At 49.2% G+C, this 129,667-nt stretch overlaps 4 protein-coding genes, 3 long non-coding RNA genes and 3 other non-coding genes across 16 annotated transcripts; 4 read left to right on the top strand and 6 right to left on the bottom strand.

The window, feature by feature from the left end:
- Positions 1-10,411: 10,411 nt before the first annotated feature.
- On the bottom strand, positions 10,412-19,971 carry CYGB (cytoglobin). 2 transcript variants are annotated; one of them, XM_061144745.1, is made up of 4 exons: positions 19,749-19,971; positions 14,397-14,628; positions 14,109-14,246; positions 10,412-11,673 (listed from the first exon to the last, which is right to left on the bottom strand). In XM_061144745.1, the coding sequence occupies exons 1-4, from the start codon at positions 19,889-19,891 to the stop codon at positions 11,602-11,604; spliced, it is 585 nt and encodes a 194-aa protein (XP_061000728.1). In that variant the 5' UTR covers positions 19,892-19,971; the 3' UTR covers positions 10,412-11,601. The 2 variants fall into 2 exon arrangements, with proteins under 2 accessions (XP_061000728.1, XP_061000729.1); XM_061144746.1 differs by having other exon boundaries at positions 14,083-14,246; positions 19,749-19,967.
- Positions 19,972-22,489: 2,518 nt separating this feature from the next.
- PRCD (photoreceptor disc component) lies at positions 22,490-28,645 on the top strand. Its single transcript, XM_061144744.1, has 4 exons — positions 22,490-22,609; positions 22,922-22,990; positions 25,348-25,428; positions 28,546-28,645. Exons 1-3 carry the CDS (start codon positions 22,536-22,538, stop codon positions 25,367-25,369), a joined length of 165 nt encoding a protein of 54 aa, XP_061000727.1. The 5' UTR covers positions 22,490-22,535; the 3' UTR covers positions 25,370-25,428; positions 28,546-28,645.
- Positions 24,598-26,695, bottom strand: LOC133057782 (uncharacterized). Its single transcript, XR_009693095.1, has 2 exons — positions 26,286-26,695; positions 24,598-24,990 (listed from the first exon to the last, which is right to left on the bottom strand). It is a non-coding gene; the product is annotated as an uncharacterized LOC133057782 (long non-coding RNA).
- A 2,352-nt stretch (positions 28,646-30,997) lies between the features above and the next one.
- Positions 30,998-38,679, bottom strand: LOC133057781 (uncharacterized). The gene is made up of 3 exons (XR_009693094.1): positions 38,616-38,679; positions 37,499-37,530; positions 30,998-33,058 (listed from the first exon to the last, which is right to left on the bottom strand). It is a non-coding gene; the product is annotated as an uncharacterized LOC133057781 (long non-coding RNA).
- Positions 38,680-38,707: 28 nt separating this feature from the next.
- LOC133057780 (uncharacterized) lies at positions 38,708-43,380 on the top strand. The gene is made up of 6 exons (XR_009693093.1): positions 38,708-38,848; positions 39,373-39,455; positions 39,896-39,981; positions 41,555-41,651; positions 41,762-41,839; positions 42,846-43,380. It is a non-coding gene; the product is annotated as an uncharacterized LOC133057780 (long non-coding RNA).
- Positions 39,741-39,818, top strand: LOC133058150 (small nucleolar RNA R38). Its single transcript, XR_009693258.1, has one exon. It is a non-coding gene; the product is annotated as a small nucleolar RNA R38 (small nucleolar RNA).
- LOC133058151 (small nucleolar RNA R38) lies at positions 41,324-41,408 on the top strand. The gene has a single exon (XR_009693259.1). It is a non-coding gene; the product is annotated as a small nucleolar RNA R38 (small nucleolar RNA).
- Positions 43,381-44,094: 714 nt separating the features above from the next.
- ST6GALNAC2 (ST6 N-acetylgalactosaminide alpha-2,6-sialyltransferase 2) lies at positions 44,095-65,438 on the bottom strand. Of its 4 annotated transcripts, none has more exons than XM_061144739.1 (9): positions 65,281-65,438; positions 57,739-57,802; positions 53,514-53,688; positions 52,721-52,889; positions 52,165-52,303; positions 49,657-49,760; positions 47,827-48,027; positions 45,996-46,095; positions 44,095-44,868 (listed from the first exon to the last, which is right to left on the bottom strand). In XM_061144739.1, the coding sequence occupies exons 1-9, from the start codon at positions 65,421-65,423 to the stop codon at positions 44,701-44,703; spliced, it is 1,263 nt and encodes a 420-aa protein (XP_061000722.1). In that variant the 5' UTR covers positions 65,424-65,438; the 3' UTR covers positions 44,095-44,700. The 4 variants fall into 4 exon arrangements, with proteins under 4 accessions (XP_061000722.1, XP_061000724.1, XP_061000723.1 ...); XM_061144741.1 differs by having other exon boundaries at positions 47,827-47,910; XM_061144740.1 differs by lacking the exon at positions 65,281-65,438 and adding an exon at positions 61,671-61,894.
- A 2,752-nt stretch (positions 65,439-68,190) lies between these two features.
- On the bottom strand, positions 68,191-68,263 carry TRNAG-CCC (transfer RNA glycine (anticodon CCC)). The gene has a single exon. It is a non-coding gene; the product is annotated as a tRNA-Gly (tRNA).
- A 33,034-nt stretch (positions 68,264-101,297) lies between these two features.
- ST6GALNAC1 (ST6 N-acetylgalactosaminide alpha-2,6-sialyltransferase 1) lies at positions 101,298-121,036 on the bottom strand. 3 transcript variants are annotated; one of them, XM_061144738.1, is made up of 11 exons: positions 120,767-121,022; positions 119,630-120,621; positions 119,130-119,549; positions 105,265-105,952; positions 104,485-104,653; positions 103,839-104,010; positions 103,487-103,625; positions 103,122-103,225; positions 102,853-102,942; positions 102,668-102,767; positions 101,298-102,397 (listed from the first exon to the last, which is right to left on the bottom strand). In XM_061144738.1, the coding sequence occupies exons 3-11, from the start codon at positions 119,258-119,260 to the stop codon at positions 102,206-102,208; spliced, it is 1,785 nt and encodes a 594-aa protein (XP_061000721.1). In that variant the 5' UTR covers positions 119,261-119,549; positions 119,630-120,621; positions 120,767-121,022; the 3' UTR covers positions 101,298-102,205. The 3 variants fall into 3 exon arrangements, with proteins under 3 accessions (XP_061000721.1, XP_061000719.1, XP_061000720.1); XM_061144736.1 differs by having other exon boundaries at positions 119,130-120,621; positions 120,926-121,036; XM_061144737.1 differs by having other exon boundaries at positions 119,130-120,621; positions 120,767-121,027.
- Positions 121,037-129,667: the final 8,631 nt, after the last annotated feature.

The following is a 129,667-nucleotide window of genomic DNA, read 5'->3' as shown; positions in this document are numbered from 1 at the left end:
ATAAGAAACTGAGCACAATGGGGACTTCCCTGGGGGTTCAGTGGCTAAGACTCCATGCTCTCAATGCAGGGTTCCCAGGTTCAATCCCTGATCATGGAACTAGATCCTGCATGCTGCAACTGAGACCCGGTGCAGCCAAATAAATAAATAAAGATTAAAAGAAGAAGAAGAACAAGAAGTGATGCTGGAAGCTCCTCTTCTCTGTACACTGGTGCCAAATCAAATCTTGGAGAAAGAGTTTTGTGTGAAATAAAAAAGGATAGCTTTATTGCTTTGCCAGGCAAAGGGGGACACAATGGACTCATGTATCCCCATGTGTCCCAACTTGGACATACTGAGAAGCTTTATATTAATTGCCCCAAAGAGGGCATGATCAGCTCGTGGACATTCTTCTGACGGGTTGGGGGTGAGGTAAGTAGGAGTCAGCATCATTAACCTTTGGGTCCAACTGGTCAGGGGTCTCCATGCTTGTGGGCAGCATACCATGACTTCTTTAATCATGGACTTCTCCCACCTGGAGGGGGGTTTTAGTATCTGCAAAACAGCTCAAAGATGTTGTGTGTGTCCCTTGATGAAGAAACAGGACCTTGCCCCAAGCTGCTCTTGACTGTTTCTCCTTGCTCTCCCATCCTCTTCCCTTATCAACAACTGCTTGAATCTGCCCACTGGAACTCAGGAAAGATCATGGAGGCTGAATAAAGGCAGTTTCCTGGAATCAAAGAAATGGGGGAACACAGAAAGGCCTCGTGCCCAGAAGCCCCACAGGGTCTTGCACGCTATCAGAAGAAGCTGAACACAGGAAGTCTACAAACACTCGCTATCTCCTGTCAGCTCCCCTCACTCTCAGATCCAGGGTCCCTAATCCACTTCATTAACCAACTCCCCGCCCTCCCCGGCCATCAGCTGCTGCTTCTGTGAGATCTCAGGACTCATCTAGGTCTGAACTGGGGCCACATGATTAAGAAAGTGTTGCTGGGCGGAGACAGGCTGCAGCAGGTGACAGGGCAGAAGGGAGAAGGGAGCTTCTGGCATCCCTCTGTCTCATCACAATGGCCCCACTCTCATGACTAATCACCTCCCAAAGGTCCCACCTCCCTGAGGGATTAGGTTTCAACATATGGATTTTTGGAGGGGACCCTATATCCTGGCTCCAAAATCACTGCAGATGGTGACTGCAGCCATGAAATCAAAAGACGATTGCTTCTTGGCAGGAAAGCGATGACAAACCTAGACAGTGAGTTGTAAAGCAGAGACATTCCTCTGCCCACAAAGGTTTGTATAGTCAATGTTATGGTCTTCCCAGTTGTCATGTACGGTTGTGACAACTGGACTCTAAAGAAAGCAGAACGTCAAAGAATCGATGCCTTTGAACTGTGGTGCTGGAGCAGACTCCTGAAATTCCCCTGGACAGCCTGGAGATGAAACCAGTCAATCTTAAGGGAGGTCAACCCTGAATACTCACCGGAGGGACTGTTGCTGAAGCTGAAGCTCCAGTATTTTTGTCATCTGATGAGTAAAGGTGACTCATTGGAAAAGTCCCTGATGCTGGGAAAGGTCGAGGGCGGAAAGAGAAGAGAGCATCAGAGAATGAGATGGCAGGACAATATCATCGATGCAATGGAAATGAACTTGGGCACACTCCAGGAGAGGGTGAGGGACAGGGAGGCCTGGCATGCTGCAGCCCATGGGGTCACAAAGAGTCGGACACGCCTGGGTGACTGAACAGCAACGATAACCTGGATTCTCCCTTGAGCCATCAGAGTGAGCGCAGCCCTGCCCACACCTTCATTCTGGACTTCTGGCCTCCAGACTGTGAGAAAAGATGCTTCTGCTTTTTTAAGTCACCCAGTTTGTGGTCATTTGTTTCAGCAGCCCAGGAAACCAACACATTGAGTTATTCAAGTTCTAGAACAACAACCACCAAAACCACACCACCAGCTCTAGCTCTGACTCTCCTCATCAGAGCGTCATTCACTCCTTTAAGAAGCCCAACTTATTAGTAGATAGGGTAGGGGGTCCCCGGAACCAGGCATGGCTTTTTTGACAAAAGAGATGCTATTTTTGGCTGAAAAGTCATTTTGTGATCTAAGCCTGGCCACAGTGCTTGCTGAACAGGTCTCAGTAACTAGTGATTTTAAGAGAACAAAAGAATGCAGGCAAGGGACTTCCCTGGTGATTCAGAGGTTGAGACTGCGCACCCAATGCAAGGGGCCCAGGTTCGATTGCTGGTCCGGGAGCTAGATCCTGCCTGCCACAACTAGGACCCAATGCAGCCTGCCCCCCCCCCAAAATGTTATCAGGCAAGAAAAGTAATAAAAGCAAAGATAATAAATCAGTTGCAAAGACTTTGGGTTTTGTTTCAACGGTAAAGATTAGCTTGGAGCCTTTTCTTGAGCTGTTTTGCAGAATTTAAACCCCTCAGCCACAAGGTCAAGAATGATGCTCGTGACCTTTTCTGACCCTCATGACTTCAATCAGCTAAAGTTTGGTCTCTGTTGACCTTTGACCCAATTCGATGTGTTCTTTTTCCTCTGCTTCAACCCCTTCATGAATATACATATACCACTCAACCCCACCCCTTCATGAATATGCACACATCACCCAACCACCCAACCCCTTCATGAATATATGCATACCGTTAGCTTTAAAAATATCCCAATTTTTGCTGCTTTGGGAAAGATTCCCCAGTGTTTCTCCTTACTTGCTGCAATTAATAAATGCTTCCTTCTCCCGCTGTTTGGCTTGACTGTGTCTCTTGGCTCAACGTCCACCAAGTCGAGCCCAGTTTTCTAGTAACAAACTCCCTGCCTCTCATCCCTGCCCGGTTCTCAGGACTCCACCTAACCTCTTGCCCCAGCTGCATTCCCGGCAGGGGGCTCCTCTGGACTCCCAGCCCGGCCCCTCTGGGGGCGACCCCTCCTCTCTGTCCTTCCTCCCTCTGTCCACCTGCTTCTGGTCTTTCGCCTCCACCGGATTCCGTTTTCTCCCCGGCTGTTCTTAATTCATTCAGGAATGTTTCCCAGCCTCAGCTGTGGCTGGATGGCTCTAAACAGGACAGAAGGGCAGGGAAAATGGATCCTGTCTTCGTTAAAAATGTTGATTTTTTCCCATCACGGATTTTGTGGGCATTAACTTCTATCTTAAAAAAAAAAATATTGCAGGAGAGACTTCCCTGGTGGTCCAGGGGACTTTGTGCTTTAACTGCACTGGAGGATAGGGTTCAGTCCCTGGTCAGGCAACAAGATCCCACAAACCGAGGGGCATGGCCAAAAGGAAAAAAAATGCATTAAAATTTGATTTCTCTTGGGATTTCCCTGGTGATCCATTGGTTAAGACTCCGTACTTCTGATGCAGGTTCATTTCCTGGCTGGAGGACTAATATCCCACATGCCTCTGAGTGTGGACAGAAAAAAAGAGTTCTCTTGATTCTCGGGGTGTGAGATGCCCTGTAAGTTTCACCCCTGAGGCCAGTGCCTCACTCGCCTCATCCTAGCCCGGCTCTGACACGTGAGGTTCATGCCCTCACGGCCGGCTGTGCCGGTGAGGGAAGCAGACAATCCAAAGTGCAACATCATCAGGTCATGGTCAGAGCCACAGGAAACGTCTACCAGGGCACAGAGAGATGGATGGGATGGGGTCAGGGAAGGCTTCTCTGAGGAGATGAACTTTGAGCAGAGACCTGAGTGAAGCGAAGGGCAGAGCTGTGAGATGAGGCCGAGGGAAAGCACTGTGGCACAGGAAACGGCAGGTACAAAGGCCCTGAGGCAGGAATGGGCACCTGTGCCTCTCCGGAACATCAGGGAGGTGAGTGGGGCTGGAGCGTGGAGACGGAACTGAGGCTGGAGAGATGGACCCCGGGGTGAATGGTGCCACCCAGCGGGCCAGGCCAGTACTCTGCGCTCTGAGTGTGACTGTGTGAAGCTGTGGAGGGGTTTGATGGGGGTGAGTGGAGGGCTGACACAATCTTATTCACCATGAAATCATCCTTAGGGTGCTGAGTGGAGAGGAAGACGCAGGGGTGGGAGTGGAAGCTGCAGGCTGGGGACGGGGCTTTGTGGTTGGTTGCCTGGGAGGAGACGGTACCCTCCTTCCCTGGCTCATTTCAAACTGAGGACCCAGGGACTTCTCTGGTGGGCCACTGGATGAGGCTCCACGCTCCCAACCCCAACGCAGGGGGCCCGGGTTCCATCCCTGGTCGGGGAACTAAGATCCCACAAGCCGAAACTAAGCTTGCATGCACTTAACTACTGAGCCCATGTGATCTAAAGACTGAGCGCCTCAGCTAGAGAAGCCCGCATGCAGCAACGAAGACCCAGTGCAGCCAAAATAAATTTAAAACAAAAGAAAACGAGCAAACAAAAAAAAACCCAAAATATACAAACTAAGGGTCAGTCAGAATCTCCCTGGAAACACGTCTGGCCCATGTGCCACTGTGGAGTCAGCTGTCATCATCACCATAATGATGACATAAGACCCGGACATAAACCATTTATTTGCACAAACTCCAAGAGGCTCCATTTAGCAAAGAGATCTTGGTGAAACCAACGCGAACCATAGGATCCCAACTTGACGTAAAACGCAATACGTATATGCCGGGTGTGAGGTATGCCAGCACGCGGAAGAGGCTGCAAGGATTTAGACCAAAATGCTAACAGGGATCACAGGTGACTTTTTTCTTTTGTGTTTTCCTTTCGTCCCCAAATTCCCTGCAATGATCACGTATTGCTTTCATAATCATACAAAACCCCCGCAAATGCTATTTTTAAAGCTACATATAAAAATTTCAAGCATTATAAAATTTTTAATGTGTATAAAAGACATCTGGAAGATTGGGCTAGGGTGATGGATTCCGGGTGAGCCTACGTTTTCTGAAGCGCACTTAAATTTTTTGGTTTTTGCATAACAAAACTGTTGCTTTTGACAAGGAATGGTATTACACGTTCTGTCTTTGGACTTACAGGAGGTCAAGGGCTCACTTCCCCACCTGCCCCTGGAGGCCTCCTCCTCCCCTCCCCTCCCCCTTCCCCTCCCCTCCACTCCCCCCTCCCTGCCCCTCCCCTCTCCTCCCTCGTCTCCCCCACACCTTCCCACTACCTTCTCCCTTCATCCACATTGGAGGGAGGGATGGGTGAGACAGGATGGGCTCTGAGGACACTCTGGGCTGTGAGGGTGTTGCCCCTTCCATGAGGCCAGTCCACTTGGAGGACCCAGGGTTAGGCCTGCCCACCTGCCCTTGAGCAGTTACTCAGGGCTCATCCCTGGCTCTTGGGGGCTACTTGCTGCTCCCCTGTGGTCTGAGGGTGTGTGTGCTCAGTCGATAAGTCATATCAGACTCTTTTGCAGCCCTGTGGACTGCAGCCGGCCAGGCTCCTCTGTCCATGGGACTTCCCAGACAAGAATACTGGAATGGGTTGCCATTTCCTTCTCCAGAGGATTTTCTTGACCCAGGAATCAAACTTGTTTCTCCTGCATTACAGGCAGAATCTTTACCACTGAGCCACCGGGGAAGCCTGTGGTCTGAGGGAGAAAGTGACAAAGAGGCTCTAATTCTACTTAGAATCCCCTGATCTTTCTACTACTAGGTTTGACCTTTGGACTTCTGGGTTCATCTGTATTGTCTAATTTTAGCTAGCCTCTGGCTCAGTTGGTTTAGCTAGAATCTGCTACATTCTTATCTTCCACAACCCACTCCCCTCCCCCCGCCTCCCATGATGTCTGAAACCCCTGCAAGGATCCCGTCATTGAAGCCACACCGGCCCCCCAATTTTGCTTCTTAGTAGTCTACATCCACCACTCCCCCCTCCCCTTCCCACTCCCGCTCCTTGGCTGGAAACTTCCACTCACCCACCAGGTGTTAGAGTTGAGCTGGTTCTAAACTGAGCTCTCTTTCCCCCGATTGCAATAGTTGTGAATAAAATCTGCTTTTTTTTTTTTTTTTAATACTTATTTGTGTGGCTGCGTTGGATCTTAGTTGCATCACATGGGGACTTTTGTTGTGGCACAGTAGTTGTGGTGCTCGGGCTTCATTGCTCCTCAGCATGTGGGATCTTAGTTCCCCTACCAGGGATAGAACCCTGATCCCCTGCACTGCAAAGTGGATTCTTAACCACTGGACCACCAGGGAAGTCCCAGTGGCAGAACATCTTAAAAGCCACGGCTTGGTGGCGGAGAGGATGATGGCTGCGGGAGGCGGCGTGGAGGGGACAGAGGGAGCGGGCAGAGGCTTGGACCAGGGGTAGCAGCAGAGGTGGTGGGAGACCCAGTCGGGATTTAGTTTTGAAGTTGGTCCGACATGATTCATGGGGGGATTGGACGTGAGGGGTGAAGAGAGGACAGTGAGGATGAGTCTGAGGTTTCTGGTCTGCTTACCTTGGCGAGTGGAAGGGCCACTTTCTAGGGGAAAATCGCCAGGAAGAACAGGATTTGGCAGGAGGAGCATCAACAGTTCTAGCTCATCCAGGTGAAATGTAGGGCGTCCAGGGGGCAGCTGGACACTGCAGTCTGAAGCACAATGGTGCTGTCAGAGCTGGGGCTTAAATTTGGGGCCTGGGTGAGTTCACGGATGAGACAGTGTCGGAAGAGACCCCGGAGGTCAGGGGTCAAGGGAAGAGCTGAGAAGGGGCCATGGTGGGTGGGGGGTGGGCTGAGGGGGTGGGACAAAACCAGAAACTGCCCAGAGAGTATTCCTGGGGGGCCTGGCCAGCGAGGTCAGTGCTGCTGCTGGGTCCGGAGCGAGCGGCGAAGAGGTGAAGACAGGTGCAAAGTGGACATGGGAGAGCCTGACCCCTAGTGGAGGAGCGGAAGTCAGGAGGCAGGGAACTCGGGGGCGGGGGGATCCCCCCCTCCCCGAGTCAGGAGAGGGGCACAGAGCAGGGGCCAGGAGGGCAGGAGGGAAGTGCTCCAGAGGGAGGGGGTGGCTCTTAGAGGACTCACCTGGGGAGAGGCGGGCTGAGCCTCTGGTGGGAGACGAGATGAGGGGGGCGAAGGCGGCTCTGTGAAGCATGAGTTAAGGTCGTCCCCTGAGAAGCCAGTGTGCATGAGGTGCCCAGGGGCTTGGAGGCAAGAAGGGAGGCTGAGAAGAGCCTTGGAGCCGGGCAAAGTGAATCTGCTCGCGAAGGGTCATTGGACCTGGAGCTGCCCTTGCTCAGGCCCCTGGTCCGTTCGCAGACTCCTGGGCAGCTATGCTGGGGTCCCTCCTTCCATCGAGGCTGGGCCATGTGGTTTTTTTCCTGATTCCTGGAGGCCTGACTCCCTGAACTGCACAGCTTGTGGGGTCTTAGTTCCCCCACCAGGGATCGAACTCCAGCCCTTGGCAGTGAAGGCGTGGACTCCCAACCTCTGGACCTCCAACGCATTTCCCAGCCCCCCTCATTTGGGGAGCCTGAGTGGACCTCTGTTTCCCGCTACCAAAACCTCTGACCCAGTGTCACCAACCCTAAGGGACTGTTCCAGTCCAGGCTCTTACCCTGGTGCCACAGTACTTTTACCAAATGTTATCAGACGAGCTGCTCTGAAACCCACTGCCCTGGGAGGTTGGAAGGGGGAAACTTTTGAGGCCAAAGATGAGTGTTTTTCAGTTGGGGTGTCTTAAAGGATGTACTAAGAAAGGGCTGGGAATAGAGTGACATGAATGAGGCAGTTGCCTGGGACACAATATTTAAGGGTGGAGGCAGTAATCAAAGGAAATCAATTTCAATACAATATTTTTAAAAAATCTTTATTAAAACAAAACTATCCATGATGGACAAAAAAATCCAAAATTTTAAACAAAGACAGGCCACTGTATTTTTTTTCCCCCTCCTCCAGCTGCGCTGGGCCTTTGTTCCCGCACGTGGGCTTTCTCCAGGTGCCGCCCACAGAACTACTGTCTAGTCGTGGTCCCTGAGCTTCTCAGTGAGGTGGCTCCTCTTGTCGCCGAGCATGGGCTCTAGGGCGTGAGGGCTTCAGGGGTTGTGGCACGGGCCTGGGATCTTCCCAGACCGGGGATCAAACCCACGCACACTGCACTGGAGGGTGGATTCTCAACCTCTGGACCACCAGGGAAGTCCCCGATGCTTGTTTTAATAACCCCTGCGTGGCTGTTGGTCACCAATTACGTGAGTTTATCTGTTAATGTAGGTAACCTAACTGCTTAGGAAATGTGGGGCTTTGTGTATAGTCTTTTAAAAAATAATTTATTTTTTTCCCACTTGGGTCAAAACAGGGGAGGATATTTTCATAAGTATACACGGGGTGCCCATCTTTTGGGTTTAGGCTTGGTTGGGGCACCACTTCCTCTAAAGCAAGGGAGGGGGAATTCCCCACTGGTCCAAAGGTTAAGACTTGGGCTTTCATTGCCGAGGACCTGAGTTCGATCCTTGGTCGGGGAACTAAGCCACCCGCGGCCAAAAATAAATAAATAAATAAATAAAGCGACAGAGGAATGTGCGCCCCGGAGGAAGGAAAATAGGAATAACTTGGCCCACCCGCTCAGGCTGAGGCTTCTTCTTGCGTGCCGTTCCCGCCGCGGCCAGCAGGGGTCACTGTAGGGCTGCCTCACCGGTCCGCTTGGCAGTAAGGAGACTCAGCCTCTGCAACCCGCGTCCCTGACACCCCATCGCTCACCGCCAAGGGGAGCTGACCCACTTGCTCCGCTCGCTCGGCGACAAGGTTATCCCTCAGCACACAGCAGAAAACAAAGGGCCAGTCAGTGCTCCTGCACCCGGTAGCCCCCTGCCTCCAGCCTGCCGCCCACCAGGACCCGGTGAGCCCTGCCCAGCATCATCGCCTCTGTTCAGACTTTTACCAGCCCCCTCCTCAAGCAGCACCCCTCCCCCAACTATAGGGTGAATCACCAGTTGCCAATGTCCCCTCTTTGTGGGGTGGGCAGTGGAGAGAATCATTCTCCAGGGCCGCGTTCCAGAAAAACTCCCATCTCCCAGGCCCCTTCACCACTCTCCGGTCAAGAGAAGTGAAATGGGGAGGGATTTTTCTTTCTAGAGACTACCTCCCCCCCCACCTCCAACCACAGATGCCCCTTCTTCTCTTAGTCACAGCCACCGTGGGGACCACAGCCACGCGGTCCCCACCCCCACCCAGAGCCCTCTGGCTCAGCCTGAGCCCGCCAGGGACCACGAGGCCCGAAACCTGGAAGTCTGGCAGTCTCTTCTAAGACTCATCACTCATCTTAGCCAGCTCCCCGCCCACTCCCACCCCATCCTTCTATTTGTTGCTTCCCAATGACCTGGCGGTCACTCTGCCCTGAGCATTCCCACGTCCCCAGGACCATGGCGTGCATCCTTGTTCTCCTCGTACCTGCCTTGCAAGACAGGTCTCATGTTACACTCCTATGTTAAATTAGAGGTGACCTGTGGCTTAGAAAGTCTGAGTGACTTGCCCAAGGTCACACAGCGTAGGGAGACTGTCCCTGCAGAGACGGGCGCTCTGACCCTGGAAAAGCCTTGCCCTCGCTCCATCCTCTCCACCCTGCACGTGCCTGTGTCAGTGGAGCACCCAGCTCACTTTTGGCCCCAGGTACTGGTCTTGCTTTCTAAGAGCGGAGTTTATTTATTTAGTCCCTGGATTGCAATCAGCACCTCTGCTGTACCAGGTCCAGGCCGTGGAGGCTCGGCCTGCATTCAAGGAGTTCACGGCCCAGGGAGACTTTCCCTGTGTGTCAGCTGAATCTTCCCAGGCAGCCGGAGCCCTCCCCAGGGGCAGACGCTGCTTCCTGCTTCCCCTGCAGCCCACCCCGGGGGTGGTGACCTCCTGGTCGCTCCTCCGGGAGCTGTGCTGCTGACTGTGGCCGCCATCAGGGGTGGGGGCTGGGCAGGCCTGGCCTGAGGCTGTGGAGTGGGAGACAGAAGGGGCTGGGAGCTGAGGGTTCAGGGTGGTCCTGGGTGGGTAAGGCTTGTAAGGGCAGACTTTCTCAAATGCCCACAGCCTGCCCCACCCATGAACCTCGAGCGGCAAGCAGGGTATGGGACACCCAGCTCAGGTCTGGAAGGTCAAGGCCTCACCCTTGGCTTGCTTGACTCACTAAACTAGCCGGACCTTCGTTTCCGAACATCTCTCCCTGGAGTCTTCCCTTGCTTATCCTATCCACACCAGGGAGATTTCCAGAACAAAAGGTGAAAAGTCCCCCGGACATTTTAAAACAAGCCCAGACTCCCTTTCTGCCCCACCCCACCCCCAAGAGCCCAGCTTCCAGTCTGCAGCTCTGTGATCCCGACTGAACCACCAGGGGGACCCACACCACCGTCCTGAGCCCCAGTCAGAGGGGCCCGCGACCAGCCAAGGCTGAAACGCAGGTGAGGGGGACCTTGGTGGGGAGGTCACCTTCCAAGAAAAATGCCCCGGTCTTGAACTCAGGCTGGGGAGACAGAGGCGAGGGGCAGATGGCAGGAAAAGACCAAATGAGCGTGCACAGACACAGGAAGAACAAGTCTGTTTAATGACACGGCTGGGTCTGGTTACAAACGTCAGAAACTACAAAAGGAGGACAGGCAGTTACACGGACGGCTGCACGAAGACGGGACGGGAGGAGGCAGGCACAGTAACCACAGTAGCAAAACATCCTTGAGGACGACACACACGACCCAGGGGTACACATGGGTGGGGGGAATCCCCAGCAATGCTGACCTAGATGGATGGACAGGACCGACCGCCAGCCAGCAGCAGGGAAGGGAAGGCGAGACAGAGGCATCTGGTCCCATCACCACTGCCCTGCCTGGCGGACAAGCAGCCTGGATTCCCTCCCGCTGTCTTAGCGGCAAAGGCAGATGGAGCCTGGCATTCCAGGTTTCTTGACCCCGGCTCCTCCCCTGCTGGCTGCAGTCACCCCGTCCAGAACTTCCGGCCCTCTCTGCCTGCCCTGGCCCATCTGGGGGCAAGTCAGGAAGCCACCTCCTTTTGTAGGGGGCAGAGGTAGGGCGCACCAAAACCTTTCTGCCTCGAGTGGAGAGCGGGATGTGGGGAGCCGGTCAGAGAGAAGGGTCTGGGCTTTGCTGGCGAGCTGCGTCGCCCCCGCCCTGCCACATGATCTTCTCTGTGCCTCTGTGGGACCCCTGTCTCCTCCAGAACACTCTGATCTCTGCCCAGAAGCTGCCAGGACCCCTCGGTGGGCAGAACCGAAGCCTCATACGCGCCTCTGGGCCCCACTATACACATTATAAGATATGTATGTATATATATATATTTATATAGAGATTGTATATAGAATATATCTGTATATGCGGTAGACGTGTGCGTGGTACTCTAGATAAGTGATGCGGAGACCAGACCCGCGTGTGGCCAGGCAGATAGAAATAGGCCTCTTCGTTCCTTGAGTGACTCACAGACCTGTCCCTGATCCCCGCTGGTCTCTAACAGTGAGTAGAAAAGCTAAGAAGGGTGTGCCCGGCTCTTCAAGGAGGGAGGGTCCCCCATCCCCACAGGCCACCCGCTTTGGCGCCCTTGGAGTCGGCATCCGGGTAGCCAGCGTCACCTCCTGGTGGCTCCAGGGGGGACTGTGGCCCAGGCGGAGGCAGCCTCTTTCCAGGAAGATGAGTCAGGGATTCTTCCAGCTTCCTTGGCACCCAGAGATGGAAGGTCAAGGAGGGTCTTCAGAACTCGGCCTTCTGCTCAAGGTGCTGCCAGGGATGGGGGAGAAGAAGGGGGTCCTATGGCCCCGAAGAGGGCAGCGTGGCCGGCGGGCTGCGGATGAGACAGAAGGAGGTGACAGGTTACTAGGGCCTCAGTGTGGGGCCAGGGGACCTTCGCGGAGGGGCCAGGAGTCAGGGACTGGTGAGACAGGTACCACCCTCCCGGAATCTCACGCGGGACCCCTGAAAGGAGCCCACTACACCCAGCTTCTAAGGCCATCTTCTGCCAGGAACCTGCGGTACGACCTCCACCAGCCCCCTGAACCTCGTATCTTTTTCTCTAAATCCTGAGTTCTGCCTGCAGTGCCCACCTCTGTGAGAACGGGGTGCTAGAACTGCCTGAAAGTGTTTCACAAACTGCAAAGAACCGTACAAACATGAGCGCCTGTCCTCAGTTCTGAGACGCGCACACTCCCGGGTTGGCCTGTGGTACCCTCTCGGGCCACCCACGGGCGTCCCCTTTGCACTCACCACCCCCCACCCCCACCACCACCTCCTGACTACCCCCCCATCAAACACCCACACACACACACACACACACACACACGCTCACACACCCACACACACCCTGAAGCAGAGACAGTTTAATAAACAGTGGCGTCTGGCCCACTGTTGAGTCTCTGATAAGAGAGGCTGGATGGAGGCCTTCTAGATCTCTGCCCTGGAACCCCATCCCGCCCTCTGAACCCGTTTGGACCCAGCAGTAGCTGGGTCTGCAGGCCCTGGGCCCAGGGAGACACACCCTCTTGGGGGCTGCATCTGTGCCCCGCGGAGATCACGGGCGGCACTCGAGTGTGGAAAGGGATGAGGGGATTCCCTCAGAAACATGGGGTGCTGGGGCCCAGGAGGGCGCAGGGCCCTGACCAGTCCTCATAACGGCCCTTCTCCATGGAGCCCACGGGAGCCGAAAGGGGGGAGGCGGGAGATTTCGGCGGTTTCCTAATGTTTAGGGTTTGGCAAGATTTCGGTCCCAGGGGTCCGGCTGAGGCAAGAGAGGGGAGGCGACGGGGCTTCGTGTCGGGAAATGTTGTCCATGTGGTTCTGATTCACTCGCACCGGCCAGCTCTCTCTCCCTGGCCCTCCAGGCCCCTATAAAAAAGCCCTTTTCTCTAGAAGCAGGAAGTCTCCTCTCTTGGCTGTAAACAAGCTCATCTTTGGCGGCAGAGCCTGCCTGGGGAGAGGCGTGGGAGGGCAAGCCCCCTTCTCCCTTCTGACCCTTTCCCGGCCCCTCTGGCTGCTTCCGGAAGCTCTGCAGGCCCTGCCAGCACCTCCTGGTCAGGTAAAAAACCGCCTGCCGGCTTCCTGTCCATCCGCTCTGAGGTCTGGGCCCGGCCAGGGCCCAGCTGCAAACATCTGGAGCGGCCCCCTGGCTGTTGCCAGCAATCCCCGAGGGCTCCGCTCCCTTGAGTGGTCCTGAGGCAGGGAAGAAGGGTGGGGGGGCCAGGGTGGTCAGTGGCAGGAAGGCCGGGAGGCAGGGCCTCGCCAGGCTGCCCTCGGAGGACCTGAGCTGCGCGGGGACGTCTGTGGGTAGAGGTCCGGCCGGCCCCGTGGGCCAGCTCCCAGCTTGGAGCCCTGGGAGTGGGGGTGGGGACGCCACCTCTTCCCTGGGAAACTGCTGGGACTGTTTCTCTCCAACGCGTGTCCCGAGCCTCTGGCTGACCCCTGCTTCCCATTCCCTTCCCGCCCCCGCGCCTCTCCCCCCCTCCCGCCTCCAGCCCAGCCTGGCCTCCGCCCCTCCATTGAGCTCCCAGAGCCCCAGCCCCACGGGGGCCCAGGGAGGCTGGAGTGTTCCCAGCCGCCACGTCTGGGGGCCAGCCCTCCCCGCGTGCTCCAAGTCAGTTGGAGTCACTGGGAGGCCGCTGGCCACCCTCTTGGAGCCCGTCCCCGGGGCCCTCACCCCAGAACTGGGAACGTGGACTCAAGTCAGCCCGGAAGCAACCCCCCCTACACCCGCCCTGCTGGTGTGCGTGGGAGGGACACCCACGCTGGCCTGGGTGGGCTCGGCACGTGCGTGCATCCCCGTGATTCTCCTGGCTCCGGCCTGCTTGGAGGCCAAGGCGGGAGGGAGCGCTGGTCAGCACGAGATGAAAAACAGCCCCATGTGATGGGTACCCAGGGAGGAAGTGGCCAGAGCTGGCCTAGACCGCCTCTGGGTCTGATGAGCCAGCCTCCTGCCAGGAACCTTTCAAGCCTCTCTGCTGGGGCAGCCTCGGTCTTGGGGTGCTCTGCGTGCCCCCCGCCCAGTTCTAGGGGAGGGGGAGGCTCTGCCTGAGGGGAATCTGTCTGGGGCCCTTGGCATGAGTGGGCCTTTTCCTATTGTGCCTGTTCTTCTCTGTGTGCACCCCAGAGCCACCCGCCCTGGGAGTGTCCCTGCCCTGGAGGGCGGTCAGCCCCTGGGCACCAGGAGAGGTGGGAGGCTGGGGGACAGGGGAGGACACGGCAGGGAGCGCTGCCTCCTCACGTGGTGGCGTTGGGGACCTGCTGTACCCAGCCCACTTCCTTGTAGGCAGCGGTCACGTGGCTGTAGATGAGGCCGCGAAGTTTGGCCCAGGCTCTCTGCGTCTCAGGGGGGAAGTCATTGGCAAATTCCTCGGCGATCACCTCCAGGATGACTCCAGAGAGGATCTGAAAATGAAGAGAAGGAAGGGGGGAGTGAACCCCCGGGGTTCACGCTGGGGGACGAGGCTGGGTGGCCCCCCTGACTGTCGCTGGCTGTGGGGCTCGGGAGCTGAATGGGGTTTGGTGTTGGGTGGCAGCACCCACCCAGGGACCCACCTTGAAGTACACGGGCTCCACCTTGTGCTTGAGGGCATGGGCTTTGCCCACCAGGGCGAGCACAGAGGACACCTTCTCGGGGTCGTGCAGGTTCTCCACCACTGTGTTCAGGGCCCCCATGACCCGGCAGGCGTGCTTCCGCAGCTGCGGGCTCCGCTCCATTTCCAGGGGCTCCTCCATGTGCCTGAACTGGCTGAAGTACTGCTTGGCCGAAGGGAAGTTTACAAAGAACCTGCAGGAGGCATCAGGTGGGCGCTGAGCAGGGGGGCGGCCTTGGGCCCCCCCGGAAGTGCCCGGATGATGGGGAGGGGAGCCTGGTCCACAGGTGGAAGAGGGTGATGGGGGAGAGGCAGGACCCACTCCTACACCACCGCGTGCAGCTGTCCCTCAAACACCAGCGCTTCCTCTGGCCAAGCTGGTTGACATGAAGCCCCTCCCTGGGTCCCGGCCTTTTGCATCAGTGAGATCTGCACGTCCTCTCCCGGATCTCTGCCTTCCTTGCTCCCCTGCCTCTTGCCTTCTTCCCAAATGCCACACGCTCTTCAAGGCCTGCTCCAGTCGCAGCCGAGAGGGTAAGAGCCTGCCTTCTGGGAATCACGGGCTGGTGTTGATCTGGGGGCAGTTAACTTTTATGAGCCTCAGTTTCCTCATCAATGAAATGGGCATCACTGCTCCTTTCTTGAGAGTCCTTGTGGGATGTTGGGAGGAGGCAGTGAGGGAGCTCGCGGGCACAGTGTGGATGTAGGGTGCTTGGTAAAGGCCTTTGTTATGATAAGGTCAGAGCTCTCTTCCTAAATAAGGAAAGGCCCCAACTATGACTTAACTCCAGTCACGGAAGGGAAGGGAAGAAATGAGACTCAGTCCTCCTCCCAGTGCCGTCCCTTCCCTCTTCACTACCCCGCCACCCTCCTCAGCCTGCAGTAAACAGTCATCGGTTGATTTAATTAAAGATATGGCTTGATGTCACCTGCCTGGTGTGGTTCTGTAAGTCCTTCCTGTCTGTCTGTACATTTGTCCTCTCCAGCCAGCCTGTGCATGCCTTGGGGCAGACCTTAGGGTGATCTACCCCTTCCCTCTCGGGTTTATCTGCAATTGTCTAATTCCCCCCAAATATCACATTCACTATGCAAGAGACCTGGGTTTGATCCTTGAGTGGGGAAGATCCCCTGGAGGAGGGCATGGCACCCCACTCCAGTATTCTTGCCTGGAGAATCCCTAGGGACAGAGGAACCTGGCGGGCTACAGTCCAGGGGGTGCAAAGAGTTGGACATGGCTAAGCACACAGCCCATCACATTCACTGGGTTGCTCTCCAGCTCAGAAACATTCCATTACTCACCACTGTTCTACCGGACACAGTCAAAATTCCTTAAGATTCCAGGCTTCTTAGAAACTGTCCCACACCTGCTTCTCCAACATGGGGTCCACATTTTGCCCCATGCTCCAGCCCAACAGCATCACTTAGCATCAGTAAAAGATTCCTCGGGTGAGCTGGCCTGTCCTTCCACACAGTGGACCACCTCCCTCCCTCTTTCCCCATGTCAGTCGGCCCTCTTCCAGAGCATATGGCCCGGCCCAGGGTGACTGTTTTCCTTCCAAGGCCATCAGTGGGTTCCCTGCCACCTTTCACGGCTTTTTCCCTTTCTACCCGTCTGGGTCCCACAGCCCCAGAGCAGAGCCCGGGTCTCACGCACCCTCTGACCCTTCACCCTGGCACAGGGCCCTGCGGTTTGCAGGATGGTGGTGATGACATTTGCGCTCCATCTCCCAGTCGGGACAGGGAGGTATGTGGCCAGACTCGATCAGAACTTATGTAACTTAACTGAAGCCTCAGAAAAAGGATGGACTGTCTTGGACCTGTTTTTTTTTTTTTTTTTTCAGGTTGTTTTCACATCTTTGGAGTGTCCCCCTTTGTGATCAGAGAGAATTGGTAATTTGCTAAAATGACCCTTGGGGCAGGTCTCAGATCTGAGAGCTGGAGTAGATGCAGGGAGAGCATCTGGCCCCCGCCACCCTTTCAGGCGACCAGCCGGAGGCTGGCGGGGGAGTGACCGGGACACAGTCCACATGGAGAGCTGGGAGGGCCCCTCTCAGAGGCCAAGTGTGACCTTGGGCAAATCACTTCACAACCTTCTGTCTGCACAAGTGTGAGAGCAGTCCCCGCACCCCTGCTCGCTACTTCACAGATACACTGGTGAGGACAGATGAGGTGACGGGTCTGAAAACACATTGGAAAAAAGCATCACAGTGAAGGACAGCTATGAAAAACGCAATCTGGCTTTAAATGGGGAATCTCTGACTTTGGAGGTCTTACACGGCAATAAGAATACCAATTTCGACTTGGCGGGTGAATAACAACATGCAGAGCATGTCCACTTGCTATTTCCTTTAATGCCACAACCAAGTGGGCATTATGTCCATTTTACTGACGAGGAGGTAGCAGGGACTATTTATTGAGCACTTACTATAAGATCTCATTAATCCTTGGGATACTATCCTGAGGTTGGCACTGTTTTAATCCCCATATCCTTAATGAGGAACTGCTGCCCAAGGTTGCCCAGTGGAGTGGGTAGCAGGACCAGGAAGGAGCCGGAGCAGCCCCCACATTGATGACTTCCCCAGTCCACCTCAGAGGTTGCTCTGCCGGGGATGGTGGCCTGAGACCCAGTGGGTCTGCTGCTCAACACACCCAGTGCCATGTTATGGCCCTGAGGAAGGACGGTCCTGCCGGGTCCCTCTTCTGAGCCAAGAGAGTCTAAGGGCCTGAGCTCTGCTCCTTCATCCTGGGGTCTCTCCCAGGCCCCCTGTGTTTACTCCTGACCCTCTCAGTCCTGGCCTGCGCTGCTGCTGGGAGAAGCCTCAGCAGCCAGCCTTGGGGAGTTTCTCAGCTTCCAGAGGCATCTGGGCTTCCAAGAGAGCCTGAAATAGGCCTGTCTGCACGTGAGGGGGAAGGCGGCAGTTACAACTGGGAGGGGAGCCTTCCTTGAGCATGGGTGCTCCCTCTTGGTCTCCTCTGGCAGGGAGAGGGGGTGTGGGTTCTGGGTGGCCCCTCTGCTACCTTCCTTATGTCTGCTGCCTCCTCAGGGGATGAGACTGGCCCCAAGGCTACTGTCTTGGGCTCCACCTGGCCTGTGGATGGCCCGTGAAGATAGGACAAAACTGGGGGAGTGCAGGATCTGGGGAGGGGCCTTATCTGAGAAGCGTATCAGTCTTGCCCCCTAACACCGCCCATCCTGGGGCAGACAGCAGGTGCAGGAGTGAAAGAAAAGGGAGGCTGGTGGGATGTGGGCTGAGGGAGGGTCTGCTCCGCCAGCTTCTGTCCCAGGCTGGGCTGGGTTCCTGGCAACAGAGGTGGGGTCAGATGAAGTGTAGCCGGGGTTATCAGCAAGCCAGATCTAACTGCTATCTCGGTCTTCAGCCACTCTTCGTCTCGGGTTAATTGTGGGCCTGGGCACTTGGTAAACACCTCCCCAGCCCAACCCAGTCCCCTCTGAGGAACTAGCTCCCCCCAGGGAACACAGAGGGGCACACAGAGAGAAAGAAAACCTTGCCAAGAGCTCAGACTCTCCAGAAACACCTCGGGGTTCAGGTCCTTCCTCGGCAATCCTCCTGGGGAAGTTAGGTGGGATCCCAGGAGCGGAACTGTGGACACATCTCCTGTGCTGCGCTTAGTCGCTCAGTTGTGTCCGACTCTTTGTGACCCCATGGACTGCAGCCCGCCAGGCTCTTGTCTATGGGATTCTCCAGGCAAGAACACTGGAGTGGGTGGCCAAGTCCTCCTCTACATGTCCTTATTGGCAAATGGCAGGGTGTTGGGACAAAAAATAGCCATGGTCCTGTTAACCTCGCCTCATTTCCTCCTGGTGACCCGTGTGAGTATCCGCATGCATCCTGAGGCTTGAATGCTGAAAGCTGCCCCCCTGGGATGCAGTCTGGCGCATCTGTGACTCTGCGACCCACCGTGTGGGTGCACGATTGTGCAGAGATGCACCTCCCATGTCTGATGGCTTGGGAACCTGAAATCCCCTCTTACCTTCCCCACCACCCCAGCTGTTTCTGAGCCTGGGAGCTGCCCAAATAGCTGTCTCTTCCTTAGGCGCCTTCTTGGAACTCCTCAAGAGTGCTGCTTGCTCTTTTTTTCCTCCAAAATCTGTTTCTAAGTTGGAATCAGGGCACATCATTATGGAGCTGGGTAGGTCCCAGGCTTGGGGGAGGCAGAAGGGAGAGAGTGTGGGAGAAAAAGAGGAGCCAGAGATGGGGCCAAGCCTGGGAGACAGGCATGCACTTCAACTGTCCTTTCCAATGGGAGGTTTCACCCCATCTTTAAACCAAAAGACTGCCCCGATCTGTCCTAGATTTGACAGCTTCCCTCTGCCAGGGACAGAGGGTTGGGGGTGAGTGTGGGTCTGGGCCTCTCTGCCTGCACCCCCCAGGGACCAGCATGTGTGGGAAGAGAGCAGTGATCTGGAGCTGTAGTCAGGTACTAGCGTGTGCACTCTGTGGGAATGGCGTGCATGTGCACTGGTGTGTAGGAGTGTGAATAACAGTGTCACTCTGTGTGTGCATCCCTTGGGGGCATGTGGTTCCTGAATGACCCCTGAGCCCAAGACCCACGACCTTTCCTCCCCAGACCTGGGGTTCTGTCTCTGAAGGATGAGATGGGGCCCTGTCTCTGAAGCTTCTCCCTTTCCCTCCATCAAACTCAGCAGGGACTGTATCCGAGGGGACTGTTTACTTCTCCACTCACCTGCATCTCACCTGGGAGCTCCCTGCTGGCCTGGCCCCAGGGGCAGGAAGGGACCAGCTGGGAAAACGGGACCTGTGGGGTCCACTTCTTCTGACCTCTATTCTTTTGCCCTTTGCGCAGCCCTTCCAAGTCTTTGAACACGGAAAGGGGCTGGCTGAGCTGGAGAAAAGGGTTTGCTCCTCTTTGTCCTCCTTGGCTGATCCTCAGTTTTCTTGCCTCTAGAATGGGGAGCCTCCACGACCCTCATTGGAAAGGCCGTAAAATGTGCGTCCAAAACAGCTGCGGGTGGCTGGGGTCGCGGCGAGGAAGGCAAGGCTGGCTGAACCAGGAGTTCTGAGGCCCGGGAGAGGAGGGGGAAGGAGGTGCCTTCCTTCTGTATCTGGTTCCTAGTTCCTGGTGAGCCCCTCGCCCAGAGCTAAGAAGGGCTCGGCCAGGGCTTCGCCCACCCCAAGCCGCCCCAGGCTACCCGCAATCCCCCGACCGGCTCGGGCCCCAGTCGCAGCTGGGAAGGTGGCGCCCGAGCTCGGACCCAGGCCGAGCCCGCCTCTGCCTGGAGCAGCTGCCGCCGTCCCTCCCCCGGGCCCGGCCGGGCCGGGGCGACACCTACCTCACCAGGATGGCCACCCCCACGTCCTCGCAGTTGGCATAGAGCCGGGCCCACGTCGCCTGCACCGCCTTCCTCTCCGCCTCGGACAGCTCCTCGCTCCGCTCCCTGCGCTCGATCTCCATCTCGCCCGGCACTTTCTCCATGAGCAGCTTCAAGCCCAGCCCGGCTTCGCTCGGCGGCGGCGGGGCGCGGGGCGCGGGGCGCGGGGAGCCGGGGCCGGCGGCGTGCGCGGCGGGCGGGCGAGTGGTAGAGCGCGCCGGAGGGAGGGAGCGTGTCTGTCTGTGCGCGCCGGGTGTGTGTGTGTGTGTGTGTGCGCGCGTGTGTGTAGGGTATATGTGCAGGGGGCGGGGGACCGCGAGCGGGGGGCGGGGATGTGGTCTGCTGGAAAAAATGTGAAAAAAAAATAAATCCGCTCCAAACCCCCAAACTCGTGTCCGTGAGCCAATTCCGGCAAGGTGAAGGCTGGGCGGGGTGGGGGCGACGCGGCCGGCGCCTGCCCGCCCTCCAGACCGGAGTTTGATGGCCGGGCGGGGCTGGGGCGTAGATGTGGCGGGGGTACTGGGGGTCTCGGGAGGAGGCGGCTGGCAGACACCCGGCGCGGGGTCGCGCGGGCCGCACAGGAGTGAGCCGCGGCGGGTGCGGGTCTGGGGGCGTGTGTGCACCCTTCCCGCCAAGGGGAACTGACTCTGAGTCAAACACTCTCGGGTGTTTGCGGCGTGGCCGCGAGCCCGAGGGGGCGGACGCGAGCCCCTCCGGCAGCGCCGCGGTGGGAGCTGAGCTCTGGTTAGACCCCGCTCCTTCCCCGAGCCAGCCGCGGGGCCCTGGCGCCACCCCCAGGGCTCCGGAGCCCAGACTCCGAAGGGTTTGGGACTGCTGTCATCTCCCTGCTCCAACACCTTACAGGAAAACCCCGGTGCGGAGACAGGAGGGTGGCTGTCGAACTTGAGCGGCCAAGAGGCCTGAGCCCCTCTTTCCTTTCCCGCCAGCACCCCTCCCCCTAGGTACACGCACGTGGCCTCAGAAAGAAGGCCCTGGAGGCCCTGGGTGACTTACCAACTACACAGGCGGGCCAAAACCTGGCGCTCCCCTAATGCTGACCCTGGAGGAACGAAGTTTGAAGGAGAGGCAGCCGACTGGGCAAAGGGGCCTTGCGGTGGGGATGGTGGGATGTCAAGTAGTCCTGGGGAGGGCCAGGACGCTGGAGGCATCTCAGCTGCCAGGGCCTGGGTTAGGGAGGGGTTCTGTGGGTGAAGAAGACAAGTTCTTGTCCTGGTGGAATTCTCAGGGAGGCGCGATTGGACCAGAGGTGGGGACGGTACCTCTGAGAGCCACCCATATGGTGGGGGTCCTGCCTCTGACTCCCAGTTGAAGCCAGAGGCTGCAAGCATCTGAAAGTTGCGAGGGCACTCGTCGGGTGTGTCCAGTTGTCCCTAAGGCTTCCTGGTGACCCTGCCTATCCAACTCTGTCTACTGCTCAAGTTTAGCAAGAGGCGTAGCTTGGCTTTTCAGCTTTGGTTGACGTGCTTCTTTAAAAAATCGTGTTTCCAAGTAGAGTGCCCTGGCACAGCCCCAGGTCTGGGCCTTGATGGAGTCCAGGATCCAGGTACCTTGCTGGAACCCTGGGCAGGAGGTCTCTTGCCAACAGGTCTCAGCTGAGGGAGGGCAGCGCCAGTGCCCTCCTCTGGGAGTCTTGGAGAGGGATGGAGGAGAATGGGTGGGCTCAGCTTCTTGGGCCACTCTAGACCCATGTCCTCGCTTTTGAGCTGTGCTCCGCATGCTGCCTGGACCAAGGCAGAGCACGCTGTGCTGGGTCACCTCAGAAACTCCTCTGAGAGCTTCCCACGGCCAGTGCAGTGGCCTTCCAAATGGCGCCCAAGAGATTCCCCTGGGATGTGGACAGAAAGTAGGAGAAAATTACTTTTATCTCAACCTTTACAAGCTTTATGTATGTCTCTGGTGGCAGGACTGTATTTGCACAGTAATATGGTGTATAATTTATGAGTGGATGCATATGATTCCTTTATAAGTGCACCCGTATGTTTCTTTCATGAGTGCGCACTTAAATTCTGCTTTTTACTGACGAGGGTATGTAATCGGAAGCACTGGGCGAGGACTGTCCAGAGGTTAGAAGTGAACCATTTAGCCAGCCCAGCCCTTCACTCCCTGGCCTCCCTTGTCTTTCTGGTTTCATCATCTATATTCTTCCTCTCTCTTCCTCCCCTCCTGATACCTCCCCTGTGACATCATGCCTCCACCAATACTCGAATTCCAGTTGCTGGAACACGCCTTGAGTTTTCACGCCTGCAGCCCTGGCAGAGTCTTCTGTCTGGGGGCCCACTCTTCCCTGAGCCCCTGCAAATTCAGCCAAGATGAGAGAGCCCAACTTCTCTCTGAAGTGTCTCCTGATGCTTGTAATTCCCAGAGAGTTCTGTAGGCGTCTTTAATCGCCTGAGTCTCTCCGGGGTGGGTGGTGGCCATTTGTTTAACTTGCCAGGGAGTTTGTTTTAGACTCTAAGCCCCTAGAGGGCCAGGCCCAGGGCTTAGTCATATCTACATCCACAACAGGCAGAGGGCGGTTTACCCGGCCACTGGGGGGACAACCTGGGCCCAGTGAGGTTAATCAGGCTTCACAAGGTCGGGTCTGCTGACCCCACTAATCAGCTTGAGCCTCCTAATCCATCGCCAGCAGGAACTTCAGGACGGAGGGCAGGGGCTCGAGAGAGCTGGCGGGGGCCATCTTGGCCTTCTCCTACAGACTCGGTCCGGAGGGGATGGGGCAGCTGAGACATGTGCACCACCCTCTTCCTGCTCAGCACCTTGGCCATGCTCTGGCGCCGCAGATTCGCCAACCGGGTCCAACCGTGAGAAACTCACTGGGCCATGGGCTGGGGGTGGGGGTGGGGGAGGGGAAACAATTGGGCTGAAGGTAGGCAGAGGCTGCCTGGACTCAGCAGGGAGGCTGGGAGGGACTTGCTGGGGAGCCCTGAGAGGCTTTCCCTTGGAGTAAGGGGCACTGGGAGTTCTTCGAAGATGCTGGCTGCAGCCTCTGGTCCCCAGAACCCAATATGGCTTAGGTCTAGCAGAGAAGCAGGAGAGGGGCCTGGGGTCCAGGGTCTGGGGTCTGGGATCCAGGTGTCACCCACAGCCCTGCCGACCTCTTTTCCCTCCTGCAGAGAGCCCAGTGGAGTCGATGGGGCAGTTACGGGCAGCAGCTTGGAAACAGACCTCCAGTCCTCAGACAGGTAAGGCAGAAGAGCCTGGAGTGGAGCAGGGAGGGCGTCAGGTGTCACTAAGGAGGCTGCCACTGTCCCTAGTCCCTGCCCAGGCCCTGGGGTGTACGTGTGTGTGAGTGTGTGTGTGTGTGTGTGTGTGTGTGTGTGTGTGTGTGTGTGATCCAGGCTGGCCCCTCACCCCAGCTCGCCTGTTCCCTGTGTGCCTATGGTGGGCTGAATGTATGTTTTCTCCAGCTGGGTATTGGAGTCCCAGCCTCCCCTTGTGGACCCAAACTGTTCTGTCTTGCGTGTCCGAGTGTGGGGTGGTCCCCAGGGCCCCCCTGTTGGGAGGCGCAGGGGGAGTGGAGAGAGGGAGGAGGCAGCAGCAGCTCTGTGATGCTCGGCCTGCCTTCCCTTCCCCCTCCCTCTCCTGGCCCCCGCCCAGTCTCGGCAGCTCCGCTGCCTGAGCCTCCAGCAGGATTCGCTGTCCGGTCCCCAATAGAAGGCGCGGGAGGCGCATGACATCACCGCCACCGAGTGCCATTGGCTGGGCAGCCCCTGCGGGCAGGACGCTGTCTCCAGTGGCCAGAAAGTTAACTCTTCCCTCTTCTGAAGCCATGTGGCCTTTAGAAGGGGTGAAGCTAGGGTCGGGGCGGGGGGGCGGGGGAATGTCTGGACTTCTCCTTCCCCAGGTGACTAATGTCCTTTGATGAGAGGGGCTCTATGCCCAATAATACATTGAAAAATTGAACAATGTTTGTTAGGGACACACTGTGGGAGATGTGGGTCTGTGCCTGCAGGCCCACCTGGTGTGGAGGCCTAGCTGAAGAGGGATGTTCTCTCCTGTAACAGTTTCTTTGGAACCCCTGGCACTGCTTCTCTTACTCCCCCGTGAGAGACAGAGTGTGATGGCCTTGGGCCGCGGGGACCCTGGGAGGAGACTGTCTCCCCACAGGGCTCAGATGGTAGAGACAGGCAGCATGTGCACGCACGCTTGTCTGGGTGCCCCATGTCTTGTCCAAGGCGTGGGGGACGTGCCTGCGGTGTGACCCCCAGATAGGTCGAGATGGGCAATAGAACGTGAGTCTTTCTTGGTGTCTCTGCCCTGACTTCTCAGTCTTTGGATTCCTCTAGGTTTGGAATGTCAGAACCACGTCCCCTGGCTCCCTGCCCACCCCCAACTCCGTCTCCCCTACCTCCCCTGGGTCCCCAGGAAGCCCAGGGCCCATGCAGGAAGCAGAGTCATTTCTGCGATGCCCTTCCTCTTAGTTCCCCGACTGGGGATCCAACCCCGAAGGCAGTGTCTTAACCACTGCTCCTCCAGGAAAGCCCCCTGGTCCTCACTGTTGGGTTTGGGTCTAGAGTGGGGCAGGCATGCGTGCTCAGTTGCTCAGTCGTGTCCGATACTGGGCAACCCCATGGACTGTAGCTCACCAGGCTCTTCTGTCCACAGGATTTCTTAGGCAATCACAGTGGGTTGCCTTTTCCCCTGCCTGGTAACCTTCCCGATGCAGGGATCGAACCCATGTCTCCTTCATTGGCAGGTGGATTCCTTACCACTGAACCACCAGGGAAGCCTGGAGTGGGGCAGCCCGAGTTTAAATCCCACCTCCCCTCTTACTGACAGCCTGTGGGCGAATTATGTAATCTTTTTATTTATATGTAAACTGAGATTAATAACAGAGTGGTTACCAGGTTTCTGTGAGGTTTGAGTGAGATAACCATTATAATGCACTGGGCACAGAGTAACTGCTCAATTAACACCAGGTTCTCTCTTGCTGTTTTAAGATCAGTGCTTTATTCTTCCCCAGGGGCTCTCTTCCTCAGGAGATCTCACTCAGAAGATCCCCTGGCCCCAGAGGTCTGGCACTTCAAGTGTTTCTGGGTCTTGTCAAGGTTGCAGGAAACTGAGGGAGAGGGAGATGGAAATGACTTGCTTGAGGCCGTCCGCGAAGTTTGTGGTTGATGTGGGACTGGCAGGTCTCTGACTTCAGAGTCCATCTCCTCTACATGAAATGCCCCTGGAGCTTCTGTCAGGAGAGAAAAGGCCAAATCTGGGACCATCTGGCCGGGCCTGGTCTGCCGTGGCCTTGCCAGGACTGTTAACTCTTTGGGACTCAGTTAGCTGGAGAAACAGGTCTCCCATCTACCCCTCCTGCTGATGGCAGCTCCATGGAGGGCTGGCCTGGGGGCGGGGAGTAGGGGGGCATGGAAGATGGGGGGTGCTCTCCATTCCACTGTCGTTAATTCCAACTGGCTTCTGGGGGGCTCCTGCTCCTCTATTGTAGGGTGAATCACTAGGTGCAGGGGTGGGAGAAAGGGGAAGACTGGAAACAGGGGCAGGTCTATCCCTCCAGTTCTCTGACTCCGTGTTCTTTCCTGTTTAGGGAGAAAGAGCCTCTGCAGTAAGCCCTGGTCTCTTGAGGCGGAGCTCAGCCCCAGGGCCTGGGATCAGCTGGCCACGGCAGGTAGGGCAGGGTCTGCAGCCTCGAGGGCTGAGAGCAGGGCTGGGGACACGGCGGGAAGGACACAGAGTCCACGAGGCCTGGCTGCGTGGGAGCGGAGCAGGCTGTGGTCACCACGGAGGTTGAGGGTAGGAGGGTGGACTCCTTCTGGCGGCTCCTGCCCAGAGCCTGTTGTGTTCCAGGTCACAACATAAGGGTTAGTTTTAAGAGAACAAGGGGTCATCTCAATAGCATTTTCTAGGCCTGGGGATGAGGTGGCGGTCCTGCTGGGGGCCTGAGGGCTGTCTAGAGGACTTCTCAGGGAGAGGCAGTGCTCTGGGATTCCATTCTGAAATACAAGCCCCTGCTCTGGGATGGGACAGCCAGCCCATCAGCTGGGTTTTCTCTTTCAGCTCAAGTCCCGGTGTGCCCCCCACCCCAGAAGGACAATGTGCTAGAAGCAGCAGCTACAGGAGGGGGACCAGGGAAAGCAGTTGTCGAGAAGGTAGACTCCCCTTTCGGCCCGGACCGCTGGTCTGCACTGCCCCAGGCCCTGGTATGAGGCTCCTGGAGAAGCGGGCCTGGACGGGCAGGCGGGAAGGGCGGAGGAGCTTGAGCTCTGGGACAGGCTCCCTTCCTCGGAGGCCACCCAGAGAGAGGGACTCAGTAGGGTGCCCCAGCCCTGTTAACTCTGGGGCAACAGGAGGGAACAGTAAGGAGTGAGGAGACTCCAGAAGTGAGGGACAGCGGTGGCTCATGTTTGCCAAGGAGGGGCTGCCTGTCGTCCTCTGCTGAACCCTCACAATAACCCATGGAGGCTGGTCACGCAATCATCCACGGTTTAGAAATGAGGAAACTCGCAGAGAGGTTCGCTGACTTACCTAGCGTCACCCAGCCAGAAAGTGGGGGACCCCAGGCTCATAAGGGGGAGGGGGTGCAAGCCTCCTGAAACCACCTGGAATCTGCGGCTGCTCAGGGGAAGAAGCGGTTTCGCTGGCCTGGCCATCCATCGCTGGCAGCTCAGCCCGTCCAGGGCTGTGTGGTGTCACTTGGCGGCGGTGGCACTCACATCCTGTGACATTTGCCTCTCCCCAGTCCCCAGAGCTCACCCTGCTGGCGGCTCTGCTGAAAAGAGCTCTAGGAAGGGCCGGCTGGGTCTGTGAGGTGTCTGCCTGCAGCTGGATGGAAGCAACCCACAGCTTGTCCTCGCAGAGTGCGTGCGTGTGTGTGTACGCGCGTGCACGCAAGCCTGTGTTCCAACTGGGCAGCAGCGTGTGGGAAGGGAGAAGCGTGACACTTGTTTTTGTCAGTCTGCTGACTGCTCAGTAGCAGCGGCGGCGGCCTCCTTTGCCCCCAGCTGCCCTGCCATTTCTCTCTTTACGATCCTGCCTGATCCTGAGGGGAGATAAAAGGAGATTTCCGCTTCTGCTCCCTGAGATCCAGGCGCAGACCCGGCAGGCAGCTGCTGCCCACTGCCTCGCGGCCATTCATCTTCCCAAGCCCCCCTCCTCCCACGTGCATCTCTCCTCCCCCTCCAGCCTCCACTGCTCACCCCCTGCTAGGAGCGAGGCCTCTGTCTGGCCAGCCCCCCGCCCCTTGACTTTCGGAGCTGGAGGAGCTCTGTAGACAACAGGGAAGGCTGAGATGCCGCAGACTCGGGGAACCCGCTCTCAAGGGACAGGGAAGAGGCACAGCCTGCGGCAGGGAGCCTGGCAGTGCTGTGGGGGCCTCAAAAAGTAGGGCAGGGCGGAGGCAGGGGAAGGGTCGCACCAGGGGGAGGAGCTCCGTGTTGGAACCGAGTCAGAGCCCCGCTGCCCGTCTGACATGGGCCACAAGTTCGTGACCACCTGTCTCAGCTCCCGTCAGCCTGTCTTTCTCCGGGAGGCATCACCGTCCTGGTGACAGGACTCACAGGCTGAGGGCCAGAGGGCACTGTTCCCAGGACCTGGCCTGTGTTCCCTGATCCTATCTTTGCATTCATTCTCTAATCTCTTTGCCATATTCCTGTCACTTCATCCTGGCTGCTGCTCTCTGCCTGTCTCCTTCTACTGGGCTGAGGAACTGTCAGAGCAAGGTCGGCTCGCTGCACCGGGGCTGGCTCACTGCCCAGACACACATCCACAGAGTGACACCCCTTTGCAGCCCTGTTCTCAGAGTCTGCCCAGGAGGTGAAGGCGCCCCTGGGGACCATTAGCCGGAAGAAGGGAGGGAAAGTGAGAGGAAGGGGATGCTGGGGTGGGGGGAGGTGTCTGCTGGGCTTGGAAGCTGCCCAGGCCCTGGCAGCCGGGGTGCCATGTGGGCTGGGCGGGAGGGGCTCTCTCCCCCAGGGAGCAGGCTGGCTTTGGTGGGAGCAGATTGTGTTTACACCTTCCCCACACGCCCGGCCCACGCTCGCCTCTTATTCTCAGGGCTCTCCCGCCCCTGGGCTCTGCACAGTCTGCACGCTGGCAGCTCCTATTGCAGAGTTGCCACCCTCAGCCGAGAACTCCTCTTCAGGAGGCTGCCCGGGGCTGAGGCGCCCCTTCCTCGGCCCACTATCTCCCATCCCAGCAGCTGGGCTGAAGCCCATGCAGGGGGTGGACCCAGTGTTCCCAAGAGACTGAGTCCCTCTCCCTCCCATTTCCTTAGAAAGAGCTGCTGCTTGGAAATGAGAGCAGAAAAGTTCAGGAGCTTGGTAGATCAGCTATAACAAGAAGGAGGGGATTAAGGGCGACGAGAGAGAGAGAGAAAGAGAGAGAGAGAGAGAGAGAGAGAGAGAGAGAGAGAGCTGGGTCCCTCCTGGACCAGGGTGTGGGCTGTTAGGAAATAATTATCAGGGATTTGAGAGCGAGAGCCCAGGGTCAGAGCACCAGGTTGAAATCTTGACTCCACCTCCACTTCATACCTCTGTGGCCTTGGGTACGTTACTGAATGTCCTGTGCCTGTTTCCTCATCTATAGCACGGAGATAATAGAATTAGTTTCCTGTCTCACAGGATTGATGCTCAATTAGATAATGTGTGTGGCGTGTTTACCATGTTACTAAGTGTTCAATATATGTGAGCTAGTGGGATTGTGTTTGTAAACTGTCAGTTACTGAACAATTACAGAATAATCAGTAGGTAAATCGTAACAGCTAGAGTCCCTCCCCTCTTTTCCACAGCCCCTCCTGGCCTGTCTTCCCACATAGACGACCACCAGGCATTGGGCAACTCTGAAACACACGAGAGGACAGCAGAGTGGCACTGCTGGGTGGGGGCCACCGAGTAAGACCTAGCACCCAGTGAGATGGTACAAGAGCTGGCTGCTGTCGCTTCTGGGTACCTAGAACCCCGTCCCAACCTCCAGGGGGTGGGGACGGTTCTGGCCTGGACACCTGCCCGCCCCCCCCAGAGGCTCCGCTTCTCAGCTCCAGAGAAGACAGGCGGCGGTTGCCCTGATGCTCTTCCACCCTCCGTCTGAATGCTAATCTCCCTGCCGTGGGAGCCTGAGTGACAGGGAAAAGGTTGCTCGGAGCTGCAGGGCGGCCGAGGGCAGCAGCTGGAGGCAGGGAGGTGCTGTCTTCTGCGACTTCTGCGGCTGAGGCTCAGGGCCGCTGCCAGTCTCTCCTGGAGCCTGGGAGACTGGGACACGACCAGAGAGCTGACAACGTGGTGGGGGTGGGGTAGGCGAGCAAGGGAGGCAGCCGCAGCAGCGCCTGGCGTGACTGGGGAGGGTACCGGCCTATCCCAAACGTGTCTACGGACAGGACGGTCCTGGGCAGCGGCAGAGAGCAGAGGCCCGGTCCTAGACTGGCGGGACACAGCCCCATCTGAGGCAGCCATGATGACACAACACGACAGCAGGGGGCCCAGCTGACCCCATGGCTCCCGGGACCCCCTCTGCAGGCACCCCACTGCTGGAGAAGCCCAAGACCTTGAGATAGAGCCTCAACAGGAGAAGAGCCAAGAGGCTGATACCGAGGTTTACTTTGATGATAATGATACTACTACTATTATTAATAATGGCTAATAGGTCTCAAACACTCTGTGCCAGGCGCTGTGCCAAGAGCTTTATTTATAAGCACTGTCTCATTTATGAGGCAGGAACTGCTGTTAACCTCATTGACCCAATAAGGAAAGAGGTTCACAGAACTCACTCAAGGTCACTCACAGCTGGTGGCAAAGCCAGGACCTGCACCCGGGCAACGTGATGCCGGAGCTCGTGAGCTGGCAGGGCAGGAAGGGCCTGAGTCTCGAGGAAAGCGAGGGTGACCCAGTCTCCATAAGGAACCAGTCGTGGCCCCACCTGGGCGGTGCCTCTGCAGGCAGGCCGGGAGGGCTCTGCCAGGGTTATCTCTGTGCTCTCTCTTCTGGAACCCATGGTTCAAGGGTAGACACTTGGTCCTGAAACGGCCAGTCCTTGCCTGCCAGCTGACAGGAGAGAGAAGAGCGGGCTCTGAAGGATCTGTCATCCTCTCGGGGAGGAGGCAGTGGCCACCAGCAGGGGTGACAGACAGAGGCCAGCACTCAGAGCCACTGCCAATCTGCTGTCCCCTTCAACCAGGGCAGAAAGAGAGAGGACACAGCCAGCAGCCTGGCTGGAGGGGGAGCTGGAGGAGGCGGAGGGCTTCGAGCAGGTGGCTTCGAGAGGGAGCCCCTGACTTAAACTGGAAACAAGTCTTGGTACATAAGGACTACAGACCCTCTCTGTGGGATGCACATGCCCCCTAGTGGGGACTAAGCCTAGAAGGTGGACAGAAAATTAAAACAGAAGTAACCAATGACCATGACCTGTAAGCCTGGGTGGGAAGGGCCAGTCGCATCCTTTGGTGAACACACACACGTCCATTTAATGTCACATGCAGAAGCCAGCTGAATTAAGCATTAAAGGAGACTATTAATGTATTCACTTGCTTGTTTATTTGACAAGCACATATTGGGAGCCCACAACATACAAATCTTGTATTAGGTGTTGGGAGTGAGACAGCGAAGAAAGACAGTGCCTGCCCTGCCAGTTAGAACAAGAACAAGACCTCGGCCTGGGAAACCCAGTTCTGCCAGCCCAGACACTGCCTGGCCATGTGACCGTTCCTTCTCTGGACCTCCATCTCCCCATTTAACAGGCATGTGTTGAACTCAGGTGGGCTGGTGCTGGCGACGTAAAGGACTAATGACCGTCCTCAGGGAAAGAACTGTCTACTAGGATGAAGGGGATCAATCAGATGACCTCTGGGGGCCCCAGAACTTCTCCCAATCAAAAGAGACTCTGATGGACTGTCTCTGGAGGTGCTAACAAGGACTCGCTCTCTCAACAGACATTTATGGAGTGTCTGTGCGCCAGGCACTGTGGATGCCGAAATGAATTAGGACTTCCTGCCACAAACAACTAGAAAACTGAGCAAAATATAAGAAACAGACACTTGACAAGAGGCAGCACACAGGATGGTGACCTCATGACTTCCTGGGCATCTGCCTCACAGTTCCCTGCCTGCGGCGTGGGGGGGGGTGGGGGGGTGGGGGGGTGGGGCGCAGAACATGCAGACCATGCTGGTCTCACTAGGGCAAGGAGGCATGATCAGAGTTCAAGACAGTGTGGCGGGGGGTGGGCAGAGGAGGCAGTTCCAAAGGACAAACACACAGATCGATGGGATCCAAAGACAGAACAAAGGTGCTTCAACAGAGAAAGGAAAATCTTGACAACAGAAAACAGAAAGCACTAACCATAAAAACAAAATGGATAAACTGCACTAAATCAAAACTGGAAAGACTAGGAGAAAATATCTCACAAGCAAATATCTGAGAAAGGATTTGTGTCCAGAATACATAAAGAACTTTCACAACTCAGTAACATGATAGGCCGAAAAAAAAAAAGGGAGGGTTTTAATAGACTTGTTACAAAGAAGTACACATAGGGCCAATATACACAGAAAGATGCTCAACATCACAGTCAACAGGGAGATGCATGTTAAAACCACAGTGAGATACTACGACATACCCACAAGAATGGCTAACATTAAGACTGACCGTAATAGGTCCTGGTGAGGGTGTGGAAGCAGCCTAACTCTGAAATATGTTGCTTGGGGGAATGTAAGCATCGCAAACCACTGGGGATACCAGTTTGGCAGTTTCCCTTGCAGTTATCCAAGAGGAATGAAAACTTATGTCCACAAACAGATCTGTATAAAAATGTTCATTGCAGCTTTATTAATCATAGTTCCAACAGCCCAAATGTCCATCAACATGTGCATGGATAAAAAGATTGTGGTATATTCATCTGACAGAATAATACTCGGTAATTAAAAAGGAAATGAACGACTGTTATATGCCACAGCATGGGTAACTGACGGAAGCCAGACACAAGAGAGTACCTGCTGTAGGATTCCATTTATAGGAAATTCTAGAATGGGCAAAACTAAGCTATAGTGACACAAAGCAGGTCAGTGGTTGTCTGGGGTCAGGGTTGGATGGAGATTGACTGTAAAAGGGTGTGACGGGGATCTCTGGGGGATGAAAATGTTCTAAACCGTGATGGGATTGTGGTTGCATAGGTATATACACTTATTGGACTATTGCACTGTACATTTTTAAATGGATGCATTTTATTTTATGTAAATTATGCCTCAATAAAGATGACTTAAAGAGTTTAAAAAAAAAACAACCAAGAATAAAGCTTTGACTCTTGTCTTGCTTACGGTCTAGTGGAAAAGCCAGACATGAAAACAAATTATCATAAAATACTGGGTATTAAAAGAAGGATGTTCACATAATAAGAGTTCCACTTACTGTGTGCTTCCCTGTGCTTTGCACGCACAGTCCTAAAACAGTCCTACCAGGTTCGTGAGGGCCTCCACCTCCTCCTGCTGCAGATAAGGAGCCCCAGAGAGAGGTGAAGTCATCCGCCAGGGGTTACTTAGCTCAAATCAGCAGAGCTGGGACCCGACTCCGGGTCCGCTTGGTTGCAGAGCATGTGTTACATCAGCCAGCCGTAGGAACGTTGGAAAGAGCTAGGGGACTGTCTGAGCATCTCAGGTAAGACTTTGCAGAGGAGATGCTGAAGCATGAGGCGGGATTTGCTACGCATAAAGGGAAGGACGAAGGGAAGGAAATGTCCAGGCAAAGGAAACAAACAGCATGAGAGTGGGTGCTGCAGCAGTTATGAGAAGGGGGTTTCTGGGAAGGGGAGTCATGTCCAGAAAACAGGAGGAAAGGTCAATGGCATATTATGCACCCTTCAAATTCACTTATTTCAAATTCACTTATTTTTAAAAAGCCTATTAAGCAATAATTTTATGAGAGGCAACAGATCTGCAGAGCAGGCAAATGAAATGTGTGTTATTGGTCACCACAGGAAGGAATCCACTGCAACCCAAGGTCATCCATTCTCAATACACAGGGTACACGTTGTCCTGTTTCTTCTCCTCCAGAAAGTTAAAAGCTCTGTGCAATGGTCCCAGATTTCTGATGAATGGGATTTGTGACCTTCTTTCACAGTCCTGAGAAACTGAAGTGGAAAATATCTCTATGCTTTCAGGATGTGCTTTCTAGCCGGATGAATTGAAATCACTGGAGTTAGCAAAACATGATCCACTGTTATGGTGTATCTTCCCAGGAAACCCAGCACAATGGTCAAGACCACAGGTTTGAGGCTCAAGGAGTTCTCAGCGCCTTCACACACTAATGACTCTTTTTCTGCTCCTGAGTTGAAACACAGAAGGATAACGACAGGGCTGTTGTGAGAGTCAAATGAGACAGCAAACTGAAGGTGCTTAGGGTCAGGAAGTTTTATACATTAAATTTGGGCAGCTTTTTGTATGTCACTCAGATCTCAATTAAAGAGGTTTTTAAAACTATGTATACTCTTCTATTTATTTATCTTTGGTTGTGCTGGGTCTTCATTGGTGGATACGGGCTGTTTCTAGGTGCTGTGAGCAGGGGGCTACTCTTTGTTGTGGCTCAGTTGACCTGCGGCATGTGGAGACTTCCTAGACACGGGATCAAACCTGTGTCTACTACATTGGCAGGCAGATCCTTAACCAGTGGACCACTATAGAGGTCCAGTATGTAAAGCGGGTTTTTTTAAAAATGCACTTAAAACAGTGCCTAGCATGGAGTTAACACTATACACCAGCTATTATTTTTTTCAGGGTGGTAATTTGATCGTGTCAGTTCATCTTCTTTATTTTGCCATGACCCATTCTTCCCGAGAATAATCATCAACAAAAAAGAAAGAATGACTTGGGATATGTCAATCCTATCATTTACAGTCATATCATTCTAATGAAACACCTAGCTTAAGATGGCTTAAACAATAAGGAGGTTTCTTTTTTAAAATCTCCCACTCTGTATTTCACTCAAACTAAGATGCCAGTGCTCACAGGATGCCTCCCACATTCAGAAATACTGACATGTAAAAATATGTGTGTCTGAATCAAACTAAAGGTCTGAAGGCTGGGGACATTGGGACTGGCTTCTCCAGCAGCTCAAAAGCATCTTCAAGGACTCAAGGTTGTTCTGTCCATCACTGCCAACCTTCCGCTCTTCCTAGGAAGCAGTCCTTCTGGACACAAGGTGGCTCCCATGGTCTCAGGCATCACTTTACGGGGTCTCAAAACCAGAAGGGAGGCTAATGTTTTTCAAAGCTAGAAGACTTTCCCAAATGTGGCAGAACTACACTGCAGACCATTTGTTAAACCAATTCCTGGTGAAGGGAAGAGATTTCTCATGGGCCTGGTTCAGACTATTCAAGACTCAACTCCTCAGGGCAGGGCCGGGGCTTGCCTCCCAGCAGCTCTGTGGTGTTCGTGACATGGAGGAAGGGCAGTGGTGGGGCTAAGGGTGCCTGCCACACAGGTGAACTTCTGGGAATATCACTGGTGCAACTGCTCCCCATGTAAGCAGCCAACTGCTCAGGAAATACTGCTCCTCCTTCGTGTTCTTATTCATAAAATTAAACAGAACTTTCCAGTTAAGACATAAACCTCAATATTTAAAGACTTTTTTCTATTAATGTGGGTTTCAAATGTGTGTGCTCAGTTGCTCAGTCGTGTCCCACTCTTTGAGACCCCATGGACTGTAGCCCACCAGGCTCCTCTGTCCATGGGAATTCCCAGGCAAGAACACTGGAGCAGGTTGCTATTTCCTTCTTCAGGGGACTCTTCCCCACCCAGGGATTGAATCCATGTCTCCAGGGTCTCCTGAAGGCAGACTGGCAGGTGGATTCTTTACCACTGAGCCACCTGGGAAGAAACAGTTTTCGAATAATACCAAGTCTTAAATTTGGAAAACTCAGCAGTATCCACAGGACTGGAAAAGATCAGTTTTCATTCCAATCCCAAAGAAAGGCAATGCCAAAGAATGCTCAAACTACTGTACAATTGCACTCATCTCACATGCTAGCAAAGTAATGCTCAAAATTCTCCAAGCCAGGCTTCAACAGTATGTGAACTGTGAACTTCCAAATGTTAAAGCTGGTTTTAGAAAAGGCAGAGGAACCAGAGATCAAATTGCCAACATCCGCTGGATAATCAAAAAAGCAAGAGAGCTCCAGAAAAACATCTAGTTCTGCTTTATTGACTATGCCAAAGCCTTTGATTGTGTGGATCACAACAAACTGGAAAATTCTTCAAGAGATGGGAACACCAGACCACCTGACCTGTCTCCTGAGAAATGTGTATGCAAGTCAAGAAGCAACAGTTAGAACTGGACATGGAACAACAGACTGGCTCCAAATCAGGAGAGGAGTACATCAAGGCTGTATATTGTCACCCTGCTTATTTAAGTTATATGCAGAGTACATCATGAGAAACCCTGGGCTGGATGAAGCACAAGCTGGAATCAAGATTGCTGGGAGAAATATCAATAATCTCAGATATGCAGATGACACCACCCTTATGGCAGAAAGTGAAGAAAAACTAAAGAGCCTCTTGATGAGAGTGAAAGAAGAGGGTGAAAAAGTTGACTTAAAAGTCAACATTCAGAAAACTAAGATCATGGCATCTGGTCCCATCACTTCATGGCAAATATTTGGGGAAACAATGGAAATAGTGACAGACCTTATTTTTGGGGGCTCCAAAATCACTGCAGATGGTGACTGCAGCCATGAAATTAAGAGACCCTTCTCCTTGGAAGAAAAGTTATGACCAAACTAGACAGCATATTAAAAAGCAGAGATGTTACTTTGCCAACAAAGGTCCATCTACTCAAAGCTATGGTTTTTCCAGTAGTCATGTATGGATGTTGAGAGTTGGAATATAAAGAAAGCTGAGCATCGAAGAGTTGATGCTTTCAAACTGTGGTGTTGGATAAGACTCTTGAGAGTCCCTTGGACTGCAAGGAGATTCAACCAGTCCATCCTAAAGGAGATCAGTCCTGACTATTCACTGGAAGGACTGATGCTGAAACTGAAACTCCAATGCTTTGGCCACCTTATGTGAAGAATTGACTCATGTGAAAAGACCCTGATTCTGGGAACGATTGAAGGTGGGAGAAGGGGACGACAGAGGATGAGATGGTTGGATGGCATCACCAACTTGATGGGCATGAGTTTGAGTAAACTCTGGGAATTGGTGATGGACAGGGAAGCCTGGCGTGCTGCAGTCCGTGGGATCACAGAGTCAGACACGACTGAGCGACTGACCTGAACTGAAATCCTATCAGTGAACGGAACTTTGTGAGCTGACTGCCTGAGCGTAGCAGGTCAGCTGACTAGATTTCCCCTCTGCAATCAGAGCCAAGGTCCCTGCACAGCCCTGGGGACTCCTGCCCTGTAAAGCTTCTGATCTACTTCTGTCACTTATCTCTAGACTGTGTGACTCTCTCCATGTAACAAATACAGGTCTACACTGGCCTTGAATAATGTAAAATTCAAATGTCCTAGACCTCACCAGCAAATGAAGTCACAACATCATTAGCATTTCCCTCTCAAGAGCTCTGAGCCCTTGCGCCCTCATTCAGGAACGCTAGTGCATTTTGTGTTTCCCAGTTACTTCTGGATGGCCTGTGCAGTGTGCCTGACACGTACTCCGGCACAAGGCCTCACTGCATTTTGCTCAGTCACTTGGCCACAGCCCAGCAGCCCGTGACACCCCTATCCGCCGTGAGCCTGCTGCTGTTCTACCAAGGCCCTGTCAGGTGTGAAAGCTCCACTGTGTCCTCTGGCACAGGTGCCCTTCTAGAGCTGGGACAGACAGCCCTGACTGCACACTGGGTGGCAACTAGTTTGGGACCCAAGACAGCCCCCTGCCTGCAATGTAGGAGACCTGGATTCAATCCCTGGGTTGGGAAGATCCCCTGGAGAAGGTAATGGCAACCCACTCCAGTATTCTTGCCTGGGAAATCCCATGGACAGAGGAACCTGGCAGGCTACAGTCCACAGGGTTGCAAAGAGTCAACACAACTGAGTGACTAACACTTCCACTTTTCAAGACAGCCCCGCCAGAGCCCAGAGCCCTCAGTCTTTCACAGATCAGCTCCTGCAGCCTCTCATCCTCATTCTTCCTGCCAGAAAATGGCTGGAAACAGTGGAACAGGTGCCCATCATCCACACCCCACTTTCCAGTTTCATCCTTAACCACTCATGGAAACACACAAAATCTGTTTTCCTTCCCCTTCCCCACAACCCCAAACCCTTCTATATAAGATCAATTTATATGTATATACTCACAGTGCAGTATAACTTCATCATAAAAGTACAGACTCTACAGGCTAGGATCAAACCCCGATTCCACCAGTTACTAGTGTGTGAACTGGGGCAAGTTATGTAACATTTCAATGTTCCTCTTTCCCCATCTATAAAAACAGGAGTAGTGATAACATACTTTACTGTGCAATGGTGAGGATGAAACGAATTAATATCCATAAAGTATTCAAGCAGTGAATGTCTCACAGTAAGTGCTACAAAGCGTTAGCTATCATTATTGTTTTGCCAGCAGATCACCTGCCTACACACAAGCAGCTTTTGGCAAATTCCACACTTAGAGCCTGAAATAAATTTAGTCTGCAGGGAGAGACCTCATTCTTTCTTTCGGTATTGTACAAAATAAATTCTCTTCAAGGGTAAAACAGAGAAACTTAGGGGCCAATTTCACACAATTGGAGCTATTGCTGAGTTAATGATTGTATTTGTGGAGTACTTACTGTGAGCAGAGGCAATGGAATACCAACTAGGTCTGTGAAGAATTTAAAAGGAAAAAACAAATTATACTTCTGCCGTGAAGAGCTTACAATCAAATTAAGGAAGGCAAACGTTAACAAATGTGGTAACTTGAAAATAAGTCCCCGAAACATATTACTACACACAGAACAATTTAATCCAGACTTAAATGCCACTGAGATCATTGCTAAAGGGCTGATAACAATGGAGAAAGGGTGATGCAGAAAAGGCTTCGTGGTCTTGCAACTTTACTATTATTATCATTACTACTGGTCGCAGGACGTGCAGCACATGAGATCTTAGTTCCCCGACCAAGGATCGAACCACTGTTTCCTGCACTGGAAGCCCAGAGTCAACCACTGGATTGGCAGGGAAGTCCGCACATTTAATTTCCAAATAGGTATAAATTCTGGCTCTGACTCTAGTTGTTTTTTTGCCCTTTTACAATTTCAAAACTAAAGCAGGATGGCTGATTCATGTCACTGTATGACAAAAACCGCTACAATATTGTAAAGTAATTAGCCTCCAACTAATAAAAATAAATGGGGGAAAAAATAAAAAACTAAAGCAGGGGTGACTGCCTGAAAAATAGTCCTCAGGAGTAGCAGACAGTGTTACACCACTGTTCTTTTCATAAAGTATAATTATTTTTGCGTGGCGCCCCGGGGGTTCAGGGGAATTTAGAGCCTGGCCCGGCCCGGCCCGACTCGTCGCTCTCGGACACCCTCTGCCGCCCCAACTAAGAGCAACGGAGCGGGACGTCGAACAACGAATTCCCCGGGAATCTCCTTTTCCTTCACTAATGCAACCACCCCCTCCATGACTCTAATAAAATCCGCCGAGCAATTAACTACAAAGTCCGGTGGGTGGGACTTTGTAGTTCCCAGTTCCCTCAGTCGTTCCTCTCGAAGCCCCCTCGAACTTTTTGCGGCCCCAACCACCCAGCCAGTCTCGGCCAAGAACAGCCTGTTCATTCAACAGATAGCGACTTCGTGACCGAAACGACCGTCGGTCTTCGTTTTCTAACCGCCGGGGTTTCTATACAGAGCAAGCCTCCCTCCCCGGGATCTCTACTGTCCCCAGCGGCGGCCACCATCTTACCCGCGTTCCAGAGCCGCGGGCGCCCCTCAGCGGCCGTTGCTCACACTACATTTCCCAGCAGCCCTTTCTCAATAGCGCGAGAGTTCGGGCGAGACTTCCGTGAAGACTTGCGCGCAGGCGGAAGCCCGCCCTCTCTTCCGATGCGGGCTGCATGGTTGGAAGTCATGGCTTCCTGGCGTGTGGTTGCAGCAAGGCCAGCGACCTTGGGCCTTTGTCGAGGGAAGGCTGCGGAGGTGGGTAAACAGCTTATTCCTTGATACGGCGTTAGCATATTTGGTCTCCCGCTGCTCGAAGGCGGAATAGTGACGCTAGGCTTGATTCCCCCAACCCCCACCCCCATAGGTGGTTGGGAGGATTAACTTGAGATACTCGGGGAGAAAACGCTTTCCAAAGGGCGCGAATTTTTGTTACTGAGGGGAGAGAGAGCCCAGGCCCACCTTTGCACCGGGAGCGTCCCTCCTTGGGGAGAGCGGCTTTTCCATCCTGCGCAGCCCCCAGGCCTCACGGCCACCCAGGCGCTGAGCTTGCAGGCCCAGCGGCCCTGCTGGTCCCCAGGTCCTCCCACGGGGCAAGCTCGCAATTAACATCCAGGGTATTAACGTCTAAATAGTTGGTTTCCTGCTGGAGTGCCTTGAGGACGGCCCCAATCAATTTTCATTTAATTCTACAGCTAATAATCAGTGGCGTGGTGGACTTTGTTTGGAGGGCTGTAGTTTTATAGCGACCCTTAACATGGTTATGTTTTTATTCCCCACAGGCCTTTCTTTGGCATCTGCAGAGACGGTGAGCAGCAGACCTGCAGGTTGAAGCTTAGAAGTAACGAATGGAAATCTGAAATAGGTAAAAATGCATGTAGGCAGGATCCTGGGTGGGCAACAGAAATGAGAAAGCTGAGATGGTGTTAAGGCCTGCCACACACCGCAGCTCTGAATCCTGACTGACTGTGGACCAGTTGCGGGTCCTACCCCGAATCCAGAAATGAGGATGGTCTCTGTGCCAGTGTAATTGGGGCCGCTAGGTGTCGCTGTTGGAAACCAAAGTGGATGCCACTGCATTCACCGGTAAAAGGGAGACTTAGAACTTGAGCTGTAAAGTTGATTGAGATTTAGAAATATTGGTTACTGGTTGAGCTGAGGATGATTTAAAGTTATCCCTGTCTGAGAAGACTTCTGTTGTGAGGAATTCTAACTTGCTGAGGCTCAACGTTTTAAATAACTTCTTAGGAATGAATAAGTTTGTTCCTGTTAATGTGTTATCCATATTTCCCTTTTAAATTAAAGATGTAGGCTGTGGGCTTTGAAAAAAAGTCACATGAAAACCATCATCCAGAGATGTAAGGATCCGTGTGATGAGATTTCTATAAATGGTAAGAGTTTTAACTTTCACAGAATTGCATAGATTATGGTTCCTTTAAGTGTTGGCTTGTTATATTTCAGAGATGTGTGGGTCTTACCACACATTAACAGCTATCTGAGAGATACTTGTGTAGACCTTCTTGAATAGTTTTTGCTTTTAGTGCCCAGAGAAGAGAAATAGTTTGAACTCTTTCCTAAACCCCTTGCCAAGCACCCTCACAGTGGTTGTTACAACGCTGTAGGAGGTAGATGTTTCCTTATGTTGCTCCCGAGTAAGGAAACTGAATTAGTGAGTTCATTTGCCCAAAGTTACACAACTAGGTTTTTTTTTTTTTTTTTTTTTTTTTTTTTTAAGAACCATAAAAATATAGCTATAAGTGATTTTGGAAGGGGGACATTATTAAGCTTTATTGAGATATAGTTGAACAACTGGTTACTGAGTTAGGCTAGTGGTTCTCAACTAGGGGTGGAGAGTGTTGCTGGGATCCAGGCGATGCCCCTAATTACCCCATAGTGCACATGACAGGTCCCCCACCACACTGACAAAGAACTCCCCACCCAAAATGTAGAGTTGAAGTTGAAACCCAGTGTTAGACTAACCACTAACTGTGGTTACCAGGTAACCACACCAGAACCTTGTTTCTTCATTTCTAAAAGACAGGAGTGGTGCTTTTCAGACCTGGCTATGCACCTATAAAATGTTCCTTGACCCCACCTCCAGCCATGCTAAGATGGGTGAAATGGCTCTAGAGTGTGGCCCAAGAATCACGAGTGGCCATTTAAGAGCAGATGTGGAGGAACAGTGAGATGATCTGATCTACTTTTAGCTCAGGGATTTTTATTACAGCAAGGTTATAGTACTGGCTATTTTTAAGTAGCTCTCAGGGCAGATCTATAATCCCTATCTTAAAGAACTGAAAGCCACATGGTTGCTCTGCAGTATCATTTTGCACACAGAGGTGAGCAAAGGAGAAGTGACCTTGTTTGGTGTTGATTCTTCTTGGCATCAGGCACCCTTTGTTCAGCCGGCCTTCAGTGGTCTGGCTGAAAGGAATAATCCACACTGTTTCAGGCATTTTTACTGACAGCCCAAAGATGCTGAAATATATACTTGGCTACTAGACACTTTGTGCTCAAGGAGACCTTGGCTTTAAAAGGACAGGAACTGTCACCGTGTCAGGTCTGGGATGCTGGGTACAGCTAGGCACTAGATATAAAGTTTTTGCCCTTGAGGGAAAGCACATTCTAATAAAGTAGATAAGATTGAATGAGTTCCCGGGAGAGGAAGTAAAGCTGAATTTGGTAAGGAAAACATAGTTTGCTTGTGCTGTGGATTGGCAGCTGGGTGGGGAGCTGAGTCTATGATGATGTGAAGTTATCCCTGTCTGAAGGCCAAAAAAAGGCCTTTGAGTGTGGAATCTGGATATCTGAGACTCAGTTTCCCTTTAGAGAAGGGAAACTTTAGAGAAGATTGAGGCCTGGTTTATTTGGTTTGTTTAATGCCTGAATTAACAGTGAGCTATATGAGAGATACTTATGTGGACCTTCTTGAATAGGTTTTCCTTTGCAATTTCCCCTCTCCAGGTACAGCTTCAGTTTGAGGCCGAAAAGGATACTCCAGAAAAACACACTGGCTGCAGTGCTGTGACGGCTGCCCTGGACCTGACGTGGAATTTCTCTCGTGTGTAATAGAGAAAACAGGCCTGGGTGGATGTTCTTTTTGTTTCCTCTGGCCCTTGGGTTGTGCTGAGTGGCAGGGAGACTTTGACATAGGTCTGTTTTCTTTGCTAGGTGTCTGCAGCGTGTGAAACAGAACTGACCTGCTTTACCTAAAGCAAGTGAAACTGTTTGTCTCCCATTGTTTGTAATGTAAGCTTTCTGTTTCAATTTTAGTATATGTGCTGCCGAAGCAAGCACAAGCTTTCTGTTTCTATCGTATGTTTCCGAAAGAATCCCCACAAGCCTGTGATGGTTAGTTATCCCTGTCTGAACATCTCGACTGAGGGAAAACAATCTGTTCTGAGGCTTAAGGGCTGGCCCTGGGCTCTTAAAAGCAATTCAGGCTTTATAAGGGATCAGATGGAATGCACTCCAAAGGGAGTTGTGCTCACATACCCTGCCCAGACCTCAGTCCTGGTACCCCATCCCTTGGCCACTTGAAAACCAGTGGTGGGCTGCCCTGTCACCCTTTGGCTCTGAGGGCACAGGCTATAAGAGGTGGCAGAAATGGGCAAGTGGCCCAGATTTGGCTTATGCTCTTATTGTGGAATGAAAGAGTGCTTGTCACATAGTTCAAGAAAACGAATGCGCTCTTTGAGACAGACGGCAATGGAAGATGTATGCCGGCTGCGGCAGTGAGCACACTTCAGGACAATCTGATCTCTCTCTCTTGCCTTTGTACTATATCCTGAATGTCAGGAAAGAAGGGGTACCATGGCACTAGCATGGTTTCCAGGTGCCTTGTTTACACAGGGCACTCTCCTGGGGTTAGCCCAGCTCTTGTCTAAATGGCATGGCTGGCTTGTGAGCGAGAGAGTGTCAGAGTGGCACTGGGCTTTGTTCCCATTGAAATGCCACGCTTTTCAATGATGAAGTGGGCACAGATTGCCTTTCTTTTCTGCTGAAGTTGGGAGGTATGTGCAGCTCTTCATGTGTAAGGTCACATATTTGGTCACCAAGGAAACTATATTTGGGGTGGGATTTAAAGAACTAGAAAACTGGTCCAAGCAGCCTACAGCCTAAAGCAAAACAGTGAAAGGATGTGTTAACAAGTGGGAAGGTCTACCTGCTGGGTTACAGTCTGTTTCTGAGTGGACTTGACAGTTCTGCGGGACCCAAGTGAACCTGGAGGGGTTTTTGTGTTTTGTTTTTTAAGCTCTGCCGCACGTGAACCCTGGCCCTTGGCAGTGAGAGTGCCGCGTCCTAACCATTGGATCACCAGGGGATTCCCCGAACCTGTATGTTTGACTTCAGAGGGCGTCTGAATATAAATGCTCCCAGCACTTGGTGGGTGCTCTTTACTGGACCCTTGCCAGATTCTGTTCTCTCAGATCACCGTCTCCTGGAAAGAGGCATTTGGGACTCACTAGCCTGCACTGTATCAATCTGGTTGTGCCTTCCACACACACAAACACACAGGCAAAATGATAGATTGTTTAGAATGAGTTCCTTCAGGATTGCCTCTTGTAAATTAAGGTATAACTGAGAACATTTGCAGTACCACACACGGAGTTGAGGTGATCTTGGTGCAGTGGGGGGACCGCAGTGATTATACAAGGAAACTTATATGTACACGCTCTGTTGAAGACTAAGGGAAAACAGGTGTTCAGCCTAAAAAAACCTTTCTCAGTGGATTTCTACAGTGTGTCTTGGGTTTAACTTTAAAGCAAATTAAAACATTTAAAAGTTGACTTACTAGCATTTGTGGATTCCAGATTGAGACCCGTTGTAAGAGCAATGATTTCTTCTGTGAATCAGCACATTCTTTTATAAATGAAAATTTCAAGTTTCTCACTAAATCGATCTTACATACAGTTGACTGGTTTTGCTACCTACAGATGTGATGGGAATAGGGAAAAAATAAACTATGGGGGGAAAGGCATCAGGAAGCCATGCTTTCTCAAGTAGCTGCTATAGTAGTTAAATCCTAAATGTCCTTTCTCTTAATCACCCATCTTAAGTTTCTAAAGCAGCAGTGTTGTACGGAGAGGAATGACCCTTCAGAACCAGGGCCCAGAGGCCAGGTTCTGGGTGGGAGGCTCTTGCCAGCCAGCCCTGGGGAGACCGCCCCAACCCGCTCCCCTGCCTTACAGGGTGTGGCAACACCACACGAGTCAAACCCAGGGTTTGTGTGCGGAGCTGTGTAGTGGTCATTCAGTTGATTTACACTTTGAAGCCTGTATAATCTAAAAGAAAGCTGCCTGTATCCAGTCAAATGACTAGAGCCTTGATAGTCAATGTCCGGTGATGAGGGTTTGTTACCCAGTAATGTCCTTTTGGTGATGGGATGGTAACACATCTTCATTGGGCCTCTAATCAGAGGCCAGAACTTTTCCGATGGTTCAGACTCCATGCTAAACACCATGCGTGATACACTACTTTCCCCAACACAAACACAGACACAATGGTTATCCATCATTTATGCAATTAACTTCAAATGACTTTCTGCCTTTTGTGCTCCCACTTTATCAGGGGGCAGAAATCAGTCAGTTCCCTTTCTCAGAAAAGCTGTTCCAACATGTCCTTCAGGTGAACTGCTTTGGAGTCTGAGGCTGGACATGCTAGTGGGAGGATTTGGGCTGAAAAGTGCTTTTGTTTCTACTGCTGCTTGAGAGGCCCTGAGCCACTCCACTGACCTAGTCGGTCCATGCCACTGCTGGCTTGGAAATGTTCAGCTCTGAAGGATGCCTGCATGCTCACGCTGGTCAGTCTCATCTTGAGAGTGTTCTTTCTCTTAAGTTTTAAAAGATGAGCCCAGCAGAGCAGTCTTTTTCTTTGACCAAGGTTGGGTTGTCTACTTGGGCCCAGAGGAGTCTCCTTGGATGAGCTAAGGACAAGGCAGGGTGTCCCACAAAGAGCAGTCTTCAGTGACATTGACACATCCACTCTGTCCTCTGTAGGGAAGGGGTTAGGTGGGTATCAAGGATAGAAGACACAAGAAGGTAGCTTTAGTTACTTGAGGGTTCCAGGGCCACAGCTCTGCAAAAATAAAGGTCTTGGATGCCTTTGGGTCACCGCTGGTACAACCAAAGGATGCCAGCCTTGTGCAGGTCCCTCCAAAGGGTGGCTTCCAGGGACAGGTCGTGGTTTGCGTAGAATATCAGTGGCTTCTTCATTCGATCGAAATAGTGGTCAGAAAATTTCTGGTAGTTGCTTGTGATGAATCCATAGGCGCTAACCTGGACAAGGACAGTTAGCATTTGAGTTAGCATTTGAGCTGCTGTGTGTGAAGGGCTTCCCTGGCACTCAGATGGTAAAGAATGTGCCTGCAGTGCAGCCCCTGGAAGAGGGCATGGCAACCCACTCCAGTATTTCCCGGAGAATCCCCATGGACAGAGGTTCCTGGTGGGCTACAGTCCATGGGGTTGCAAAGAATCGGACAGGACTGAGCATAGTGTATAAAGTGACAGGAACTTACTGTGTGAAGGTGAGGTTAAACAACCGTTCTCACCCACATTTTCATACCTGCACTGTGCTCTTTCTGCACATTTTCTCATCCAACTTTAAATAACTGTAGATACTGTCCCCATTTTACAAATGGGAAAATGGGCTCAGAAAGATAACCAAAACATGTGTCCCCGGTCACAAGCTAGTAAGTAGCTGGGCTGGGTTTTGAACTCCGGTCTGTGACACCAAAGCTGTGATCATTATGCTCAAGGTGGAGGCAGAAAGCCCCTTACCTCCCGTTTCCTATTCTAACAGTGACTGCAGGCCGGAGAGTCCTGTTTGAAACATGGAAAAGGGGACCAGAGCCCAGTGGTGCTTGGCCTCCAGCTTTTGTGCCTGGGTCACCACTACCTTTCCCTGAAAACTGCTTCTCAGCCTCTTTCTCTACAGCTCATGTGGGTACCACCTCAGCAAGAATTGGCTCATGGAGTGATTTCAGAGACTCCACGTGTGGAAGGTTGCCCACCTCAGTTTGAGAGTCCTCCCAAAACACATGACCCTACCCACTGTGGTTGAGATTTTGCTTTCACAAGAGCACTTGGGTCGTATGTCCCTTAAACACCACGTGCAGTGGCTGCCCCGGGGCAGAGGGTGAAAGGACAAGCCCGGGGAAAGGTGGCCCTGGGGAGGAAGGCAAGACTGGGACCAAGGCTGTCCCCTAAGGGACCGAGAGCACTTCCTCCACCCCATTCCCTAGATTAGATGGCTCGTGCAGCTGGGGAGCCTTCCGTCACGGGATGGAGGCCCAGAGTCCCAGGCCTGGGCTAGCATGCCTCACATAGAGGATCTCATGGATGGAATAAGGTTCCATTCACACCAGCTCTGCTGCTGTGGGCTCCTGAAAGAGCAGACCTCTTACCTGGTCACAGGTATGCAGAGCTGTCAGCAACATGAGGGCCCCAGTACTAGGCATATATAGGTCTCCAAATTTTGTGTTAATCAACTTTGATTTCAAAAACCTGGAAGCAAAAAGAAGCATCAAAACTCAAAGACTTCGGAGGACTTCCTTGGTGGTCCAGTGATTAAGAATCCGCCTGCCAGTGCAGGGGACTTGGGTTCAATCCCTGGCCCAGGAAGATCCGACATGCTGAGGAGCAGCTAAGCCTGTGTGCCTAGAGCCCGCACTCTGGAGAGGCCACCAAAATGAGAAGCCTGCACCCCACAGCGAAGAGTAGACCTTGTTCGCCACAGCTAGAGAAAGCCATGCAGTAAAGAAAACCCACTGCAGCCAAAAATAAAAACAACCAAGACTTTTGGTCTTGCACATTAGCTTGAGGGTTGTGCCATTACACCTACTCAGGCAGGTTGGAAAATGGCAAAAATTTCTGGCCCTTCTACCCTCACCCATCTGTCATTTGGAAAAGGATGAATTATACACAAAAATCTTTGGTTGAAATAACACCGTAGGTAATAGAAGCAGTGAGGAGGAACAGGCCCTGCCGAAGAACCACAGGTGAGATTCTTCCCTTTCTCCCACTCTCTAGAAGCCTGAATCCAGCCTAACTTGCTTTTCCTCTCTGCAACACCCTCCCGCACCACAATGTCTAGGGCATAGTTGGTATAGTTATTTAACCTGACACCTAAATTTCTACCTCCAGACTGGCCAAGCAGGAGCCACACATGAAGACAGAGTACACGTAGGTCCTGTGATTGGGCCGCTAGTGAGATGGTGCACACGTGTGCATGCACATGTACATGCTTTCAGACACCCAGATGGTCCAAAAGTGAGGCCACAGTATGGTGACCATGAGCCTTGACCTCAGCCCAGGGTTCTCATCTAGGCCTTGCCAGGCAAATCGCCTAGCCTCTCAGCCCGTTCTTCCTCTTGAGTGGTCTTCAGTTTGCCTCCCAGACCCTCCTGCCGCCCCTGGCCTGCTCTGGGTCTTGGGGTGCTAGCCTGGGGCTGCATGCAGTAGGTTTCCCAGTTGTGCATTGCAGGGGCTGCCCTGTGCGTGTAGGTGGTTCAGCAGCATCCCCAGCCTCTGCCCACTAGGGGCACTGAGGTCGCCTAGTGACAACCAAAACTCTCCAGACAGGACAGTGGACCAGCCTCCTGCTGAGAGCCACTGATGGTTGGAGGGTGGGGTGGGGGTGGAGATCTGCAGGCAGGGGTTCCCCAGGCTCCTCCCAGGGTCATCCTGTGTGGGCCTGAACACTGGCTTCCACTAGTCCCCATACAGTCCCACACTTATGGTCCCTTTATGCCCGGCCTAAGCTTTGGTGAACATTTTTGGTAAGTAAGCCTGTTGAGTTTCCTATTTCCTGTCTACCTTGACTGATAGAACATCACCTCCATCAATGTATTTAACCTGGTGGCTCAGTGGTAAAGAATCCACCTGCCAATAACGGAAGACTTGGGTTCAATCTGGGTCCAGAAGATCCCCTGGAGAAGGAAATGGTAACCAACTCCAGTATTCTTTCCGGGAGATGCTATGGACAGAGAAGCCTGGTGGGCTACCATCCATGGGGTCACAAAGAATGGGACAGGACTGAGGGCCTAAACAAGTAAATGAAGCAGTATAAGTGCTGTGGGGGGCGGGGGGCGGCCAGGGTGGTCCTCGGCACATGGCCCAGCTTTGGGTTTCATCTTCCGGGGAAAAAGCCAGTGCTACCGGGTAGGTGTGGGCTGAATGGTGGGGGTCCGAGGGGGGCGGGGAGTTGCTCCCAGCACCACCCCTGCCCGCACCTACCTCTCTGTCAGGTAGCTGATGAAGTCTGGATGGAGTAGCTTGAATTTGCTGACGGAGGAGTCCGGTCCAAAGTAGGTCTGAGGCCTAGGACCCACGGTAGAAGTGAACAGAGCGGCCCGAGCCGTCGTAGGCCGGGCTGTGCAGCGAGGAGAGGTGAAAGGAGCTGGGGCGGTGGCGGAGGGCGGACCGGTAGGCGCGGGGCTGGGAGTAGTAGCGGGAGAAGGGGGTGTAGAAGGTGGCGGGCAGCACCGTGGGGACCACGTGCGGCTTCCCGCCCACCAGGACCTCGGTGGGCGGGGTGTAGGAGAGGGAGGAGGGGGGCGTGAACAGGGCGGGGGGAGACGGGTAGGAGCAGCTGACCCGGGGGAGGTGCGGAGGGGGCGGGAGGAGAGGGAAGTACAGTGAGTCGGGGGGCTTGCGCGGGCGGTCCCGGACCCGGCAGGGGAAGGAGCAGGGGAAGCACTGGTTCTGCGGGAGGGGCGAAGTAGGAGGCTGGAAGTAGGGGGTCTCTTTCATGAAGCGGGGCACGTAGGGGGCGATGTAGGACGGGATGCCCCGGATGGGCCCGAGCCCGAGCCCGATGTAGGAGGCTGAGGGCGCGGGGCTGTGGGCGGGGGACTTGGCGCCAGGCAGGGGGGGAGTTTGGGAAGAGTTTCGGGAGAGGGATTTCAAGCCAGATTGAGAGGGAGATTTGGAGGCGGGTGGAGTGGCGTTTTGGGAAGACCCCCGAGGCTGGACATGAGGGCTGGGGGCCAGGGAGGAGGCCCGGGAAGAAGGCTGTGAGGCATTTGGGGTGGCAGGGTGAGAGGGGGGACGGGAAGACCCCCGGGTGGGGGACGGGGAAGGAGCGGAGCCGCCAGAGCTGGCGTAGGGCTGCTGGTTAGTGTGGTTGGATCTGGACTGGGAGGGGGACTGGGCAGGGGACGGATTAGGGGAATGGGAGGGGGAGCTCATTGGTGTTGGGGAGGCTTAATGTCCACCCGGTGTCTTTGAGCCAGCCCCCCCCCCAACCCCCAGGAGCCAGTCCCGTCTGGGTCGCAAAGCCCACTCCCAGGAGCGGCCCCAGGCGATTGTTGGGTCATCAGCAGGTGGGGGCGGGGCCCAGGGCGGGGCTGGCGGAGCCCTCGAGGGCTTAACCCCTAAGGATGCCTCAGAAGGTGCTCTTTGAGGGTGGGTGAGACGTCCAGGGGCCAGCGCGACAGGAGGGCCGGTCCTTGCGGCTACCGGGGTTGGTGCAGATTTGTGAGGACCCGACTCAGGGACAAAAAATTGTCCTCGGCACCACAGGGAGAAGGTTCAGATGAGGCCCGGACATGGTTCAAAAGAGCCAGACACGGGCCTGCTGCCCGGGAAGGTGGGGGAGGACGAACAGAGGGCCCTTTGTTCCCACTCCGCAGGACACTGGGCCCACGTAGCCTGCTCTCCCATTTCATGGGCAGTCTTGGGAGGGTGCCTGCCAAGGAGTGGCATGGGCCCTGGCCCCCACTCTTGGTGTCCAAACACAATGCACCCCGCAGGACAGCAGGGCCAGCTGCGGACAGGCCAGCTGGGGGGCTGGGCGGGTTATGGGGACCGCAGCTGAAGCTGAGGGGCCAGGCCTGCCGGCCCCCTTCCAAAAGGAGCCCCTTGAACCTGCAGCCCACCTGGTCAGGAGGGTCCCTGGGGACCAGCAGCGTTACTTGGGCTTTCCTGAGGGTAGGATAAAAAGAAGAGTTTACTCTTCTAATGCTCTGGTGGATTCTTGGGGCCTTTCTGGCCGCCTTCACCTTTCCCATCCGACAGTGGACCCGGGAGCAGTACCATGCCCTATTTCCCTGCTTGCCTGCTCACCTGTCTCCTTTATCGGTGCCCTCGGGGACAGGCACACCCAGGATGGTGGATCTCAGCATCACGTAGTCACGGATGTCCGAGGGGATGAAGATATAGTGCAGGTTCTGTCGGGGGTGGGGACAAGATCACGGGGGCTTCCTGCTCCGAGTGGACCGCCCTCCACCCAGTCCGGCCCCCTGCCCTGGCAGGAGCGTTTCCCTTCTGAGTCTGTAATTTCCACTTTCAGGTGCCCTGTTGTTTCAGGTTCCACTGAGGGTTTCAGCACTCAATCCCACTGATACTCTTCCCTTCAAGGAGCTGTGCTTAACTGCCATTCCCTTGAGTGGGCTGGACTGAGGGACTAAGAATTTTTCTAATGGATAAGAAAAAGTGGGAGTAAGGAAGGGTGTGTGATCCCCCCTTGGAGAGGGGGTCATAAAAGACACTGGAGCGTCCTTGCTCTCTGGGATCACTTGCTCTGGGTTGAGTTAGCTACCCCCTCGGGGAGACAGTGTATTAGCCTGCAGAGGGGCCCGCGTGGTGAGGGCTGTGAGGGAGCCCATCTTCACCCTGGCCCCAGGCGGGCCTTCTACTGACCGGCAGCCCCTGTCAAGCCTGACTGTGACTAGTGGGAGACCCTGAGCCAAAACCACTCTGATGAGGGACTTCCCTGGTCCACTGGTTAAAACCCCACCTTCCAACACAGGGCCGCAGGTGGGTTCAATCCCTCATCAGCAAACTAGGGTCCCACATGCTGGTGGTGTTTGTATGCTTAGTCACTCAGTTGTGTCCAACCCTTTGCAACCCCATGGAGTGTACCCCACCAGGCTCCTCTGGCCATGGGATTTCCCAGGCAAGAATACTGGAGTGGGTTGCCATTTCTTTCTCCAGGGGCTCTTCCCAACCCAGGGATTGAACCTGCATCTCCTGTGTCTCCTCAATTGCAAGTAGATTCTTTACCTGCTTTGTCATCTGGGAAGGGCTTCCCTGATGGCTCAGACAGTAAAGAATCGGCCTGCAATGAGGGAGACCCAGGTTGGACTCTGGGTTGGGAAGATCCCTTGGAGAAGGGAAAGGCTACCCTCTGCAGTATTCTTGCCTGGAGAATTCCAAGGACAGAGGAGCCTGGCGGGGTACACTCCATGGGGTCGCAGAGAGTTGGACACGACTGAGTGACTAGCACTTCCATGCTGCCAGAGGAGGCTAAGAAAAAAAAAGTGGACAAAGTCACTCTACTGAGAGGCTCCCGAATTCCTGACCCATGAAAACTGCAAGGTAAGCAGTGTTTGTTGTTTACAGCTATGAGGTTTGGGGGTCATTTGTCATGCAGCTATGGAGAACTCATACAGGTTCTTCCCAGGTAGCACTATTGGTAAAGAATTCACCTGCCAATGCAGGAGACATGAGAGACGTGAGCTTGATCTCTGGGTCAGGAAGATCCCCTGGAGGCAGCATGGCAACCCATTCTAGTATTCTTGCCTGGAGAATCCCATGGACAGAGGAGCCTGGAGGGCTACAGTCCATAGGGTCGCACAGAGTTGGACACAACTGAATCCACTTAGCACGCATGCATACAGGTTCTGTGGCTACACCAGAAATGAAACTGTGCCATCTTGTTTCATCATGAGCTAAAAGAGGCCTCGGAGCATGGATGCTGTGGCTAGGACACCCCTGACTTCCCTGGTCGGAGGAGGAAGCTGCTGGAAACTCAAGCCAGCCCTCTTGAGCACCACAGCACCCTTATCAGCACCCTTATCCTAGGACCTCCCCGCTGCATGTGGTAGCCAGCCTGCTCTAGAAGGGGAAAGAAAGTAAAAGTCGCTTAGTTGTGTCCACCTCTTTGCAACCCCATAGACTATATGGTCCATGGAATTCTGAATTCTCCACGCCAGAATACTGGAGTGGGTAGCCTTTCCTTTCTCCAGTGGAGCTTCCTGACCTGGGAATCGAGGTGGGGTCTCCTGCATCACAGGTGGATTCTTTACCAACTGAGCTATCAGGGAAGCCCTCTAGAAGGGGAAGCATGGTGTTAGAGCAGTTGGGTGTGGTTGAAAGAGCCTGGAAGCAGCAGACAGACTCAGGTTCCAGTTCTCAGGGGCTGCTGTGGTGAGTGTGTCTGGGGTGGGCATGGAGGAGACACTCAGTAAATACCCTCTGGCTGGCTGTGTGCTGCTGAGCTCTGGGTCAGGGGTTAGTTTGGGTTTGAGTCTGGCTCTACTGCCGCTCTGCTGAACGAAGGGGCCCGGAGCCTTAGTGCCCTTACTAGTAAGAGGGGGCTGACCTCTGTAAAGTTCCCAGCATTCCATAAGCCTTCAGTAAATATTAGTCATTCATGCTCCACTCCAGAGCTTTCCTCGTCCTGAGCCACAGGGCACCCCATCACACAGGCCCTAGATCCTGGCACACAACCTGCCCATCCACTGGGCTGGGGCTTGGGAGCCCCGTGGCCCGCCCCATGGTGGGATGGGGGGGCGGACAGGAAACAACGGCGCCGACTGTCAGGGACCTTGGCGCCCACTGGGGCCTCACCTGTCCCTGCGGCACAGAGGTGAAGCCCACGTTCGAGTAGGAGATGAGGGAGTTCTTCATTGTGTTCACGGTGAAACCGTAGAAGGAGATCTTGGTGCCCACGTCATTCTCGAAGCCTTTGATCACCGCACCATTGAGTCTGGTCCAGACAGAGGCTCGTCAGCCTGCTTGTGGCTACACGGTACTGCATGTTGACTTCCATCCCCAGGCTTCTGCCACTCCCTCTACCCACGGCAGCCCCAGTGCCTGGTCGCCAGCCCCATCCTGACAACCGGGCACCTGAAGGGATGCCCTGTGAAATGGGAGAAGCCAGCCCTGGCGTCTCCTTCCTCCCGGGTCCCCTGGGTTGACCACAGCGCCTCGAGTCTTCAGGGTCTGTCTGCCTAACACCCTTGTCCACGTCTGCCCGCCCATCACAACTGCTGAACTGCCCGAGGCTGCTGCTGCTCCATTAGCCCACGCCCTCACCCACGATGCTCCCCCCGGGGGGCTGGCTGGGGACCAGCTCTCCACCCAGCTCCTCTCTTACTTCCTCCCTGGCCCCTGGCCCACATACCTGAACACATAGTCATGGGCATCGATGTTCTGACCCTGGCGGGAGCCATTCAGAATGCCTCCATTACCCACCACGGCACACCGGATGCAGCCAGGAAGCAGCTCCCTGGGGACGGTGAACAGCCTGGCGCTCTCTGAGCCGTTTAGGAGGCTGAGGGTGGAGGCGATGGCTGTGGGACAAGGTGGGGCACTGTGAGGGGCACTGGGGCCTTCCCGAGACTCTTCCTGGCACCCCGCACCTGCCTGAGGCCTGACACCAGCCCCCTCTCGAGAGGCACAGAGGGTGGAGGACAGTGAAATGTCCATGGGAGCAGGACATCTGCAAAGAGGGTGGTGGGGCGGGAGGGTTGGCCGTGGCCCCAGTCATCTTGAGAACTCAGATAACCAGTCCTCCCAAGACTGCTTATTCCAAAAGGAAATAATCTGGGGTCTGTGGGGATGGGGTGGAGGGGCTGACTTAAAGTGGAGGGGGCTCTGGGTGGTCTCTTCCAGCAGCAGCCATCAGTAGGCTGTTTGAGGGCTCACAACTGCCATCCTTGGCCACCTTTGGACACTGGCCATCTTTCATGCCAGGGAGGCCCCAGGAGGGCAAGAGCTGCTGGTGGCAGGGGTGGGGTGGGGCGGTAGCCAGGCCCCTCTCTTTGACCCTGGTAGAGGGTGCTTGTAGAGGCAGGGAGTCTCCCAGCTGTGGCGTTGAGCTTTGAAGCCTGGCTGGGAGGAAGTGAGGAGAGAGGGGCACCGTGGCCCAGATGCAGGAGGAATGGACTAGTTGGGGCCAGAGGGCTGAAGGTTACCTTGGTGGGAGAGCCCCTGCCAGCCATAGGGGGCTTTGTGCTGGCTCAGGCTGTCCCAGAGCTGCTGGGTGAAGACGTCCCCCGACAGCAGCACTGGAGTGGAGAGGTTAAACAGATTCCGGAAGCGAGGGTCCCGCTGAACGGCGAGAGAAAGTGGGTGTCGACAGAGCAGGTTCTGTGGGTGACAAGATAAGAGGACTGTTTCTTTTCTTAATTTACTTATTTATTTGGCCGCCTTGGGTCTCAGTTGCGTCATGTAGGATCTTCGTGGTCAGGCCTCTCTAGGTGTGGCACGCGAGCTCTCCAGTTGCACCGTGGGCCTAGCTGCTCTGAGGTATGTGGGATCCCCCTTCCCCAGCCAGGGATGGAACCCACGTGCCCTGCACTGCGCGGCAGATTCTTAACCACTGGACCTGTAGTGTTAGTCGCTCAGTTGTGTCTGACTCTTTGTGACCCCACGGACTGTAGCCCACCAGGCTCCTCTGTCCATGGGATTCTCCAGGCAAGAATACTGGAGTGGGTTGCCATTTCCTACTACTAGGCGGGATCTCCCCCGATCCAGGGATCAAACCCACCAGGGAAGCCCAAGGACCCCCAGGGAAGTCCCCGAGGGCTGTTTCTGGAAGGTGGGGTGGCTGGGAGCCTTCCAGGGAGCCTGCACACCCCACAAGAGGGCTGGGAGGGAAGCACTGCCCTTCCCCCTCCAGACTTGGGCCACCCCCTAGATGTTCCAGCCAAGCTGGCCTGTAGTGCAGCGGCCCGGTGGGGGTCAGAGAGCTTTCTGGATTTACCCTGCCGAGCCCTTCTCCCTGGATGCCACGTCTCTCGGGCCTGACGGCTCTGGCCTACTACTTCACCTCACACTTGAGGGGAACTTGAGGGCACTTTCCCACAAATGGGTAAGATCTGCCTGCCATGTGTTGGAGGAGGTCCACCCCAGGCCTTGGAATCCATCAGCCTGGTCCAAACCCTAGCCCTGGCCGTCCTTGCTGCAGTAGGGTTCACGTGGAAAGGGCTGCTGGGAAGATTTGTGATGTCTTTGACCAGCCGGTGCCTATCTTGAGTTGAATAGTGTCCTCTCTCCCAATTCATGTCCACCCCAAACCTCAGAACATGACCTTATTTGGAAAGAGGGTCTTTGCAGATGTAATTGGTAAGGTGAGATTATACCATAAGGTGGCTCAGTGGTAAAGGATCCACCTGCAATGTAAGAAGGTGAAGGAGATGCGGGTTTGATCCTTGTGTTGGGAAGATCCCCTGGGGGAGGGCTAGGCAACACACTCCAGCCTGGAGAATCCCATGGACAGAGGCGCCTGGTTGGCTACAGTCCATAGGGTTGCAAAGAGTCAGACACGACTGAAGTGACTGAGCCACACACATAGATGGAGTATAACTTATAACGTACTAAGGTGGGCCCTACATTCAATGACTGGTATCCTTATAAGAAGGCATGTGCTAGGCTTCCCGTGGTGGCTCAGGGGTAAAGAATCCACCTGCCAATGCAGGAGACATGGGTTCGATCCCTGATCTGGGAAGATCCCACATGCCATGGAGCAATGAAGTCTGTGCTCCACAACTATTGCGCCTGTGCTCTAGAGCCCAGCAGCTGCAACTATGGAGCCCATGGGCCGCAACGGCTGAAGTATGTATGCCTTAGAGCCTGTGTTCTGCCTCTAAAGGAGCCACGGCAATGAGAAGCCCGTGCACCATAGCTGGAGAGTAGCCCCCGCTCTCCACCACTAGAGGAAAGCCCATGCAGCAATGAAGATGCCGCACGGCCAAAAATAAACAAAAATAAAATCAGACAAAGAAGGCATGTGCTGATGGCGGGGGGTGGGGGCAGAGAGTGAGTGATGCAGCTCCAAGCCAGGGGATACCTGGAGTCCCCAGAAGCTGGAAGAGGCCAGGAGAGATTCTTCCCTAGAGCCTTCAGAGGGCAGCTGGCCCTGCTGACACCTGACTTTGGACTTCTGGCCTCTAGAACTGTGAGAGACTCCATTTCTCTTGTTTCAGTGATGCATAAAATGAAGATAGAAGCAGTTTTACACCCATTCACTGGTTAAGAAACATCTAGAAAAGTGAAAATGTTAGTCGCTCTGTTGTGTCCCACTCTCTGCAACCCCATGGACTACAGCCTGCCAGGCTCCTCTGTCCATGGGATTCTCCTGGCAAGAACACTGGAGTGGGTAGCCATTCCCTTCTCCAGGGGATCTTCTCAACCCAGGGATCAAACCCAGGTCCCCTGCATTGCAGTCAGATTCTTTACCATCTGAGTCACCAGGGAAGCCCAAGAAATACATAAGTAGTTCTCAAAATATGGCACTTGACCTTGGAAAAGAACAGACATTTGCTTGGGGATGTGGGCTTCGGAAGGGTGGCAGTTTGGGAGTTATCGTGAAGTGGTGGGAAGCCGGTTATACAACATGTGATGAAGCAGATGGCTGTCTGAAGTGTGCACGTGCATGCCTTTTGGGTATTCCTACATGATTCCCTTCGGTGGAGTATGGTTTTCTGCATTTACTAGTGTTCTGGCTGACAAAATCACTGATAAACACACACGAAATTTGGGTTCTGCTCAACTTGTTATACTCCCATAGCAATCTTTATGGACCAAATTCATGCTTTAAAAGCAAGCATTAAGCTGAACTGACTGCATCAGTTTCACTACTCTTCAGTTCATCGTAGAGATGTTTTCCAGGGCCTTCTTTACAAGGCTCCAAGAGAAAAATCTTCAGGTCTCCATATCCAGAAAGGCTGCACTTGGCTTGGGCAGCTGGCTTGCTTTTATCTCATGGACAGGGTGGCAAGCTTTCCTTCTTTGTTGTCGTCACAGGGAAGCTCAGAGTGCATCTCTGACACCCTCTGGCATACTTTCCATGCACTTATCTGACACTGTCTAACTTTCTTATCTTTATTTTTCCTTTACCTACTTCTTCATTTTATTGTTTTTTTCTCCCAGGTCATATATATCCAAAAGACAAAAGCTGAAATCCTTTTGTTTTTAAACCAGGTAAGGAAATATGTCAATTAGCATCAAGTAGCTCAAGGCAAAAAGGACTTTAGGAAAAGTAAAGATGACCTGGCCAAGTGCTTTAAGACACTTGAGGCCTTTCTTCAGCCAGCCAGCCAGGTGTCCACCTGACCTCTGTTCCTGGGGCGGTGGGGGTGGGGTCTCCATCACCTGCTGGGGGGCAGCTCGCTCTGCCGCTGACAGCTCTGCAGTCACTCAGTCTTGCATGTGGTGAGATCTGGCCCCCGTGAGACCTCAGTTAACAAGTTCCAGTGTCTTGGGCATGAAAAACAACTCTTAAACCGGGATCAGACTAGAACTACACAGTCATCATCCCACTCGACTATAGCCCACAGAGAGGGCGAGGGCGCCTTGCTCAGGAGTTCAGAGCCAGCCCCGGGATCCGACGAGAGGCTTGAATCCCTGTGCCACCTCTTCCCCACGGGTAACCTGAGCAGGGTATCTCTGTGCCTCATTTTACTGTAAAAGCTGCCTCCCAGCCGTGCCGACAGGTCTAAGTGAGAGAACGCAGGTAAGATGCTTGAGATGGCCTGTCAGGCCACGGTCAGTGTGCTCTGTTAGAGCGGGGGAGCTCCCTGGGCTTCGTGTTTACTTCATGGTAAACAGTTTAAAGGACTTCTCAGGTGGTGCTAATGGTAAAGAGCCCTCCTGCCAATGCAGGAGATGTAAGAGATGCGGGTTTGATCCCTGGGTCTGGAAGATCCCTGGAGGAGGGCATGGCAACCCACTCCAGTATTCTTGCCTGGAGAATCCCATGGACAGAGGGCTACAGTCTATAGGGTTGCAAAGAATTAGATATGACTGAAGCGACTTAGCATGCACACACACAAACAGTTTAAATGTGAGTTTTACAGTAAAAAGACACTTTGAGGAGTAGAATGTAAAAGAGAACTTTTAAAGATAAATCAAGATTTGCAAGAACTTTTCTGCTGGCTATACCCCAAGGAGTAAAGATGGAGTCATGTTTCTCTGCTACTGGGGTGCAGGGACCTCAGTGGTCAGGTCTGAAGAGTGCTGACTGGCTGGCCCCTCAGTTCTGCGCTCCATTCTCTGGGTGGGGAGGGGGATGTAAGGGGGTGGGGGGAGAAGAGGAGGGCTTTCCAGAGGGCTCTCGCCCAGCCGGCTCACAAGAATGTTCTCATTCCCATTTTTCTTTCCCCTCCTACCCTGCCACAGGGTAGCCCGCCACTGTACCTTTCTCGTCCTAGAATTCGATGCCTTGGGTCCGAAGAAAGCTTGAGACGATGACGTGGTGTTCCTGGGGGAGAAGGTGGAAGTAAAGCCGGGGTCTGACCTACCCGTGGAGCATGCTCCTCTGGTAACTCTGGAGCCTGACCATCCATCAGGGTCTGATTTTTTATTTTTTCCCCTATGCTCTGAGTCTTGCTCATCTCTTTCTCTTTGGGCACAAATAATTATCATCTGTTCTGCCTAGCCCCTTGGCAAGTGGCTGAAATGTGGAATGTATGGGAACAGTGAGATGGTGGTTAAGAGATGAAAATACAAAATAGGAAAGATTGCCAGCGCCCTGGGCTCGTGACCATCTGAGCGGTCTCCCTGTTAAGGCCCCAGAAACAGGTGTTAGATCCCAGGTGCCCTGGGCCCCCTTCACCTGGCGAGAGGGGTGGGGCCAAAGCCTGACTCCGTGGGTCTGGGTTCCAGGATCTCTGAAAGCCACTGATCTTAGAAGCTCAGTGTCTGTGTCTGTCAGCAGGGATGATCATGCAGGTACGAAGATGGTCAGATTGAGACAGGCTAGGGCCTGGGACCCTTTGCTGCAGTGCTTGCACTTGGACAAACATCTCCTCCAGCAACAAAATGCAAAATAAACTACAAGGGACTCAAAGTAGCTGAGTACATGTGGCAGTTGGGGCAAATTATGAACAAAGAGATACAGAAAGACCAAAATCTGAGCAGAAGCAGGTATGCACATGCGCCCTGCACATGGCACCACTAGGGTGGGCCACCTAAGCCACCTCTCTGGCCCGACCCCCGGGGCCCATCCCTACTGTCACCCTGTAGAAGGAACCAACTCACCGCACCCTCCCCCGCAAACCCCAGGGAGCAAGCAAGAGAAGCTGGTACTGGTTTTGCTTCCTATTGCTGCAGCAGGGGCCCCAATAAAGTCCTGCCTGCATTGTTGTTGGGAGCCTTCAAACAGAGTCTGTGTTATCTTCTGTAAGAAATGTCTTCTAAATATTAGCTATTGTTACCTAAAGGGCAAAGGGAAGGGACCCTGTGACAGCCGCAACGACCCTGACCCTTCTGGAGGGAGGGAAGGGTCTAGGTTACTGCCCCACCCCCACCTTCCAGGTGCTAGGTGGTCCCTGCACGTGTGTGTGTGTGTGTGCGCGTGCGCGCGCGCGCTTCGTTGTGTCTGACTCTTTGCGACCCTATGGACTGTATGTAGCATGTCAGGCTCCTCTGTCAATGGGATTTTCCAAGCAAGAATACTGGAGTGGGTTGCCATTTCCTCCTCCAGGGGATCTTCCTGATTCAGGAATTAAACCCGCAGCTCCTGCATTAGCAGTAACATTCTTTACCACTGAGCCACCTGGGCAGAGGGCAAACAGGAAGGAACAGGAGCCCCTATCCATTCAAGAGGGTGGTCAGGCTACTCCCAGACTCCTCCCGCCTCCCCTACAACCCAGAGGGAGCAGGTGGGGGAGGATCTGAGATCAGCAGTTTCGAAGGAAACAAAGGCTTCCAGTGACTTGCTTCGAGGCACCAAGACCATTTGAGCCACAAGGGCGCCTGGACCCCACCTGCCTTCAGGGTTGTGAAAGACTTTGGAAGAGCAGGCCAGAAAAAGCAGAGCAATCCCCTTTCCTCCACTCAACCCAAATCGGCCAACCACGAAACCCTGTAGCTCCTCTCGGAGGAGGAACTGGGACCTTGGTGTTCAGCCCAGGTGGCCTTCAGGAACCCCCAGGGAACTTTTGAAAAACACCAGAATTCTGATCGGATGGTTCTGGGTCTCCAGTGATTCAACCCCCCTTCCCCCACTGTCATCCCTTCCTCCCCAGTGATTCTAATGTGCAGCCAGGCTCGGAACCTGACAGAGGAACTGCTGAATGGGCAGAATAGAAACAGGAGGGAGCCCTGAATCGCTCGGGTCTCAGGAAGGCCAACTCCTCTCCAGAGCACCCCTTCTGCTCAAGAGACCCCCCCGACACCCTCCCCCAGAATCCAAAGGCTTTTAGACACCACCCTGGGAATAAGGCTTCTCCCGTGGCTCAGTGGTAAAGAATCCGCCTGCAATGCAGGAGACAAAGGGTTTGGTCAGGAAGATCCCCTGGAGGAGGAAATGGCAACCCACTCTAAAACAAGTCTAGAAATCCCAAGCCCGGGAACTACTGATTGGACCAGTTCCACCCACTAACCAGTAAGGAGAGCCTCATCTCCCATCTCCAGTGTGCCAGGCCTGGTCCCAGCACAGCGGCTTCCCCTGGATTCCCCACTGTAGCCCGGGAGGGCTGCTTTTGATCCCCAGGTGAGGGGGTCACACAGCCTGCTCGCCCTGCTCAGATTTCCATCCCACCTGCCCCTCTACTTGTCCAGCTCCTAATGAGGCTGAGTTTGGACCTGGCCCCTGGGTTTAGCTAAAATGCAAACATCACCGAAACATCAAGGATATGGACAGGTCGTACTAGATTTTTAAAACATGAAAGGTCTTTTTAAAAAGCTTTGTTGAGGTATAATGGATGTTCAGTCAACTTCATATTTATAGTGGTATTAGTTACTTTTGAAGGATGTTCAAATAAATGTGTTTCAAAAAATCTTTACAGAAAACTGATATGGATCTCCTTTCTTGATACCTTCAGTCCTTTTCAGTCCTTATCCTTATGCAATGTCTGACTCCAAGGAGGCAAAGTAAACTTCAGGTGTTGCCAGCTAGAGCACCTTTGGTTCTAAATGGAGGGGACACATAATCAATGGCAAGCGTGTTTCATATTGTTTTGCAACACTGGGTGTCCTTTGACTTTGTTTCCTGAGTGTTTTTGGTTTTGTGTTTTAGTCACTAAGTCCTGTCTGAGTGTCTGACTCTTTTGTGACTCCATGGACTGCCAGGCTCCTCTGTCCATAGGATTTCCCAGGCAAGGATACTGGAGTGGGTTGCCATTTCCTTCTCCAGGGGATCTTCCTGACCCAGGGATTGAACCTGGGTCTCCTGCTTGGCAGGCAGATTCTTTACCACGGAGCCACCTGTAGAGCAGACATTCTGCTCCCATTCCTGAGAGCAGACACTCATTCTGACTTCATTCCCTTTAGTGAGGACTGTGTGTGTGGAAAAGCACTGGGAAGGGAAAGCCAGGGCCCAGAGGCCTCTGCACCAGGCTGTAGGTACCTGTGGGGCCTCACAAATCCAGATGCTGGGCACAGCTCGGTCCACCTTCCAGAAGTAAAGCTAAATCCCTTGTAAGGTTTCTTCAGTAACTGGAACCCTGACCTACCAAAGGCAGGCTCTCAGGTTTCTCCTCCTGGGGCACAAGTGAAAGGAAGGTGCCCAGGGTCAGCGAGGGGGAGCGGAGCGCAGCAGGAGCAGCTCGGGGAGGGAAACTTGGATGTAGCCCAAGGCGGGCCCCTGTCCACCTCTTCACCGGATCGCGCCCAGACGGGGCTTATCAAAATAAACAACGAAACAGAGCGGGAGGAGAGAAGCCAGCCGGGCGCCGGGGAGGGCGGGGACCACAGCGAGCCGGAGAGGCGCGACCTGCCGCCGCCTGGCTGAGGAGCCGCGCGCAACGCTGGACCTGGGAGACTTGGGTCCCTGCCCCCAAAGTAGAATCTGAGAAATGTGACGTTAGCGAGGGACACTTCATGGAAATCTGGGACTGATTTTATCTGATTCCGATGTCCCAGCCAAAGTTGGACAAAGGGTTTCTAATCAGGGCCGGAGGGAAGTCAGCAGAAAGCTGTTGGGAGTGGATCTCCGGTGCGCAAGGGACGAAGCTCCTCTTGGATACGGCAGCCGCTGTGGGACCCCCGGTAGCACGAGTTTAACACCGGGGTGGAGGCTCTGGGTACAAAGGGCCGCAGCCCAAGTCCCCGCGGCAAGCCTCCCCAGAGGGCGGCCCGGCGCGTCCCCTGCGCCCTCCGGACAGGTCCCGCGCGGCAGCTCCTACCTGGCTCCGGTGCGGGGCCCCAGGTGCAACTCCACCGCCGAGGAGTACAGGGCGACCAGGATCCCGGAGCAGACAGCCGCGAGCAGGAGCAGCGGCCAGAAGAGCCGGCCACGCGGGAGCCCCATGCAGCCTCGGCCCGAGGGCGTCCCGTCGGCAGCCGACCCGGGCGGAGAGGAGAGGCCCGGGTGCGCCGGGCTGGACTCCCGGAGTCGGCCGTCCGGCCCCGCCCGGCCCCGCCGCGCCTCCCGCCCCGCCTCTCCCCCTCTGCCGGCTCCCGGGCTCCGGACGCCGCCGCACCCCTGGGGGCTGTGCGGCGGGTCCCGGAGGCGAGAGTGTCGCGCCGGCACCCGGAGCTGCCCGCGCCTTTCAGGCGCTACCGTCTGTCCTCTGAACTTGGACGGCCCAGCCCAGAGACGCCGGTGTTGGGCAGGGCGCTTCCCGGTACGGTCAAGGGCGGGCGCGCGCGCGCTCCGGGGGCTCCGTGGGGCCGCGGGGCGCAGGGAGACGCCGCCACCTGCCGCCTGGGCCGCGCACTGCGCCCTCGCCCACCCCGCCCTTCCACGGGCTCACGGCTTCCTGGCACCCGAGGCCCGTGGGAGGGGCGGGGAGCATGGAGGGTTAAACGCCGACCGCTCAGACCCCGGGTGGAGTTGGAGGGGGCGAGGCAGGGGGCCTGCCCGGGATGGGAAGGACGGGAGAGCTGAGGTTGTCCGTCTCCCTCATTTGGTGACTGGCCAGAACCTTCAGTCATAATGTGTACCTGTTACAAACCCGGGGCAACCTGGAGATCTCAGCAACCCAGAGACACCTGAAAGGTGTAGCAGAGGCTCAGCTGTCACCAGGAAGGCCTGGGGAAGCCCGGGCACCCGTGCCCTGGAAGCAGAGCCTTTCCAGGGGTGAGCAGTAGATGAGAAACTGTATTCTCTGGTGGACATCATCCTGGCCCCAGAAACCTGTGAAATACCCTAGACCCTGAACTGTCAGCAAATGCAAGGATGACAGGCACCTGCAACCCACCCACCCCCAACCGTGCCCCAAACCTCATGTAAAGGACAAGCCTGGGTGCAGCAACAGGTATCTGTCTAATTGCAAGGCTTTTGGGAAAACTTGCTGGAGCCTCTGCTCTAGGGCAGGAGCAGGTCCCTCAGGTTCAGTTCACACTATTTAAAAAATGCCGCCCCTGGCTACCCTCCTGTTGGACCGACTTAAACTGATGATTTCAAGTCTTTTAATATTTATGGTTTTCCATCCCCCAAATCCCTGTCTCTGTTACTTATCCCTTGATCAGCACCTTCTCCCATCTCCTCAGGGGTTGATAAAACATCAGACCTCTCTCTAAGTCCCTAAGTCCCAAACCTACCCCCAGCCCCTTGTGGCTCAGATGGTAAAGAATTCTCCTGCAACGCAGGAGACTGGGTTTGATCCCCCAGTGGGGAAGATCCCCTGGGGGAGGGCATGACAACCCACTCCAGTACTTTTGCCAGGAGAATCCTATGGACAGAGGAGCCTGGAAAGCTACAGTCCATAGGGTTGTGAAGAGTCAGACACCACCGAAATGACTTAACATGCACACAAGCACATCTGTATTAAGGATTTGGGTCCACCTCCAGTGACTAAAAGGCAAGTACCTCAGGACTTCCCTGGTGGTCCAGTGGCTAAGACCCTGAGCTTCCAATGTAGGGGGCCCAGGTTTGATCCCTGGTCAGGGAACTAGATCCCACATACCACAACTAAAGGTCCCCAGTGTCACACTAAAAAGATTCTGCATGCTGCCACTAAGATCCTGCACAGCCAAATAAATAAATATATACATATATATTTTTAATTTTTTTAATACATATATTTTTAAAAGGTAATACTCCACTAAGACCAGAGCTTCCTATCTACCACGTGGGGTTCTCTTTCCTGTCTGCAGCCTCCCGTGTCGTCGCCTCTCCACTGTCTCCCGGCACATCAGTTCTCTCCCTGAAGCTTTCTTTCCTTTCCAGCCAGGCCCCTGGGGGTCATAATCTGAGAGCTACTTTCATCGTAACCCAGATTCTCCTGTGTTCCTGGCTTTCCGCCCAGCAGAACTCCGACCTGGATTCACACCCTGATCGGCCTGTGCAGTGTCCCCTCCCCTACGCTGCCCGCTCCCTGGCCTGGCTGGGAGCTGCTGGCTGGAGACTGTTTCATTCCAGAGTAGAATGGTACCCACTGGGCATCAGCTGGGCTCACCACACCAGCCATTTCCCCGTCCTTGGTTAGCTCCAGCTTCCATCCTGCCCAACAGGGGTTCCAGGATGTCACCTCAAGCCTCCTTTCTCCCTGCCATACCTCCAAGAGGGGAGCTTCAATTTCCCAGGCCCCCAATTACAAAGGCACCTCCTGGCCAGAACGTGATGGGTCTGAGGTTTACCCTGTGATCAGGCTAACAGGTCAGCCTGCTGCAGTTTTATGGATGCTGGCAGAAGACGTGAGACTCTGGGGTCAGAGATGAATGACTCGATTACTGGTGGCACAATGAGCAACGTGAACTTCATGATGGTGCCCCCTTGCTCCTCAGACCCCAAGAAGGTGAGGCAGAGGGACCCAAAAGGGGCCACACAGTGGGTTTGCTGCACATACAGTGGGTTTGCCCCACTACTGAGGAACCTTGAACAAGGGAAACCAGAATCTTTTACAGTGGGCTGCAAGCAAACCTGCCATTTCCCTCGAGGCAGGCATTAAAAATTATACTGGAGGGACTTCCCTGGTGGTGAAGAGGTTAAGACTCCGATCTTCCAGTGCAGGGGATTCGAGTTCAATCTCTGGTCAGGGAATGAAGATCTCCTTACAGGGCACTGCCAAAAGACTTTTTTTTTTTTCTTTTCAAAAGATTTTTTTTAGAGAGAGGGAAAAAAAAAAACCAACTTAGCCTGGAAGTAAGAAAATTTGTCCTCTGCTCCAGATGGGGGTATTATCTTTATCTTCCAAGACAGTTTGCTGTATACCAACATTCTTGGAAAGAGAGTCTGGGACAAAAGGCAGTTAGCGCATCTGCTAATGTGTGCAGAAATGTGACTCACCCGGTGAGGGCTCCCAAAGTGTTAATGTCCACGCCTCTTCGCCTGCACCTGCCCAAGCTCTCCTCCTGTAAAAGCCGGCCTCTCTGCTGTGTGCTCCCACCTCTTTGGGTCGCCCTCTGGCAGCTGTCCCTTCCCGACCTACAGGGTCCTTGTCCTGGCCTATGCGTATGTGCTCAGCCGCTCAGCTGTGTCCGTCTCTTTTGTGACCCCATGGACTGTAGCCCTCAGGCTGCTGTAGCCTGCTCTGTCCATGAGATTTTCCATGCAAGAATACTGGAGTGGGTTGCCTTTTCCTACTCCTGGGGATCTTCCCAACCCAGGGATCGAACCCTCGTCTCTTGTGTTTCCTGCATTGGCAGGTGGATTCTCTACCACTGTTGCCACCTAGGAAGCCCCCCTGGGCTATGAATATATCCCAAAGAGCTCATCCTAAAAAGCAAAACAAAGTCAAACAAAACCTCTGTTGAGCTGACACTCTTAACTACCCTTTCCTTTTCATCCTCGTTCTTGTTGGGACATCCACGCTGTTACCAATTCTCTCTGAAGCTGGTTTCTTTACCTACCTCCCCACTGAAACTGTCCCACGGAGGCCACCGGGGCCTGCGTCATTACCCGTGGAACAGCGGAGCAGACATTTTCCAGTTCTAGTCCTGCTGCGACGGCCTCTGAATTTGAATTTTGGAAAAAAAAAAAATGAAAGTGTCATCTTCAGGACTCCTTTTAGGTGTTTGTTAAATCCAGCATCTGACCACGCCCACAAGGTAGTTTCTGCTGACTGCCTTTTTCCGGTTTAACAGTCATGCTTTCTTGTGTGGACCTGAAACAAACAGATGGCCAGCTATTTCAACAGTAAAACTGGTTTTATTTGAGCTACTGTATAGCACAAGGAACAGTTACTGCTCAGGGTTCCTGGCCTCTTTAATCAACAGAAATTGATCAGAAGCCAGATAAGAAATTCAGGCAAGGCTTTACTGGGGGCCAGAAGGAACTCTTGCTTGCTTGATCCCCGAGGAGGGGCACGCTTGTTCCTTACATGGGGTCAGGGTAGGGATGTGTCCAGGGGTTGGGCCAGAGGAGTGGTGGCTTAGGTGGTTTGCCCACCCCTTGGGTGGTGATGTGTGCAGGGCGTGTGCCCGGTACCCTGCTTTTGTTCTCAACATCCGGTCTTTAAAAGTGGCACTTGGGTTTTTTGGTCTGTTTGTGTCGTCTGGGTACAGAACTGGCCCCAACTGTGTACACACGCAATTATTTTTATTTTTTTAATTTATTTTTTAATCGGAGGAAAATTGCCTTACAATGTTGTGCTAGTTTCTGCCATATAACAATGTGAATCAGTCATAATTATATGTATACATTCTCTCTCTTTTGAGCCTCCCTCCCCTTCCCCTGTCTCAACCCTCTAGGTCATCACAGGGCACCAGGCTGGGCTCCTGTGTTATACAGTAACTTATCACTGGGTATCTATTTTACACATGTGCTTAGTTGCTCGGGAGTGTCTGACTCCCGACCGCATGGACTGTAGCCTGCCCAGCTCCTCTGTCCGTGAAATTTCCCAGGCGAGAATACTGGAGTGGGTTGCCATTTCCTGCTCCAGGGAATCTTCCCCCTCTGGGGATCAAACCCTTGTCTCCTCCGTCTCCTGCAGTGGCAGGCAGGTTCCTTACCGCTGAACCACCGGGGAAGCCCTCCTTACATTTTACACTTGACAGTGTATACGTCACTGCTACTCTCTCAGTTCGTCCTTCCCCTGCTGTGTCTACAAGTCCATTCTCTACATCTGCATGCAGTTATTTTTAGTCCCGTAGACTCCTTTTTTGTATTTCGTAGCTGGAGGAAAGGTGTGTCCAGATATGAGTTATATATAAATATATTTAATCTCCCCTGGTGGCCCAGTGGTTAGGACTCAGTGCTTCCACTGCAGAGGGACCAGGTTTAACCCCTGGTCAGGGAACTAACATCCCCACAAGCCACTTGGCACGGCCAAAAAAAAAAAAAAAAAAACACATTGAGCTCAGCAGAGAATCGGAATTCTGGATCTATAACTAAGGACCATGTGCGGGTCCCCCAGGGCAAGGGAAGGAAGTGGCTTTTACAGAGGAAACAGGATCTGGGAGGGCTACCGTAAACAAAGATTCCAAGGCTTTTCACTTGAGCCTTGCCAGGAGGAAAGAGGTCTCTTTCTTCTTCCTGTTGGGCTCTGCTGTCCTCGCTGGGCATGAAAGCTTTCCCCTTTTGTCTCCTGACTCTATTTAACTGAGGTTTCTGTTTATTAGTTTTTTACGCCTGCTTATTTGCTTGTCTCATCTATTTTTGTTGGAAACCGGACATTTTCATTAGAGTTGTAGCAACTCTGGGTACTGGTCCCCCGCCCTCACTCCCCTCCAGGCTTGTTGTAACCCCCTTGTTTGTTTATGACTGGCTGGCTTATTTTAATGAAGCCACCCTCCTCACCCACCGCCTTCTCCCCACTTTGTTGAGAAGTAACCTGAGGTCACAGGACCTTGGGAGATGTCACATTTCTTTATTCTATTTTTTTTTTTTTGAGATGCTACATTTCACTTGGTCTTTTACCATTTTCTTTTTGTCCTCCTTTTATCCCTTCAGGTCTCACTACCGACAAAGTCCATGAACGCTGTTCTCAGAAAAGTCACAGTTTACGGGTGAGATCAGGCCTGGGGATCAAGAAATGGATGTCCACTCTTCTCTCATTAGCTAGAACCTACTAAATGGGTTGTACTCCATGTCTGCTTGGCCCACGGCCACCCTGCAGGACATCCATCCGCAGAGACAGGGCCTCCTAAGCCCTCCCAGATGACCTGGCCGGGGAAAGTCCCCCTCCACAACCCCTTGGGTTTTTCCTCCAAGAACCTTCCACCCTCTCGGCCAGCGAAAGCAGGATCTTCTCACCCACCACAACCCAGCGCTAGAATGTGTCAGTTCACATCTCCTCCTTCTCCTCACACTTCTGAAGACTTTTTTCTTTCCCACTGATCTTTGTGGTCCCTGAAGTGTTAAGCTCTGATGCACAGGGAAGTGCCGTTTGGGGTCTGCCCGCTGTCACCCTGGGTCAGCCGTGACTTGGGCTAGATCCTCTTCATCTCTCCCCCCGACCACATGCAGCTGTCAAGATGCGTTAATTGCCAGTTGATCTGTTGCTTTCAACAATGCCCTGGCACATAAATTGCTCTACAGACTCAGGCTCCTTTGAAGGAACAGCTCCTGAGGTTACTGTCTCCTGTTGCTCTCCCTGATTGTTTCCCGCAAACTAGCTGACTTACGCATTAGCCTGATCTTCATGGAATCTACACTCTCCTTCCAGTTGCCTTTCAACACAGCCTTCTGGTTTTTTTTGTTTTATATATATATATATATATATATATATATATATATATATATATATATATATATATATATATATTTACTTATTTATTATTTGTCCACACCAGGTCTTAGTTGGGGCATGTGGGATCTAGTTCCCTGACCAGGGATCGAACCTGGGCCCCCTGCATTGGGAGTGTGGAGTCTTAGCCACTGGACCATCAGGGAAGTCCCAATGGTTATCTTTTTATACTTTTCACCAGCTCCACTGCAGAGTGGGTCTGTGGAACTTCTTGGGCTGTCATAGTGGAAATTTATCCCCTGCCGTGATTTTTAACTTAATGTTGGTGTTTCTGTTGGTTTGTTATTCTGTAATTTTATTGTTTGAATCAGGGAAATTTGAATACAAACTGGATATTTGGTGAATCTAAGAAATTCTTAACTCTTTTAGGTGTAATAATAATATCATTTTAAAGAGTTCTTACCTCTTAGTAATGCATACTGAAATGTCTGCAGATGAAACAATAATGATGCATGAGATTTGCCTAAATTAGTTGAGTGTGGGCCCTAGTGGGAAGGGGATAAGGACTACAGATGAAACAAGATTGGCTAAGAGTTGACAATTTTTCTATTATGTTGTATTAGCACTTATATTAACTGTTATTAATATGAGCTGCATGGTAGGAGTTCACTACACTCTCCTTTCTAATTTGTATATGTTTGAAATTTTCCATAATAAAACATTAATTTTTTCTTTTGTCTACATGTGAAATATAATTCATTAGCTATCTTAGAAATATGTCATTTAGTTGAATTAAAATCTTGAAGAGTATATATACATACTTTTCACCTAAGATTATGTTCTACAGAACTGAGAGATCAAACTTCGAGTGCTCTTCATTCTGAAACAACTTTTATAAGCATCTTTGTAAAAAAATTTTTTTAACTAAAAATTAATTTATTTTTCAGTATCTGAAATGGCATGAATTTCAAGCAAGTTCCTAATCAAAATTTATCGGATGTTCTAATTATGTATCAGAAACTAGTTTTTGTTATTTCAATCAAAACCATTTTTAGATGATTAATTATTATTTTATGAAAAAAGCCATGATGAAAATTGTTCCAGTTTTAATTCAAGAAATTATAAGAAGAGAAATTTATGCATTGAATTGAAGCTGAGTAGAAACTTAGCTTGCAAAAAGAAAATACAGTTGATGACAAAATTTTGAATATCAGCTGGGATGTTCTGGGTCAGTAAGAACATGGATTAGCATTTGTGATTCAAACAATTAGTGCCTAATGCTTTTCAAGATGTAAAATGTTTCTTTTTTTATGTTTTTTTCTATAGACCTATTAATGGGAATTTTTTTTCAATCCCTTGAAAAATGTCAGCTTCTTGAGAAAACAAATGTTATTTTGTCAGAAATGAGAGTCTTAACAATAGATAATTTGTCTGTTTGTTATGACAGTGCAGTTGATAAAATTTTGCACAGTTATAATTGGTCCTGGGAATAATAGGAAACAAAAATGTTAAAATTATGAAACTTAAAAGTGATTTCATCATTAATCTCAATTGTGCTGCCATAATACTGTATTTATCGTAATGAATTAACTGTTCCAAAATAAATCAGTGATTTACTATTTTTCTGTCTATGATGCTTAACACAGTTCACTATGGTTTTCTTTTTGTTGTTAGTTTGGAATCCAAATTGAATCCATGTGCTATCTTGTTTTTAAGGGAGGAGAGCCTTGTTTTAAAAAATACAGTGTTTTTTAGACATTTATTTATTTTTATTTATTTATTTGTCTGTGCCAGGTCTTAGTTGTGGCATGTGGGATCTTTAGCTGTGGATTACAAACTCTTAGTGGAACAGGGAACTCTTAGTTTCATTATGTGGAGTCTAGTTCCCTGACCAGGGATGGAACCTGGGTCTGTTGCATTGGGAGCTGGGAGTCTTAATCCCTGGACCACCAGGGAAGTCCCTCTATTTACTATCCATTTACTATCTGGATCCTAAATATTTTTCCAATCTGTGCTTATCCCCCCGCCCCTACTATAAGTGGACAATATTGGGTTACAATTGTTTTCTAATCACCAGTCTGCCTTCCATCTTGTCCTCTCAAATTCAACTTTTGCTCAGCTAGCTGCCAATGTGACTTAGATGGAGCTCTAAACATACCTCTCTTCTGCTTAAAAGATTTCAGAGTTTTCATATCATACGTGTGTGCTTGAGTTGCTTCAGTCACGTCTGACTCTTTGCAACCCTATGGACTATAGTCCACCAGGGTCCTCTGTCCATGGGATTCCCCAGGCAAGAATACTGGAGTGGGTTTCCATGTCCTCCTCCAGGGGATCTTCCTGACCCAGGGATCAAACCCGCGGCTCTTATGTCTCCTGCATTGGCAGGCGGGTTCTTTACCACAAGTGTCACCTGGAAAGCCCAGGTCCATATCACTGATAGTAATTTTTAAAGTGTGAGGATACTTTTCTACATATATATAGAAAAGCCCTGTCCTCTAGTTTGAGAAACATTGTGGTAGAAGTAAGTTAAAATATGACATTTTAGGAGATTGGTAAATCATCATCAATATAAATGGGGCACTAAAACCATATGGCAATACTTACCAGTGTCCAGATGACCAGGAAGGCTTCTCTTAAACTTTTAAAAGAAAACAGTAAAATGAAAACCACTAGACTAAACATTTCTCATAGGCTTCTGGATAAGGATGATAGGCTGAACACGTGCATTTATTTTTATTCCCTCTTCAAAAACCACTACGATAGATAATAAAGGGATTTTTTGAAAGCATAAACCCACAAAGTTGAGGGAGAGAGGACTAGAGATCATAGCAACACACTTCTGCAAATTGAAATCAGAAGGATTAGAAGTAACTGATTTAACATCTCCAGACAGCTGCATATGAACTTTTAGAGGGGAGGCAACAACCAAACTAATTTATGCTATAGAAGCTTCAAAGGGGTTAGGAATTTTTGGCATTTTGTACCTCTAGAAATAGGATAAGGGGTGTGAGCTATAATGAGGCTTGATAGAAATACGTTTAAGGAAATTCCTTTCCACACACTCTTCAACCACGTGCTGCCCCTCATCCTTGGCAAAAGACCAGAGGGTTGTTTTCCTCTAAGAGTTAAATAGAGTCTTGGCCTGGAGGATACCAGGCACAGTGAAAGATACGGCACACTGGTGAAGCCAAGCAGATTCCCAAGTGGCACTAATGGCAAAGAACTCACCTGCAAGAGACATAGGAGATGTGGGTTCGATCCCTGGGTCAGGAAAATACCCTGCAGGAAGATGGCAACCCACTCCAGTATTCTTGCCTGGAAAATCCCATGGACAGAGGAGCCTGGTGGGCTACAGTCTGTAGGGTCACAAAGAGTCAAACATGACTTAGCACACATGCATGCATATATTTTAAAAAATATTTATTTTACTGTGCAGGGTCTTAGTTGTGGCATGTGGAATATTTAATCTTCTTACTGCATGTGGTATCTTTTAGTTGCAGAACGCAATTTCCTACTTGCGACATGTGAACTACTTAATTACAGCATGTGGGATCTAGTTCCCCAACCAAGGATTGGATCAGACTTCCTGTTAAGCTCAGAGTCTTAGCCACTGTGGTCATACATGTTGTTATTTAGTTGCTAAGTCATGTCTGACTCTTTTGTGCCACCATGGACTGTAGCCCCGCCAGGCTCCTCTGTCCATGGGATTTCCCAGGCAGCAATACTGGAGTGGGTTGCCATTTCCTTCTCCAGGGGATCTTCCAACCCAGGGATAGAACCTGCATCTTCTGCGTTGGCAGGCAGGTTCTTTACCATTAGCACCACCTGAGAAGCCAAGTTCTTCCCTGCTGCCCCTAATCCCCACATCCCCCACCCTTTTCTGCCTGCCTGGGTGTTATTTTTAGCAGTCTACTTTGATTTATCTATAAATCAAAATTTGGCCTTGCCAAGTGCCTGGTCCAATCTTAGTTCCTCAACCTGGGATCAACCCATACTTCCTGCAGTAGAAGCTAGAAGTCCTAACCTCTGAACCACTGGGGAATTTCCTATCTATAGTGTTTCTGAGTATATCTCTTTGTGTATAGTTCCATTTATTTGAGTTCGTTAATTTCTCAGTAATGTTTCATAATTTTCAGTATAGATATGTGCACATTTTCCCTTAGGATTTTTTCCTGGGAGTTTCATGCCTTGGGATGTTATTGTAAATTATGCTGTTTTAAAATTTTTATTTCTTATTTGTTTGTTGCTGACATACAGAAACACAAAGGTCTGTTGAAGTGACTTTGTATCCAGAGATGTTGCTAAACTCGCTAATTAATTTCAGTAGTTTTTAGATTATTCTGGATTTTTTATATGTACAATCATGTTGCTAGACAGTAACGACTTTCTAATCTTTATGCATTTTATGGCTTTTTCTTGCTTATTGATATGGTTAGGATGTCCAGTTTAGTGTTGAATAGTAGTCATGACAGCTGGCATCTTTATCTTTTTCTTAGTCTCAGGAGGAAAGTTTTCAATATTTTGCCACTCAGAATGATATTTGTAACTGACTTTATCTTTTAGTAGCTGTATTTTATCAGGTTAAGGAAATTCCCCTCCATTCCCAGTCTGCTAAAAATTTTAAAAATCATAAATGGGTGTTGAATTTTAAAGTTTTTCAAATGCATTATTGAGATAATCCTATTAGGTCTCTATTTTCCCTCTGTTAATACAAGTTAGATTGATTGCTTTTGCCATACCATATTTTAAATTGAGGAATAACTTACATACATACATACACATATATATATATATATATGTACTGAAATATGTAGATTTTTAAAATTTTTGTTTATCTTTAATTGGAGTGAAATACATAGTTTTAGTATACAGTTCTGAAACTGCACATACTTATGCAACCGAAACCCCATCAAAATACAGGCATTTCCATTACCTTTCCAGTCAATCCACTGTTGCCTCTAGACACAACCACTATTGTTTTCTTTCGATAAAAATTAGCTTTGATTGTTCTCAAACTTCATAAATATGTGATCATGAAGTCTGTATTCTTTGTGATTATGGGCACTAGTAGCTTGTTCTCTTTTCTCGTATTTATTATTCCACTGTATGCATATACCACACATTTTTTATCCATTCTCTTATTGATGGGCATTTAGGTTTCCAGTTTCTAGCTATTATGAACTATGAGTAAATCTGCTATGAACATTGTTGTACAAACCCCTTTGTGTGTATATTTTTATTTCTCTTGGGTCAATATCTAGAGGTGGAATTGCTACATCATATGGAAGGGAGAAAGAGCCTGATATTTCCAAAACGGGTCTGAATTTATCTATTTCTTTTTTCAGTTTTGTCAGCTCTTGTTTCATGTAGTTTGAAGCTCCGTTATTTGATGTATGTGCTTTTAGGGTTGTTATGTTTATTGATATATTGCCCATCTTTATCATTATAAAATGTTCCTGTTTGTTTCTGATTATATTCCTTGTCCTTAGGTCTATTTTGTTTGGTATTCATATAGCCACTCTAGCTTTTTATTATAAATGGTTAACTTTTTTCATTCTTAAATAATCTATGACTGGTCTTGTTTTTTGTTTTTTTTTTCATTCAGCCTGTCACTCTCTGTCTTTCAGAGTATTTAATATATTTACATGTAATATAATTATGGATATGACTGGGCTTATACCCACAAGATCACTGAATGTTTTCTATTAGTTTTGTCTGTTCTTTGTTCTTTTTTTCTTTTGTATTTTATTTCCTCTATTGGCTTGTTGACTGTATTTCTTTGGGTTATTTTGAAAATGGTTGTTCTAAGGTTTATAATATTCATCTTTATTTTATCATAATCTACTTTCAAATGACAGCATGCCATTTAACATATAATGTGGAAACTGTATACTTTCATTTCCCTTTCCCATCCTTTATATCAATATTATCAGACACTTAATTTCTACATGTGTTTAACACCCTACAGTTCATCACTATTTTCTTTTCTCTGAATAATCAATCATCTTTCAAAAACACTGAAAATGAAATCAGTGTTTTATCATTTCCAGAGCTCTTCCTTTCTTCTTGTAGGTCTGAGTACCCACTGGGTGTAATTTCCTTTTCTTTCAGAACTTCCTCTGACAGTTCTTCTAACACAGGTCTGCTGGCCATGGCTTTTTGAGCTATTATGAGCTCTGGTTCATTCACCTCCCAGATTCTTAGTAGTTGTTCTTTTTCTGGTGGTTTTCCTTTGCTTGGCTTTGTGGACACTTGCCATATACTGGCTCTAATTAATATTCACCAATAGACTCAGCTAGTACCATGGGCAGAGGTATGCTTGAAATGGTGTGTGACTGTGGTATGAATGTACGTCTGTGTTTTAGTGTATATACACCAAGTGTATACTTCCTTTCCCTTTCTGTCTTATGACCTGTGTTTATTCTTTCCTATCTATCCAAATTTATATACAACTCAGAACAAAATATGTTCCCATTTATTTATACTCTAAATATCATAAAACAGCAACAAAATATCATAAAAACTAACCAAAATACCATAAAGAATTTATAGTAATAATTTATATTCATAGTGGGGAGAAATTCAAAGTCTTAATGTGCAGCCAAGTTCCGGGAGAAATGTGAATTGTGTTAAAGTTGCTTTGTTATCTGTAAACTTTGCAGTACTCAGACTTGTTTACTTGCTGTTTAATGTTCAACACAAAGCAATACACTAGAAAATTCTGACTTGGGTTGTAGATAGACTTCAATTTAGAGTTTATATTTCTGAATTGAAGAGATAAAGTCCAGTTTCCATAGGAGCAGGGGTGGGAAGAACTCACTTCCTTTCCTCTGGTTTTCTTTGAACACTAGCCAGCCCTTGCATGCGTGCTAAGTAGTGTCCAACTCTTTGTGACCCCACGGACTGTAGCCCGCCAGGCTCCTCTGTCCATGGGATTTTCCAGGCAAGAATACTGGAGTGGGGTTGCCATTTCCTCCTCCAGGGGATCTTCTTGACTCAGGGATCGAACCCATATCTCCTGTGTCTCCTGCATTGGCAGAAAGAGTTTTTACCACTGCACCACCTGGGAAGCGCTTAATATCTGGTTGAACATTACTGTGGCAGGTACTCAGGTTCACATGCAGGAACTGGTCCTTTGTGAATTCACAATTGAAATCTGTTCATCTGTAGAAAATACAGTCTGGGTTATAAGTGTCCTTTACACTTTAGATCAGCAAATCTGAAATCAATCTTCTTAATGTAAAAACAAATATATTTCATCAACTGTAACCAATGTACAGTTGGGGGGATGGGGGAATGTTGGTGGGGGAATGTTGATAATGGTGGAGGCTACACATGTGTTGGGGCAGCACGTCTTTGGAAAATCTCTGTGCCTTTCTCTCAATGTTGCTGTGAGCCTAAAACTGCCATAAAACGAAAGAAAGAAGGAAAGAAAAATACAGCCTTGAGACTTGCCTGGCAATCCAGTGGTTAAGACTCCAAGCTTCCAATGCAAGGGACATAGGTTTGATTCCTGGTTGGGAAACTAAGATCCCACATGCCATACAGCCCAGTCAAAAAATAAATAAATAAAATAATAAAGTGAAAGTGAAAGTCGCTCAGTCGTGTCCAACTCTTTTCGACCCCATGCACTGTATAGTCCATGGAACTGTCCAGACCAGAATACTGGAGTGGGTAGCCTTTCCCTTCTCCAGCGCATCTTCCTAACCCAGGGATTGAACCCAGGGTAAGTAAAATAATAAAGTCTTGGCAATTCCTTGGTGGTCCAGTGGTTAGAACTTGGTGCTTTCACTGCCATGGGCCTAGATCAAAAAATAAATTAAAAAAAATCTTAAAACACACACACACATACACACAAACCAAATCTATTGGACTCATACTGAGTGGAAGGACTTCCCTGGTGGTCCAGTGGCTAAGACTCCACACTTGCAGGGCAGGGGGCCTAGGTTCAATCACTGGTGAGGGAACTAGATCCCCCATGTTGCAACTGAGTTTGCGTGTTGAAACTAAAGATCCTACATGCCGCCATGAAGACCCAGTGCAGCCAAATAAATAAAGATTAAAAAAAATACTGGGTGGGAAAGCAACAAAGTTCATATGCAATGGAAATTTGCCATGTCTATCTAGAATCCAAACACATGATTATTTTGCAGTTGCCAAGTAAACAGAGTGAAGGATCTCCTTCCCACCATGGGAGCTGAAAGACAGTCAGCCCTCTCTCACTGGCAACCAGGCACAGTTGGAGGGGCTGCGGCTCCCTGTCGCTCTCCCTGGGCAGATTGGGAGATGCATGGATAAATGGAGATGTCTTATAAATGATGAAGAAATTTACACCACAGATCTCCTGTACATGCTCAAAGCCCAGTGGAGTTCTGGCAAATAGCTGGTGAGAGTGACACAAGGGTGTTGTCCCCAGCGGACGGTTCCAGGGGCAAGATCAAGCTTGGATACAGGCTCAGCTGCCTGGTCACATGAGCACCTATTTGGTTTCACTTCATACCTTATGAGAGCACTGAGCGCTGGGCTCAAAAAGAGGATGTAATTGAAAGCATGTGTGTGTGTGTGCACGCCTACACGTACACAGGGGTGTATGTGAGGGCAGTGCTAACCAGTGGCCTTCAACTGGTGCCCAGAACTGCACAGACCGGCCCCACCCTCCATCTGCCCTGGCTCGATCCTCACGGGGAGCCCACGTGCCTGCACTTTCCTACACAGCTTTGCCTCCACAAGACCAGGCAAGTGCTCCTTGTCCCTGCCGGTCCCTGGCGACAGTCGCCCACTGCACCGAAACAAATCAAGTCCTCACCTGCCTCCTTCCCCAGGGAACTCTGGAGTTCAGATGTTCATGCCAAGCCCTGCCTGCTGGCCTCCACGGCTGCTGTCGTAGGGGAGAGAAGGGGGTAGGGCTGTGTGCTCCAGCCACCATCCGCCTCAAAGCCCTGGGCTTGAGCCTCTGGGATGAGACAAGGAAGGAGAGAGGGATGTCAAGGTAGAAGGTACCTCTAGATACCTCTGCCTCAGAAGGCAGGAGAGTGGGATGCCCAAGAGAGTAGATTGCAATCCACAATTTCAGTGCCTTTTTTTTTTGTTTAAACTTATTTATTTACTTTTGGCTGTGCTGGGTCTTCATTGCTGTGGGGGCTTTTCTCTAGTTATGGGGACAACTCTCTAGTTGTGGTGGCAGGCCTCTCGTTGCAGTGGCTTCTCTTGTTGCAGCTCCCAGGGTCTAGAGCAGAGGTTCAATAGTCACAGTGTGCACAAACTTACTTGCCCCGTGGCCTGTAGGAGTTTACAGGACCAGGGATCGAACCTGTGTTTCCCACACTGGCAGGTGGATTCTTTATCTCTGGGCCACCAGGGAAAACCCTCGGCTCTACTGTTGACTGACTGTGAGCTGGGACAAATTCTTCAAGCTCATCTGTAACAACTTGATAAGAATTGCTACACTTATCAAGCTTTGAAACATATACACAACCATATGTAAAATTAGATAATCAGTGGAAATTTGCTATATGACCCAGGGAGCTCAAATCTGCTGCTCTGTGACAACCTAGAGGGGTGGGATGGGGTGGAAAATGGGAGGGAAGATGCGCAGGTACTTCTGGCTGATGCATGTTGATGTATGGTGGAAACCAACACAATATGGTAGAACAATTATCCTCCAATTAAAAGTAAATAATTAAAAAAAAAAAAAAGAATTGCTACACTTATCAAATGTGCATGCAACAGTTCTAGAAATGGAGGAAGCCCTGTACAGATGTTTTTAGTCCGATGCAGACTGAAAAGTGATGTGTCAGGGACAGATGCTGGACCAGGAGAAAGACAGGGCCCTTGTGGGTGAAGTGATGTGTCTGCCCACAGTGCCAGGCTTTGGATAGTGCGATAGGAGGCTACACATGAAAGCCTAGTGTCAGCAGGTGCGTTGCTGGCGGAGATGCTACAACAGGCCCTCCCATCTTCAACCTCCTCGAGTATACATACTCCTCCCAACAGGAGATCCAGTCTGTTACCCCATCCCTTAACTCTGGGCTGGCCTTGGACTTTCTTTGGCCAATAGAATGTGGCCAAAATGACACCATGTGCTTTCTGACAATCAGCCTCATTTGGCCTTGTAGCATCTTTTTTTTTTTTTTTTTTAATTATTTATTGGACTTTCCAGGTGGCACAGTGGATAAGAGTCTGTCTGCCAATGCAGGGGACACAGGTTCAATCCCTGATCTGGGAAGATTCCATATGCCGTGGAGCAACCAAGCCTGGTTGCCACAACTACTGAGCCCTTGAGCTGCAAATACTGAAACCCATGCACCTAGACCCTGTGCTCCACAAGAGGAGAAGCCGCCACCAGGGGAGGCCTGCACATCACAGTGAAGTGGAAATTTGTCCCTGCTCTAGAGAACTAGAGAAAAGCCCACGGGCAGCAATGAAGACCCAGCACAACCAAAAATAGAATAAATTTAAAAATATTTATTTAATTTTATTGATTTATTTGGCTGTGCTGGGTCTCAGTTGTGGCACACAGGACAGTGAGTTGTGGCATGTGGGATCTCAGTTCCCTGACCAGGGGTCAAACCCCGGTCCCCTTCATTAGGAGCACAGAGTCTTAGCCACTGGACCACCAGGGAAATCCCTGCCCTTGTAGCTTCTGCTCTAGGGTGTTCTTGGAACCCTCTCCCACCATGTCCAGGAGTCGGGCTGACCTCCTGGAGGATGAGAGGCCTCACAGAGGAGAATGAGAACCAGCATGAATGACTGGACAGAAGTGTGAGGCCATCTTGGAGCATCCAGCTCCAGGCCTGCAGCTGCGTGGGTGACTCCAGACCATAATAGGGGGAAGCCGATCTCAGACTCTATCGTTGAGCCATAAAATCGTGAGCAAATATGTGGTCGTTTGTCTAAGCCTTCAGAATTCGGAAGGCCTGGAGGACTGCTTCTCAGGGAGTGGGATTCGCAGGCCCAGGCTCTGGGGTGGAGCTGCTGCTGACGTCTGGGGGCCCAGCAGCGGTGGCACTTCCTGCTGGGGCTTCCGCAGAGGGTTCACTCTGGGCTCTTCAACCCTGGCCTGCAAATGTGCCAACAGCTTTCTTATCACATCTCAGATCCCACACGCCTGGCCTGGTGGCTGAGGAAATGCTAAGTTTTCAGCAGCCCAAAGCGGGCGGCTAATTTAGGAGGATTGCACAACCCGAGGTCAAGGCTGAACACCCCAGCTGTCACCACTGAAACAGAAGGAAGGGCGGGTGAGAGGGGAACTTTAAATTGTTATGAGTCCTTTCAGGGAGATTCTATTAGAACTTTCAAAAATGTTCTGGGACTGATGTCCCCCCTCCCCGCCTGCCAAAACAAACGGAAAGAATAAAAAAAAAGACCTTGACTTTTTATTTTTTTGCAGTGTTTTTTTAACCATTAAAGAATGGAAGTAGAGTTGATTTACAGTGTTGTGTTAGTTTCAGAGAGACAGGATTTAAAAATTTAAAAACTCAGTAGAGGAATTCCCTGGTGGTGTAGTAGATAGAAATCTGCTTGCCAATTCGGGGGACATGGGTTCGATCTCTAGTCCAGGAAGATTCCACATGCCTCGGAGCAACTAAGCCCATGCAACACAAGTGCTGAGCCCATGTGCTGCAATTACTGAAGTGAGCCTAGAGCCTGTGCTCCACAGCAAGAGAAGCCACTGCGGTGAGAAGCCCACACACCAACTAGACTAAAGCCCAAGCAGCAACAAAGACCCAGCACAGCCAAAAAGATAAAAAAAAAAAAAAAAACTGTAGTTGATTTACAAAGATGTATCAGTTTCAGGGCTACAGGATTTTTAAATAAAAAAACTCACAAGAGAATCTGGAAAAAGAGTGTAGTCTTTGGTTGAAATCCAAATGCTTGGTTCACAGGACAAAAAATAATAACTAAAAATACGTAAATTATAAATCAAGCAAGAGACTTGAAGGATGGGTCTTAGGGACAAAAGGGAGCTCAATAAGGTAGGAAGACATGGGTGAATGAAAAAGATTTTCCTGATCTGACTCAGACTTGCAGGTTGGAGAAGATAAGCCCTGGACTTATCTTGGTGAAATTCCAGAATTCCCAGGAGTGGAATTCCAGTGGCAGGAATGGATTACTTAGAAAACGAATTAGCCTTCTACTGGACTCTTTCCAGTTTCCAGACTGGAGGCTGGAAGACAATGAGGCAGGAGAGAGAGGTTCCTGGGAAAGAGTGTGGGTGTACTTATAAACCCATAAACGTCCCCAGGAAGAGGGGACATGCATCTGTCTCTAAGCCGAGCCCTGTGATCAATGATACTGCTCTGACTGTCTAAATGCCTAAATCAGAAACCTACCTGGTCCCTCATCCCAAACACTTTCCTCACCAACCCTCTTTTTCAGATCCCAATCGTATCTCCTGATGTGGGTTTTCTGGTTTCTTTAGTCCTTAACTCTGAGATACTGATCGTATTTTTTAAATTAATCACTTTGGGCTGCCCCAGGTGGCTCAGTGGTAAAGAATCTGTCTGCCAATGCAGGAGACCCGAATTTAATCCCTGGGTCAGGAAGATCCCATGGAGGAGGAAACGGCAACCCGCTCCAGTATTCTTGCTTGAGAAATCCCGTGGACAGAGGAGACTGGCAGGTTACACGACTTAGTGACTAAAAACAATAACAAACAACAATTTACTTTTGGCTGGGTCTTCGTTGCTGAGCGTGGGCTTTCTTCAGTTGCGGAGAGCGAGTGGGGGCTACTCTCTAGTTGTGGTGTGCAGGCTTCTCATTGAGGTGGTTTCTTTTGTTGCGGAGCATGGGCCTGAAGGCATTCGGGCTTCAGTAGTTGCAGCTCACAGGCTCCAGAGCGCAGGTCCAGTAGCTGTGTTTCATGGACTCAGCTGCCCCAGGGCGTGTGGGATCCTCCCAGCCCAGGGATTGAACCCCTGCCTCCTGCATTTGCAAGGCAGACTCTCAACCCCCTGGACCACCAGGGAAGCCCCTCATTGTACTTTTCTGACACCTCCCAAACAACTACCAATGCTAGGTAAGTTTATTGCATCTCGGGGGAGAGGAGTTCTTCAGCCATGACGTAGGTTAGAGTCTTCCAAGAGTTTGTGTTTCATTTGGAAGGAGTGTGTTGCCTACAGGAAATGAAGGGGCACATGGAGCCATGCCTTTTCCTGCCCTCACATTCCGCTGATGGAGAACATATGACGGCTGCCATGTCCTGCATCACCTGGGTGTGCTTTTGCTTTGAGATCTTGAGGAAGCTGGTGTGTGTGTGAAGAGGATCAGGGAAGGCTCCCAGTTTCCTGGTTCCCAGGCAGCCAGCACACTGCAGCTCTCTGTGCTTTTCCAGAAGGTGGTAATCCAGAGAATGCCGTGTTTTAGTATCAACCTCTCTGCAAACAATTCTGTGGACGTGTATAAATCCTTGAGCTTGTTAAGATGAGCCTTTCTCCTTCTGTGAACACTGGTGTGGACTTTCACCATCCCTTTATACCAGTCTACAGCAGGTGCTGGAACAGAAGGTTGCCGCCATCCTCTGCTAAGTCAACTCCAGACCTTCTGTCACTAACACCAACATCCGTTCTGCTTCATAATCCCTCTCTGTCTCTGTAGCACTCCCTGGACCCAGGAACAACTTTTGCACCCAGGTACTTCCTCTCATTTTCACAAACTTCAAAAAAACCTAAGGGCGTTCTCACTACAAGAAAAGCAGAGGGACTTCCCTGAAGGCCCAGTGGTTAAGGCTTGGCCTTCCAAGGCAGGTGGTGCGGGTTCTATCCCTGCCTGGTTGGGGAACTAAGATCCCATATGCCTTGTGGCCAAAAAAGCACAACATAAAATAGAAACAATATTGTAACAAATTCAATAAAGACTTTAAAAGTGATCCACATCGGAAAAGAAACAAAATTTTTTGTTTGTTTTTTAATTTATATAAAAAAAGAAGAAAAGCAGGAAGGAAAACTGCTGACCCAGAAGCCACTGGGTGGAGCAGAGGTAGTCAGAATAGAAAACTGTGAGCAGTGGTAGGATTGCACATTCATGCTGCAAGTCCTCTAGCTGTGTTGATTTAGAAACATAAAGCCCAGGAGTGTGAGAAAGGAGAAGCAATGTTAGTGGCAAGTGGGTTAGTAACACTGAGAACCTGAGCAGCAATTCTGAGCAGAGGGAGGCAAGAGAGATGTGGGCTAATGAAAGCTCAGTGATGGGAGCCCCTTGAGTTGGCAGATCCTGGGTTTTGCCCTTTGGCAAAATTCCCTCTTCCTGGCCCAGGCTTTGAATCCTTATGAACGCACTCCTGGTGGGAGGAAGAGACGTAGGGTTTTGTTGTTGTTGTTGTTGTTTTGGCGGGGGGGGGGGGGGGGGGGGGGGTTGTGCACCACAAGTCATGTGTTCATCTGATGGCTCAGATGGCAAAGAATCTGACCTGGCTTCGATCCCTGAGTCGGGAAGACCCCTGGGAGAAGGGAATGGCAACCCATTCCAATGTTCTTGCCTGGGGAATTCTATGGACAGAGTGGCCTGGTGGGCTACATACAGTCCATGGGGTTGCAAAGAGTTGGACACAACTGGGCAACACACACACACACACAGTGGAAGCATGTGGGATCTTAGCTCCCTGACCAGGGATTGCACTTGTGCCCCCTGCAGTGGAAGCTCATTCCACCAGACCACCAAGGAATGCCCGAGACTTAGGGTTTGGAAGGGTGAACTTGAACTTGAGGCTCTTAGACCAGGCTGGAATAGGTCAAAGAAAAGGGCGAGAGCTATTAAGTACAACGTCTCTCATGGAACTGATAGTGTGTTCCTGCTAAATTTCTTTTCTTTCTTTTTTTTTGGGGGGGTGGGGGCGGGCAAGCCTCATGGCTTTTGGGCACTTAACGAACCCAGGCCCCCCCCCCCCCCCCCCCCGCAATGGAAGTGTGGAATCTGAACTCCAGACCTCCAGGAAAGTCCCTAAAATTGAATTTTTAAATGTATGACAGAACTAGGCTTCCAAGAAAGCCAGTTCAAAATGTGTTTCCAGTTGACAGCTTTTATAGCAAGAAAGAATGACTCAATAAAACAATGAGACCCAGAAAGTTTTAATGTGTCAGGGTTATCCCTAGAGTTTGAGTCAGCGATATGGGTTAAAGGTCAGCCGGAAAGGGCTCTGTCACAGGTTGACTTCCCAGAACCAGAGCCTGAGCCTGAGGTGCTCTATCAGGAGAGAGTTCCTCAGGGAATACCTGTCAGGGAGACAAAAGGGGCGGTCAGTTTGAGGCCTCAGGTAAAGTCTAGATTTTGGGATCTGAGCACAGATCATATCACAGCTTTGTTCTAACCTAAGCAAGATGGTTGGATGGCATCACTGACTCGATGGACATGAGTTTGAGCAAGCTCTGGGAGTTGGTGATGGACAGGGAAGCCCAGCATGCTGCAGTCCATGGGGTCGCAAAGAGTCAGACATGACTGAGTGACTGAACTGAACTGAACTGAAGCAAGATGATGCCACTCTAATGGCAGAAAGTGAAGAGGAACTAAAGAGACTCTTGATGAGGGTGAAAGAGCAGAGTGAAAAAGCTGGCTTAGAACTCAGCATTCAAAACACTAAAGATCTTGGTATCTGGTCCCCTCACTTTATGGCAAATAACAGGGGAAAAAGTGGAAGCAGTGACAGATTTGATTTCCTTGGGCTCCAAAATCACTTCCAGGACGGCGTCCACAGACCCACGGCAGCTGTGTGGGCTGGTGCAGGACGGTGGGCTGTGCGCCCTGCGGGAGGAGCTGTGTGTGGCGGGGCGCGGGCTGCACCGGGCTGACCGGGGACACCCTGCTGCACACGCCACAGCTGCCAGGACGTCTTGCCTCTCTGGTCGAGGCCTGGGACCTGGACATCGAGGCTGTCAACCGAGGTTACAAGCGGGCTCTGCAAGAGGCGCCTCAATGGGCCACATGGAATGTGTGTAGTACCTGCTGGGCCTGGGGGGCAGCCGTCGTCGGCTGCCTGAAGGAGGCCGATGAGTAAGAGGTGGGCCTTGCAGAAAGATCTCCGCCCTTCCCCCACTCTTGGTCAGCCTCCACACCATAGCCTCTCAGGCCTCCCCTAACATCATCGCTGCCCTTGTGGGGTTAACTGCCTCAGCCTTCTGTTCCAGACAGCCTCCCGTGATAGAGCAGGGAGCAGCACAGAACAGAACATGTTCAGATCCCCTGAAGAAGGAAATGGCAACTCACTCCTGTGTTCTTGCCTGGAGAATTCCATGGACAGAGGAGCCTGGCAGGCTATAGCCCATCAGCTGGCAAGAGTCGACACGACTGAGCAACTATCACTCATTCAAAATCACTGCAGATGGTAACTGCAGCCATGAAATTAAAAGACACTTACTCCTTGGAAGGAAAGTTATGACCAACCTAGACAGCATTTTAAAAAGCAGAGATATCGCCTTGCCAACAAAGGTCCATCTAGTCAAAGCTATTGTTTTTCCAGTAGTCATGTATGGATGTGAGAGTTGGACTATAAAGAAAGCTGAGAGCCAAAGAATTGATGCTTTTGAACTGTGGTGTTTTTAAAGATAATATGTGAGTTTCACAGAATATTTTATAGACTGTTCCTCAGTTTGGATTCTTTTGGTGTTTCCTTATGATTAGACTGAGAATCCCTTGGACTGCAAGGAGATCCAACCAGTCCATCCTAAAGGAAATCAGTCCTGAATATTCACTGGAAGGACTGATGCTGAAGCTGAAACTCCAATACTCTGGCCGCCTGATGGGAAGAGCCAATTCATTGAAAAAGGCCCTGATGCTGGGAAAGATCAAGGGCAGGAGGAGGAGGGGGTGACAGAGGATGAGATGGTTGGATGGACATGAGTTTGAGCAAACTCCAGAAGATAGTGAAAGACGGGGGCTGGCATGCTGCAGTCCATGGCGTTGCAAAGAGTCGGACACTACTTAGCAACTGAACAACACACGCAAGGGGGAGGGGGCTTACAGTCCTTCAGTGAAGCTTTGGCTTCCAGGACTGGGGGCAGGGTGGATTGTCCCAAGATTTTCAGGGCAAATGCCTCCTATTAGCCAAGGGCAATCCTCCAGAGAAGGACATGGGAATCAGCCAACAGCCTGGGCATGGCTGCACTGGCCCATGACCAGACTTTGGGCGTGTCCAACGATCTGCAGTTTGCCTCATTCTGCTTCTGCTGAAGATCTTCTCTATTAGGAGATTACTCAATGGTAGCACTAGAAATGCCAAATAAAGAGACTTCATCTTTTTTCTGGTGATGATCTTTCTCAAGAGGCATGTGCCTTATTCCTTCTCCTTTTTATATGGTCCTTGAACAGTGTTCTGGAAGGTGGCCCTAATTGCTCCAGATTCTCCCAGTTAGGCTGTTTGCCCAAGACAATGTCATTTATGCTATCAGCTGTTAAGATGGGATGGGAGACTGGGGCTTCCAAGGGGAGGAGTGTAAGTCACAAGATGATAAGAAGACAGAGGCTTAGTGTTCAGATGTTTGTGCCGCCACACAGACAGGTGATCTAGATAAAAAGTTACCTTTCTTCCTGGCCCAGGTCCCCTATCTAAATTTTAGGTGATTAAGACAGGGGTAAATATTTTTCTTGACCTAGATTATAAATCTAGGTCTTGATTGCCTTCAGTTCAAAAGAGCTTGCGGGACTTCTCTGGTGGTCCAGAGGATAAGACCTTATGCTCCCAATTTAGGGGGCCAGGGTTCCATCCCCATCCATCCCCGGGTTCCATCCCCATCCTCTTAGCTGCAACTAAGAGTTTGCATGCTGCAACTAAAAGATTTTGCATGTTGCAACTAAGTCACTTTTGTCCAACTCTGTGACCCTATGGACTGTAGCCCGCCAGGCTCCTCTGTCCATGGAATTTTCTATGCAAGAATCCTGGAGTGGGTTTCCATTCCTTTTTCCAGGGGATCTTCCTGACCCAGGATCAGACCCGAGTCTCCTATGTTGCAGGCAGATTCTTTACCACTGAGCCACCTGGGAAGCCCATGTCTCTTATATAACCCAGTACAATTATTTTAAAAATCAGGTAATTAGCATTGATATGAAACCATTGTCTAATCTGCAGACTTTCTTTGTATTTTGTCAATTGTCGCAATAGTCTAGATAGCAAACAAAATAAAAACCTAGTCCAGGGTCCATTCCAAGATAACGCATTACAATGAGTTGTCATCCCTTTTGGTTTCTTTTAATCTTGAGCAGATTCTCAGCCCACATTTGCCTTTTGTGACCCTAGAATTTTTTAAAGATAATATGTGAGTTTCACAGAATATTTTATAGACTGTTCCTCAGTTTGGATTCTTTTGGTGTTTCCTTATGATTAGACTGAAGTTATCATGCCACCAGTAGGGACACTATAGCACTTCCCAGGTGGCGCTAGTGGTAAAGAAACCACCTGCCAATGCAGGAGACATGAGAGGTGGGTTCAATCCCTGGGTAGGAAAGATCCCCTGGGGAGAGCATGGCAACCCATTCCAGTATTCTCGCCTGGGGAATCCTATGGACGGAGCGGCCTGGCGGGCTGCAGTCCCTGGGGTCACACGAAGTCAGACACAGCTGAAGTAACTTAGCACCGCAGCACAGCGCAGGGACGCCGTAAAAGCAATACTGCGTCCTTCTCAGATGTTGGTTTCTTCCATTACTAGTGATATTAACTGTCATCACTTGGTGAAGTTAGCGTTTACCAGGTTTCTTCGCTCTAAAATGACTAGTTTTCCCTTTAATTTGTAAGTGTCTGGGGGGAGATGGTTTGAGACTATATAGAAAAAAATAAAGGATATTGAGTATGTAAGATATAAAGGCAAAATATACCAAAAAGGACACTCAGGGGAACTCCCCCAGCAGTCCAGTGGGTAAGACACTGCCCTTCCACTGCACGTGGCACTGGTTCGATCCCTGGTCGGGGAGATAAGATCCCACATGCCGTGTGGCATGGCCAAAAACTAGAAAAAAACAAAAGCAAAACCAAAAATCCACTCAGTAAAGTCTCTCCCTCCTGCCACCCTTCCTACACTCATCCTGGCCACCCTTTTCCTACTCACCCTTCCACCTTACTTAACCAATCTCACTACATTTTGGTATCTTCTCTTTGTGTTTCTTTTTGCAAAAATATGCAGATACATGTATATCTTCTTGTTTATTCTTTCTTGCATAAAGCATATAAATATTGTATATGCTTTTTGTTTTTACTTAACAAAAAAAAACCCACTTAACAATATGTCCTAGAAACCACTCCGTATCTGTTCATGTATATCTTCCTTATTTTATTTCAGCTGCATCATACTCCATACAAGGTATGGATGTACCAGTCTTTATGTTTGCATTTCTTTTTTTTTTTTGCTTATTTCAAAGGTTTATTCACTCAGTCGTCTCCAACTCTTTGCGACCCCATGGACTATAGCCCACCAGGATCCTCTGTCCATGGAATCCTCCAGTCAAGAATACTGGAGTGGGTTGCTATTTCCTACTCCAATGTTTGCATTTCTTATGCTTAAGGATTTCAGCAGTTTCCAATATTTTGCAACTTCAAACAATGTTGCAGTGAATAATCTTGTGCATATTTATTTTTGTATTGTTGGAGGTATACCTTCAGTGTAAATTCACAGATAAAGAGTTTTTCTGGTGGGAAAGATCAAGAGGTAAACACATATGTATCAACAGTTTGGTTTGAGATAACCAAATTCCCCTTCACAAGAGCTGTTAAAATTTGCATTTCCATGCTCTATTTTAGAAGTTCCTGTTTTCCTACAGCCTGGCCCAGAAAATGTCAAACTTCTTAATTTTTGCCAATATGAAAAGTGAAGAGGGGTATCTCAGAGTCATTTCAACTTGGATCTCCCTGACGAGTGAAGCTGGACATTTTTTCACCTGGTTAAGGGCCACTTTTACATATTTTTTGAGGAAGTTGCTGCTGTTCATATTTTGTGCCCATTTTTCTGTTGGGTTTTGGGTCTTATTTCCTTCCATTTTCATGAGATTTTAAAAAAATATATCAGAGACATTCATCCTTTTACCATGATATTTATGGCAGATATTTTCCCCACTTCTTATTTGTCTTTGGCTTTATGGTGATTTTTGGCCATACAAAATTTTATTGTATTTATGTAGTCACATTGGTTATTTTTTAAGGTACCAGTTTAAAGATTAATGAGTTATTTACTTTCGGCCATGCTGGGTCTTTGTGGCTGTGCATTGGCTTTCTTTAGTTGAAGCAAGCAGGGGCTACTCTTTCGTTAACGGTGCACGGGCTTCTCACTGCACTCACATCTCTCATTGAGTAGCACAGGCTCTAGACCTTGCCAACTAAAAAAAGAGGTACAACTTGAGAGTTGTGAGTTAAGTTTTATTTGGGGTGAAATGAGGACTGCAACCTGGGAGGCAGCATCTCAGATAGCTCTGAGAGACCGCTCCAAAGCGGCTGTGGGGGAAACTCAATATATAAGGTTTTGGTGAAGGGGGTGTTCAGTGCCATGAAGCACTCATTTTACAAAAGGTTCTTGTTAGTCATGAGGATCTGATGTCACCATGAAGGTATTTAGCGCTTCTCCAGATATGAGGAGATGCAAAGATAAGTGAGTGAGTAAAGTTGCTCAGTTGTGTCCGACTCTTTGCAACCCCATGGACTGCAGCATGCCAGGCTTCCCTGTCCATCACCAACTCCTGGAGCTTACTCAAACTCATGTCCATGGTGATGCCATCCAACCATCTCATCCTCTGTCATCCCCTTTTCCTCCCATCTTCAATCTTTCCCAGCATCAGGGTCTTTTCAGATGAGTCAGTTCTTCAAATTAGGTGGCCAAAGTACTGGAGTTTCAGCTTCAGCATCAGTCCTTCCAATGAATACCTAGGACTGATCTCCTTTAGGATGGACTGGTTGGATTTCCTCCCAGTCCAAGGGACTCTCAAGAGTCTTCTCCAACACCACAATTCAAAAGCATCAATTCTTTGGCGCTCAGCCTTCTTTATAGTCCAATTCTCACATACATATATGACTATTGGAAAAACCATAGCTTTGACTAGATGGACCTTTGTTGGCAAGGCGATATCTCTGCTTTTTAATATGCTGTCTAGGTCGGTCATAGCTTTTCTTCCAAGGAGCAAGTGTCTTTCATTTCAAAGCTGCAGTCACCATCTGCAATGATTCTGGAGCCCAAAAATATAAAGTCTGTCAGTGTTTCCATTGTTTCCCCAAATATTTGCCATGAAGTGATGGGACCAGATGCCATGATCTTAGTTTTCTAAATGTTGAGTTTTTTTTTTTTCTTCTTTTTTTTCTCTTTTTTTCTTTTTTTTTTCTTTTTCTTTCATTCAGAATGTAAATGTTGAGTTTTAAGCCAACTTTTTCACTCTCCTCTTTCACTTTCACCAAGAGGCTCTTTGGTTCTTCACTTTCTGCCATAAGAGTGGTGTCATGGGGAACCAAGATGGTGGAGGAACAGGACAGGGAGACCACTTTCTCCCCTACAAATTCATCGAAAGAACAACTGAACGCTGAGCAAACTTCACAAAACAACTTCTGATTGCTAGCTGAGGACATCAGGTGCCCAGAAAAGCAGCCCATTGTCTTCGAAAGGAGGTAGGACAAAATATAAAGATAAAAAGAGAGACAAAAGAGCTGGGGACGGAGACCCGTCCCATGAAGGGAGTCTTAATAGAGGAAGTTTCCAAACACCAGGAAACCCTCGCACTGGCGGTTCTGGGGGAAGTTTTCGAATCTCGGAGGGCAACCTAACTGGGAGGAAAAATAAATAAAACCCACAGATTACGTCCCTAATAGCAACTCCCAGCAGAAAAGTACCCCAGACGCCCGCATCCGCCACCAGCAAGTGGGGGCGGAACGGAGAGGAGCGGGCGGCATTGCTTACGGTAAGGACCAGGCCTGAGTGCCCTGAGGGCAATTGGAGGGAGCTTTTGTGAGATAGCAACTTAAACTGTGGGATAGCAAAAGAGAGAGAGAAAATTAACTGGCCAGAACACACTGCCGGCCGTTCACAGAACAAAGGGACTGAGCAAGTCCAGAGGAGCTAGCCGGCTGCGACCGGTCCATCCCTGCCTGAGGCAGGAGGCAGTGGGGAGGGGAAAGGGGCATCCCCCACCAAACTGCAAACAGGCCTCCAGTTTCTAACCAAAGACTTCCTGAGTTTCTGGATGGTCGACATCCGCCGGGAGGGTCGCGGCTAAACACAAGGCGCACGCACCCGCACCCGACTGGCGCGGGCGGAAACTGAGGCTGGGGCCGCGGAGGGGAGAAGGCGCACCGCACCCGGGGAGAGTGCGCCCGTCAAGCTCCTGGCTGCCTGAGCTTCTCGGGCGGGGAAGGCACAGAATGCAGGCGCAACCGAGCCCGTGCTTTTGTGGAATACCCGAAAACTGGAACTGCACGCAGCGCAGGGCACGCTCCATATAGAGCAGCCTGGAGCCTGAGCAGTGTAGACGAGGAGAGCACACACCCGTGAGCGGGGCAAACCCAGTGTGGCCAGAGCACTGTGAGTGCTCCCCACACACAGCGATATCTGTCTGCAGCGCCCCGCCCTCCCCGCAGCAGGACTGATCTAGCGAACCTGAACAAGAGACCACCTCCGCCCGCCTGTGTCAGGGTGGAAATTAGACACTGAAGAGACTGGCAAACAGAAGCCAAATAAACAAAGGGAACCATTTCAGAAGGGACCGGTGCAACAGATTAAAACCCCTGTAGGTAACACCGACTACAGCGGAAGGGGCCTATAGATATCGCGGGGTGTAAGCTGGAATGAGGAGCTATCTGAAACTGAACCGAACCCACACTGACTGCAACAGCTCCAGAGAAATTCCTAGATATATGTTTACCTTTTTCTTTTTTAATTAAAAATTTTTTTCTTTTATTTTTTATTTTTTCTTTTATTTTCTTTTAAAATTCCCTATTACTCCCCCATTACTCCTTAACTTTCATTTTCATATATTTTTATGATTTTTTTAATTAGAAAAAAATTTTTTTTCTTGTTTTTTCTCTTATTTTCTTTTAAAGTCCTCTATTACTCCTCTACTACTCCTTAATTTTCATTTTCATTTCACTATAACCTTGCCAAAAAAAAAAAAGAGAAGCCCTATTTTTAAACCAAACTTCATATATTTCTAAAATTTTTTGTGTTTTTGTTTTTGTCTTTAATATTGTATTTTTAAGAGTCTAACCTCTACTCTAGATTTTTAATCTTTGTTTTTCAGTATGTGATATAAATTTTGGACATTTAAGAATCCAATATTCAGTTCCCATTTTTATTCAGGAGTGTGTTGATTATTCTCTCCCAATCTTGACTCTCTGTTTTCTACCTCAGAACACCTCTATTTCCTCCCTTCCCCTTCTCTTCCCAATCCAATTCTGTGAATCTCTGTGGGTGTCTGGGCTACGGAGAACACTTCGGGAACAGACAACTGCGTAGATCTGTCTCTCTCCTCTTGAGTCCCCCCTTTTCTCCTCCTGCTCATCTCTATCTCCCTCCTCCCTCTCCTCTTTTTCATGTAACTCTGTGAACCTCTCTGGGTGTCCCTCACGGTGGAGAATCTTTTCACCATTAACCTAGAAGTTTTATTATCAATGCTGTGTAGTTGGAGAAGTCTTGAGACTACTGGAAGAATAAAACTGAAATCCAGAGACAGGAGACTTAAGCCCAAAACCTGAGAACACCAGAAAACTTCTGACTACACAGAACATTAAGTAATAAGAGACCATCCAGAAGCCTCCATACCTACACTGAAACCAACCACCACACAAGAGCCAATAAGTTCCAGAGCAAGACATACCACGCAAATTCTCCAGCAACGCAGGAACATAGCCCTGAGCGTCAACATACAGGCTGCCCAAAGTCACACCTAACACATAGACCCATCTCAAAACTCATTACTGGACACTCCATAGCACTCCAGAGAGAAGAAATCCAGTTCCACGCACCAGAACACCAACGCAAGCTTCCCTAACCAGGAAACCTTGACAAGCCAATTGTCCAACCCCACCCACTGGGTGAAACCTCCACAATAAAAAGGAACCACAGACCTCCAGAATACAGAAAGTCCACTCCAGACACAGCAATCTAAACAAGATGAAAAGGCAGAGAGATACCCAACAGGTAAAGGAACATGAAAAATGCCCACCAAGTCAAACAAAAGAGGAGGAGATAGGGAATCTACCTGAAAAAGAATTTAGAATAATGATAATAAAAATGATCCAAAATCTTGAAAACAAAATGGAGTTACAGATAAATAGCCTGGAGACAAAGATTGAGAAGATGCAAGAAATGTTTAATAGGGACCTAGAAGAAATAAAAGAGAGTCAATTAAAACCGAACAATGCAATAAATGAGATCAAAAACACTCTGGAGGGAACCAAGAGTAGAATAACGGAGACAGAAGATAGGATAAGTGAGGTAGAAGATAAAATGGTGGAAATAAATGAAGCAAAGAGGAAAAAAGAGAAAAGAATCAAAAGAAATGAGGACAACCTCAGGGACCTCTGGGACAATGTGAAATGCCCCAACATTCGAATCATAGGAGTCCCAGGAGAAGAAGAGAAAAAGAAAGGTCATGAGAAAATACTCGAGGAGATTATAGCTGAAAACTTCCCTAAAATGGGGAAGGAAATAGCCACCCAAGTCCAAGAAACCCAGAGAGTCCCAAACGGATAAAGCCAAGGCAAAACACCCCAAAACACATATTAATCAAATTAACAAAGATCAAACACAAAGAACAAATATTAAAAGCAGCAAGGGAGAAACAACAAATAACACACAAAGGGATTCCCATAAGGATAACAGCTGATCTATCAATAGAAACCCTTCAGGCCAGAAGGGAATGGCAGGACATACTTAAAGTAATGAAAGAGAATAACCTACAACTTAGATTACTGTACCCAGCAAGGATCTCATTCAGATATGAGGGAGAATTCAAAAGCTTTACAGACAAGCAAAAGCTGAGAGAATTCAGCACCACCAAACCAGCTCTTCAACAAATGCTAAAGGATCTTCTTTAGACATGAAACACAGAAAGGCTGTATAAACGTGAACCCAAAACAACAAAGTAAATGGCAACGGGAACATACCTATCAATAATTACCTTAAATGTAAATGGGCTGAATGCCCCAAACAAAAGACAAAGACTGGCTGAATGGATACAAAAACAAGACCCCTATATATGCTGTCTACAAGAGACCCACCTCAAAACAAGGGACACATACAGACTAAAAGTGAAGGGCTGGAAAAAAATATTTCACGCAAACGGAGACCAAAAGAAAGCAGGAGTCGTGATACTCGTATCAGATAAAATAGACTTTCAAATAAAGGCTGTGAAAAGAGACTAAGAAGGACACTACATAATGATCAAAGGATCAATCCAAGAAGAAGATATAACAATTATAAATATATATGCACCCAACATAGGAGCACCGCAATATGTATGGCAAACGCTAATGAGTATGAAAGAGGAAATTAATAGTAACACAATAATAGTGGGAGACTTTAATACCCCACTCACAACTATGGATAGATCAACTAAACAGAAAATTAACAAGGAAACACAAACTTTAAATGACACAATGGACCAGCTAGACCTAATTGATATCTATAGGACATTTTGCCCCAAAACAATCAACTTCACCTTTTTCTCAAGTGCACACGGAACCTTCTCCAGAATAGATCACATCCTGGGCCATAAATCTAGTTTTAGTAAATTCAAAAAAATTGAAATCATTCCAGTCATCTTTTCTGACCACAATGCAGTAAGATTAGATCTCAATAACAGGAAAAAATTGTTAAAAATTCAAACATATGGAGGCTAAATAACACACTTCTGAATAACCAATGAATCATAGAAGAAATCAAAAAAGAAATAAAAATATGCATAGAAATGAATGAAAATGAAAACACAACAACCCAAAACCTATGGGACACTGTAAAAGCAGTGCTAAGGGGAAGGTTCATAGCATTACAGGCTTACCTCAAGAAACAAGAAAAAAAGTCAAATAAATAACCTAACTCTACACCTAAAGCAACTAGAGAAGGAAGAAATGAAGAACCCCAGGGTTAGTAGAAGGAAAGAAATCTTAAAAATTAGGGCAGAAATAAATGCAAAAGAAACTAAAGAGACCATAGCAAAAATCAACAAAGCTAAAGGCTGGTTTTTTGAAAAAAATAAACAAAATTGACAAATCGTTAGCAAGACTCATTAAGAAACAAAGGGAGAAGAACCAAATTAACAAAATTAGAAATTAAAATGGAGAGATCACAACAGACAACCCTGAAATACAAAGGATCATAAGAGACTACTACCAGCAGTTCTATGCCAATAAAATGGACAACTTGGAAGAAATGGACAAATTCTTAGAAAAGTATAACTTTCCAAAACTGAACCAGAAAGAAGTAGAAGATCTTAACAGACCCATCACAAGCAAGGAAATAGAAACTGTAATCAGAAATCTTCCAGGAAACAAAAGCCCAGGACCAGATGGCTTCACAGCTGAATTCTACCAAAAATTTAGAGAAGAGCTAACACCTATCTTACTCAAACTCTTCCAGAAAATTGCAGAAGGTAAACTTCCAAACTCATTCTATGAGGCCACCATCACCCTAATTGCAAAACCAGACAAAGATGCCACAAAAAAAGAAAACTACAGGCCAATATCACTGATGAACATAGATGCAAAAATCCTTAACAAAATTCTAGCAAACAGAATTCAACAACATATTTAAAAAAATCATACACCATGACCAAGTGGGCTTTATCCCAGGAATGCAAGGATTCTTTAATATCCACAAATCAATCAATGTAATACACCACATTAACAAATTGAAAGATAAAAACCATATGATTATCTCAATAGATGCAGAGAAAGCCTTTGACAAATTCAACACTCATTTATGATTAAAACTCTCCAGAAAGCAGGAATAGAAGGAACAGACCTCAACATAATAAAAGCTATATATGACAAACCCACAGCAAGCATCACCCTCAATGGTGAAAAATTGAAAGCATTTCCCCTGAAATCAGGAACAAGACAAGGGTGCCCACTCTCACCACTACTATTCAACATAGTTTTGGAAGTTTTGGCCACAGCAATCAGAGCAGAAAAAGAAGTAAAAGGAATCCAGATAGGAAAAGAAGAAGTGAAACTCTCACTGTTTGCAGATGACATGATCCTCTACATAGAAACCCCTAAAGACTCTACCAGAAAATTACTACAGCTAATCAGCGAATATAGTAAAGTTGCAGGATATAAAATTAACACACAGAAATCCCTTGCATTCCTATACACTAACAATGAGAAAACAGAAAGAGAAATTAAGGAAACAATACCATTCACCATTGCAACAAAAAGAATAAAATACTTAGGAGTATATCTACCTAAAGAAACAAAAGACCTATACATAGAAAACTATAAAACACTGATGAAAGAAATCAAAGAGGACACAAACATATGGAGAAACCTACCGTGTTCATGGATTGGAAGAATCAATATTGTCAAAATGGCTATACTACCCAAAGCAATCTATAGATTCAATGCAATCCCTATCAAGCTACCAATGGTATTTTTCACAGAACTAGAACAAAAAATTTCACAATTTGTATGGAAATACAAAAAACCTCAAATAGCCAAAGTAATCTTGAGAAAGAAGAACGGAACAGGAGGAATCAACCTGCCTGACTTCAGACTATACTACAAAGCCACAGTCATCAAGACAGTATGGTAATGGCATAAAGAGAAATATAGATCAATAGAACAGAATAGAAAGCCCAGAGACAAATCCATGAATCTATGGACACCTTATCTTCGACAAAGGAGGCAAGGATATACAATGGGAAAAAGACAACCTCTTTAACAAGTGGTGCTGGGAAAACTGGTCAACCACTTGACCATAAAAGAATGAAACTAGAACACTTTCTAACACCATACACAAAAATAAACTCAAAATGGATTAAAGATCTAAATGTAAGACCAGAAACTATAAAACTCCTAGAGGAGAACATAGGCAAAACACTTTCCGACATGAATCACAGCAGGATCCTCTATGACCCACCTCCCAGAATATTGGAAATAAAAGCAAAAATAAACAAATGGGACCTAATGAAACTTAAAAGCTTTTGCACAACAAAGGAAATTATAAGCAAGGTGAAAAGACAGCCCTCAGATTGGGAGAAAATAATAGCAAATGAAGCAACAGACAAAGGATTAATCTCAAAAATATACAAGCAACTCCTGCAGCTCAATTCCAGAAAAATAAATGACCCAATCAAAAAATGGGCCAAAGAACTAAACAGACATTTCTCTAAAGAAGACATACAGATGGCTAACAAACACATGAAAAGATGCTCAACATCACTCATTATCAGAGAAATGCAAATCAAAACCACGATGAGATACCATTACACGCCAGTCAGGATGGGTGCTATCCAAAAGTCTACAAGCAATAAATGCTGGAGAGGGTGTGGAGAAAAGGGAACCCTCTTACACTGTTGGTGGGAATGCAAACTAGTGCAGCCACTATGGAGAACAGTGTGAAGATTTCTTTAAAAATTGGAAATAGAACTGACATATGACCCAGCAATACCACTTCTGGGCATACACACCGAGGAAACCAGATCTGAAAGAGACACATGCACCCCAATGTTCATCGCAGCACTGTTTATAATAGCCAGGACATGGAAGCAACCTAGATGCCCATCAGCAGACGAATGGATAAGGAAGCTGTGGTACATATACACCATGGAATATTACTCAGCCATTAAAAAGAATTCATTTGAATCAGTTCTAATGAGATGGATGAAACTGGAGCCCATTATACAGAGTGAAGTAAGCCAGAAAGATAAAGACCATTACAGTATACTAACACATATATATGGAATTTAGAAAGATGGTAATGATAACCCTATATGCAAAACAGAAAAAGAGACACAGATGTACAGAACAGACTTTTGGACTCTGTGGAAGAAGGCAAGGGTGGGATGTTTTGAGAGAACAGCATCGAAACATGTATATTATCTATGGTGAAACAGATCACCAGCCCAGGTTTGGTGCATGAGACAAGTGCTCGGGCCTGGTGCACTGGGAAGACCCAGAGGGATCGGGTAGAGAGGGAGGTGGGAGGGGGGATCAGGATGGGGAATACATGTAAATCCATGGCTGATTCATGTCAATGTATGACAAAAACCACTACAACATTGTAAAGTAATTAGCCTCCAACTAAAAAAAAAAAAAAAAAAAGAGTGGTGTCATCTGCATATCTGAGGTTATTGATATTTCTTTTGGCAATCTTGATTCCAGCTTGTGCTTTATTCAGCCTGGCATGTCTCATGATGTACTCTGCATATAAGTTAAATATGCAGGGTAACAATATACAGCCTTGACGTACTCTTTTCCCGATTTGGAACCAGTCTGTGTTCCATGTCCTGTTCTAACTGTTGCTTCCTGACCTGCATACAGGTTTCTCAGGAGGCGGGTCAGGTGGTCTGGTATTCCCATCTCTTGAAGAATTTTCCACAGTTTGTTGTGATCCACACAGTCAAAGGCTTTGGGGTACTCAATAAAGCAGAAGTAGATGTTTTTCTGGAATGCTCGTGTTTTTTCGGTGATCCAGTGGATGCTGGCAATTTGATCTCTGGTTCCTCTGCCTTCTCTAAATCCAGCTTGAACAACTGGAAGTTCATGGTGTTGAAGCCTGGCTTGGAGAATTTTGAGAATTACCTTGCTAGTGTGTGAGATGAGTGCAATTGTGCGGTAGTTCAAACATTCTTTGGCATTGCCTTTCTTTGAGATTCTGAAAACTGACCATTTCCAGTCCTGTGGCCACTGCTGAGTTTTGTCAATTTGCTGGCATATTGAGTGCAGCACTTTCACAGCATCATCTTTTAGGATTTTAAATAGCTCAACTGGAATTCTATCACCTCCACTAGCTTTGTACGTAGTGATGCTTCCTAAGGTCCACTTGACTCTGCATTCCAGGATGTCTGGCTCTAGGTGAGTGATCACACTATCATGGTTATCTGGGTCATGAAGATCTTTTTTGTATAGTTCTTCTGTGTATTCTTGCCACCTCTTCTTAATATTTTCTGTTTCTGTTAGGTCTATACCATTTCTGTCCTTTATTGTGCCCATCTTTGCATGAAATGTTCCCTTGGTATCTCTTTGGACTCTTAGCATTTCATTTTTTACACGTAGGTCTCTGACCCATCTAGAGTTTAGCCATGCGTGGGGGCAAGTTGTAGACCTAGTCTGATCTCTTTCCAAATAGGAATCTATTATCTGAGGACCACTAGTCACAAAGTTGGTTTTGACCCAGTGATGTTCTTATGCACTTGGGTAAATTTCTGGACTTTCTATCCCATTCAGCTAGTCATCTGTCTATTCACACAGAGCATCACGTTGTTGTTGTTGTTTACTATTTTATATTTATTTATTTTTAGTTATTTGATTGGCTGTACCGGGTCTTAGATGCTGCATGTGAACATTTAGTTGTGGTATTTGGGATCTAGTTCCCTGACCAGGATGGAACCTGGGCCCCCTGCATTGGCAGCAGAGTCAGCCACTGGACCACCAGGAAAGTCCCTATGCTGTTTTAATAACAGAGACTTTATAGTATGTCTTAATATTTGGCAAGGCTAGACCTCCCTCACTGCCTTTCTTTTTCACGTTTTCTGGGCTATTCTTACATGTTTATTTTTCCATATGTATTTTAGTATTCATTTAGAATCTAGAAAAAATGGTTTGTTATTTTTAATAGAATTGCCTTAAATTTATAAATTTATTTGGGGAGAACTGACACAGTTATTAGGTTGAGTCATCCTTTCCAAGAACAAAAGATGAAATGACTCTCCTTTTGTTCAAACCTACTTTTGTGTCTTTTCCTTAATTTTGGACATTTCGTTGAACTTATTGCTAAGTATGTCATCTTCTTGGTTGCTATGGAGGGGTTTTCTCTACATTATATCTCCCTGGTTATTATTTATGTTTATGAAGTCTACTGGTTTCAGTCCATTAATTTTCTATCTCTGTATGTTACTGTATCAATATTATATAGTATATTTATTCTATCATATACTACCATATCATCTGCACATGGATTCTTTTCTAATTCTTATATATGCCTTTGATTTTTTTTTTCTAATTCACTCAGAGTGAGTTAATCTTACAGTTTATGCAGATTTGTATCGTTGTTCAGTGTCTAAGTGGTGTTGGGCTCTTTGCAACCCCATGGACACACCAGGCTTCCCAGTTCTTCACCGTACTATTTGGACCCAGATAAAGATTCCCTGGTAGCTCAGTCAGTAAAGAACCTGCGTGCAGTGCAGGAGACCTGGGTTCAATCCCTGGGTCAGGAAGATCCCCTGAGAAGGAAATGGGTATCCACTCCAGTATCCTTGCCTGGAAAATCCCATGGACAGAGGAGCCTGGTGGGTTATAGTCCATGGGATCGTGAAGAGTTGGGCACAGCTGAGCCATTGCACTTTCTCTTTCACATGAGACTCAGCCTTTATATTTGGGTAGCCCAAGTTTAAATTTGAGGAGGCAGATTTGAAGGTCCTCTACTAATAGCATATGATTCTAAACGGATACTGAAATTCACATGAAAGAACAAACTAGCAGGTAGCTAGGGGTCTCCTGCATTTCAGGTGGATTCTTTACCAACTAAGCTATCAGGGAAGCCCCGCAGGAATAGTTAGGAAAACCTAATAAAACCTGGGTACCAAAAAAAAAAAAAACCCCACAAAAAAACAAACCTGTGTACCACTGAGAAGGGGACGTAGAGATGCCGCCACCTGCCGCCCAGAGCTGGTACTGCACCCTTGAGTAAAGCAAATCGGGACCTACTGGTATTAATCCCCTGGAGAAGGAAATGGCAACCCACTCCAGTATTCTTGCCTAGAAAATTCCATGGACAGAGGAACCTTGTGGCCTACAGTCCATGGGGTCGCAAAGAGTCGGCCACGACTGAGCAAATCAGTAGCACTAATATTAATTAGCTTTGGAACCTGAGAATTAAGTCTGAAAGGGAGCTTGCTTCACAACACCCGCCCCCCACCCCCGTCCCCCCAACTCCCCTACCCTGCTGCCTGCCCAAGTTCTTCTGGGCTTCAGAGTTCAAATCCTGGAGACAGAGCTCAAAGAGGTAAGGTGAACTGAAGTATCTTCAGCTTAGCTCAAATTCTCTTTCTGGAGTTTTAGAAAATGCAGGTTGATGGGAGGATTAATAAAAATGAAAGGAGAAGGAAAACGTGCCTAGTTGCATCAGTGATTTAAAAAATTCTTGTGAAATGGACACTCCCAAACCAGTTAATCCTAAAGGAAATCAACCCTGGGTATTCCTTAGAAGGACTGATGCTGAAGCTGATGCTCCAATAATTTGGACACCTGATGTGAAGAACTGACTCACTGGAAAAGACCCTGATGCTGGGAAAGATTGAGGGCAAGAGAAGGGGGTGACAGAGGATGAGATGGTTAGATAGCATCACAGACTCAGTGGATGTGAGTTTGAGCCAACTCTGGGAGATAGGGAAGGACAGGGAAGCCTGGTGTGCTGCAGTTCACGGGGTCAAAAAGAGTCAGACCTAACTTAACAACTGGACAACAATGACAAAAGTCATTTTACAGATTAGAAAACAACAGCCTAAGGAAACGTTAAAGGATGACTTTTTATTTTATTTTTCTTTTTTGAGATTTTTTTTTTTAATTTTTCAGTGGGTTTTGTCATACATTGACATGAATCAGCAATAGATTTACAGGTATTCCCCATCCCGATCCCCCCTCCCACCTCCCTCTCCACCCGATTCCTCTGGGTCTTCCCAGTGAACCAGGCTCGAGCACTTGTCTCATGCATCCCACCTGGGCTGGTGACCTGTTTCACCATAGATAATATACATGCTGTTCTTTCGCAAAAAGGATGACTTTTTAAAAAGTATTCATCATTTATTTATTTTTGGCTGCCCTGGGTCTTAGCTGCAGTGCTCCAGCTTGTTGTTTCCGTGTGTAGGCTTCTCTGTAGTTGCGGCTCATGGTTCACAGCCTGTGGGCTCTGCAGTTCGTGGCTCACTGGCTCTTTAATTGAGGTACGTGGGCTCAGAATTTGTGGCACATGGGCTTAGTTGTCCCACAGCATGTGGGATCTTAGTTCCCCGATCAGGGATGGAACCTGCGTCCCCTGCATTGCAGGGCAGATTCTTAACCACTGGACAACCAGGGAAGTCCCAAGGATGATTTTTCTTTTTTTGGGGGATAAAACTGTGATTCTTATACAAATATAGAATGAACACATATCAGAGATTTTATTTAACTCATTAATTAGTGAAGGAACTAGTAAAAACTGGTTAAAAAAGAGCCCAAAGTCCGGACATATACATCGGCAGTCCGTGAATACTAAAATTAATTTGGTAATAGGAACAAGACTGATCACTATCCCCATTTTTCATTCAGACAGAAATCATTTTTATTACTATCAGTTTTCTACAACCCAGAGAGTTGTCAAATAGCTCAAAGATAAGGAAAGTTTGCAGACCTTCTATTAGAATCAGATAACCCCTGGAAGGGTCCACCAGACGGTCTAGAGTGAAATACAGTCATGCCTTCAAGATTTCATGGCTGCTAAGTGGAAGATCTGTAATTCAATCCCAAATCTACATGTCTCCATAAGTTCAGACTCCTCCTTCTGTGCCAAGTAGCTTCTGAACAGTGAAAATGTGAAAGTGTTAGTCGCTAAATCGTATCCTGCTCTTTGCAACCCCATGGACTGTAGCCTGCCAGGCTCCTCTGTGCATGGGATTCTCCAGGCAAGAATACTGGAGTGCGTTGCCATGCCCTTTTCCAGGCTATGTTCCTGACTGAGGGATCGAACCCAGGTCTCCTGCATTGCAGGCAGATTCTTTACCGTCTGAGCCACCAGGGAAGTCCCCTTGGTTTAAAAAATTGAGTCCCCAGCTCCATGGAACAGACTCTGCAGAAATTTTTCCAAGGTCTCCGAAACCTCAGTCCATCATTTGCCATCTTGAGGGTGTCCCCGCCTCTGCACTAGTTTGGTAGACCTCTACCCCCAAAGTCTAGAGGGGCTCAGAGCCTGGTCCAGGCGCTGGGAAGATGACAGATGAGCCGATGGTCTCCCACTGTGCTCTGAGTCTTAGAATAACTGAAGGGACTTCGGTAGCCCAGACTCCCGTCAGATGGTCGGTTTGGAAGTTATAGGACGTTGGTACAGCCGGATAATACCTTCATCATGTAGCCGCTTCCAGAGCGTCCTCTCTAACTTGAAGTCATGGTTGGTGTAAAAGATTGTTCGTTTCCAGGACTTATCGTAGTAGTGGTCAGAGAAGCGTTCGTGGCCCTCGGTGATGAACCCGTAGGCACTCACCTGCAGGAAGGTGGAGGAGAAATAAGGCCTGTGTATGTGTCTCTTGGGTTTCTTCTCTGTGTGTGTGTGTGGGGGGGGGCAGGGGTCCTGTATCCTGGTTCTATCCCTGGGGGTCTGGGTGCAGGACCCCTGGAAGCACGCTTGCACACAGGCAGGTGTCCGCACTCAGGCCCCTCCCCCCACCCCCAGCCATCATCCCTTGCTGAGCAGGCCCAGGGCTACCCCAGAGCTGTTTCTCCAGATCTGCGGGCTCCAGAAGCAGGGCTTCACCTGGTCACAGAGCTGGAGGGCAGTGAGCAGCAGGAGGGCCCCCGTGGTGGGCCGGTATATTCTCCAGTGGGCAGTGTTCAGAGTCTTAGACCTCAGGAATCTGCGAGACAGCCCAGCCCCCCAGCTGTCAGGAGGCTCGCCAGGATGAGAGGGATTCGCCCCTTGCACGGGCTTCCCGCTCTCACCTGTTCTTCATGTATCGGAGCAGGTCTGGGTGCAGCAACAGGTATCTGTCCAGTTGGAAGTCTTCCTGGAAGGCCTCCTGGGGTCTGCGCCTGTGGGCAGGAATGGGTCCTTCATTCTCTTTCCTCTCCGGGGGAGGGCCAAGGCAGGGTCATGGGCATGACTGGTCCCCCATCTCCAAGTGAGAGCTCAGACTGTCCCCACCTGTCCAGCCCTTCCCGACTGCCCCCTCCACAGCTTGTCTGTGGGTGAGGGGAGGGGGCTTGGGTACCTGAACCAGAAAAGGTTCCTTGAAGCCATGGTCTGATTCAGAAGCAGTGCTTCTAGCCACTCATAGTCCCGGGTGCCTTCCAGGAAGTGCAGGTAGTGGACATCCTGAGGACCAAGGACAGTGTGTGGTCCAGGAGTCCTGCCTTCAGTGGGGTGGCCTGACTTTGATCCCAGGCTGCCTGCTTGCTCTCCTCCGGCCTGGCGTGGCTGCCCTCCCTGCCCTTGTCCCTCACATGCCTGGAGACTGTACCGACGACAGGCTCTAGACTCAGGATGCTCCCTAACTCCCTGTCTGTCTCCCTGTCTCACCTGCATCCTCCCATATCCAAAGTCTGTGGGTGGCCAGACCCATCCCTCTTTGCTCACCTGCCCCAGAGGCACGTGCCGGAAACCCCGACTGCCCAGTGTAAGGAGTGACTGGGTCAGAGAGAAGGCAGTAAAGCCGTAGAAGGAGGTCCGAGTACCCACATCGTGTTCATAGCCTTTGATGACGGCGCCACTCAGCCTAGCCAGAAAGACAAAATCAGAGCACATGAGGGCTGCTGGGTGATGTGTGGAGGTGGTCGCGGGAAGGAAGAAGGGATGGGGGGCCGGCACTAGCGAGCCCAGGACCCTCCCCTCCAGCTTCTGGATCCAGGCAGGGAGCACCCTCTGAGCTCTCCGGGAAGAGCCCTGCTCTGCAGGAGAGGGGTGGGGGTCGGGGCAGGTGCAGGCTCACCGGAACACATAGTCGTGGCTGTCTATCTCTGGGCCCACGTGGGAGTTGTTCAGGATGCCCCCGTTGCCCACCACGGCACAGCTGATGCAGCGGGAGCTCCCGGCAGGGAGGCTGGCCAGGAGCAGCTGCTGCTGGGGCACCGGGGGGAAGTGCATCACGACCTTCTGCACCACTGCAATGTGGGGGGCCAGGGGGATTCCACTCAGAGCCCAGACAGGGCCAGGAGGCCTCCCGGCCGGCCTTTCTCCCAGGGCTGATTGCCCGCAGGGGAGAGGTGGGCCAGAGGCAAAAAAGCATGGCCCTCTGGGACTTCCCTGGTGGTCCAGTTGTTAAGACCCTGCGCTCCCAGTGCAGAGCCTTGGGTTCCATCCCTGAGATCCCATATGCTGCAACGCATGGCCAAAGAGTAAATACAGATTTAAAACATAGTTTTTAAAAAGCGTGGCCCTCTGGGAATTTTCTCATGGTCCAGTGGTTAAGACTCTGTGCTCCCAGTGCAGGGGCTGAGGATTCGATCCCTGGTCGGGGAACTAAGACTCCACATGCCGCACAGCGTGGCCAAAAAATATTTTAAAAATACTTTTTAAGAAGCATGGCCCTCTGCTGTGGCCTAATGCACATCCAGGCCCCTTGGACGAGGACTCACAGGAGAAATTGAGCTCCATGAAGCCGAAGGGCGGAGCGAAGTGCTCCAGGCGGTCCCACTCGCTCTGGTTGAAGTGTCTGGAGTCCAGGAAGAGAGTGAGGTTGGGCAGAAAGAGAGTCTGGAGCCAGGGTGACTTGGAGGCTTTGATCTTCACCGAGTCAGGGCAGGTCTGCAAGCAGGAGGATGGGTCAGGCCGGGAGAGAGGCCGGGGAAGCTGTGGGGCGGGGGATGGGGTGGGGTGGGGTGGGGTGAGGGGCCCTGGGGCCAGGACGGGAAGGTGGGCGCGGGAGCAGAAACCAGGCCTCAAAGCTGGAAAGGCCCCACCTCTGCTACATCTTCCATCCTATTCCCAGAGCCTTCTGGTTCCCCTGGTCATTGATCGCCCAAGCCCACTGCGGGCAGGACGTGTGCTACGGGTCTCATGTGCGGTGCCTGGCTGCAGTTTTGTGTGCAAACTTCCGTGTCTCCCCTCCCGTGGCTGGGGCCCCAGGCTGCTTTTCTTAGGGCTGGAAGAGAGAGAGGGTCTTGGAATTCTCTCTCTGGGGAGGACAGGGCTGGGCACCAGATTGGGGCGTTCTTGTCCCTTGGTCCCTGCCCAGTCCTGCTCCTCCGCCTGCTGAGGTCACACTGGGGACCAGGGTGGCCCTTCGATCACACCCTCACCTGGATGAGCGCGTGGGGAAGGGGCCGGGTGGGGGAGAGCTTAAGAGCAGAGCCCGGGAGGGATGGGAGGGATGGGAGGGAGCGGGCCTCAGGGCCTCCAGAAGAGGAAAACCTCACCGTCTGCAGGCCGCCCACCTCCAGGCTGTATTCCTCCTCAAAATCCCACTGGGGCTCAGACTTGAAGTTGGTGGCCTTTAGCTTCTGGCTTCTCTGGGTGGCGGGGCTCCGGAGAGGGGCCGAGGACCCGGTGGGCTGGGCTCTGTCTGGGGTGGCTCCTCTGGCTCCCTTCCCCGCCCGCCCCCCTCCCCCGGGGGTCCGCGCCCCGGCCTGGTGTTCTGGAAGGAGGGTCTTGGCTGCAGTTGCCGGGCTGTCCCGCGGCTTCGTGGGCACCGCTCCGGGGCCTGTCGGCCTCGCCTTCCGGTCCCCAGATCCTTTGGCCGTCCTCGGGTTCCGACTGTTCAGTGATGGCGCCTCGGTCCTGCCGGAGGCCACGCCCCCACCTCCAGCCGTCGGGGGCAGCGCGTCCACCCCGGTGTCCTTGCTCGCCCGCGTCTGCGGTGCCGCCTTTCTGGTGGGGGTGGGCGCGGGCGCTCTGCCCGGCTCCTCAGCACGGGCCTTGCTGGTCTGCGCTCCTCTGCGCTTGCCCGCCGTGAGGGTTGTGGCCTTGGGGGGTGTGTCCCGAGTGCGGGTCCCCTGTACTGACTCCATGTGGGTGGTCGCCCTCCTTCTCGTGATGGGTGCCTGAGACATAGCATTTTGCAGTAACTCTGGGGACCTTTCCTTAATGTCCTGTTGATGCTGATTCCTAGAGAAAGAGATGACTTTGGATGAAGGCTAAGGTTGTAGGGACTTGAGGAGTGTAACTAGCATTCATTTTTGTGTCTCAAACGGACTTCAAATCAGTCTTCAGGAGAGGGGAGGGAAGGGGCATTGCTGGCTGCTTCCCAACACCAAGCGGAACCTGTTGGCAATGGATCTGGACACTTACTTCTGACCAGTGCGTGCGTGCTAAGCCCCTTCAGTCATATCCAACTCTTCATGACCCAGTGGACTGCAGCCCACCAGGCTCCTTTGCCCATAGGATTCTCCAGGGAAGAATACTGGAGTGGGTTGCCATGCCCTCCTCTAGGAGATCTTCCCTACTCAGGGATTGAACCCACGTCTCTTACATCTCCTGCACTGGCAAAGGGCCTCTTTACCACTAATGCCTCCTGGGAAGCCACTTTGGACTGGTAAAGAAACCTGAGTGGTGGTACCGAGTCTGGGGAGCTGGATCTGGAGGCCAAGGGCAGAGCTGAACTGCTCACGTCTCCATGCTGCACCCCCAGCTCCCTGGGCTCACTCCTTGCGGCCCCAGCATCCTCTATGTTCCCAGCTGTGAGTCTAAGAATGAGTTTGTGTGAACCTAGTCCTGCCACCTAATATCTTGTGACTCAGTAGACCTTGAAAAAAAAAAAAAAAAGGTAACGAAGGTATCTTTGTCCACAAGGAAATGGGAAAGATGCATGCCTGTTAAGACTATAGTTGCCAACCTTGATTTTGAAAGATCTGCCTTAAAGATGTGCTTCTTATCCTATCATCAGTCCAACACTGCTTAAAAGCAAACTGTTGAGAATTCCCTGAAAGTCCAGCGGTTAGAACTCAGCACTTCCACTGCAGCAGCCCAAGTTCAATCCCTGGTTGGGGAACTAAGTTCCCACAAACTGTGAGGCATGTGTTAAAGATAACGGACAAAAGGCGTGCTTCCCACATGGAAGCTAGGAAGGCTTCCTGGAGGAGCTCCCCTCTGAAGAGGATTAGGAGTGGGGAGGAGGAAATTTCAGTCCCAAAAGCATGAAAAGTTGTGGTGTTGGGAGACTTCCCTGGTAGTCCAGTGCCAAAGACTCCACTCTCCCTATGTAGGGAGCCTGGGTTCCATCCCTGGTCAGGGAACTAGATCCCACATGCTGCAACTGGGACCTGGCCCAGCAAAAGTAAATAATACATATTTAAAAAAAGAAAAGGTGGGGGGGCTTCCCTGGTGGCTCAGTGGTAAAGAACCCACCTGCCAATGCAGGAGACACGGGGTTCAATCCCTGGTCCAGGAAGATCACATGTGCCTCGGAGCAACTAAGCCTGTGCACCAAAACTATAGAGCCTGGGAAGCTGAAACTACTGAAGCTTGGGAGTCGTAACCCATGCTGCCCAAGAGAAGCCATCGCAATGGGAAGCCCACACACTGCAACAAACAGCTCCCGGTCGCCATAACTACAGGGAAGCTTGTGCAACAACAAAGATCCAGCACAGCCAAAAATAAATAAATAAAATTATATATATACATATATAAAAGAGTGGGGATTGGGGCTTGTCTGGCAGGAGATGCTCCCAAACAGGCAGTCAGGACCAGATCATTATTTGCAGTGTATGAGGAATTTAGACTTGAATCATTTGTCTATCCCAGGTGATGCTAGTGGTAAAGAACCTTCCTGCCAATGCAATAGACATAAGAGATGATGTGTTTACATTTTTGAGGAAGTGGCAGCAATGACCCAGGTAGTGACTAAATTATGTGATTAAACTTCAACTCCCGATGATTATGCACATATATGATTGCCTGGGATATGAGGGTTTATATTGCCATTTTCTAAAGGTCATGCATGGAATTTACTGAATGCTCAAGTTGCTTCCATCCACATGCTGAGTGCCCTACATCCGTCTTTTCCAGACCCTAAGTGCTCCTGAAGTCATACTCTGTTTGCTAGGCTGGGGTGGGGCGGGTGTGGCGGGGGACATTGGCTCTATTAAATGACTCTAGTTCAGAGGAATAGGCAAACCAGTTCACTCAAGCAAAAAGCAATTTGATACTATAATTCTGATTTACTTTGGAGGTAAATATATAAAAATTTGCTCTTAAAAAATAAATAGATAGGGACTTCCCAGGTCATTAACTACATCCCAGTAGTTAAGATTCCACAGTTTCAATGAAAGGGATGTGGGCTCAATTCTTGGTCAGGGAACTAAGATCCCACAGTCAAAAAAAGCAAAACATATATATATAATAAAAATATAAGTATATTAAATTTTATATATATATTTATTTATTTCCTGTAACACTATATGGAAAAACCCAAATTAACTTTTTGGTCAACCAAAAAATTTGTACACATATATATGAAAGCTATGGTTTTTCTGGTAGTCATGTACAGATGTGAGAGCTGGACCATAAAGCAGGCTGAGTGCCAAAGAGTTGATGCTTTCAAACTGTGGAGCTGGAGAAGACTCTTGAGAGTCCCTTGGACTGTAAGAAGATCAAACCAGTCACTCCTAAAGGAACTTAACTGTGAATATTCATCGGAAGGACTGATGCTGAAGCTGAAGCTCCAGTCCTTTGGCCACCTGATGCGAAGAGCCAGCTCATTGGAAAAGACCCTGATGCTGGGAAAGATTGAGAATGAGATGGTTAGATAGCATCACCGACTCATGGACATGAATTTAAGCAAACTCCTGGGAGATAGTGTCGGACAGAGGAGCCTGGCATGCTGTAGTCCATGGGGTCACAGAGAGTTGAACATGACTTAGTGATGGAACAACAAACAAGTATTAAATAAGTATATCTCTAGCAGGGATCACATAGCTCTATTCCATAAATGAAGCAAAACAATAACACATCACCCAGGGAGGACCTGGAGGCAAAGAAATAGCAAAAGGTTCAAAGTACAGATCAGAAATCACAGATACAAAATGACCTGTGTAGCCCACTGGCTAGAAGCTCTCGGTTGAGAACCAGGGCTGTTTTAAAGAAAGTCCTTTTCTTTTTTTTTTAATTTTGCCTGCCTGGCCTCTTCATTGCAGCCTGTGGACTTTCTCTAGTTGTGACACCTGGGCTTCTCTTGTTATGGTGCTCAGGCTCTAGAGTGCACAGGTTCAGTAATTGTGGTATGTAGGCTTAGTTACTCTGTGGCATGTGGGATCTTAGCTCCCTGACCAGGGATTGAACCTGCATTCCCTGCACTAGAAGGCAGATTCTTAACCAGTGGACCACCAGGGAAGTCCCTAAAGCAAAGTCCATTTTTTCAAGCACCTGTATCTTGTACCTCTGGGAAAAATCACACTTGAGAATAAAGTTTGTTTCACAGATTATCCCAAGTTCAGTTGATATTTTTATTCTGGCATTTTGGAATACTGACCTTAGGGTTAAAAATAACATTCCTCTCCTCCCCTGCCCTCTCCCCAGAGTCTTCAACAGGGAAAGGGGAGAGGGGCGAGGCATATAGGAATAGAGAGAGTGGGCAGCCTGCCCCAACCCTCCTCCTGTTCTCCCTAGTGGCTGGAAGAACTCCCTGGAATCTGCAGAACCCAAAAACCGCAGCAGTATTCAGTAACTTGATCAGGGTTTTATTATTCCTACTTCCTGGTGACGCAAGGAGCTCTGAAAGCAAGTTGAGCCAGCCTCCTGCAAGGTGACATGAAGGGTAGCCATCTGGTGTGTGGTGGTTGTCACCTCCCCATGACTTAACCTCTTGGGCTCCACTGGACGTGTTTTTGGGTTGAAGTTGAGGTGGAGAGAACGCTGACTTCTTGGCACTTGGCAAATGGGCAATGGAGCCTAGGTGGGTGGAAAGTAGCCTGGGTTCTAGTCCAGCCCCGCCTCTAACTAGCCAGCTATGTAATCTCAGGCAAGTCACAGGACCCTGTGAGCCTCTGTTTTCTTATCCACTGTGAGAATCTTAAAACCTGCCTTATAAAATGGTTGGAAGGATCTTACAAGCCGGTATAGAAATGGTATTTCGACTGATGTGTATGCGTGCTTAGTTGCCAAGCTGTGTTTGACTCTTCGACCTCATGGACTGTAGTCCGCTGGGCTTCTCTGTGCTTGGGATTCTCCAGACAAGGATGCTGGATTGGTTTGTCATTTCCTCCTCCAGGGGATCTTGCCGACCCAGGGATCGAACCTGTGTCTCCTGCATTGGCAGGCAGATTCTTTACCCGCTGAGCCACCGGGGAAGACCATTTCCAACAATGCTGTTAGACAAATACAGGCATGTTGAACTGGGTCAGACGCTGACATTAAGTGACCCACAGCGACAGTTAGAGATGCCCACAGCCCCTGTTTGGGTTCACGCATCCGGAGATGAAAATCTAAAGGGGTGACAGGCCTCAAGGCCATGGGTAAATAATATTTCCTTGATGGCCCTTAACCACTTAACTAAGAAATCAAGAAATAGCAGGTGGGCATGTTATAAATAGAGCAGCAGATTACCAAAAAGAAAATCAGAGGGGGTTGAAGTAACACCTTGGAAATCAGGATCCTGGAGCAGGAAGACGACTTGGGGACAGTTATGTTATTGTACTTATTGGTTATTTCATTTACTTATTTTTTTGGCCATTCCCCATGGCATGAGGAATCTTAGTTCCCTGATCAGGGGTTGAATCTATGCCCACTGCAGTAGAAGTGTGTGGACTGCCAGGGAAGTCCTGGGGATGGCTGTGTTTTGATATGAGCCTCCTTATACTATTTCACTGAAACATTTGCATGTTAGTAAAAATAAAAAAAATTAAAGAGAAAACTTAGAATCAAATGAGACGTCCTATTGAGAATTTGAAAACACAATGCAATATTTATTGAGCGGTAATTATAGGCCAGGCTTTTGGAGCTATCTGTTAGGAATGAGAGATAAAAAAGCTATAGTCATTGCTCTTAAGTGGCTCATGAACCAACAGGTGAACAGAGATGAATGTAAGTTGATGCGATAATCTTCACAAGTTTTCTGAATTATTTTTCCTTTTACTAAAGCAATGCGTGCTCCTTACTAAAAAAGCAGAAAATGAATTTCAGCACAAAAGGATGTGAACTTGTGATTATACTTTCTCAAAGAACCTACTGTTGACCCCCGAGGGCATGAGCATCCAGATCCCTTTTCTTTGCCTATTATACTCACAAATGTAGTTGTATAATATCCTGGAATGTTATTTGGTTGTTTTCCTCACTGTGTTTTCTCCCTTTCCCATTGGTGCCTGCCTCCCACCCACAACCAGCAGCTAATGGTCAGCTCCACATTCATTGCCCCCACGGACACATGTGCAGACAAGAGCTGGAAAATAAAGAATACCCTGCAAGACCTTCTGGCTTTTCCCCTCCAAGTACCTAAGCCCTCAAATGGGGAGAATATTTGGGGAAATAGATAAAATATCTTGGAGAGGGACCTTTCTAGTTCCTATGCCATCATCCCCCCCCCAGAAATATTTACTCTGGGAGGAGGAATGAAAGGAGGTGGGAGGGAAGGGAGGGCTCTGTAGGGCCCAAGATTAGAGGGCTCCTACTTCCTGGTAGTGTTACAAGGGTCTCTTAAGACCCCTGAAAGGAACTGACTGTGTGTAGAAACTGGGAAGTTAGAAACCACATCACAGGACATTCTCACACCTAAGCCAGGTGACACAGAAGAGCCAAGAGGTAGTGATGATGCATATCTTGTGGCAAGCTGATGGCTAAGAATCAGCTGCCCTCTCCTGGGCCTTGGCACCATATCAGACATCCCAGAGCCCTTGATGCCCTCCTGGGGATGGGGTAGAAGAGTAAGAATGTTTGAGGTTAAGTTTTTCTGATTCTAGCTAAGGGTCCAGAATCAGAAACCAGAAGGTTATAGAAAACACAGCTTGGTTCTACACCAAAGCAAAATACAATACCAAACAGAAACCAGGGGACTTCCCTGGTGGTCTAGTAGCTAAGACTCTGCATTCCCAGCGCAGGGGGCCCGAGTTCAATACCTGGTCAGAGAACTAGATTCCCCCCTGCCACGACTAAGACCCAGCACAACCAACTAAATAAGTAAAATATTCACAACAATAGCCAAAACAACAAAACAGAATCCATAGGTCTACTTCACAGCTCACTCTTCATGATCATCTCTGAAGCCAAAACAAGGCATAGCGTCTTCTAGGATAAATTTATTCCAGACTAGGGAAGCCAAGCAGACACAGACCTGGTCTTTACACACCAGAGAGCAAATTGGAGAGAGAGACCAAAACTTTTGTCAGTTTGGTGCACTTGCATTTGTCTTAAAATGATATGAAAGGTAGACCAATAACCTAAGTTTGAAATCATAGAATTGTCTTAAAATCCTTGTCACCACTGCCCCCACCATCGTATCTGTCACCAAATCCAGCTGATTTAACTTATTCTCAGTCTTTTATTTTTGGTCCTGCTCTCATCATAACCTCCTTGCCCCATGCCCCAAGGAGTCTATCTTAAACCACTACATTGGCCCTCTAACCTGTCTCCTTAAAACTTCCCGTGCCCTGGGGAGTTTCCTGGCAGTTCAGTGGTTAGGACTCATCACTTTCACTGCCTGGACCAGGGTTCAATTCGGATCAGGGAACTGAGATCCTGTAAGCCATGCGGCACCACCTGAAAACGAACAAACAAATAAAAACCCCACTGTGCCTGGCCATCTACCCAACCTACAATCTATTGACAGAGTAACTTGTGTAAAGCATACATTTAATCAAGCTACTCCCTTACGCTAACATTTCTTTTAAAAAAAAAATAGAAAATTTATTAATAATTTTCGGCTGTACTGGGTCTTAGTTTTGATGTGTGGGATCTTCAATCTTAGTTGTGGTATATGGGATCTAGTTCTTGGACCAGGGATGGAATCCAGGACCTCTGTACTGGGAGCCTGGAATCTGAACCACTGGACCACCAGGGAAGTCCTAAAATTCTTAATAGCTACAGAACAAAGTTATTTAAGGTCACATTCATTCTTTTATCAGTAAGCATTGACACTGTGTTACATATGTACAGTGTCTGGGACCTGTTCAAATTATTGGAGAAATGGAGACAAATGAGACAGTTCCTACCCACAAGAAATTCATAGTCTGGCAGAAAAAGACACGTTTAGGATTTATGACATCAGGATGGATATGATGGAGAGATGTGGAGGGTGGTGCAATGCTGGGAGCAGGGACACTGGGGCCAGCCTGCCTGGGTTTGAACATCAGTGACCAGGGTGACCTTGGCCAAGTGATCTAATCTCTCTCATCTATTACAGAGTTGATGAAGATAATAGTATCTACTCTCTGGCTCGATATGTGATTAGTAATCATAACTCCGAGACCAGTGCCTGGTACACAGTGAGCACCTTATCAGTGCTTATTAAATGGCCCATCTGTCAGTCTCCCATTCCTGAAATCATCCTCTGCTCCTTTCTGCACCATTGCTTACGGTATTTCCTCATTGCTTATGGTGCGCCTGCTTGCTGAAATGTCACACAGCCATCAGGCACCTTGCAAATGCTCCCATCTCCCCTGTGTTCTCCTTTACCTCCCACACCCTTCCCCCTGGTTTGGATGACACTTTTCTGTATGCTCTGGTAGCATCTGTCTCATTTGACTTTACTGAGGACATTTGTCACTAATAATATCACCCGTGTTCTCTTGCTTTGTGTATGTCTCTCTCCTCCTTTGGACTTAAAAAAAAAATTCCATTTCTTTATTTTTGGCTGCTCTGGGTCCTCGTTGCTACGCCTGGGCTTTCTGTAGTTATGGTGAGAGAGGTGCTCCTCTGGTTACGGTGTGTAGGCGTCTCATTGCCGTGGCTTCTCTTGTTGGGGAGCACGGCCTCTAGGAACACAGCCTCGGTACTTGTGGTACATGGACTTAGTGCCCCACAGCATGTGGGGTCTTCCTGGACCAGGGATCAAACCTGTGTCCCCTGCACTGCCAGGCAGATTCTTAACCACTGGACCACAAGGGAAGTCCTCCCTTGGACTTTAAACCTCTTGAGAGTCAACACATAGGAGGTAGTGGAGAAACATGGGATTTGGAGCTCAAATCCTCTAAATTCAAATATCTGTTTTGCTACTTCCTGGTTCCATAGAATTCCCTTTAATGTTTTTGAGCCTTGTAATCTTCATTTTTTGTGAAAGAATAAAAATACTAATCTTGAACTGCAATTGTAAAGATCCGAAATAACACATGGAGGGACTTCCCTGGTGGTCCAGTATGGCTAAGACATCGAGCTCCCAATGCAAGAGGCTTAAGTTCGATCCCTGTTCAGGGAACTAGATCCTGAATGGTGTAACAAAGACCCAGTGAAGCCAAATAAATAAAATTAAAAACAAATAAATATTTTCTTCTTTTAAAAAGAAGAAGAAAAGAACAGATGGAAAGGCCCTGGAGCACAGATCAAGATCTGAAAATCTTCTCCGACTCTCAAATGATCATGGCAAGTCACAAAGTGTAAACATCAATGCGATCAGTTCAGTTCAGTTCAGTTCAGTTGCTCAGTCGTGTCCGACTCTTTGTGACCCCATGGACTGCAGCACGCCAAGCTTCTCTGTCCATCACCAATTCCCGGAACTTGCTCAAACTCATGTCCATCGAGTCGGTGATGCCATCCAACCATGTCATCCTCTGTTGTCCCCTTCTTCTCCTGCCTTCAATCTTTCCCAGCATCAGGGTCATTTCCAATGAGTCAGTTCTTTGCATCAGGTGGCCAAAGTATTGGAGTTTCAGCTTCAGCTTCAGCATCAGCATTCAGCCATGCGATAATGACCTTCATAAGCCACAGGGATCTACAGGTGTGTTCTATACTGTTTACCTCCCTTCCCTTTCTGATTTTGCTCCCACCCTCTGCCCAGGCAGCTCTGCAGGGAAGGGAGGGCATGACCAGTCAAACTGCAAAACCGCCCATCACTTTTGCCTCTCCCTCTCTCTCCCTCCTCTCCTTCAGAATATCTCCTGATTTCCCCCTTCTTGCTGTTCCTCTGTCTCTTAGTCCAGATCCTTCTCACCTTGAGTTTTAATGGCTAAAGGCGGCCCTAGCCCCTCCCTTCACACCAGGATAATCCTCCTATTGAGTCGTCCAACTCCCTTGGGTGCCACTGCTGGTCAACCCAAAGTGGCAACTCCCTCCTCCTAAACCGTCCTGTTCACTTCTGGCCAACTCATCGTCTTAAAATAGCGCTGTCACGAGGTGAGGCTGCCTCCCTGGCTGAAAGCCTTTTGCAGCAGCGCTGGGTCCCACCTTCCTAAATGCCCTTTCTCTGCCACCCAGAGGAAACCTTCACTTCCCGGAGGTGGACTCACTCTCAGGTCAGCAGAGAGGACACTAATTTAGGACTTAGGCTGGCGCCCTTGTTCATCCTTTGCTCACGACACGTCTTTCCCCAGGCACTCACGCAAGCCCTCTCTGTCTCCTAGATGCCATCTCCTCTTTGAACCTTTCAACAGACACAAAATCTTCTCCTCTGGGGACCACTATTGTTATGGCGTCCACTGTCTCTGCTCTCTTGGAATGTAATAATATAAACAGTTTATCGAGATAGCTCAGTGTGTGGCCTGTTTCCTATCCCTTAAAATTGTGGGCAGATTCAATAACTTTACAGTCACTTTCAAAGTCAGGACCATCCAAAATGCATGTGTGTCAAGTCAGAGAGCTTCAAAAGACATAAAACAAGAACTGACAAAACAGAAGGGAGAAATATTGTTTAGTCGCTAAGTCATGTCCAACCCCTCGCTGTCTCTTATATGGTCCGCTGTCCATGGGATTTCCGAGGCCAGAATACTGGATTGTTGCCATTTCCATCTCCAGGGGATCTTCCCGACCTAGGAATTGAACCCGCATCTCCCGCCTGGCAGGCAGATTCTTTACCACTGGGCCACCAGGGAAACCCGAAGGGAGAAATAGAAAAATTCAAAACTGTTTTGGAAATAACTCAACAACTCTTCTTCTAAAACTAAACATAGGGACTTCCCTGGTGGTCCAGGTGGTTCATGCTCTCAACGCAGGGGGCCTGGGTTTGATCTCTGGTCAGGGAACTAGATCTCATATGCCACAACTAAAAAGATCCCTTGAGCTGCAACTAAGACCTCATGCAGCCAAATAAATAAAAGTATAAAAAAATAAAGTTAAACATATACTTTCCTTATAACACAGCAATCCCACCTCTAGATATTGACCCAAGAGAAATAAAACTATGTACACAAAAAAGGTTTGTACAATGATGTTCACAGCAGGTTTACTCTTAATTCATAATAGCCAGAACTAGAAACTACCCAAATGTCCATCAAAAAGAGAATGAGTAAATAATGTGTGGTATATTCATACAATGAAATGATTTACAAACTTTAGAGGATCCTCAGATTCACCAGTAGCCTGAGAAATGCAAATTAAAAAAAGAAACGCGCTTTTACTTACCAGATGATTAAACTTGAAAACCATTCACAAGATCCAGTGTTGCCACCGAGGTTGGAGAGAGAGTTTACTTTCACATCTGTTTGTGTAGCCTTTTCTGAGGATGACTTGATGGTGTCCATTGACTTTTTTAAAGATTTTTTTTTTTTATGTAGACCATTCTAAAGCCTTTATTGAATTTATTATGATATTGTTTCTGTTTTTTATATTTTTGGTTTTTTGGCTGCAAGACATGTGGGATCCTAGCTCCCTGAGCAGGGATTGAACCTGTACCCCCCAACATTGGAAGGCAAAATCTTAACCACTAGACCACCAGGGAAGTCCTTCCATTGACATTTAATATGAATATATTCATTATCTTGGCAGTTCCACTTCTAGAAATCTACCTACGGAAATACATAAGTGCCCAAAGGTATGTGAAAAATGAGTGGCAACCCAAGTGCCCATAGATGTTGTTGGCTAAGCTATATCCATTCTATAGGAGCTATGCGGCCATGAAAGGGAAGGGAATAGACCTGTATGTGCCAACATGGAAGGAGGTCCATGATATAGTTGATTAAAAAAGTCAATCAATGTGTATAGTGTGATACCTGTCGGTCTGTCTGTTCACCCATCCATCCACCTGTTTATCTATCTACCTACCTATCACCTACCTTTGTTGTTTATTGTTGTTTAGTCGCTAAGTCATATCTAACTCTTTGAGACCCGATGGACTATAGCCTGTCAAGTTCCTCTGTCCATGGGATTTCCCAGGCAAGAATACTGGAGTGGGTTGCCGTTTCCTTCTCTAGGGGATCTTGCTGACCCAGGAGTTGCACCCATGTCTCCTGCGCTGGCAGGTGAATTCTTTACTGCTGAGTATCACCTACCTATCTACCTACTTATCCGTCTGTTGTAAGGATTTGTCTAACACAAGTTAAAAAGCACGGATTATGGAACTGAAATGTCTGGGTTTGATTGCTGGCCCTGCAACTCCCAGCAGAATGAACTTGGATCATTCATCTAAACTTTCTGTGTCTCAGAATACTCATATAAGCATTAGTAAGTTAATACACATAAAGCATGTAGAATAGTGCCTGGCATATACTGAGTATTATAGAAGTGTTAGCTACAATAACATAGTAATTATTTCTACACCGAAGTGTTAGGGGTGGTTATCCGTGGAGACTGGGTAGTGATGGGGTATCATAGGCAGACCTTTATTCTTGCTTTGTCTTGATGTGTTTTTTAAAACTTCATGAGGGTGTGTTTTATTTTCAAATTCTATGAGTAGTGAGGCAAAATCATTCAAAATACACTGAATCTGGAAAGGTAGGGGTCTCTCCCTGTAGGAGATGTGTTTGTCAGGAAAATGGCCTAGTGTGTCCTTTTGAAGGATTCACTTGGGACCCAGAATTTCAGCTGTCCCCCCAAGTGAGCAATGTCTCATGTTACTGACAAACACCTCAGAGACTGTATGATTTAGAAATTAATGGGAGACTTCCCTGGTGGACCAATGGCTAAAACTCCAAGTTCCCAATGTAGGGGGCTCAGGTTTGATCACTGGTCAGGGAACAGTAAAGAATCTCACTGAAGTGCAGGAGACCCAGGTTTGATTCCTGGGTTGGGAAGATACGCTGGAGAAGGAGATAGTAACCTACTCCAGTATCCTTGCCTGGAGAATTCCATGGACAGAGGAGCCAGGTGGGCTACAGTCCATGAGGTCAGAAGAGTTGGACATGACTGAGCGACTAACATTTTCACTTTCAGGCAACTAGATCCCACATGCCTCAACTAAATATCTCATGTGCTACAACTAAGACTTGGTGCAGACAAATAAATGAACATTTTCCTTTTTTAAGAAAGAAATATGTATACATATATATATACACCGACTCCACTCTCAACTCAAGATAAGGCCTGATTCCCCTGCAGCGACTCGAATGGATCCCCGAGTTGGCCTGCACAACATGAATGGAGGTCTGACTCCTCTGTTGCACCTCTAGAAAAAGCTCAAGTTCCCTGCCTGAGCTCGACAGGAGGCCTGACACTCCTTTGACAACTTGAGAGGAAAGTGGAGTTCCATGCTGCAACATGAGACGAGGCCTGAATCCCATGTTGATACTCCGTAGGAACCAGGAGATCCCTGTCGCAACTGAAGAGGAACCCCCAGTTTCCCACCTCAACACGAGATGAAGCCCTGTTCTGCTGCTGCGATTCAAGAGGAATTCCGAGGTGCCCTCGCAACTCGAAAGGAGGCCTGAGTTCCCTGAGTCAACAGGAGAGGTTCCCTGCGGTCCGTTGCAACTCGAGAGGAACCCTGAGCTTAAAGAATTATTATATATATATAAAGAAATATTATATATATATAATATATAATATGTATATTGTATAGTATATTATATATATATTTCTTTATATATATATAAAGAAATTGATGGAATTCATGGGATAAATCATTTGCTTTAGTACACAGAGAATGGTGTGTAATGAACCCCAAAACTGAGGTTATTACTCACAGACCTAGAGGGGAAAATAGTCTAGTTTTCCACCTATGCCTCCTGGAGACCAGACCAATAGTTCTCCAACTCCTGCCTCTACTTCCTCTGTGGATAAGCCCCATGGCCCCCCATTTTCCTGTTATACCACCTCCATGTCCCCCCAGGTCTCCCCTTCCGGCTTCCTCGCCCATGATTCCTGACAACCTTAGTGATCCCTGACATCGCCTGTCACCACAGAGGTGTCTCAGATGTCCCCCATCCTCCCCGGACTATCATTTTCCAGTTTCTTCTAATAAACCACAGGGAACTTGGAAAGGGCAGACTCTTACCTGCTAGGCTTTGTGTTAGGTTCCTTCATAAAGGAGGGCAAGGTGAAGAGGAAGAAGATGAGCACAGCCAAAAGCAAAGGCCCCTGGACAGTTTGGGCCAGATGACAGAGTCTCCTTGGGCAAGGCCTCATGTTTGTGGGTCCGGTCTTGCAGGGAATTTCTACATGTCCTGGGCCTCTGATGTAGACAGCAAACAGTTAAACTGCTCAGATCTCCTGGTCAGGGTGTGCACCCTTTTGTCTTAAAAATGAGCCACGCTGGTGAATGCGGAGTCTTCCAGAGTGTGCCAGGGAAAAGCTGCCTTCTCTGCCTTATGAAGGCTTAGAGGCTGGCGTGGCGTGAAGGAAGAGAAACTCCTTCTATGCAAACAAGTTCACCTTCTTTTCCTGCTGTCTCTGAAGCTGATTTCTGAATGTGGAACTTTAATGAGAAACATACACACGTTACATGGAACCTCACTTTCATCAGGTCGCAAACCCTGGGGGACCCTGGACAAGTACCTGGACCAGAAGGGCTTTGCACAGCCTCCATCTTCAATGTGAGTTTTACAAGAAAAACACAGGGCATCCATTCAGGCTTGACACCCACTAGCCATCTTCCTCTGAGAGACTGTGCAGCCTTGGACGGGAGCTCTCAGAACACCTTGTTTCCCGAGTTATTTTGAAGGGTGGCTCTCAATCTTGGTTGCCCATTAGAATCATCTGGGAAGCTTTAAAACATCCTGATGCTCAGGCTACACCTCAACGAGTCAAGCCTGAATCTCCGTGGAGAGCTAATTTCCATGCATGGGTATTCTTTACCCCAGGTGATTCCGGTGTGTGGCCACATTGAGAACCACTGATGTGCAGCCATTCTGTTCAGTCTTCACTGTTTCTCATGCAACGTGGGGTGCTTCGCATGCATGAATGCAACCCTCGCAGCCACCCCAGGAGCGGAACACTGTATTATCCACCTCGTTTTACAGTCGAGGAAACCCTCTGTGCAGGGGCAGCTTGCCCAAGATCACGGAGTGAGCCACTGGCTTGGGGGACTGGATCCAACTGACCCATAGACTGTATTCTTACTGCACAGCAGCGTCTCTGAGCCTCGATATGAAAAGCATAAAACCACAGGACACGGGGAAAAGGTACAACTCAGAGGAATAATATCAAGATCAGTGGTAGAAAACAGAAAATTCAGAGACGCCACCCTCCCTCAAGTACTGTGGATTTTCCGTTTTTAAAATGACTTCTGGCAGTAAGGTCAATCAGTGCAGTTGAAGTGGGAGAGGTGGAGCTTGGAACAACTGGGCTTTGAAGAACTTGGGACCTAGGTTCACTGCTTAGTCATCACAGCGTGCACTCCCCGAATGCACAGAGTCCAATTCTTCACCTAAAGTTCTTGGTTCTCACCCAGGTGATGTGCCAATAGATGCTTGAATCGCCTTCCCCAGGGAGGATGAAAAAGGTACAAACATGATACTGTAACTCGTTGTACTATTCCAGCGGATGGACTAGAAGCAAGGAGAGAAAATTCTCTTAGTACTGATTCCGTCTCTTGTCTATTTCTGCGCACCTAACCTGTAAGTGCTCAAACACCGACTCCATAATAAACATGTTCTTTATAGACCCATGTCCACTCATAGCTCTTCGCCTTACCTGACACTTGGCCCTGGGTTCGCCTATGTACTTGGCACAGGCAGTCCCCCGACATCCTGGTGCCTGTTTGCGATGCCAGGCAAATGCCCTGCACAGTGGGAAGGGGCTTTCTTACCCACAGCGTGGATTTGCCTAAATGCAGTGTCTCTTTCACCTCACCTCTGTTTTGCAGAAGGCACTGGCTATCAGTGTTCTTTCTGGCTTCCCCAGAGCGTGGCGATCTAGCTGAGCTCCTGGGCACCAGCTGAGCTACTGTATACAGCCTGTCCCTCTCATCACCTTAGGGGTGGGTTGAACTTAGAGTTCTCAAAGCCAGTTGGTAGGGGCGGGTTCATTCAGCATTCTCACTTCCTGGTTCTCAGATTCCAGTCCAATGTGCTTCTCTGTGTGTGCCTGGGCCCAATGGGAGATCCAGAGAAGTATGAATTTTCATGGAAACGGGCTTGCCAAAAGTTTTTCACATATCACGATGTTTGTGCTCAGCACAGTCTCCTTTTTCTCTCCTGTTTAAGCAAAGGTTTTTGACATTAATCTTCTCTATACACCAGCCCATAGGATGTGTGGGACCTCCCATGCAGATATGACTTGTTAAAAGGTTATTTTCAGGGCTTCCCTGTGGCTCACTGGTGAAGAATCCACCTGCCAATGCAGGAGACACGGGTTTGATCCCCGATACTGGAAGACCCCCCATGCTGCAGAGCAGCTAAGCCCCTGTGCCACAACCATTAAGTCTGTGCTCTGGAGCCCATGAGCCGCAACTACTGAGCCACGTCTCACAGCTGCTGAAGCCCGAGTGCCCTGAGCCCCTGCCCCGCGACAGGAGAAGCCACCACTAGAAGCCTGCCCACTGCAACTAGAGAGCAGCCCCTACTCGCTACAGCTAGAGAGAAGCCCTCTCAGCAATGAAGACCCAGCACGACCAAAAATAACTAAATTTTTAAAAAGATGATTTTCAAAGCAGAAATAGAGGCACAGACATAGAGAACAAACATATAGACACCAAGAGGGGAAAGCGGGGGTGGGATAAATTGGGAGACTGGGATTGACATAGCTATACTACTATAAATAGAACAGATAACTAAGGAGAACCTGCGCAGTGGGAAGCAGCAGTGGGAAGAAAGAAGGCACAATCTGTTTGTAGGACATATATTAACTTTAAAAATACATTCCAGTATACATTAGGTGCAGACAAAGACTATTTGATTCCACTTATACGAGGTACTTGGAATAGTCAAATTCATAGTGCCAGAAGGGCTTCCCTGATGGCCCAGAAGGTAGAGAATCTGCCTGCCATGCTGGAGACCTGGGTTTGATCCCTGGGTCTCGAAGATGGCCTGGAAAAGAGAATGGCGACCCACTGCAGTATTCTGGCCTGGAGAATTTCATGGACAGAGTAACACTCTCACTTCAGTACTGGAAACTACATTGGTAGATGTCAGGGCTGGGGGTAGGGAGAAGGGGAAGTGGGGAGTTAATGTTTAGTGGGAACAGAGTTTCAGTTTAGGAAGGTGAAAAATCTGGGAGATGGAAGATGGTGGGAGAGTCACAACAATGTGAATGTATTTAGTGCCACTAAAGTGTACAGTTAAATATGCTGAAAATAGTATGCTTTATACTTTGTGAAAGTTGCTCAGTCATGTCCAACTCTTTGTGATCCCATGGGCTATACAGTCCATGGAATTCTCCAGGCCAGAATACTGGAGTGGGTAGCCCTTCCCTTCTCCAGCGGATCTTCCTGACCCAGGAATTGAACTGAGGTCTCCTGCATTGCAGGTGGATTCTTTACTGACTGAGCTATCAGGGAAGCCCATATTATGTGACTTTTTCCATAATAAAAAAAACAATAAAAAATTGTTTTCAGCAAAAGGCAAAATCATAACTCTCATATGGGTATGAAACATGAGAATGTATTACAGATTTTATTCCACTCATGAGAAAACCAGGCAGATGTAATAACTGATTCAAAACAGAAATGCAGAAGCACACACTCATACAGAGAAAGGACTGTGAAAATGAATTAAATGGGGCAAAATGGGTTTTTCCCTAGGCAGGAGGGAAGTCACAGCCAGGGCATGATTTGCCTGGTTATCAACAGCCCACAATCCAAAGATTGTAAAGTTGTTCAAAGATGATGGAAAACTCAAGTCGGCTAACTTGGAGGGGTGTCCACTAGAGAGCATATGTTTTTCCATGAAGCACAACCGTTTTCAAGAGTGAGTGTGCATTTCAAAGCCAGTGCACTGGGACAAACCCTGAGGGATGGGGTGGGGAGGGAGGTAGGAGGGGGGTTCAGGATGGGGAACACATGTACACCCAGGGCTGATTCATGTCAATGTGTGGCAAAAACCACTACAATATTGTAAAGTGATTAGCCTCCTATTAAAATAAATTAATTAATTTTTAAAAATACATAAAGATGAAGAACAAGAAAAAAAAAAAAAAAGAGTGTGTATGAGAACCACTCCAGGATTGGAATTCTTTTTTTAAAAAAAATATTTGATATTTATTAATTTATTCATGGCTGTTCCTGGCCTTTGTTGCTGTACAGGTTTCTTTAGTTGCAGTGAGCAGGGGCTACTCTCCAGTTGAGGGGCTCAGGCTTCTCATTGGACTGACTTCTCTTGCTGCAGAGAGAAGGCTCTAGGGCTCTCAGACTTCAGTAGTTGTGGCACATGGACTCAATAGTAGCGGCTCCTGGGCTCCAGAGTGCAGCTTCAGTATTTGAGGTGCACCTGCTCCGTTGCTCCGTGGCAATGTGGAATCTTCCCGGATCAGGGATCGAATCCGTGTCTCCTCTCTTGGCAGGCAGATTCTCAATGACTGATTTGGCCACACCATGCGGCATGTGGAATCTTAGTTCCCCAACTAGGATTCGAACCCTGTAGTGGAAGCACAGTCTTAACCACTCAACCACCAGGGAAGTCCCAGGATTGGAATTCTTGAAAAATGTCAGTCATTGGATGCCCTCTGCTGTAAGATACACTTTATGGTTTAGAGGAAGCTGGACTAAATGGAAAGAGGTTCAACTTTCTAGAAGTCACCTTGTCAGGGACGGTGGAAAACCACCTTCAATGCTCCCACTATATGTCCTGTCTTCTCTAATTCTGTTTTCTGTGCCAGGCCCACCCCTAACTTTTTTTTTTTTAACAGCCTGAGATATAACTTATATACTATATAGCTCACCCATTTAAGTGCACAATTCAATGGATTTTAGTATAGAGTTGTGCAACCATACCATAATCTAATTTTGAAGCATTTTCATCATGCCCGCAAGAAATTTTATTCTCATGAATGGCGACCCCTCCCCCAACTCTCTTCCTTCCCCTGCCAGCTGGAGGCAACAACGAATCTATTTTAAGTCTTTGCAGATTTGCCTATTCCGGACATTACATGTAAATGAGATCATACCATACGCATGCATGCTAAGTTGCTTCAGTTGTGTCCAACCCTTTGTGACCCTGTGGACTGTAGCCTGCCAGGTTCTTCTGTCCATGGGCTTCTCCAGGCAAGAACACTGGAGTGGGTTTCCATGCACTCCTCCAGGGGATCTTCCCGACCCAGGGATCAAACCCACATCTTGCAGGCAGATTCTTTACCACTGAGCCACCAGGAAAGCCCGAGATCATATCAGATCATATGGTCTCTTGCAGCTGTCTTCTATCACTTAGCATAATGTTTTCAAGGTTTACCCACATGGCAGTAGGAGTCAATGAGTCCTTCCTTTTTATTCCTGAATAATAATACTCCATTGTATGGAGACACTGCATTTTGTTTTTCCATTCGTCAGTTCATGGATAGTGGGTTTCCCCTGCCCCCCCCCCCCCCCCCCCCCCCCACTTTTTGGCTATTATGAATAATACAGCTCTGAACATTCAGTGTACTGTCAGGAAGCATTTAACAGGAGGCTTCCTGTGTGCTTTTTTGGATCTGTCAGGAATCCTCTGGCCCTTATTAATTCCTGAATATTTAGGAATTAAGAGGAGAGGCACGCCTTTCCCAGGGCTGAGGGATCCAGGCATTTCCTTTGTTAGTTTCTCATTATGGTGATAAATACCCTCTTCTCTCTTCAATAGGGATCGCCTTGTGTTTTGTAAGTCTGGAATTTTAATCTTTATCTTTGCTGAGAATAACTACCTTGTAAGACAGTATATATGCCCACACCATGTTGATTAAAACACCTTTGTTCCATCAGAGCTTGGGTCCCTGTGTCTTTCTTTCTTTCTTTCTCTCTCTTTCTCTCTCTATTTCTGGCTGATTCCCTGGAGTGTGAAAGCCGGCTGCATAACCCAGGGAATATTAGCCTTTTTCCTCCTTTCACTCTTTCATCATCAACTCCGGACCACCAACTTCCGGTCCAATAAAGGACCAACAAGTGGCGCCCAGAGACAGGGACTCTGGTACACGTGGCAAATTCGGACGGAGTGACCCCCAGGGCCTGTTGAGGCCGGTAAGTAATAAGACGGGTCAATTGGCTGGAAAGCTCTCTCACTTTCTACTTTTACTTCAGCACTTATTTAAAGTTCAGGGATTTTGGTTTCACGCCAGCGAATAGAGGCTTGCCTTCAGACAGTGATTGAATGTAACCCTTGGTTCCCTAATGAAGGTAGTTCCAATAGATTTCTGGTCCCTATGGGCTCTCACTGAAGCTGTGATTCTGCCATTTCAAGGTAATTCTAGCCCTCCTGATATTCGGCAACAGGCAGAACACTTATTACATGAATATGAATTAGATGATGATACCTTACAAAAGGCCCAATTAGAACAACATAAGATATTTCATAATTTTCCTACTAACCCAGCTCCGGTTGCTCCAAGCACTCCTCCCCTGCCAGTAGGCACAAATCCCAAAGTCTCTCCCTTGATAGAACCTAATGATTTTGGCAACGACTCCCTTAAGACACCTTTTAACATTAAAACCAGTAACACCTTTCTGAATAAAAATAATCTACCCCCTTCACGACAGAGGCTGTCTGAATTGCTGGCTTTGCAATCACAAGTCTCTGAAGCCAATGGTTTTTTCTGTATTTCCAGTTTTAAGAAATGCTGATGCTCAAGGGCAGATAATACCTCAATATGAAGGTATTAACTTTTATCATATGCAACAAATGAAAAAGGCTGTAACTATGTATGGCCCACATCCGCCTTTTACTAGAGAGATTCTACATGCTATGGCGTCTTCTATTGGAACCTTTATTCCCTATATTGGTGAATTTTAATAAAAGCTCTCTTTAAACCAGGAGAGTATCTTCAGTGGACAATGTGGTTTCAAGATACAGCCAGAGATCATGCTAACAGAAATGCTCGAGCTGGCGCTCCCCGAAATCAAATTACTTTTGAGATGCTAACTGGCACCAGACAATTTGACGCCATAGAAGCTCAAATATGATGCCCTCCTTTGTTGCATGATCAATTGAAAACAGTGGTCCCTGAAGCTTGGGATCGAATTACTCCTCAAGGGGAGCCTACAGGTAGCTACACTAAAATATTGCAGGGACCTAATGAAACGTATGCTGATTTCTTAGCTAGATTAGAAACTGCTATTTCCCGTACAGTAATTGGAGAAGAAGCTAAAAGGCAACTAAAAAAATTACTTGCTTATGAAAATGCAAATCAAGTATGTCAAAAGGCTCCTATTCGTGAGACAGGGACTATTTTTGATTATTTGAAGCCTTGTCGCCATATAAGATCAGAAACTCAAAAGATGGAAATGCTAGCTGAAACAATGGTTGCTGCCTTCAGAAAAGAAAATGAAGGATGCTTTACATGTGAAGTTAAAAACCATTTAAAAAGGGACTGTCCTAAGAAAGCTAATAAAAACCTACAAAAATCTGCCCTTGCTGCTGTAGAGGAATGCATTGGGCCAAAGAGTCTAAATCTAAATTTGATATTGAAGGGAAACCTATTCCGGAGAACTCCAAGCAGGAGACCCCCCCAGGTCCCCTTCAACAAAAACCAGAGGCAAATTCCATCTTTTCCCTCAAACCCTCAACATCCAGCAGTGCTGCCGTCTATATACCAGCCCTAAACTCCTTTACCTTCAAGCAGTCCCCTCTAGAATACCTACTGGACTTTTTGGGCCCCTGTCCCCACAAACCTTCGGTCTTTTACTTGGCCGATCTAGTTTGACTTAATAGGCAGGAAGGCGAGGGGTCTCCAAATGGAGAAAATAGGCTGCAAGTATCAGACATTTTTATCTCTCTTAAGTGGCAAGAGGAAACAAACTAGCGATATATATTTTTTTTTCCTTCTCTACACAAATTTAAAAGGAGGTTTCTCTTAAAATACTGTGTTGCCATAATGACACCTGGTTTCACTTGAAGTTAACTATTCTCAAATCCTGAGTTAGCCAATGCAGTTTTCTTATGGAAATGTTTGTCTTAAGCTATGTTAATGAACTATGTATTTACCCTAGATTCTTTCTTCAAGTCAGTTCTGCTTAAGGCTCAGAACCCACTGGACAAACCAGTATGTTTTACTCATGCAAATATTCTCTTAAGCTATGTTAATGAAACTGTATTTGCTTGGAAACCTGCCTTTCCTCAAGATTCATGTGAATCATTTTGTGGCCCGGGACAACTCACCTGGTGCCAAGGTTATCTCAAAATGCAAGTTGTGGGTGAGGGGCCTGGTACTATTCTCTTCAGTTTTGAGACATTTCCTTTCTCTAATTAGCAGACTGCTTATAGTTATATGACACCTGGCTAAAGATTAGCCAGGGGGCACTCTTTCTGCCCCCTTCTGATGCCTATGTCAGAAACTTTCTCTGTCTCCTTTATACTTTAATAAAACTTTATTACAAATAAATCTCAATTTGAGAACACATTACAAACTTCTACTGATTTCCAAATAGTTTTTCTAAAATATTTTGGAGAAATTTCACTTCATTATCCTTCTGGTAAGCTGTGGAATTTCTTCAAAAACACTGAATTTATTATTTCTCGCATTTCTTTTATACAGATGGGACTAAAAACGCCAAAGCTTCATTCTGGTCTCTTAAAAAATATAAAGTCTTTTATACTAAATTTCATTCTGCTCAACAAAATGAATTATATGCTCTTATTCAAGTTATTTGCCTACATCCTTACCCCATTAATATAGTCTCTGATTCTATATATTCAGTTTTTGTATTAAAAAATATAAAAACCTCCACCATACACTCCTAGTTCTATTACAGCAGACAATGGCCCTGCCTATATTTCTGGACACTTTAAACAATTTTTAAAATCTTTTTCTATTAAACATATTACAGGTATTCCTTATAATCCACAGACACAAGACATAGTCGAACGAACACATCACACACTAAAGTTACAAATAAAAAAAATTGAAGAAGGGAGAATACACAGGTACACTAATGTCTTCCTTATCTAAAGCAGACTTTACTAGATTCCAACATAAGATATTTTCTAAACCTGTAACTATTGCTAATACAGCTTTATTTGTTTAAAATTTTTTAAACTTACTACAGAGAGATATCTTAACAAGAGCAGAAAGACATTTCGAGGAATTGAAGGACACTTCTCTTCCTCTGCCCATTTGGTACCATTTGGGTTCAATAATCAATAGAAATCTGGGAAAGGGGAATGGGATATGCTTGTATTTCCCAAGATGGATCCAACAAACTTTTTCCTCAGAAAATTCGACCCAAGGGAGCCCCCAACATTCAAAATGGAGATGAAACAACAAGAACCCCAGGAGGAAGACATTCCAATATGGGCCATGGTGGCTCTAAAGATCTCCAGAAAGCACAGCCCTCGGCAACCTCAACCCTATGATCGCCCCACTTGGGGATAAATAAAAACCCTCACTAATAAAGTTAAAAATCTGATTTCTCAACAGGAAATGTCTCAGAGTCCTGGAAACCTTCCTATCGCTATGCCCTGTTGGCCTGCGGGACCCCCACTTGAGCCGGATTAACTCACTTACTTACCCAACCCCCCTTTATTACAGGTCATAAAATGGACAGAGAAAAGACCCATCGCATCAACCAATGACTCCACCCATGTGCCCCCTCCCTGGAACCCTCACACCCTGGGGAAGAGGAAAAACTAATTAACATTTCTTTAGGCCTTCACCGTGCCGGGGCCCAAGAAAATTATGCATAACGTCGGCCAACAAACTTGGTCTTTCGTCCTACCTCCAAAAGAAGACTTTCAGACATTGCTGCCCTTTCTCTGTCTGTGAACCATGTTTATATACTACTGAAACTTTAGGGAAAGAGGGAAAGAACAAAAACCACTACGTAAAAGGTTACTAACTACTAACGCTACGTTGAAACCTTACCATGACAAAGGACTTCTTGGCTGGCTTGATGGTGGAATGGCACCTCCTCCTCGAATCATCCTTGATAAACAAATTGGGCCTAAACAATGGGACATCGGGAAACTTGCTGCCAGCACCAAAGAGCTTGAAACTTGGACTAGACATTTCACAGTGACCAGTCGTGGTCATAGTAACTATTTCTTTTGCTATAATCAGTCATATTTTATACAGGCCTGTGTCCCACTTCCTTTTGTTATAGCCATAGGAAATTTACAATTTAATAAGACTTTACATTCTGTAACTTGTATTAGTTGCCAATTTTGTGTTACTCTTGTTCAATTCAATCATAGTACCTACCACTGGGAACAAATCAAATTTCATTTACATGATAATGCCTCTCTGAATGTATAATTACTGCAAAAGAAAATCTTTGAAACTTTTTCTAAACGTCTGCCCTCTTCCACTAATTTGGAAACTTTAGCTGAACAAATTATCTGGGCTAGACCCACGAGGATGGTTTCAAAATATTACCCACAGCATCTGGTCTGGAACTGTAACTTTGGTGATTGTCTTGATAATTATATTTGTTGTTTATCGTCACCTTTCCATAAGGTTGGTTAATACTAACCAAACTCATTT

This window comes from Dama dama, chromosome 5 (assembly GCF_033118175.1).
Source record: "Dama dama isolate Ldn47 chromosome 5, ASM3311817v1, whole genome shotgun sequence".
NCBI lineage: Eukaryota > Metazoa > Chordata > Mammalia > Artiodactyla > Cervidae > Dama > Dama dama.
Note: the sequence above shows the minus strand (reverse complement) of the source record. Positions and strands in the feature narration are given on the sequence as shown.

Excerpts from the sequence above, each read along its gene's own strand:
- CYGB (XM_061144745.1), bottom strand. The coding sequence starts at position 19,891 with ATGGAGAAAGTGCCGGGCGAGATGGAGATCGAGCGCAGGGAGCGGAGC. Across the intron at positions 14,629-19,748 it reads GGGGTGGCCATCCTGGTGAG|GTTCTTTGTAAACTTCCCTT; the intron begins GTAGGTGTCGCC and ends TGCCTCCTGCAG. Across the intron at positions 14,247-14,396 it reads TGGAGCCCGTGTACTTCAAG|ATCCTCTCTGGAGTCATCCT; the intron begins GTGGGTCCCTGG and ends CTTCATTTTCAG.
- ST6GALNAC2 (XM_061144739.1), bottom strand. The coding sequence starts at position 65,423 with ATGACACTTTCATTTTTTTTTTTTCCAAAATTCAAATTCAGAGGCCGT. Across the intron at positions 57,803-65,280 it reads GGGACAGTTTCAGTGGGGAG|GAACACCACGTCATCGTCTC; the intron begins GTAGGTAAAGAA and ends CTTCTCCCCCAG. Across the intron at positions 48,028-49,656 it reads GGCACCGATAAAGGAGACAG|CCCCGCGCCTACCGGTCCGC; the intron begins GTGAGCAGGCAA and ends TACTACTCCCAG.
- ST6GALNAC1 (XM_061144736.1), bottom strand. The coding sequence starts at position 119,260 with ATGAGGCCTTGCCCAAGGAGACTCTGTCATCTGGCCCAAACTGTCCAG. Across the intron at positions 104,654-105,264 it reads AGGTGGGCGGCCTGCAGACG|ACCTGCCCTGACTCGGTGAA; the intron begins GTGAGGTTTTCC and ends TCCTGCTTGCAG. Across the intron at positions 103,626-103,838 it reads AGCCACGACTATGTGTTCCG|GCTGAGTGGCGCCGTCATCA; the intron begins GTGAGCCTGCAC and ends CTTTCTGGCTAG.
- PRCD (XM_061144744.1), top strand. The coding sequence starts at position 22,536 with ATGTGCACCACCCTCTTCCTGCTCAGCACCTTGGCCATGCTCTGGCGC. Across the intron at positions 22,610-22,921 it reads TTCGCCAACCGGGTCCAACC|AGAGCCCAGTGGAGTCGATG; the intron begins GTGAGAAACTCA and ends TCCCTCCTGCAG. Across the intron at positions 22,991-25,347 it reads GACCTCCAGTCCTCAGACAG|GGAGAAAGAGCCTCTGCAGT; the intron begins GTAAGGCAGAAG and ends TTTCCTGTTTAG.